The 108,261-nt window shown below is 40.6% G+C and overlaps 3 protein-coding genes across 8 annotated transcripts; 1 reads left to right on the top strand and 2 right to left on the bottom strand.

The window, feature by feature from the left end:
* Positions 1-13,163: 13,163 nt before the first annotated feature.
* On the bottom strand, positions 13,164-19,111 carry gata6 (GATA binding protein 6). 2 transcript variants are annotated; one of them, XM_020635250.3, is made up of 7 exons: positions 18,915-19,111; positions 17,378-18,283; positions 16,606-16,778; positions 15,681-15,806; positions 15,483-15,573; positions 15,270-15,367; positions 13,164-14,817 (listed from the first exon to the last, which is right to left on the bottom strand). In XM_020635250.3, exons 2-7 carry the CDS (start codon positions 18,222-18,224, stop codon positions 14,656-14,658), a joined length of 1,497 nt encoding a protein of 498 aa, XP_020490906.1. In that variant the 5' UTR covers positions 18,225-18,283; positions 18,915-19,111; the 3' UTR covers positions 13,164-14,655. The 2 variants fall into 2 exon arrangements, with proteins under 2 accessions (XP_020490906.1, XP_020490907.1); XM_020635251.3 differs by lacking the exon at positions 18,915-19,111 and having other exon boundaries at positions 17,378-18,821.
* A 22,020-nt stretch (positions 19,112-41,131) lies between these two features.
* On the bottom strand, positions 41,132-92,785 carry mib1 (MIB E3 ubiquitin protein ligase 1). Of its 5 annotated transcripts, none has more exons than XM_020654666.3 (22): positions 91,919-92,785; positions 90,718-90,889; positions 87,987-88,116; positions 84,467-84,571; positions 83,329-83,395; positions 82,803-83,007; positions 82,157-82,340; positions 80,698-80,842; positions 80,442-80,575; positions 79,432-79,539; positions 79,071-79,268; positions 78,706-78,857; positions 52,188-52,320; positions 51,066-51,152; positions 50,448-50,606; positions 48,698-48,879; positions 47,282-47,471; positions 47,106-47,184; positions 46,805-46,957; positions 45,309-45,380; positions 44,546-44,646; positions 41,132-43,425 (listed from the first exon to the last, which is right to left on the bottom strand). In XM_020654666.3, exons 1-22 carry the CDS (start codon positions 92,145-92,147, stop codon positions 43,285-43,287), a joined length of 3,126 nt encoding a protein of 1,041 aa, XP_020510322.1. In that variant the 5' UTR covers positions 92,148-92,785; the 3' UTR covers positions 41,132-43,284. The 5 variants fall into 5 exon arrangements, with proteins under 5 accessions (XP_020510322.1, XP_020510323.1, XP_020510324.1 ...); XM_020654667.3 differs by having other exon boundaries at positions 45,309-45,377; XM_020654668.3 differs by having other exon boundaries at positions 46,871-46,957.
* Positions 92,786-96,411: 3,626 nt separating this feature from the next.
* abhd3 (abhydrolase domain containing 3, phospholipase) lies at positions 96,412-107,503 on the top strand. The gene is made up of 9 exons (XM_020654677.3): positions 96,412-96,677; positions 97,746-97,909; positions 99,637-99,819; positions 101,798-101,843; positions 103,786-103,898; positions 104,266-104,439; positions 104,833-104,881; positions 104,973-105,138; positions 105,314-107,503. Exons 1-9 carry the CDS (start codon positions 96,516-96,518, stop codon positions 105,493-105,495), a joined length of 1,239 nt encoding a protein of 412 aa, XP_020510333.1. The 5' UTR covers positions 96,412-96,515; the 3' UTR covers positions 105,496-107,503.
* Positions 107,504-108,261: the final 758 nt, after the last annotated feature.

The raw sequence follows: 108,261 nt of genomic DNA, 5'->3' as shown, positions 1-108,261 counted from the left end.
AAATTAAATCTTTGCCTTTTTAAAACAAATAGTCCCAGTGTGCCTGATGAAAAATGGCCCAAACAAACCCTGCTGCTGCTCATTGTGTGATAAGGTGGACAAGACATATTTATCAAGGGACTGGCTGAGTAATCTGTGAGTCTGAAAAAGACATTGTACTTAATGTGTCTGACTTTTAGAAAAAAAAATCTATAGGAGTATAACATATACACTTTATGTGTAAGGTAAGAAAACCCTATCCAATATCAAAACAAACTGTTGTGGTGTTGAAAATCCTAATACGACATAAAACATGTTTTTGTCCCCGTAACTGCCCTTCAGGTCTCACGTTATCCTCACAAGACTTTTACTTTAAACTGTATTAATGATGAATTTACGTCCGTGTAGTCACCCATTGGGTTTTTTAAACTGCCATGATGGCCTTGAGATTGGGATTCAGACTGTCACTGTGCTCTTTTAAAGCCAGATTCGAGCATATTTGGATGATTACTGTCTTCTTAAACATCCTGTATGTACAGTGAATTACAAAGCAATCCATGTCATTTCTCCAATATTTTAGTTTAAAAAATAGGGTATGGCCTTAATGTCAAGTTCAGGGAATGGAGTAAGCTACGGTGACACGTAATAGACACAAGTGACAACCTCTGGTGCTGAAAGTAAAGTCAATGCTGAAGAGCAAAGCACAGCAGTTTCTGGAGTTTCCTGGAGGTAGACTCTTTGTCTTTACTTTCTATTCTTCTGATCAGAGTTAAGCTGCATATCACACATTTTAATTTCACTATTCACTGTGTATTTCCATAATATCAAAGGATCGTTTTTGGGTTAAAACACTCTGGACTTACTTTTAAGCTTGGTCTGAGAGTTTGATACTTTTCAACTCAAGCATTTCACCTCAGCATTGTTAGTTAGTGCAATTTTGAAATAACTTGTGAAGTTTGACTTAAACTGTGATAGGGAAACAGATAAGAAATTAAATACAATTTTCTTTAAATATATACTAAAATTAAATAATTTGGTCTTTGGTGCTCTGTAAGTTTCCTGTCAATACAGTGTTAAGAGTGCTTTTTTTTAATTCATGAGAGTTGAAAAGATCCATCAATAGTTAGAGGGTTATATGTGGTTAAGATACAAGAGAGTCAACCGTAAATGTAGATTATTTTGCCATAAATACTCTAAGGCATTATTTTGTATCATTACCTTTAAAAAGTACTATTTAATGCTTTGTATAGTACTACATACAAACTTTTTCTGACATATAGTGTTCATTAATTGCAATGTCATCATAGGAAATGATGTGCATTTAGTTAATAATGACTAATAGTATCTCAAACAGGAGATCATTTAAAGTGAAGATTTTCCATAATGTACTCCTAACAACATACATATGCATGTATCTGTATATGTAATGTACGGCGATCGATCTATTTAGCAGGTGTTGATACCCATGTGGACTCCGGTTGATGTTACTCTATATAAACAGAGTCACCACAAACACACTCACACCTCTTCCCACCAACAGAGTATTCACTTAGACCACACAAACTTTATTTACACCTTGTGTTGCTTTGCGTAAACATGCTGCTATTAATTGACCTCGGACTGTTTGTGTGCTTCTCTGTGTTGCACACAAACAGTGTGTTGGGTTTTGGTGAACAAAGATATTTCAAATCCCTCCTCCTCCTCCTCCTCCTCCTCCTCCTCCAGCACTAATTGAGTGATTCAGAACAGGGCTCAGACACGCCGCCCCTGCGACTCTATCTGACTTGGGTATTATCGGAGTGGCTGTCAGACGAGGGTCCAGAGCGCCTTGAGAGGAATGCAGCCTACAACTTTTGGCCAGCAACAGACCCTCTTCTGTAACTGCAGACTCTCAGCCCACTCCCAGCCCCTTATTCCCCCCCCTCCCCATCCTACCTCAGGCCAATCAGTCAAGAGGACCCCAGGGCCCATTTTCAAAAACAATCACTCTCTCTAAGTAGTCAAGAGGTGCCAGTGCTAATTATAAACAAACTATTGATGTTCTGGTAAAGGATTGTGCTAGACTGTGCCAGTGCGGTAATCGTGTGCGTGTGTGTGTGTTAGGGTCACAGGAAGGTTCTGGTTGACAGAATATTCAATTGCCCATCTAACAGACCTCACCCGCAGTGAACGCTCCACTAAGACAGCCACCGACTCCGATCAACAAGTACCCATATGAAACAGAAAGCAGAGATCTTAATCTGTTGCCCTAATTCTCATCTTGATCCTGATACATTTCCGTCGGTGATCCTTTTACTCAAAGCAACATTTTTAATTTACATTCAGAAAATTGGTGATAAGAAATAGAAGAAACTGATGAAACACTAAGAGATCACCAATGTTATCTTCGAAGGGGAGCTGGAATGTTGACCACGGTTTTCTATCAAATGTATTGTAGACATTCAAAATTCATCCTCTTGGCGCCACGACTGTCTGTTTAAAATCTCATGGCAATCAATCCAGTTGTTGTTCAGATGTTTCGGTCTGGAACAACGTAGTGGATGGACAAACCAACTGACGGAGACGCAGACAGAAACATGCCTCCAGTCAGGCTAAAAGTCTTATTATAAATGTAGAAATTACTGCTGTAACCAAAATCTCAGCCTCAGGTCATCAACTGCAGAATGACATGCAGTGAATCTGGTTTCACTGCTGAGTCTTGCATCCTTTAAAGTAATGTATTTAGGTCTAAATCATGAGATAAGAGTGCATGCCGCTGGTCTGTGCTGTGTGACGGAGACAGAGTGACAGATGCTCCGCAGAGCCAAAGAGTTCCATCCTCCTCCGGTTAAAACAACAGCCTTTTCCTCGGAGCTATCTCACTCTGACACATGGTCTGATCCAAGAGAGCTATATTTATTTTGGTATGGGCTACATTTCTTTCCTTGAAGTAATGAATTAAGAAAACACAGGGCCTGGGATGTGAAGATGTGTGGGAGAGAGCTGTGTGCACTGTCTCACTGCAAACCGGAAAGGAGTACAGTTGGGTGCAAGCGAGGTATACAAGAAAGAAGAATCCCTCTCATTCCTTCATCCTCTCTTCCTTTCACTTATTGACCTGACAACCTTTCTCTGCTTCAGTCATGTTTTTAGTCCTCGGTGCTAGAGAGGCAGCCAAAATTGGGAGGAGTGGGAGAGGTGGGAGAGGGGGAGCAGAGGGGTTTGAGGGAGTTGGAGATGTCTTAAAGAGCGGTCTAAAACCCTTTATAGCAGAGAGAAGGCAGCAACTGTGAGTCTCTTTACTAGCATATAAATTTGCATCGGTTTTTCTGTGTTAGGATATCAGTGGAGGTTGGTAACAGGTCAGCCAAATAGATTTGGGAACTGTTCCCTCCCCTGCACAGCCTCTACAGAACACCTTCTGCAGAAGGGTTAAATAAATGTTAGTGATGTGATAACCAGCCTGTTTATTGAGGGGCCTCCAGCAGGACCGCTCGTGGGCCTGCTTGAATTTCCTCTTTGATGATGTCACACAGCCAGTCCATACAATCAGACGTCCCTTTCTGTTTGCCTGCTCTTAGACATTTCTTCAGAAGTAAAAAGAATCGTGCTGAACAGATTAAACCGTGGGACTTGTACGAGCATGCACAAGTGGACACGTTTGAAATATTTAACTTGTATGACAATGCATGTTGGTAATGCATGAATTTCTCTATTAGGCGCTTACAGCTGAGACCTGTAGACTGTCCAGGTTTGCAGCAATACATTGTGACAATCAATGTAGAAAGGCTGTAATGCAATACCCGACTTACTCTGAATTCAAGGCCAGAATATCCTTAATCTTGTCAGATAAATTGTAAATCAGCAGTCTTGTTTCCTGTGTTAAATTTAACAAATTAAAAGTATGTTTTCTTTTCCTCAGACTATGTAGACAGACAGGAATTCAGCCACTTGGGGAACATTATGAAGCCAAAACCATTTAGCTGTGAAACCTCTTTCTCCATGTTACACTGCATTAAAACTTGATAACTCAACTTTTTAAGTGGCCATAATTAAGGACAAAATTTAAAGATCTTCCACTGACTCAAAAAAGCAGTCGTTGTGAAGATTCAGTTTGTGACATGAGGTTGAGTCAAGTGTGTCGAATTTGTGTACTTTACCTTCTATTTTTTTAATCCCAGGCCATGCTAAAATATAAATGAATAATGAACTGTAAATGGGGAGACAGATGGAAAATCTAAATCAATGTGTTAAACCACTGACAGTTACAGTTACAATTTAGTAATATAACTTTTGTCACTTTTGTACGAGCATCCAAATATCTTTTACGGTTGCGGTGTGACTGAACTTCTGAAATTGCTTCAAGGTCCAAATGATTCGATTTCAGGCTAATGGTGACCCAGGGCTTCAATACGAAGCGAGATTTGCAAGTAGAGAGGTAAATTCATGGTTAACCCTGGTTTTTTAATGCTACGAAGATGGTTCACTTCTTACTGGTATATAACTGTGGAAACTTGTGCTGAACAACTAATCTGCTCCAGAGATCAGTTTGTAGAAAGAAACTTCTACTGACCAATCACATTTTATGATTGAGGAGCTCTGTGAGACTATCGTGAGAGGGGAAACACTTTGTTTCCCGTAGCATTATTCATGTGAAATATATAAATACACGTTTTTATTTGTTCTTTACTTTCTTTACGTCTTTAGATGACGTTAAAGCAAGATATTAACTGATCAAATTGGTGGATTTGTAAAATCTGTGAAAATGTGGGGAAACTGTTACTTCAATGATTCTACATAAATAGAATATGTGATGTTTTTATAATCCACTAAATTGTATCAACCTTTAGTTGGATTCACTTACAAACCTGTGACTAATGGACACAGTTGCCTGAGATGAACACTCCCCACTGTTCTCTATTCCAAAATTAGGCCAAACTCCAGCTTATTTCTAAAGAAACACTCCACGTATATTCCTCCACTTAAATTGTTCCTGCCCTGGTTGTATGCCCACGTACGTCTTCACTCTCTCCTCCTTTTTCCTGTTTCTCAGTGAAAAACAGAGAGGGCGAGGCCTGGAGGTGAGTTTCAGTTCAAAGTTGAAAAGGGCACCTCTGAATATGCTGGCAGGTGTTCAACTTTGGTGCATTTATGATAACAGTCAAGTTGACTTGGTGCTCTTGAAGACTGGCTGTAGATTTAGTGTAACTAAAAAGAAGTGGAGAGAGAGATATAAAGTGTGTCTGCTGTCAAGGTCAGTTTGTAAGTTTGTGTTCAGACTCCTTAACTCAGTTTATGAGACAATAGCAAAGTCATTCAGTTCGAAAAAGCAGCCAAATATCCATGCGCAGACTGTTGAATTGTGCAGTGTAAGTGAAAGATTGACCTTATAACTGCTTAGTGTTAATACTGCAGGAATTCACTGGAATTTTGTTTTCATAAATGAGGACAGGAAAGGGTAACAGTGGAGGCATAAATCAAGGATTTTTTTCCCTCTCCCCTCAGAATAAGTGACCGTATGAGTGTAATAATAAACATCTCAGGCAGAGATTGATGTTGGATGGGCCTGACTGAGGGCACGTAGTAGCTAATTCATATACGGGGCTGTGCCCACCTCAGGCACCAACTCTCTTCACAATTCCCACATTACTTGGAGGCAAAGCAGGAAGAAATGACAGACATAATTTCCCTGTGATCAAACATTGTTGATCCGTACATTAACACGACCGATGCAATCTGCACTGGGCACAAAATAATTGAACGTGCTGAAATTGGGGACTATTTTGAGGCATTTCCTCTCTTTAGAGCAGCAGTGCAGATTGGCTTAATTAAGGAGGGAAAAACAGGAAGTCTTAAAGTCACTTCTATAATTAATTGGTTGCCTCAGCCAAAGGGTCTGCCTGGTCAGGGGGGCATGAGGAAGCAGCTCTGTTGTTGCACTCGGTCCCTGGGTTCACATAGGACTAAATTCAGTCTATTCTACTGTGGAACTTCTTTCAGGGAAAATTGAAGTTTATAACAACTTAGGTTTTAGATTTGTAGCTTCAGCCAACAGAACTTTCAGTAGAAGTGAAAGTGAAAAGTGCTGACATCTTGAATGACTTGGATGCATTGTTAAAGTAGGTCAAAAGGGGAAATAAATATGTACAGGGTGTAAAAAAAAACCCTCAAAGATTTGCCTTATTAGCTACCACTGATTCTGGCATTAAAACTGACAATCTGGTAAAAGTAAGGTTCCTGGAAAACTGTGATGTATTCAAGTTAAAATATGGCAGATTAAGGAAGTCAGGGTGTAACCTCTGTTGAGACTCTTGATTGACTGCTTGTGTACCTGCAAGGCGGGCATCTCATGATAGAACAAAACACTGCTGTTGTTGGCTACTTTGCATATTCGTTGAGAAACACATACAACTAAGTTTAACAGTGCTTGAAAAATTATTTCTGTTACAGCTTATCACTACAAATCCAACATTTTGTGAAGTGTTTAAAAGTCTAGTAATTCAGAGAGAAAGAAGCTTAATACTAGTAAACTAGCCTGCCTTCTTTACTGTAAAAACATACTGGTCCTTGCATTAGAAAAACACATCACATATTGAAAATGAAACTACTCAGTGCTGTAATAGAAAGGACACAAAATGAAGTCAAATGTTAACTTAAACTCCTTAACATATGTTATAACACAAACACCTTGCAAAACTAAAATCAAGTGCTAGCTGCTATTTAAGTTTTTGCTGTATTATTAGCCTGCAGATTAGCCTAGCAGTGCTACTAGCATGGCTAACCCCCTCCCAGTAACACTCCATTTGTTTAAGCAGTCCATTGTTACTTGCAGTGGATGTTTGCAAAGGACAGGGTTGTAATTTTACAAGTCATTTTCGTCCTCATTTTCAATTAAAATGAGTCTTTTATGACCTCTGGTTGTCTGTCTAGCCTGATGCTGTGTTGATGACATATTTTTTAGCAACATTGCTATGTTTCTAGGTCTAAACAACTGGGTAAAACGTCATAAGAACTGGGATCCAGGATAAAGTCGTTTCTTTTGCCTTGTTAACTTACCTGAAAAGGAATAGGAAATAAAACTGTCTTTCCGTAGACATACAAGTGGCTCTTTTTTATTAAAAAAAACGGTACAAAGTTGAAATCATGATTGAAAATTCCAACTGCTTGGTCTGGCGAGATTTTAATGAGCTGCTCTATCTTCCCTTTGGGAGCCTGCCATGCGTCAGCCTGTTATTTATGTTAGATGCTCATTTGGTTATCAGGAGTTTTCTTAAGAGGTCTCAGTAGAGAGACACCCAATCAGCAGGCAGCAGAGGAGCCTCGCTGGGCTCTTCTGTCAGGCCGCTGCATCCTGCAATTTGTCCCCCGTCTTCGCTGTGTTGCTGTGCTGCTGTGCTGCTGTGCTGCTAGATGTAAATTTATTACATCTCAAGACCTCAGTGGGCCAAATGGTGTTTACACAAGCATACCTCGTTCTGAAGTCTTCAAGTCTGAGATGATGTGTTGCATTCTGGGCAAGGAGAGGCTGGTAAGTGCCACAGAAAATGTCCTCTAGTTGACCCAAATGACTAAGCTATGACTGTGTCGACTCGATTCTGTAGAAGCCTGGAGACTTTGAGCTAAACTTCTGATACCAGTCAGGAAGGCACTCTTGCTGCCTTTCTTGCATCCAAGTCAAACAAAGACACACAAACACAAACGTACATCATGGAGCATGGAAATCACCCAACCCTGACTCACCTTAGTGTTATTGTCCGTTTCACACCAGACTTGAACAGTCGAGAACAATTTTCTGTTTCATACTCACTTATCAAAATAAAAGCTTTAAATTAACCTGGTTTTGTCTGCATGTCCTTTCAATTGTAGGATTGTATGTATAATGACCTTTGATCATACAATACCAGGAGGGAGTCTGTTCTCCCTGGTGAGACAATGATCAGCTTGTTGACTTATGCTTAATTGATTAAAGGGGCCTGCTGTGATTTCAGTATGTTTTTGTTTTAAAGGGCCAGGGTTCTGACAGAAATGCTCTGGGAAGTATTGCATTTGGCGGCAGGCTCTGTTTCCCATACATGAGAGCGCTGAACTTAATTCAAAACGCCTTGGACACAATGCTGACTGTGGGGCTAGTAGGAGAGGAGAGATAGCTGTAACCTTGCATTGAACTCCAAAGAATCTCAGCATACTCCTCGGATTGCAGCAGAAAATACTTACACCAGCCACATGATTTAATAGGCGACTTTCAAAGCACAGACTCCTTCAAGCAGAGGGCTTGGTAATGAAATAGCTTTTCCATTAGAGACTAACAGTTACCTGATGAAACTGGCATTGCATTGTCTAAAAATAGGGATGGATTTGGTAGTCAAATTGTGCTGGGCTTCTCACATAGTTTACATACTTAACTTTGTTCCTGCAATCGCACAAAGCTTGAAAAGAAACTATGGCAAGGGAGTTTACCAAAAAAATGGGGAGTAAAATAGCAACATATCTTCATAGCCATTGGCCCGTTCTAGTGTTATGTATATTCATATTTATTATTTCAAGTATAAATTTAAATTACAAACTTACCAAAACACATCATGTTTTAGCCCACATCACTTCCTTCTACAGTGGGTTGGTTGGACCTTCTTGATCCCCAGAGGATGAACTTCTGCTGACTTTGATGATCTCAGACTTCCCCTCTAGTGTCTCCATCAGAGCTTATCATTTGTTGTTTCTGAAAGCTATTGGAATGGTTGTTATCCAGTTTCGTACATATAGGCATGCCCTCAAAGAGAATCATAATTATCATGATCTTCGGATTTTTCCTCCAACGTGGTCATCATGTCAGTGCAAAGACATTCTCCAATACTCTCGGTTGTACTTTGTTTAAGTATCAAATTGCTATAAGGCTAAAATGCTAAACTCATAATAAAAAAAAGATGGCCAGATTATTATTGCCATTGTGAGTGCATCTGTGCGCTGACATTAGCTCAAAGCACACCTGCCTAAAAGAGCTGTTAGCATGTGTGGACTGTTAGTATCGTAGAGGTTAGCATTAGCAGATGAAGCTAATTGAATGAACAGAAAGAGCACTATTTACAGAAATCTAAACCATGCAGACAGGAAATAATAAAGGGAAAGAGGCATTTGGAAAACGCAGACTCATTTTGTAGGCAATCGTGTTTATTCAAAGTTATGCTTTTTAGGTTATGAGAATATCCGTAAGTACTTCACCTTTTTTAATGTAAAAACATTAAACATTTTGCTATGACCTCATTCAAAATACTAATTGAGTCCAACTCTCCTTTTAATATGACCTTGATGTTTGTATGTGCCTAAGTGCAAGTTTGGCACGCTATGCAGAGCAGAAAGTTCCCAGCAGTCTGCACCTTTTAGGAGAAACAACAGATTGAACAAACACAACACTTGACAAACTTTTTCACAGGCAGGCCAGACATCTAATCCCAACATCGTTCTATTTGTCTTGAATGTGTGCACATGAGCGTAGAGCTTTATTTACTGGGTTAGCACAGCCAGAGACTAAAATATTCTATTAAAGAAATATTTTCCCATCAATCATGAATATTTCTAAGCCACAGAATCAAGCCAAGCAACAATATTGGGAGTATCACATTAGCCATGTTCAGATGCAGCCTGCATCCTGACAACTACAGTTTAAAAATAAAAAATGGTAGCAGTTTTTTGATAAACAAGTTTCCCAAGTAGAAAACAGGTCAATATTGATTTGACAGTAATACAAAAATGGGCTCCTTCAACAAAACATCACGGTCCAAACTACCAACTTTGTTAAGTAGAACAACTATCAGTTCAGCTCCTCTTTCATTGTCATCACAACATTCATGTTTCATACTCTTACATAAATGATTCAGGTATTGTTTATCACAGCTCAGTTTTGAAGCAAAATAAAATGTTGAAAAAAGATAAAGCACTTAAAAACAATTTTAAAGATTTGGCAATTTGAAACATAGATGTTGACATTTGGTGTATTGTACCAGAGTTAGCTTAAAGTTCATTTTAATCTACAGTCCCTTGACATTTAAATTTTTAAAAAAAGGAAACACTTGTAAAATAGCACTGAATAAACCAAATCAGGTTTATTCAAAGTGGGGGTCCTGACCACCCTGGGGTTGCCTGGGGGAACCTAGGAGGGTCTCGGAAAATTGGAGGGAGGATGGGGAAAAATGGAATTGATAATTGTTAAGACAGAAATTTAAAATACCACATTGTAAGACATTGAATGAGTAATAAAAATAATAAAGTTGTTTGGGGGGTCAACCCAAGCAAAGTCTCATGCTTTATGGAGGTTCTTGTCATGACAACATTTGTATCAGTCTGTATCACCTGAACTAGAAGACACCATACACACAAATACCACAGACTAACACAAAGCAGTAGATCACACACACACATTTACATCAGCAACAACCATATCAGACAGATATATGGTAACAGCAACAGTTAGGTTAGGGGTCAGACATCTTTGTTATCACCGGAGGTAAAAGTTGGGCTGTTAAGCTTACATACTCATTTTTGATAACAGCTGGACTTTATGCAAATCACAAGCTAACCATTGGTTTGAACAGTAAACTGCCATGTCAAAACATTTCCTGCCCTGTGAGCAATAACTGTTTGTTTTATAAAAAAAATGTATATATATTTCCTCTGCTGTAATTTGGTATATTTTCTGTTTGACTACTCTTTGCTTTGTGTAAACTGGCGTAGATTTTTAGTCTCTTTAAGGTTAAATGGTCGTAGTTTGACAAGGAGCTTTCCCTTTTTTCATCACAACAATGTTCTTTTCCTTTTGTTCTTTTCCTCCACTTTCAGTCGTCCATTAGCTCCTATTCCTGATAACTTCCTGCATTCCTAACAGCTCTCACACACACACACACGCACGCACACGCACACACACGCACGCACGCACGCACGCACGCACGCACGCACACACACACACACACACACACACGCACACACACACACACACACACACTCACACTCACACACTTCAGAGTCATGCCAAAGACATGTTTCCCACCCTGTGATTTTTACTCTTCCTTGCTTGAAGTGTCATTCCTTCCAACACCCAGCCTTCCCTTAACACACTCCCACTGTTTCTGTAATAAGAAACACTGACTATACATAGCAATAGTGATGTCATCACTACACTGATTTGAACAAAACTTTTGGCAGTCGTTTTGTGTTTTTGACAACCTTGCAGCGTCCCTACCTCTGTTTTATTTATAGCGCGAGAGAGGGAGGAGTTGGGTTTCTCACCCTTGTTATTATTATTCATTAATTCATCATTTATTTTCTCCTACTTAACCTTTATGTTGTGTGTTACAAACTTCCTGTGAGTAACGCTGTGACAGTTTATGATGTCACAGAGGTGGAGGAGCTGTTTCTGTTCTTCCCATACAGTTGTGGTTATGTTTGCTTATTGAGCGCGGCGAAATGTTCTGTGGACTTCAAAGGAACCACTTTCTGTGAATGTGACAAGTCGTATAAATCACATGATAATAATCAGTAATCAACTCTCTGTCCATGAGAGATCTTTTGATGGTACTCCAATTCTAGAAACACTCTAAAAACAAGACGCCATGTTTTAAGTGTTTTTTTTTTTTTTTTTCACAGTATGTGCCCCCGTGTCTGTCGAGGAAACTCCAAAAGGGCTGAGTCAGAGATCCCATCTCTTCCGGAGGCAGGGCCAGCGGTGCTCTCCTTTGAAAGGCAACATGGAAAGATCAACGGGCATCTCCTGAGGGAGCCACCAGGCATTACTGTGCTGCTGCCCCCATAGCCAAACAGGCCTGGAGCCTGTCTTCTGCTGCTGCTGCTGCTGCTAGGTTAGCATGCTCTGTTTACTTTGGGAGGACTTTCAACCCTGTGCAGCCATCAGAATCTCTGTAGTCTCCCTCTTTGTCTGACTCTGCCTGACTCTCTTTCCCCCTCTCTTTCTTCTGATTTAATCTCTTATTTTAACATCTTTCCCACTGTGCTCCTAAATAGGCAACTCAGTAACAAGCATCATCCACAGAGAAAACTTTCCATCACTATACAGATAATAACTGTGAGTTGCCGTTTGCATCACTTTGCATGAACATGGTTGTCTCTGTGAACCCCAGCTCTGGGAACATCTATCTAGATGAGAGCGCATGCAGGGAGGATTTCTGCGCCGTCGTGTTTATGTTTCCTCCCTCGCAGCACCATGGATACCAATCAGACAGTGCCAAGGTAGGACCACCTCATAAATTCCCAAACCCATAAATATTTGCCCATGTTTTCAGTTCAACATTAGTTTGCATTTACATATCTAAATGTGGTTTAGTAATTTATCTACATGAAAGCCCAAGGGCTTAATCCCCGGTGGTCTCCATTTAAAGATTATGTTTTATATAACACCTACAAGCAAATGAACACAGAGAAAAATTCCATGTTCCCTTTACAACCAAACCTGATACTAGTGATGCAGACACAGAAAAATTAAAGACTCATATGGACTATTTGGTGCTGAAACTGACAATAGCTGCTGCACAAAATGTTAAAAAAAAAAAAAAAAAAAAGTTTGATTCAATTTTAAAAACATGAAATAAGTGCCCTCGATGTGGCCGTTGTGCAGTGCAGCACATTCCTCCACACTCAATAAACTTGGTTGAATCAATATGTCAAAGAGCATACAGATAATGTTAAGCCCAGACATAAATCTTAACCATCTCTAAAATCTTTTCATGTGCTATTACTCACAGGCCATATTCGCTTCAGTACAGTAAACATTGTGACAGGTACTTTGAGCTGCTGGTTCAAGAGGACAGAGGAAAGTGGATCATGCTTTGAGCTTTCAGGAGCCGGCGGAAAAGAGAAACTTTTAAGTAAAAAAGCTGTCAGGAAGAATAAAGGCTTGCTTTAATAAACATAAGCAGAATGTAGAAGTAAGCAACCCTAAAAAATCTGCAAGTCTGGAAGCAATGTTCAGTTTGAGGGTAGTTTTGTCATATCTAGATTTGAATTACATCAAGGTGAGATTTCTGAATTATTTTGTTCTTTGTATTCCTTGCCTTACATTAGCTGTTTCTGACTTTTTTAATCACGTTTTCCTCAATCATAAAAATAATTTAAGAAAACAGAGCATTTCTGAACAAAATGTGCTTCACACTTACAGCTTAAATTAGGTATCCTCTTGTTTGTTAAACATAACTGGAAATCGATTTGCATCACTGGAACAATTTATTGGACGGGATTTAAATAAAATTATTTCTCATTTAGAAAATAAAGAAAAGAAAATTACAAAGAAAGGAGGCTTATATTTAAACATGATATTGCAAAAATAAATAAGTCCAGAAAACAAAATTTCATGCCTTGTTTTGGGTGCAGCAAATTGTTGTTTTTGCCCCCACCTACCACATCACTGCATAAAGAGGCAAACAGTATGCAAAATAAAACATTGCATGGCAGCCATGCATCTGTGAATATAAAATGACACCAACATGACTTTGAATTATTTTTTAAATATGGCATATGAACTACTTTCTTGTTGTCATTTCTTTTTCATCTAACACCTCATCATGTGAAACTATCGGACCGTTAAACCTTCTCATCACCTCCCAGGGATGATTCAAAGTCATCTTTCATATGTTCAGAGGTGACCTCACTTTCCTCATTTGTCTAATTTTGTCTTGAATAATGATGCAACAGAACAATGCGGTGTAAAAGGTACACGGTTTATAGTGAGTCAGGTAGTGCAGCACACATTCTTCTTCTGCAGTTTGTGTCTCGTAGCGTAAAGGTCAGTGGATGCATTGCTATTCTGGGTGTGCTTTGTTCAAACAAGCCGTCCAAACTGCTTTACATGAAAAAGAGTATTTGTAGCTCTGCTTTGAGAGTAGTACCGTAAGGCTATCCAGCAGCTGATATGTCAAGAATGAGTCTGATTATTTGCATTTCCTTTAGTAAATGATTAAACAAAACCACTAGATGTCATAGTCTTTTATACCCTGTTTAAACCAAGCTAGTTTCAGTCAAATACAGTAAGAGCTTCAGTGGAAACAACATGTGCACATTAAACACTTCTGTACTACAAACAACCACTAATAATGAAAATAAAAATAGAAAAGAAGACATCAGAAAGGTTAAACTTCTACTCTATATCGATATCTTTATTAACAATCACAGCCATGTTTTCAACAATGGAAGATTTATAAATATTTTTTTTCTTTTGATTCATAAAAGTTGTCTTGGCACTTGTGGCATGATTCCAGTTGTGGAAAGAAAAATAAAGAAAAATCTAAATGTCCTTAAGGAACACAACGCTTTGGGAAGCCGTGGTATCCAATCACCAGCTTCAGAGAGGAAATCCGTTATGTACATGATGGCTTTGTTTTAAGAATAAACATGTTCTGTGCCATGGATGGGAGACTTATCGAGTGCATGGCAGGGTCCAGAAACCATCCAAAGCGGGCCACCTGATTGATCATCTTCCCTTCGTTTTTTAAGGGACACATGAACCCCATGCAAGACTGAAAATGCAGCTATTCCATGCTCAGTTCAAGCTTCTCATTCTTCTTTTTCCACCATGTCCATCTCTTCTTGAATCAGCTGTGAGGATAGACAAAAACTTCGCCAACCCCAAATACTTCCACACCACATAACATCCAGACAGCCGGGACTGGGCACTGCTGTCCTACCAAATGCTTCAGATGTTCAGGCTAAGGCCATGGGGCACCAGGGTTCCCCCCTCACTGAGGCTACATCTGAAGGCTGGGACAAAGCCACGCTGGTGTACAGACCGTCCTGTGACGCGTACTTCACCGCTGAGCCTGAGACTGTTCCCTCGCCAGAGCTGGACAGCACGGACGAGCTGACCTAGAAAAGCAGAGTAAATAAAAACAACGCTTTGTTAGCCAGATTATGATTTTAAAATAGTCATTCTGTGTTTATAAAACCTGCGTCTCTTTTTGGAATTTGACCCCTGTGTGCTTTTTAACTGACATACAGTTTACATTATACCACCACATTCTGAGCACTGTACAGCTCGTCTTGCTGTAATCTTAACGTGACACATTAGTGAGCAACAGTCATCACCACAGAGCATCTGACAGCCTGCATGTGATGTTTTTATTTCATTTACAAAAAACACCTGCTGTAGCAAGTCATCTATACTTTCACTTTCTACATGGCAAATCCAATGGCATGTTCTTCAAATGAATATCCACAACCTTTGCTTTAAATGAAATCAAAGTTGGTGCAAAATGATGTTAATGTTTTGGTGTTTTGATTTTAAATTAGGACATTTTGATTAAATCCCAAATGCTTACCCCTGACACCTGTCCAGATGGAGAGCTGGTTTTTGAGCAGTCTTCAGAATTAGATGAAGATGTGGATGTGGGAGTCATAGAGACAGAGTTGTTGTTTCCTGAAAATTCAAAAATAAATCATATATTTAGGTTAGGTCATAACTGAATAAAAAAAAGCAATGTTTTAATAGGGATTGTCTTTAGGTAGAGAAACAACAACGATGAGTGACTCACCAGAGGACCCCCCCTTTGTTTTATTCAAAGTTTTCGGTTTTCTCTTTCTTGTCTGGATTCCCTCTTTCTTCATGGCGAGCGGTCGAGGTACCTGTATGTTTCAGATCATTTTTAGAAGTTATTATTTGATCTTAAAGGTGCTGATTAATCCAGTTGGGTTTTTAATTGAAAGATATGTGGCATAAATTCTTGACTCACCCCGTGTAATTTTGTGTAGAGCCCACAGGCGTTGCACACAGGCTCCCCCTCCGCGTTTCTGCGCCACAAAGTGGTCGTGCTGGTTTGACAGTTAGCGCAGGACAGGCCGATTCTTCTGGACGTCGACTGTGAACAAATAGGGAATATTTAATTAATTATTATAATCAGTAAACACGTGGGCAATTTCAGGGAAGAGGTGTTATTAACAGAACTGAGAAGTCTTCGTCTGCCACTTCACCAAGTGAAAGCACACTCCACTAATTCAATTACAGTTCAGCCATTCACACCCAATTTCCTAACAATAATAATGGCCCCATTATGATCTCCATTTAACTGCCATTTGCGCATAGCGTTTAACAGGATGTTAATTTTCATGGAGTCTATACTTGACGTCTATTTTCCTTGTAAAAACAGTGCGTAATGCGCGTAATGGCACCAGGAAGAGATTTACCCTTAATGTGACATATTGAGATTAAATTACATGGCAGACAGATTAAGTGCCTGAATAATGGCATTAATGTCTCAATCTTTGGGTAGTTTCTATCCAATTCAATATTATTTTAAATTCTGTCAAAACTAACTGATGGAAAATGTGTCCCGCATCCTTGCAAATTGTATCAGTTGTGGCAAATAAATGTATATGACGGATGGTATCAGTCTGCATTAATACAGCTCCAACCCTGCGCTAAAATGTATATCTAATGTGTTATGTTGTATTTCATAAATACCTTTCTGCGAATTTCACAAAATCAGTCACAGATAGAGTAAGACTTAAATATTCTGATCTGGTGTGAAGCTTGATTTATCATATAAAGGTCTATTTTCTGCATCAGACACCATGAGTATCCCCGGCGATAACCTCCAGCCATTGTTGAAGATGATTAGGCAGGAAATTGAGCGGTTAAGTGCTCCCTTGGCTGCTTACCGTCCGTTTCTGTGGTTTAATTAATGGCCGGCTCAGCCCATTCATTTTGCTGTAAAGGCCGCAGGCATTGCAGAGAAAGTGGCCCGTGCCGTCGCGCCTCCACAGCGGCGTAGAGATGGAACCGCAGTTTACGCACTCTCTGCTCTCTCCCATGTCGTCGAGAATATCTGTAACTAAAGAAAGAGAATAAAGTCAGTACATGGCACGGCTGACCCGACTTATAATTTGTAGTTAACTTATTTTATTTTTCAGGTGAAGTGAACGAAATCTGATCCAGTTTTGACTTTGTAAAATGATCAAGAAATTTAAAGGATATATATTTAGTGATGTTTAAATTACATGTTACAAACCTGGCACTTTTTAAATGTACTGATAATATTTCAAATGTACTTTTGTCAACATATGATTTGCTTTAGGTTATAGGCATACACTCACAAATAGGCCTCACGCACAAACATGCTTTCTGTGATCAAATCTAGCCCAATTTTAGACACACAAAGAACATTGTTTGACTACTTTATTTAAAAAAATATATTGGTTTATTATTATTATTATTATTATTATTAATTTTCAAAAATAAAATTAAACTCTGGTCTTCAGTTCTGTTTAAGAATCCCACTGGAGGTTTGCTGCCTAGCCTTCAGACACTTCAGTAGCCTTTACCAAGAAATACTGCGGCCATATTAAATTAAGTCCATTATAATTCTTACACAAAATCCAAAACATTCCATCACTTTCCCCCCTCTTCTTTGCCTTTTTCTTAGTTTCTTACCTCCGTTTGGTCCTCGGATCAGGGGCGCGCCTCTGCTCTGCAAGGTGTGCAGCATAGTGTTATCGAAATGTCCCCCGTTCCAAGGTGAGGCCAGCTGGGAGAGCTGCGGTGCGACGTAAGGAGAGTACGGACTCGGGTAAGTCCCGCTGAGGGGCCGAGAGAGGCCGTACTGATCTCTACTGCTCACATTCAGTGTGTTACTGTAGCCGCTGTCCCGGGGAGTTCCGTTGTTCATTGGCGGGCTCGGAGGGTAGTGGAACCGACTGGATGCGTGCGGACTCCCCGTGCTGTATGAAGGGCTCTCCGGGGTGGACTGAGACCACACCGAGTGGCTGGAGACGGCGTGGCTGGGCTGCGCTGGGCTGGCCTGCAGGTAGGAGAGGCTGGGTATCATAGGGCCCACGCGGGAGCTGGGTACATACACGGGGGAGTTTGGGTTGGAGTGCATATAACCACCAGAGGAGGAATCATATCCAGTCTGGCTCTGGGCCGCGGCGATGGCCAGTGTTTGGTACATGTCGCTTGGGTCCACCAGCAGGCTCGCCTTGTGTGCTCCACCGGAGAGGACCAGTTTGCTGCCCTGATCTAAATCCGTAAACAGCGGGATGTCCTCGGCAGCGCCCAGGCTGCTGTTGTGGTGTCCGAAGTGAACGTAGGAGTGTAGAGATCTGCCGTCCGAGCGGCGGTGCCCCAGTACGTCAAGGTCGCTCGGAGGAGTCCTCAGCTCGTCCGAGGTGTGGCCGCCCCTCCTGCTGTCACCCGTCAGGTAGGTCTGTTCAGCCGGCGAGCCTGGGCTGCTGGAAACTTCTCGCTTGACCATGGACCAGCTGTTTTCGCCCAGGTCCATCCAGGAGCACTTTCCATACACCGTAGGTGTGAATAAAAATTGTATGGGAGTAGTCAACCCTGTAACAAAAACGAATTTTGAACCGTTAGGATAGCAGGAGGACGCTGACTTGTACGCGAGGCAAGTTTTACGCGCGTGATCCCATAAACATCTGGATAGAAAAACGTTCCGGAAAAACGCGGATCCATCCCTTACGGAGTGTTTACTTTAAACGAGCAGTCTACATTTTCACAGAGAAGCCCCATCAAAACTTAATGGGACTTTTAATTTCCCAACATGTCCACCGACTCTTTCTCATCTACAACTCCAATCAAACACATCTAATCCACTGTGGCTGCCATACTCCCATCAAGCGCTTTTAAGAGGCGCTGGGTCCGTCCATGACAAATCTCTGTCCTCCCACACACACAAGCAAACACACACACACACACACACTCACACACACACACATAGGAGATAGGAAACAAAATGCAATATGTCTTCACGGCAAAAGAGATAACCGTTTGATAAGACCCAAAACAGATAAGAGCAGAGAGGAAGGCAGGAGCGATAAAACAAAACCCCGAAATGATGAGCTCGGTCCTGTTGCGCACACAGCCAGATGTTTAAAGCAGCTGGGTGAGTTACAAGAGACACAAGACAGCAACAGATGGTAAAAACATGAGACAGAAGACGCTTTCTACAACATACCTGCTGGTTGTGTGCCATAGGTCGCAAGCAAAGTTCCTGATAGTGGCTCGCGCTGCTTCTCCTGGAAGTACTGGGAAACGTTGGTGCGCTCTGACGACGTTTATGAGAGGAGGCGCCTCTGGGTGCTGCGGCTGCAGGAGGCGGACCAATCATGAGGAGTGTGAGCCTCTGGAAGCACGATGGGGGTGCCAGCCTGAGGACTCCTCCAATCAATCACAAAAAGGAGCAACACCGAAAGAAAGGAGAGACTTGATCATGTCTGGGAGCTCTAATAATTTACAAATGTGATCATGTTTCAGAGAGTTTGATTGATTTGGAAAGACAAAAATGGAGCTCCACCCTCCTCATGAATTCTGATTTTTTTTTTTTTTTTTTTACGAGATCAAATGTAATTCTAATCAATAAGTTATATGCGTTTTAAGTTTTACATTTTTAAAATGTCAATTGTAACATTATAGTTGTTGTATTATGTTGTTGCTGCTGTTCTGCTCAATCATGTTAGTTCAAATCACACAGGCCGAATGCTTTTCATATAGCCAACTTGTCAATTTTTAATACTTATACTTTATCGGTGCTTTCATTCAATTGAGCTTTTTTTTTTTTTTACTTCTGTTTCACTCCATTCCAGAAGCAGAGAGGTTTATAGCCTATACTGCAGTTTATTTATCTGACATCTACCTTCATGATTGGGGATTAGAATCATGATTTCCTCTAATAGAATAATGAATCAAGAACAATAAAATAAGGCCCCAGCTAGACCTGACTGTTACAGTAAAATCCAACTTCCTCAATGATGCCCCGTTTATATAATCCTGTTATATTAATAATATCCACACGGCCTGTGTGTGTGAGTGTGTGTGTGTGTGCTTGAGAAAACCTTTCGTTTTCTTTTTATTCTTTGCATATATTTTGCTGATAATAGGCCACTGCCATATTTTGTCAAGATTTTGTTTGTATGATTTTAGAAACACAAAAATAATCCTCCTCTTTTCTTCTCCAATCTCTTTCGATATATCTAAGGACTTCGTGGTTGATATTCAGATGTATGTTAGGTGACTGATTGATTATCTTACTGCGGATTATAAACCACAATTAACACCCACTTTTACGCGCTAAAGGAATGTGGATCATTGTCTACAAACCTTTAAGATCTGTAATCAGTATTATGTTTTTCTCAAGGGGTAATATAAAAAGAAGGTTAATTTAACGCATCTATAGTAGTTTTTGTAACTTGCTGTCTGCTTCCATTCAGATCTGGTTTCACAGTAAAAGTCTTGATCGAGGCGTTTTGTCCTCCTCGTTGTTTATTCTCCATACTCAGCGCACTGATCAATAAATCTGCTCCTAATTCGTTTATTTAAGTGAGACGCTTTCATTGAGGATTAAATGGTTCAGCTTTGTACGAGCACAAACTCTCAGCACGTCTCTGCAGCCGGGAACAGCTCCGCTTTGAACCCGATGATTCGTTCAGCTTCAATATACAAAAAGAGTGAGTGAAGTGATCAAAAGTCTCGAGGTGCCAATTAAATCATTCAATGACAGCACGTCTCCTCCTCGTGCGTGCTCACAGAGCTCTAGCAAACAGTTCAGCCAATGTTTGTGTCTGTTTACATTCAGTCTGTGTGGAGATGGCTCAACACTAAAGACTGCACACAAATCTGACCACTCCAACATTTAGCCCACTACTTGTACTACCACTAAAGGCTGCTACTACTACTACTACTACTACTGCAAAGACTGAGCTATAGGCTGCAGGAAGATCTGAATATTCTGCCATTTACAATTAATATTTGAATGAATGCTTTAAACTAATAATTATTTAACTACCATTAGCCTAATACTTCTGTAACTGGTACTGCATTATAGCCTAATACTTCCCCATATATGCACAAGGACAGCATTTAAGTAAAGTCTGTGCTGAAAGATTTATCCACAATTTCTAGTGTAACACTTACTCTATACTGCAAGCAAGCATGTAGCTACACATAAGTTTGGCCATTTATTTCTTCATTTAATCACTTTTAATACAAATAAACTACTAAATGACTGGACGTTTGAGGCCTTATAAACTCAAATTCAACATGATTTACTACTAGCTTTACTACTAGGTCTACTAAGTGTATCCCAATGATATTGAAATGTGTGGCTAATATAGGATATTATCTTAGTCCAAAATTGGCATTTTTTCTAATGCTTCTTCTTTAAGTTCAACTGATAGTTAAATTTCAACTACCACTTCTGTTTCTGTGGCTATAACCTCTAGCAGCCTTGTACTTTGCAACTACAGCTTCTCCTGCTACAAATAAGCCACTATTAGGTAAACCACTGAAGTTGCCACTGTTTTAATTACTATTAGTCATCACTGCTTCTTTTGTCATCAGTTCAAATATTCTTAACTGTTTCCACAAATAGGCTACTAGTTTTTAATTGAGCTGCTTAGTGCTGCTCACAGGTGTCATTAAACTCTGGTGCTTTTAATCAAGGCTACTTAGTTGTTTGTTGTTGTGTTGTTGATATGTAGGCTACTTCACCTATCTTTGTAAAGGGTAGGGAAAAAATATATAGAGGAATGTTTTTTCTACACTCTACAATCTGATGTCCACAGTTATGTGCTAACACTGCTTTAGAAAATAATCCTTCTGTCCTGTGTGTGTGTGTGTGTGTGTGTGTGTGTGTGTGTGTGTGTGTGTGTGTGTGTGTGTGTGTGTGTGTGTGTGTGTGTGTGTGTGTGTGTGTGTGTGTGTGTGTGATGTAGAAAACAGCCTCATTCAAGTCCCTGATTCTCTCGATGGAAGGGCAAGGTTCAGGCCCTCGTGGAGCTTCAATATCTTCTGCTTCGAATAAAAACAAAATAAATATATATTTGCGCTTTTATCTTGTGGGTCTTCGTGGCTTCTGCTCGCCCTCACATGTAGAGGAAAGCAAACTCTCTTCCTGACAGACCTGTAGGTAATCGTTGAGGTTTTGGAGCTGTGACTTTATCAGAGGGAGTAACCAAACTATTCCGCTACTGTCTCCCATCCCACCGTCTATGTGAGCGCTTGTCAGAGAGGTGCGAGAATACACAATCCTGTTGTTTTTTTTCTTCTTCTCCTTTCTTTCTTTCTTTTTTTTTTTTTTTTTCGTCTACCCCCTCCTATTTGTGTCCCTCGCGGAGGGCCGCGGAGCCTCGAGCTTGATGAATGAGGTGTTTTCTCAGTGATGTCAAAGTGTGCTGCTCTGACACACGGAGCCTGAGAGGAGAAGTGGCAGGACGCCGCCCTGTCTCCACATTTATCCACGTACGGTCAAACACTGCGGGCCTGCGTGGACGCCAGCCACGGAGAGGAGACACACAGGCCTTCAACCCAATTGTCTTTATCGTAGCCTACATTATACTGGGAAATGTTACATCTTGTAATGTAGACGAATAGACCACTGCTGTTGCTTGTAGGCCTAATATAGTAGCACTCTAAGAAACTAAAATATTAAATATAACTGCAATTACAAAGGCAATTTTATCTCCACTGAGTGTATAATGAAATAATAGCCTATATAATATAACGGCCTATATAGGCTAACATAGTCAAGAGTATATCCAAATAATATCGATAACAGTTGAGATTGAAGTAGGCTATAAGTATTCTCTTTTTTTACAACTAGAAATAATTTAGTAACAACAATAACGATAGTAACATTATTATTCTTATATTATAACTCGTAATAACAATCTAACAATAATAATAATAATACAAGATTTGATTGCCAGTCATATTCATTTAAATGTTTTTTGTTTTTTTAATGGGGTATGGTGCTTTGGGAATTTTATTTTATGTCAACGCAGAGCATTGTGGCCCCAGTAGTTTTAACCGAATGCTGTTTGTTTCTTTCAGGAGTTTCACACTAATGGCCGGCCCTCTTCAGGTGTCAGAGCCTTATGTACCGACCTGATAATGATTATCTCTAACACTCCAGCTCTTGTTATAACCTGCTGCTGATGAGCCAATACTGCTGCGATATGCACCGTGTTATTCAGATAACAGGGAGCACGAGGAACGCTGAGTTCACAGATTTTTCTCTAGAAAACAAGTATTAATACATCACAATATTACACAGAATAATGTGGTGAGACTGATTTTGCAATTAACCTTTTCAAACCGGATTTGATGCTAAGCTGCGTGGCTCAGGGACAAAGCTGCTAAATGTTCTGATTTGTTCTGTATGCATGGGTGTAATAGACATTTTGGACATTTGCACGCCCCATGCACAATAACGGATCTATTATCTCGATTGCCATCAATGAGAAACGATTGTAGCTGACATGTAAATCACGGAGTTAATCATTTTATCACCACTCATTTTCAAGACGCTTTCTTTAATGTTCGCGTGCTTCGAGGAAACTAACAGATTGTAATGGTTAGGGGACTTCATTATTATAATTGGTTCATTTTAAATTGGGGCCATTTTTAAATTCAAAGTTGTGTTTGCCCCTTAGTGCCAAAAATATATTATTTTTTTTACTGACTATTTACTGCTATATATAGACCTATCTATATTTTTTCACTTTTGTTAACACGAGTTGTATTTGATGATAGCAATGCAATTCACGCATCAGGCTGTTTCACCATTAAGATGACGCATTGCTTTTTTTTGGGTCAAAAAACAAACTCACAAACTAACGAACTCAAACACGTACTTTCAAAGATATTTGTTTTCATTTGATGATGATATAACGAAAAATGTTTGGAATTTTATTTCCATTTTATTAACCAATCAAAGCTTTTGTCTTTTCTCCTATTAATCAACGAACACACTTTGAATTATTTTCTTAAGTGGGTGATAAATGCTCTATTTTAAATATATAACGATTATTTAGTGATTGACGATGTTTTTATTTTACTATTTGATAATTGGGTACTATACTGATGTTTATTGTAAGTTTCTAAAGCATTGACAACACCCATATTTATTTCAAAGTGCTTTTGAAATAAATATTCCACACTTTAATGTTATTAAATACAGTGGGCTATATATGAAGATTCATAAACTATTACTAACTAAACTAAATGATACCCTTAAGACAGTCAGCTAAAAGGATCATATCTAACTGCAAGATTTGATGTTTTGTTTGTGAAGTTGAAATTAAAAACCGAAGAAAAGCTCATGAATATAACACTCAAATGTATTTAACTTCTTTGTTGTGCAAGAGTAAATTCATACAGAACAGATCAGTTCAGCTCAATTTAGAATCAGTGCGGCAACTGTCTGAATTTCCCCTTATATGAAATCAGCCTCAGCACCTGTGAAAGCTGCTGTGTTTATCACCTCCAGGTCTTTGCTGCTACAGCCTTTAAAACATGCACCTATTTGCTTTGATTTTATAGAAGACACTGTTAGGATTTATACCTGCACAGTTCTGTCTTCTGCTGAACGGCTGCTTGTCCAGGGCTGCTGGTGCAAAGGCTGCTGGGTTGGCAGTGTGTGTCAGTCTCTCTCTGTTTGAAGAGGTAGATGATTAAACTGTGTGACAGGTGTAAAAGCAACCTTTGTCATTTTGGACATGTACTGGCTTTACTTCCTTGGCTCGACCACAACGGAACGCCCTGCTCACCTGCCTTCCTCAGAGCGTATATGCATATATACGTTTGTGTGTGTGTGTGTGTGTGTGTTTGTGTGTGTGTATGTGTGTGTATGTGTGTGTCTGTGTGTGTTTGTGTGCGTGTGTGTATGAGTGAGGTTCTTCTAGTAGGAAGTGGAGGCTTTAAATCCTGCATTATTATATATTTGCAATAAGCACCGTGTGATGAATGAAGAATACAATCCTGCTCATTTTTCAGATGCGTGTTTTCTGAAACTTTATGGTTTCATGCTTCATGAAGTAAGAAAACAAGAGCAGAAGAGGCCAAAACTGATGGTACACGCACTCCCAGTGGAATATATGCGGGCATATCTGTCACATGGAAAAAAGAAAGAAAGATGGAGGCACCACCATTTGATTATGTGTGTCTCCATAAACATCACTTCTTTTATCACTTTCACAATGTCACATCAGCCTGACACATGCAGGCTTCAGGGTTCATTTGACTCTCTTAACTCATGGCTCCAGTCATATATCAGCTATGTTGTTTTGTTATGATTTGTCTTATCATTAATGCTGCTTGTCTTCTTCTCTTGCGTAAGTTGCCTTTATATCAGCAAAACTTCAATTTAACAAATATATACAACTTGTTGTAAACGTGTTTTACTTAAAGATATCCTAAAAAGCTTTATTGAACAAGGTGAGTCTGGGCACATTGCTCTGTAATATGAGGGACTATGAGGATTAGTTGAGTAAAGTCTTGCTGTATATCATTATAATATTCATTTGTACATTTATCTGGTTGGGCATGGATACATTGGATGTGGGATTAAAGTGGAAGGATCGTCTGCTGCATTGGATTATGAAATGAGTTTGTTTGGACTCTGATCAGCGACACGTTGGCCATATTCCGGCCATTTGCTATTTTTAGATTTTCTATAATGTGGACGGATGGATCCAAATCTATTTATTTTTAAGTTCTTGCTCATTAAAGAAACAATGAATATAATTGCATAATGTGTATTAATAAAAAGTTGTTGCATGACCTTAAAATAAAATGTCCAGGCTGGCCGATACAAATGTGTATTAACTTAAAACAAAAAGAAAACTTTCCTAGTCACACTAAATGTAATTTTTATTCCAATTAAGTTATAATAACAAGTTCATCATTGTTGAAAGCAGGAAGCGAACCAGGGACTTCGTGGTTGTGATGTGACAACAGTAACTCCATATGGCCACTTCAACCAATGCTATGTAAATGATATATATTTATATTGGGGTCCACTGTATTATGAGGTAAATCTTTTTGTCTTATTTCCTAATGTCAGCCGAATCATTTTTGTAAGTTGGATAACTGTACATTAGCTGAGATGACAAACACAAAGTATTTTTAGTACAATATACAAGTACAATTTGAAGTGACCATGACTAACTAGTGGAGAGAGGTAGAACTGTTTATTTTAATTCCCATGAAAGTGGAACCCTGACTCATTCTTCTTTTAACAAGAACTCAAACTTCATTGTTTTTAAGGTCATCAAAACAAGATAAAACAGAGGTGTACAGTTATCTACTAATTGCATTTTGATTGTGATCACTAAAGTGGAACTATGTCATGCTGTAAAGGAAAGAGAAAAGAAATGACTACATGGACTTAAATTTCAGGCATTTTCCTTTTCAGACCAAACCTTAACATATTCTTGATTCAATGATTCAGTGGGTCATCAAGGGCATTTAATCCGTCTTGTTTTTCTTGTTTCCAACGAAACCTGTATAAAAGTGGTTCCTCTGGGTCGGGACCCTACCAGTGTCTCACACTAAATATGACAGGTCATGAGAGGATTTGTACATAGAATCTGACATTTTGGCAAATGTGCTCATCAGCTTTCTAGCCAATATTAAGACTTTTTTTTTTTTTTTTTTTTTTAGAAAGATACCACTCTCATTTGTGTACAGTACTGTTGAAGCTAGCAGCGTATTAGCCAAGCTCAGCTTAGCACAACTATTGGAGGCAGGTTAAACAACCTGGACATTTACATAATGAAGTTATGAAGATATAACATAACAAGTTAATTTATGAGGAGCTGGTACTAACCTTTGGTCAGAGCCTGGCTTGCTATTCCCCCTTGAAGTGCTGTGTGACATTTAGTCAACAGGAGTCTGATAAAACATATTTCTCAGTCTTTTTAGGGATACTCTGTGTGTTTTCTGATTTATGTATATATTGTTATAGCTCTTAAGGCCTAATGAGGCTATTCAACCTTAACTGATTGCATTCAGTCTCCCATTTGTAAAATTTCCACACAACAAATGATTTGACATCAATGAGGAATCGAGCGTGGATGCCCAGTTTCATCCTCAAAGATGCCTGCTTGTTTCTGTCTCTGGAAAAGAGAGCCTCATCACTTGTCTAGAACCAGAGGCTCTGTTATTGTTTCCACACTAACGTCTCCATCCTGTGGAGCCAGCCCCTCTCTATGTGTTTTGTCTCAGGAGAGAAGGTCAGCTCTCTGGTACACTCTGTGACTTTCCCTGAATCAGCTGTTTGGAGCACCAGCCTGAGAGAAAACAGCCTTGGGCCGCCCTGACGTCACTGATAGCAGAACGGAGACGATTTGGAGGTAAGTGGGTGGCAGTGGTGGGCTGTTGATGGTGATGGGGGGGTACAGAAGATTTGATACTTGGGCCTGGCATGGAAGTGGAGTATGGACTGGGCAGCTGGCAGACCTTGCAGACCCAATCATGCTTTCAAGGTTTGGGAGTCTCAGCTGTTTGCTAGGAAGTTATAAGAGGAGTTTGGTGAAGTTGAAACAATCACCAATTGTTCTAATATGGGGGAGCGATGAGGCATTAAAGGTGCCATGATATTTTTGATGTTTAAAATTAAGAAGCAAGGGTGAAATGATCATTGGTAATGGCTGAATTCCATTTAGCCGCTTCAGTATCAGGGTAATGGTACTGTGCATGTAGGCTCACTGTATACATGCTTTACTTTATTTGTCTGAACAAAAGCGCGACTTGATGCTTCTAGTGATAAGTACTAATTGGTGAAAAGTAGGGCTGCACAGTTAATCCTAACTTTATTATCACGATATGAGCATTTGTAATAAACAAATCGCAAAAGTCTGAATAGTCAATAAAGAAGAAAAAGCAATCTCATTTAGTATGCACACCTGTTGAATAATGGCCAGGTTTTCACAACATTATTTTGCAGTTAAATTAAGTACAAGCTAAATATCAGCTACCCTCAGATTAACTGTTGATAATGAAATAGCAAAAAATTAGATTTTTAGATTCAGGAGAAACATTCTGCAAACAGGTGTTGTGTAAAAAAAAACATGAAGAAAAGCAGGTAGGCATAAAAACGTATATTATTTGATGTGCATTCTTTAATTTGTGTTTATCACACTTCATATCACTATTGTAATAATGTTATCCCCCATTCCACGCTTTGTGCAGGCCCAGTAGAAAGTAGTTACATTGAAGAAACTATTTGCTGAACTGAAGGCAGAAATATCTGGGATGGGTTCAGGATTTACAAACCAAGGCAGAAAAACAAATATTCAACACAAATTTCTACTAGAAACTACAATCTGCAGGAGGTAGGAGGATGATATGGGTGAGTTTTTTCCAAATTATTTTATGAACAACCTTCTGAATATATGCAGAAATAGCAACAGGATGCTAAACATTGTTTCAAAGAAACTGTCGAGTGTCCAGGTTTGGCCTTGGCCTTTTATAAATACGGTTAAACTGTCTTTCTCCTCAAATGTGTCTATGGCTTTTTAAAAGAACAAATAAGCTTTTTGACACTTGAAAAGATTTGAGCTTCACTCACAGGGGTCTGGAGCTCGGCCAGACATGGCCAACTCTAAAACGACACTTGTCCTTCCATGACCGTACACTACAGCCTCGCCTCACTTCAGACAGAGCGACATTCATACAGCTGCACTTTTGAACACATTAAACACTCTCAGACAGACTCGGAGCTTTCTGTCATCCTTTCATTCACTTGAGCCAGTTGTAAGACAATGAAAACATTGCAAGGTACTTTCAATGACGTGAACAAGTCTTTTTGTTTGATTGGATGCAGTCTACATGCTCCAATTATGGTTTTATCAGATCGCTGCAAACACACCAATCAGGGCCGTCCTATGTGCCCTGCATGTCTGACGGTGTGTACTGTACCATTTGGAGCAGTGGTGCAGTGTGTTTTCGTGTTTGCCTATGGTGGGAGTGTAATACCTCAGACTGGTTTGTGTCCCAGTTGGCAGAAAAACCAATGTGTCACAATCCCCACTACTTCACAGGAACAGATTGATCTCAAATACATAACTTCCTTGTTTGAATATTTCAGCAAAATCAAACACAAGTAGTGCCGCCCTTCTGCAGTATCTTACTGACACATGGAGTTCAGCTCTGACTGCCAATGCTGGGTCTTGGAAAAAAAATAAAAATCAGGTCATATCAGGGGGATCTGTAGCACGTACAGTTAAATTCCTCATTGTGACTTTCAGTGTACTTCTCAACAAAAGAGGCCAAGAAGGACATGCTGCTCTGAATTACCACTGGCTCTGTTTTCGTCTCTCTTCAGAGTCAAAGTCACGTCTGCATTGGAAGTTATTTCACAAGAATGCTGATATCATTAGTAAAGTTGTATAACCATAATGTAAATATATGGTCTAAGACTGCATGGTCACCTGGGGCTGGAACATTGTTGGTAGATATCTTTTATTCACATATAAACTGTTTTAATAAACTGATTTGATGGGTTTTTCTCCCCAAATAGAACAGAATAAATTATATTCTAAACTTCAAAAGAATTCATCCATCTTGATCCCAGCCATTTGACAAACTCTGGTCAGTGTGTGCGGTTTGTTATGTTATACACTGGTCAGCAGCTTAAGCCCAGTGTTTACAGATCTGCTAAAACATAGCAATGCACTCCCAAGGCAGACATCACTGAGGCCCGAGGACTGAATGGTATCATCCATGAAACATGACAAACACAACATGAAATGCTGGTGAATAAAGACGAGGATGGAGTGGTTGCCACAGCTGGTATCTTCAGTGTGACTCCAAGAAACAATGGGACTTAGAAAACAATGGTAAACATTCAGCAGCTACGGGAAAAAAATCCTTGGAGGAGAAACTTTTCACCCAGATTTTAAGATCTCAGTCCTTCAAATTTATTCAAAAATATAAAACGTGACTTCCTGAAAATATAAACCTTTAAGTATCCATGCCCCTATTAATCTGGATAGGACATAGAGTTAGTGAGAAAAGAAAGAAGAATGTAAATCTACTCAAGTAAACATGATTGTTGAGAAAAATTCAGTGCAAAAACATTCTCATTCTGTATAAGAGATTCGAGCAGAAAAATGGCGATTTGAATAATTTGTTCATATGCCGACTGAGTTTGTACTAAACTCTCATTTCTTATTTCTTCCCAAGACTTAACAGGAAAGTTAAAACCACTATCGTGGTTAAATTTGGAGCTGGAGCCGGGAGCCTGTTAGCTTAGCTTGGCATCCACACTTATAACAGCCAATGACTTAAAGCCAGCCTGAGATTTTGTTTTATGTTCTTTATTCCTTTTGCATTTATTAGATAGGAGGACAGCTGAAGGAAGACAGGAAATGTTGGGAGTAGAGAAAGGGGGGATGGCATGCAGCAGAGGGCCGGGTTGGATTTGAACCCAGAGTTGCTGAACTATAGCCTCCGTACATTAACCGCTAGGCTATCCAGCGCCCCTCCAGTCTGAGATTTACTCTACTCTAGCATCCCTAACATCCTCTACAGTCATCTTACCTCTGCCTTGTTTCCTAAACTAAAAATACAGAGCGAAGACGAGGCTCAGTAGACGTTTACCTTCAGGGCTTTCTGCTTGAAAACTGTGGCGTCAAGTGTGAATTTGAAGCACTTTCATTCTTCTTATATGTCAGTGTGTGTACATACGGTCCAAATGGTTTTTGCCGTTTCAATTCCAGTGGAGGTTAGTTGCATAAGGTTGCTTTAAATAACAAAAATCAGTCAGCATCCGCCTTCCCATTTAAGTCTCTGAAAGTTCTCTTTGTGGTGAACTAATTATCAAATTGTATCTCACTCCATAGAGAAATTGGATGGAAGCACAGTTAACAAAAATGGCTGACTAATATGTCCAAAACAGTTTTCTAATGGACTCGTCTCATTGAAGAGCGTGGATGGTGTTTTATTTGACTACATAATCCGTAACTGCTATTGAGAATATTCATATACCAGCACCATGTTGGATATATTACCACTTAATGTAGCTTAAGCAGGCTTCTTATCTCAAAGTGTTTTCACATTGTGGTACAACTCCTCAACATTTCCTCACAGCACCATGTTTTTGTACATGTGCTGTGAGTCATTCATCAATGTCCTCAACACCTTAGACTTTTGCCCCAGAGTAAAGTACCTGCAGCTCTACATGCCAAACATGATTTCTCTCGACTTTGTACAAGACAGATCTTTATGTCTTGACGTTTTATGGCGGAGAGGATAAAGGTCATGCTGAAGGTCGCTTAAAAAAAAAAAAAAAAAAAAAAAGATACAGAGAGAAAGAGGCCTGGGATGCGTGAATGAGTCGGCATGGGATAGAGGGGAAGGGATGAATGGAGGAGGGAGTGGAAGAAGAGGAAGAACAGGTTATGACTAGGAGGAGGCTCCTCTCCAACACCACACATGACGAAGGCCGGTGTGTAAAAACCATGCTGTAGGAGCGTGCGTACACACCTTAGCGGGATTCTTACCTGTGACTCAGGTCAGTGGGAGTCTCAAGAGCGACAAGCACTAATCAGTAACAGTGTTATATGGCTGTGTTAATGTGTAACGTGGCCTCTAGACACCGTGCCCCTGGCCCAAGCACCTGCAGCCCCTTTTACAGGCATCATCCACAGAAAGAACAAATAGTCTGAATGCTTGTTGGGCACATCCGCTTTAAACGAACCAGCTCCTCTGACAAATCTGCAGGTGTTAGGAGAAAAGAAACTCTTGAGTTTGGAGGATAGGGGCAATAGGGGCATTAGCTCCATAACGCCTTGGTACGCTATGCCAAGGCGTATGCCACATTTCTCTTCTCTTCTCTTCTCTTCTCTTCTCTTCTCTTCTCTTCTCTTCTCTTCTCTTCTCTTCTCTTCTCTTCTCTTCTCTTCTCTTCTCTTCTCTTCTCTTCTCTTCTCTTCTCTTCTCTTCTCTTTCCACCACGTATCCTTCAGGGTCATAGTAACAGGAGTGAGTTCTTTCTGTCCGCCCGACTCCCCCACACGGCCTTCTGGCTTCATACACACACAAATTATTACTATTTGAAAAACACCTCCGTCAAACTCTTTTTTTTTTTTTTTGCTGCCTTTAATAAGCCCCTGCTTTCTATCGTCGCCTTTCACCTACACAAAGACGCAGAAAAATAAGGATGAGTACAAACTAAAACGTCATGCGAACAAATGCCACTCTTGCTTCTTGATAAATAGAGGCAGTATGTAATGAAAGCTCAGGTCAGGTTAACCTGATGGTAACACCCTCCTGTTCTTTCTCCTGTTGTGACCTCTCTCACCAGCTGGCCTGTTAGTCCATACCTAATGCCAAGTCACACACACACACACACACACACACACACACACACACACACACACACACACACACATCACAGTGTGCACAAATGTACCTGCACCCAGATACACTCTCATCTTTCGTTAATTGGTTTGTGGAATCTTTTCATTCATTATTCCACCTCCAAGTAGAATTGAAGGAGTCTCAAAGTCCGAGAGCTTGATGCGAGCATGATGATGGCAGTGACATCAGGAGCACACTAAGGCAATGTTACAGTAATGCTTTTCTTCCCGGGTAGATGGAGGTGTGTGTGTGTGTGTGTGTGTGTGTGTGTGTGTGTGTGTGTGTGTGTGTGTGTGCGGCCTGTGCACAGTGCAAACAGACCCTTGTACCGAGGAGGCTAAGCTAGAGCACTCTGCAGTGTAAAAAAAATCTGGGTTAATGTCTGTTTCTCTCTCTAAATTGTTTTTTGATAAGGGAATATCTGGAGATAAGTATTGTCACTATCCTATCTGAAAACCGGAAGCCCGTTTCAATAAATCTGCCCTGTAATCTAATGAGAGTCATGGGCAGTAGCAAACATGGAGTGAACACTGTCTGTTGTGCTGAGTGGAAGGAAAGACTTACTCTGATGACAGAACTGGGAGAAGCTAAATACCGCTTAAAATTATAACATATAAAACATGAAAAAATACTGCTCGTCCTTTAGGATTACTGTAGTTGTTGACATTTTAAAGCAATACTGATCGCCTTTGTTGCCTGGTTACAGTTTATTTCTTCAACAGCCCCAGTGAGTTTATGTGTCCCATTTTATTAAGAAAAATAAAACAGGGCCTCTTTAATAAGGGCACATTTATGATTGAATTCAAAAACTCTTCTTTGATATTTATCTACATAGATTAATTGTCTGTTTATTATAAGTAACACATATTTTGCATGGGTTCTTTCAGTTTTGAACATTTATTAGAAAGCTACATCATAAACTAGTCAGCAGTGTTTTACTTTTTACATCTTAAATAGGAAGGAATGTGTTCCTGGTTTATAGCTACACATCAGCACAATATGATCATTGAACCTTAGCTTGCATCCTGTATTGACCTTATTGTGAGCCAGCGCATGTTTTTGGCCCTTCATCATTCTTCCTCATCAATGTCCTCCAGTCTGATTCTCTGAGCTGAAGGTGAGCAACCCCCCCCCCCCAACCCACCCCCGCTGCTGACCTGGGCTCCCAGGGGTTGGTGTTAAGTAAACTTTGTCAGCGACACAACGATCTCCAGCAGAGAACTGTCTCTCTGCTCATCAGGAGACCCTCTCCATGACCCCCGCCTTGGCATTCCTTTGCCAACCAACCTCCCCAACCGACCTCCTCTTCTTGTCTCCTGCCCTCCCCCGTCAGCCCCGCCATCCGTCCGTCACCTCGTGTCCTGCTCTCAGTCCCAGCAGTCCGTGCGGCCGGCTGGTGTCTCCTCCGTTGGAGACAGCCTATCAGGGGCCTCACGTCATCTGTCTCCAGGACCTGACTGACAGGTCAACCTCAGAGATTACCAGCTACTATCAGAAAAGGGTGGAGGGGGGGGGGGGTTGTCTGTCCTCCCTAAGTGGATGCTCCTTTCTCTCACCATAACACTGGTAAGGAGCTGCTTTAGGCCCCTGAAACTCTATTGTGGCATTTTATCTGTCTGGGAGCAGCTCTGTTGATATGCTACAAGGTCTGCAGGGACGTAGTAGCAGACAGTGACAGATACCAACTATCTCAGCCAGCGTAGACTCAGAAAGGACAGAAAACCTCAAGCATTGTTGGTCGTTGCTGTAAACATCTAGCAAAATTACACTGGTTATCCAAAGTCTTCACAGAAAGCGCTAGAAAAATTGGCGGCCCGCTATCACAGTCCAGATGCTGCGTTCCCAGGCCACATGTTAAGACCTTCACCCCTGATTTCAGCAAGCCGTATTTTTCTTTTTTTCTTTATGACGATATTCATATCACTCTGTTGTGGTCATTTCTATAGCACCAATAACATCACACTCTCATGTCTAAACACTTAAAATGAAGAAACAGCGAGCAGTATAGCATAGTGGTTTAGTGAAGTGATAATAACAATCTAAAGTTTAATTCAATGAAAACTGAGGAAATTGTATTTTGTTTACTATCTGATGCTCATAAAGAACCTATTGTTGTCCATTATGAAAAAGTGAATCGGGAGTTTTGATCGACCATTTCTTGTCCTGAAAGACCACACTGAATATGTCTGCAAAAAAGGTAAAACAAAAAATCTATTTGCTCTACAGATCTTTTGGGGGGAGTGTCCTAAAGAAGGCTACTGTAACACAACTTAGCACTGTACAAGTGTCTGTCCACTAATTTAAATTTAAACTGCTACCAAATAAAAAAATCAGCTCAAAGACTATAGGCCTACAGGCCAACCACTCCAGAGACTAAATGAATCCACATATGGAAAAAAAAAAAAAACATGTTAACGCTGGCTAACAGCATTGTCTCCACGCTCTGAACTATAACCATCAAACCTGAGACAAAGGGTCTCACATTTTAACAAGATCAGACTGAAACACTCTTTTGTACACCAGTCAATCCTAAAATTGAATATGGAGCTTTTTCCCTGATCAAAAGTAGGTTGAAGGCCTCTGATTATTCGTCCAATTTCAGGGTTTGTCAAACAAGTCCTACCAAACAATCATCAATCAAATCAATCATCAATCAATCAAGCCCTGTTGACTCTAGAAAAAAAAAAAAAATCTGCATACCCGAGGGACTGGGCCTAGATATAGGCTACCTTTATCTTGTTCCACTGGCGAATTATGAAACTACATCTAGCTTGATATGTTCATTAATTATCAAGCAGATGACTTAGTTTAAAGACCAAAGCTAACAAAATCGGCCAAGGGATGTAGCCTACTTAAATTAGCCTGTTTGCTTTTAAAATCTACACATTGCTATACACAAGCTATAGTTAGCTTTTAGCATAAAAACTGTGCCAAAGTAAAAAAAATGTTTAAAAAAAATCAGTCTTCCTATAGGCTTACACTTAAATGTTGCTTATATGTTATTTCATAGCTTAGTGTGCAAGCAAAATTTCAAAAGAGTACATTTCTGTGTTCACGTCTTCTACAGTTTTCTGTCTTTAGGCTTAACTGGGCTAACAGCTGCTCGCTGTAGCTTTGTTAACTGATATGAAAATGGCATTGAAAGAAAGTGAATAAGCATGCTCCAAACTCTTGACAATTGTTTTTAAATGTATTTTCCAAATAATTAGTACAGCCTCCATGTTGCCTCCAAGTATTGTTTCTTGTTCATTACTGGAGCTCACTTTCTGTTTAGTTTTTTCTTTAAAAAAAAAAAAACGAGCTGTAGCTTCATAAAAAAAAAGTCTTTATTTCTGCCAGGTGGTTGTGAAGCTGTGAAGCTCTCAAGCCCTCGTCATTGCTCTCTGTCTAGAACATGGAGCCCTGGGATATTTGTGTATCATGTATTGATTTGGAGGTACAACCCTTAGCTGTAAAACGAAGATAAAGAAGTTAGGCATTAACTATTTTTTCCAGGGGTCATTTTGTGCTTGTTTCACATAGCTGGAACCCACCTGGAGAAAAAAACACACAAAATGCCTGCCCGTGTGATGGACTCTGGAGTATTGATTTTCCTCTCTGAACAAAAAAAAAAGGCCTTTGCAGTCAGTATTTCCCTCTGAGCTCAGATAGTGCTGCTACATTCCTGTCTACTCCCTCCAAGGTTACTGCTTGCTCGGCAGAGGCGAGCACCTGTCAGATGTACGCTTGTTTTGTTACACAACATGTCTTTGTAGCATTTGCTGCCTCTACAGAACCCCCTTTTTTCCAGTAATGAAAAGAAATAGTACGAAACAAAATGCCTTGCTCGGGGGAATCAGCAAACTCCAGCATGGGGAGTTTCCTTGTTGTCTCTATCTGAGTTCACAGGGACAAACTGTATTTGTATTTACAAACTGTCGAACTCTCTGCTCGCATGGGGTTTAAATACTGATCCCAAAGCTGACCTTGTTTGGAAATCGTCACCTGGCACCATGCCAGAAGATGGTGTCTTCAACACCACTATGTTTGCTTAGTTGAGGGTTAAATGTGATGAGGTTTGCACTTGTTGATTAAGCATGTCTACCCCATTGTTCTACATAGTAGTAGAGGTGAGAAATTCATCACATCTGAACAGAGCTCTTGTTTAAATACCTACTTAATTATTTGAAGAATGTGCTTGTTGCTCTGATTTCAAAGTGTAAAATGTTTTTTTTTTTTAAAGAAATAAATCCACTTATTCTTTACGTTTTTCATTGCAATAACCCTTTCATTGATTTATCTTACCATTTTTATGTGGCTGCAAATTACTGCACTGTTTTTTTTTGTAATCTACCCCATAAAATTAATAGGTTGCAGCATTTCTAACCCCGTCAGGAATCTTTCAATCTCGGCATCAAAAGCACTTGACAGTTTACTGCCCAGGCAAAGGTTGCACCTCCACCGTTTTATAGAATTATTAAGTAAGCAATTATGATAACCCACTGTTTTAAAGATAGTAGAACGATAAGGTTCTGCTAAACTCACACTGTAGTTTGCCCTCGCGCTGCTCTTCCTGAGGAGAAAATCAATACCTCTTTGCACTCAGGCTACTTTGTCTCCTCATCCTGCTAAGTATTTATTTTACATGTTGAGTATTAAAACCTCCACATGATACCAAGAAAAGAAAAGAAAAATATTATCATAATGTGAAAGATACACCTTGTTTGTTTCTACACAATGTAATGACCCTGCTTGGCTATTTTATCAAAGCTCATAAACCTTGAATGACTATATATTGATAAAGACTGTTTAAAGTGTCATTGGAACGATAACATTTGCACTGTAAATGCGGCACTCAGGCTCCAGCTTCAATCGTGCTCATGATAAGAACGGCAGTGAGTGAAGCCACAACCAATAGGTCAAAAGCCACAGAATATTTAGTTTGTGCATGTTTGGAGAAAAGTTTTAATTTGCTTAAACAATTTTATAATTATAACATAAGCACCTCAGAATATACCATAGACTGTATATTTGATCATTAGTTAATGGGATATACCTATAGGCCTGATAATCATACAGTAAATGAATCATGTTAAAATTGTTTCCTATTTCAGACAGAAAAACAAATCTACAAAATCAATTGAATAAACTTAAACTTATTACTTACTTACTTGCTTGTAATTTTGTGTGAGGAACAGTGGATGTAACCACAATCACATTATTTTATGCTATTATAAGAAACTGCAGTTACATGCAAATTACAAAGAAAATTACAAATTCTGTGTTGTCACAAAAAAAAAGAAGATGAAAAATATATTTATCTTGTACAAGCAATTAGATTTTATGTCTACATATACCTGGGCTTAAATGTGTGTTGTTTGTGTTGACCCTCTCCCTCTAAATGCATAAACAACAAACAGGCACCACAGAGAAAGATGGACGAGTGGTTTGACACTTTGCCCTGATCAATATCAATAAAGCAATCAGCATGTCAGTGGCCTATATGTTGTGAGGAGGGATGTTTGGCAGAGTATGACTGACTTTATGGCTTTACTGTGGAGGTGGAGCCGCAGCGTCCAGGTAGGCTACACCTAACCCACCCATACAAACTCACAAACACATGCAGGGTTTTATCGCGTTTGGAGACATAAAGTTATATCCCTGAATGTTTACGACTTGTTTATCCTAAACTTTAGCCCGAGCGTAAATAATGCAGATGATTATGACAGCTTGGCCTTCTTCTGCATGTACACAACAAAACGCATTATGACCTCATGTTGACAAATGTCCTCATACGTCTTTCCTAAAGTCTAAAAGTGTGGTCTCAGAAATGAAATCCTCGGGCCCTTCCCTTCTTCTCTGGCCTCTGAAGAGTCTGTCCAGACAGCCAGATTGCACTTTGCTCAGTCCGCCCGACCATAAACTGAAACAATAAATTCAGCCCCACTTCTGAACTGGATGACATGAGAGAGAGAGAGAGAGAGAGAGAGAGAGAGAGAGAGAGAGAGGGCAAGGCATAGGACCTTCAGACAGTCAGCGATCAATTCCTCCAACATGGAAGGAAAGCCCAGGTGGCCATGACAGATGCAAAGAAGAAGTGTGTCCCCTTTTGTTTATCAGTGTGGGCCGTCTGAATCAAGGGAAGAATTGATTTCTGTACCTACAGGTTTTGTTTTTAAAAACAAAGACAGTGAGAATATGAAGTCTAAAAATGACAGATACTGTGTGCTATAAGAAATGTGCTGCAAATAGCAACAATTCAAAGTCTAATAACAACATCACTACCAATTGAATCCTCCTGTGAGTTCTTCTAAAAAAGAAAGAAAGAGACAACTTGCCAGACTCAAATGTAAATTTCAAATGAGAACCAAGAAAGAATCTGAAAGGTAAAGACGGTCGTATTTTATTATTTAAGGTCATTTTTATTTTCTATTGTTGCTTTTATGTTAGACCTGGCCACTATAATGTAAATCACTTAATTACATGATTTTAAAGTCAGCATACAAACATTTGAATATAATAGATGCTTTAGAACAATTAGAAAATGATAATAAAGATAAGGGGTTTTCAACACCTTACTTTTAAAGTGGCTCCACACACATAATGGTTGGTTGGATGGTTTTGAAGTTTTGTGTTGAAATCAGCACAATATTGCAATGAACACAATTTTATTACAATTAAACTACACTATTTTTTTTTTTTAAATGCTGAATTTACCAAGGCTCCAGGACGAAAAGGAAACCACACAAACGCATTCTTTAAATGGAAATAATTTAGTGAACTTTTTGTTAAACTCTTTGTTGTAATTACTCAGTGCTGAAACCCTTAATAGTTTTAAATAGTTTGGTTCTAGCAGTGAATGCACATATCTGAGGTCAAATATGTATACAGTTTATGTTCTGTATTAAGATGTACTAAATGTACATTGATGTATTTTGTTGTCAGCCAAGGTGAGGATCAGCAACTTTGTTTCAAAGTGAACTCTGGAAAAAGCAAAAAGAACAACTTTCAGATGAATGATGGCGAGCTGCAACAATTAAATAAAAAGTAGGGCATGTATGAGTTCTGTTCTATTTTTGTTGATGTGGCCTTTGCAGCACACATGAGCAAAATCAATAATTAAAGACACCTTCAGTATTTAGTTGTTGGATGTACTGCCACCTTGTGATCTGCTCTCAAACCTGCAAGGGAAACACATGTTGGAGTTTATTTTTACGGTTAGAGTTGAGAGAATATTTTCATTCCTGTCAGACCATAACTTCATGCAGTGCCAAGGGCAAAGCCTCAGGGATGGGGGGTGTGTGTGGACTTTTCCTCCCCTGTGGCATGCTTTCTCCACAGGCTGATGAATTTCACCGACCCTTCTCAGTGATCACAGCAGACTTGCAGCAGGGTCACAGTCATTTTCCTGATCTGGGCAGCCCACTCTCCTCTCCAGGGGTTCAATTCATCTCTATCTGCTGCTCAGTGAAGCCTGCAGGGCCAGGCCACCATCACTTACACCCTGCTGGGGGTTGGAGGATTAGCTGACCCCCCGGTGTGGGAGTAACAACCCCTGCAGTCCAGTCAGCAAACACTGCAGCCCTTAAAGCAGCTGAAACCTGCAGCCGTGGCGGTCAGGGATCCTCCCCAGGACCAGGCTGGGAGCAAGGAGAGAGATAGCGGCGTCTCCAGCGCCTGACAGTCAGTCATCATGGCGAGGCTGCTCTGCAGTCAGTCAGAGTGATTGACAGGTAGCCTGGTCCTGGCATTCACCTCTGGATATTTTTACTTAGCCTGCAAACTGTTTTAAAGGTTTAAATATACGTCTCTACTAACTCTGAACGACGATGAAGGCGAACAGAAACCTGCAACAGTTTTTCAAATCCATTGGAAATGTACGCTAAACATGCTTCATGAGGATTTGTTTTATATTGTTGTAGTTGTTTTTTTGTTTTTTTTTACCAAAACAAGACAGTCTTTAAAGGCAAAAAGCATTCCCCCACAATATTTAAGAACGATCTATCATCAAGAAAATGATCAGTAGATGGATTAAAAAAAGGAAAATTGCTTAGTTAAAGCTATATGTTGTGTAATGAATACAGCTTCTTTTTTTTTTCAGGTGGACAGCAGATGTCTCACAACACTCATTACACGTCACATAACTGTGTTACAGTGCATCACTCTGCCAAAGCAAACATCTGCTTACATGACTGGCAATACAAAAACAGTCAGATTTGCATATAACTAGCATTAATTAAAGCGTGTCAGTCACCCTAATACAGACTTGTAAAACAAGGTAATTTATAAAAACAAACATGGATACACCTCATTTTACATTCTCACTATATTCTTCAGTGTTAACTTTTGTCTCGAGTAAAACTAAGGCAGTTGCCACTCACCTGGCAGATAAACCAGATGAGCCAAAGCTGTGGAAAAAGACAGCTACCTGATTATAAAAAGTACCACATAGACAGTGTTCACAGGCCTGGTGCCAAGTCACAGAACTCTGAGAGGGGTTTAAAGAGATGTCAGAGCCTCCTGTACATTACAGTCTGTATGCATTGATGGAGTGAGAAGCTGACAGCATGATGAATATCTTGTTATGAGCTGCTGCATGTGAACCAAGCCCCAAACATGTCCAGCAGTCAATGAATTGGAACGTAAACAGCCTTTGGTCATTATTTGTTAGTGCTAGGTGAGACGTCCGGCTGTCACACTGCTCTGCGGAGAAGATGCATCACTATTTGTGTTTCTCTCATCACTCCCCGAGAAGGTTTTTCTTTTCTTTTTTTCTTTTTTTTCTCCTCCTCGTTCTTTCTGATTAGCATAGCTGACCTATCACACGCTGGTGCTGAGTCATTATTAGGTGTGAGCATTTTCAATTACCTCACACCTCCCATCTCTGCCACGCTGTCTCCGCTGTGAGGCAGACGCTGCACAGCAGGAGAAAAGCAACTAAATGCTAATTTGCTGCTCATAAAAAAAAAAATAGCTACACCAGAGCTCAACTTCAAAAATAAAAACAAGAAAAAAAAAAACGTTTGAAAAAGATACTTCTAAAGTCCCATGGTTCGTTGAGAACTTTATTTCAGCTATATGGTTGTTTTAAAAGCACTTATTAGCAATACAAACCGAACAGTTTTCATCATACATGTCGTACTGCTTATGTCAAACATTCATGCCAAAGAAAATACAACTGATACATTTCCAACAGGACAGTTACAGGTAACTTAAAATAAAACGTACAAAATAAAAATTCTTTCATAACAACCATAACAAGACAACTCTACCATAAAGCGTATTAGTGCTTCTAGCTTTTTAGATTTATCATGACCAATGAAAAGAATCAAAACTGTACTCAATAAAAAGAAGTCGCTTTCAGTCGTAAAAAGAAATAAAATGCTTGTATACCGTTGCAAAATTCCCACAGAGCAAAGCAAAGCGAGCCACCTTGCTGAGTCTCCACATGGGCAACTGCCTTTTAAAAAAGAGGCAAGGCAAGTACTGTCTCTTTAAAAAAAAAAGCTAGCTTTCCTCCCCAAAAAAAAAACAAAAAAAAACACTGGTGTAAAGATGCGTGACACTTTTGACAACAAAATGTCTCTTTTGTTTTGTTTTACAAATGCTTCTACAGATGACTGCTAGAAAGCTGAGCTGACGAAAGCAAACAGAAAACATCACAAACACGTCAACATTTATATCAAAGCAGAATGTTTGAGAGTTTTTGAGGCTACATATTAGGAAGGCAGTGAGACCTATAAATCCTATCTTTTTTGGGCAGCAATACAAAATAATTTATTCTACATATTATCTTGATGTTCTAATAGATTGTATTCTCTAGCTCAATAAATGTTGATTTTGAGAAAAAGGAAAATACACTTAAATAAAAAAAAGTAATACAGAATAAAGAGCACCTTATCCCCAAGTTCTTTCACAAGTCAATTTTTGGAAGCAAATGGCACAGAGTCATCAATGGTAAAATAGCAATGCTCATCTTTTAGTCAGACAATACCACCAAATCTTGACGGTTTAACACCTAGTAGTGACGAGATACTCTTGATACAGAAGTGTTTGCATCGTGGGACTTTTGAGTGCACAACAAACAGGAGCTGATCACTGGACAGAAGCTGAATGAGTTTGTCTTTTATTCTTGAATCCTGACACGGCGTCTCTGGTCGTTCACAATCAAACGGATGTTGCGTCACTGCCGTTGTTCCTGGTACAGCTCGGTAAACAGTGCGGGCGTGGTGTTGCTACCTGGCAGTTACTACAACTTTATCTGAGTTTTTTTTTAATCAGTGAGCTGAAGTGGATCTCTGGAGTCGGAAAAAAACAGCATATACCCTGACTCAGCTTTTCTAGTGCAAAACTGCCAACATCTGGTCTTAAACGTAAAAAGGGCCAGTCGGCGTACAGCGTGACACACACGGCCAAACTGATCACACACGCGAAGCTTAAACACTCACTGAAACTTTTAAGTGGTGCAAAAACAGTAATGTGTCACAAACTTACCATACTGTCATGAAAACTGAAGTACTTAAAAAATCCACATCTGGAGCTTCCAATACCAAAAGACGTGCATAAAGATTTACAAATACAATAAAACTCGACTGCAGCCGGCACCGACCGCGACAGATGCACGATAACTTTACATGAAAGGTAGCGGGTCGAGCTCCAAAACAACCTCTATGTTTCTGAATTTTCTGAGTTTTTCTAAGAGGAAATACAGATTCAGGACTCGCCCGTGCACTTAAATATCCAAGACCATGTGTCTAAAAGAGCCGCACTGGACTCGATCAGAGGAAAGAAGCTTCACGAGTAAAACTGACACAGAAAGAGGAAAAAGAATACGGCAGGCAGAGAGAAAAAATTAAGAAAAAAAGGCAACGTCAGTGTTGCAAGCATCTTTCTGTCTGCTGAAAGGACACGTGATGACAGCACAGCAAAAGTGATAAGAGTCAATTCATATTTTCTCCATTTTTTTGTAACAGGTATTCCATCTGAACACAATCAAACCATCAAGAGAGCATTTGCTGTGTCCAATAAGACATGTGAGGACGCCCTTGGCTGGCTGACTCGGGTGCTGTGAGGATGATCGAGCAGCAGCAGCAGCAGCAGCAGCAGCAGCAGCTGGTATGATTGTGGCTTTGTGGGCGTGGTCAGCGTGGGCTTTAAGAGAAAAGAGAAAAGGTGAGTCTGTGGGGAGGGGGTGTTCAGTCGGTCTAGTAGAGGAGGATGCGGCGCTCGATGGCCTTGCGGCATATGGGGCACTCGCTCATTCGGTCCCCGCACAGCTGGCAGGTGCCGTGGCCGCACATGAAGATCATGTTCTTCAGCCGGTCCAGACACACGGGGCACATGGTCTGCAGACAAGGGACAGTGATCACAGGTCATGCTTTGTATGGAAAAAGTAATCTCAACTTTTTTGAATAACACACCCACAGAATCACCAACTGAGCAAAGCCCTGTACATAACATTTACTACATCGACGTCTCTTTGATGTCACAACACTTTACAGCAGCATTCGTCACATCTCCGTTAACCATTACATTTTATTTTCTAATTCAGAAGCCACACCCTTCTTTATGTACATACAAAACAAAGTGTGTCCAGCTGAGCTACATTAAGGTTAAACGTTATTTATTTTATAGAAGTGGGAGCTCACTGAGGGCCTGATTCACAAACGGATTGCACTGCTTTTGCACAGCGAAACCTTTGAAAATAAATCAAAAAGACTGTCTAATGCACAAACCCTGCAAAAAGTTCAAAAGTACAACTACCTGTTCTGCAGAGCAAACATGGCCTCTGTGCACTGGTGATAGTGGCGTGTATTTAAATGAGCCATTATGCATTCACATAGGGAAGAATTGCCCTCTTTCTGTGCAATCAGCTTCTTTGCATAAAGCTCCTAATTCACAAACACCTGCCGCTAATAGCCACACACAGAATGGAACAATTATTTTCTGTTGAGAGTGGACTGTAGCTATGCAGTGGAATTTATAAGAGATGTAACGTGAAAAATAAAAACATGTTTTTGTAAAAAAAATATATATATATACATTGTGGGTCAAAATGCTAAAAACAGCTAATTGAAGACACCAACTGGATGATTTGTGCACTTCCTGCCATTTGATTTCTTAATTTGTTTCATTTTAAAAAGACCAAATAATGAAAATCAGTGATAAAAGTAGTTATTCCAAGCTCTAAATACTAATTAAATTAATGTTTACTGATGCTTAATGTGCTCCATTGTCATTGTCTGCTGTTAAAGTGCAACATTTGTATTTGTCACTGTTATAATGGACATTCACCATCTGTTTTTGTTTTCACCCCTGTCACACCCAACGCAAGCAACCACTAACTCAAAGTCTGTTGCTAAACATTCAACAACATTTTTCACATTCACTGTAGCACATCTGTGGGGATTTTTAACTGCAGACTTGCAGTGTCACCCCTTGCTGATCTCTGCATTTTATACTAACCTGTTCTTTGATGTCCTGGAGCTGCTGCTGAAGCTTCTGCACATCGGCGTTGACGTTAGTGTTGTCCTTGTCTCTCTGCATGGCCGGGATGTTTCCACTCGCTGTTTGGTTATAAAAGCAAAAAAAAAAAAAAGCAGGGCAAGGGGGGAAAAAAATGCATTCCGTTACCAGCAAAGAGACTGAAACGATGAACAGTTTGCACCAGTGGCATCATCAAACTACACCTCCTCATAATGAAAAAATGTGCTGCCAATAAAACAGAAAGGAAGCCACTGAAAGGTTGGCGTAATGAAACAAGCTGGGAGCTACACTAAATCTAAAACATGAGTTCTGTGTAGACGCATGGATGAGGAAACACATGCACTGAATTTCACTATGTTTGGCGGATCAAACTTTGGCTCTAGCAGTTTGTGTTGGCACTGCTGTCACTTTTTAATGATGTGAATTTAGAAAAGACACTTTGTAATTATTTGCAGTATAAAATAGCACAAACCTCAAACATACTGGCATTGTAGGTGACAGAGTATGCATGTGTACAAAGATGGTGTGAAACAATCTGAACATATTTTGCACATGTGTAATTCTTGGCATATGCATCACATGTACATCGCATCAGTTTATGCTGTTCATGTTGTGTGTCGCTGAAAGAGAAAAGGAGGTGGGTTGAAGGGAGGGGATCGGGCCAGGGCAGCACTGTGGGGAGCTCTTTGAAAAAAAAAAAAAGGATCTGATAAGGGAGGGGGATCATAGAGGTTATACTTACACCAACTTAGAGCCAGATTGTTGGGCTGGAGAAGATCCTGCGATCCCCCTGCCATAGTGTTAGAGCTCCCTGCTGGGAATAACCAGTCACATCGTTATAGCAGGAGCCGTCCTCACCAAATCAAATGTTGGCATGAGGACCAGAACTAGACTACAGCCTCGAAGGGAGGTTCAGAGAGAAAATTTTGAAAAGGAGTTGGAAACAAGGAGAGAAAGGGAAATTCTTCTACATAGAATAGTTGAATGCATAGCAGCGTCTTTATGTTTTTGCAATCAGCCAATGCTAAAGCAAGGATCTACGGTCTATGCTAAGTCTTTGAAAGTACAAAATGAAAACTATTTGCTACTCTCAAAAGGTACTCATAGTGAGATTAGATTTTTTTTTTGTGCACCCTAGATTTACTTTTGGGTCAGACGTGAATGTAACTGGAATGAATGGGGAGGAGATAAACAATCAATGCTGCCCCTTGCATGAGTGTTTGTTGTTTGTTTGGATTTGCTTTAGTTTATATCATTAAGTAAGATTTGCATGCCAACAAGCGTGGAGAAATGTGAAACTTAATAAAACAGGGAAAAACATGGAGATAGTGAACTTACAACAGTTTCCCTTTTAACTCAAAATAAAATGTGGAAACACGATAGAAATAACATCTAGTGAGAAACACCACTAAAGAGAAGGATATGGGCGAAAAACACTGAGTTTGAGTTGGGGACAAGAGGATGGATTGTAAATGCAACAAAAATATTGATATTAATTAACACACTATATTACTGATCTTTTCATTGGACATCGTGATGTCTTCTTCTTGGTTAAACTTTTGGTATTTAGGGCTTCTTCACAACTGAAAAATTGTTAACATTTGTATTATTACAAAAACTGTATTATAGTTATTATAAATCAGTTCTTTTGAACAGTCATGTGGGTATACAAATTCATCTGTTTTATGCTAACGTGATTGGTGAAACTTTCAGAGACTCCAGAAACATCATGAAGGTAATTTGGTCTTTCTGTGTACTCTGACATTGTTGTATTATTTAATGCTGGTTGGCCAAACTCAATCTAGAAATGGCTTCTGGGGTCCTGCTTCTAAAAAGGATTATCATCTGACACAGAATCTATACGCTGAATTAAAGAAGAAGCAGCAAAGCATTTCTAAAGGCTCTGTCCATTCAGCCGGTCTCTCTCAAGAAGCTGCTACAAAGGACAGGAATAAATGAATGCAATGATTACAACATGCTACATCTAATAAGAGGAAAACGTTTGGAAAGAGGGATTGACTAGTTCAAACATATGACTTCATTATTAACGTTACGACTTTAATGAAAGAACAACAAAAAAACTATGTATCAGTGATGCAGACAAAGGAATACAATGCAGAAGCAAAGCGGTAATAATGCAAAATATAAACAGGGCTAAAGTGAGAACTTAACAAAAAGAAGAAAAGAAAGAAGGATAAAGAAGGGAATTAAAAGGGAATGTGTGGAAGATTCACTCACTAATGTCATCATCATCATCATCATCATCATCATCATCATCATCATCAGCGGCATCATCCTCCATACCTTTCCCTCCACAGCACAGAACGAAGGGGGTGCGGCGTTCCACCACAGCCCGGCACTGTACGCACTTCTTCATGAGGCTGGCACAGTCTGGTGATGACAAAACAAATATTAGGTCACGGCTGGAAACTGAAACACACATTTTTATTCTGTCTGCAACTGGCTAAAAGAGACAATGTCTGAACAGCGGTTGCAAATGTCGAGGTTGTGATTTGAAAAAGAAGGGCGTGAAACTTACTCTCACAAGCGCACATGTGGCCGCAGGGCTGGAACAACACAGCTGCCTTTTTGTCAGAGCAGACAACACACTCCTCAATCTGTGGAGGAAGTGAAACAAAAAAGGACTTAAGGTGTCTATACGCTCTTCTTCATGCATTTCTTTCTGGACAGGACAGGTAGCAGCGTTTCCGTTACCTTGGTTCTGGACTGGACCTGATCCTTGCAGATAAGACACTTCTTAACACGCGGCGAGCAGAGGGAGCAGGTGGCGATGTGTCCGCAGGGCCCAAACAGAGTGTCCCTCTTCATGTCTGAACACACCATACACTCCTCCAGTGATTCGATGTTGCTGTTCTGAGACGGACTGCGGGTGCCCACCTGGCCACTGCAACGAAGAGAATAAAACCAGAGAGTGTGAGCGCAGAGGAGATTACAAACAGGACGGGCTGACAGAGAACAAAGAAAACGCGGAGACAGAGAGAGACTAAAAAAAGAATCAGGAGGCGGAAAAGGAAACAAAGCCCGACATAAAGCATTTTGAGCGTTGAAAGGAAATCAATAAGGTCGTCTGATGATTTTCCTGAGATAGTGCTTTCTTCCTTTATTTTTCTCTCAGGTGTTCTTACAGTTGCTGTGTGTGCATGAAGATAATTTAAAGCTCTGTCATGTAAGTTCATCCTTTTCATCCCTTCGACCACGGTCTACTGCTCGTTTAAAGACTATTTAAAAACACCATGATTTCAGTTTGATTCAACATTGAGTGCTATTTTTTTTTTTTGTCCCCTGTACATAAAAGTCAGACCAAAAAAAAAAAAGACCGCATTTTGCTCTCCACAAAAAGTGGTGAGGAATGTGACCGTAAACAATAAACATACATCCAAGCAAAACAAAAACAAAAAAGTGATGTCTTCAAATTTCTGCTTTTTTAAACGAACAGCTTTAAAGCTCTTAGACTCTTATTTCCTAAATGACAAAAAGCAAAAGATCCTTACATTTTAAGAAGCTATAACCAGTAAATGTTTGACATTTTTGCTTTTAAAAAATTCCCCTAAATATGTGAAGTCAGTTATAATAAGTACCGGTATCTCAATTCATTTTCTTTCATTCATTGAGTCAAGTCATTGTTGCGTCTCTAGCTTGTAAAAAGCATAAAACAAGATTTTTATGTCTTATGCACGTCATGCTGGATTCAAGAGTCTATAGAAAGCCACTGATTGCATAAATACAATAAGGCAGCAAATATTCTCCTCTTTTAAAACACAAATTTAAGATTTTTTCCATCATTCTTGTAAAGATTGAACAATCATATCAAGTTTATTATTAATGAGAGCAGCGAGGAGATGTTTTTTTTTTGTCACCCTATGTACAATTGAGGAGTACGATTACATTATTTTTTGGAAGATCTTTTGTCTAAAGTGACTGACAAAGACAGAGTACGCTCGCCGTTTCCCTGTTTCCAGTCTTTAGGCTAAGCTATCAGTCTCCTGGCTCCAGCTTCATATTTAACAGACAGACATCAGAGTGGTATTGATCTTTTCATATAACCCCTGGCAAGAGATCAAAAAGGTGTATTTCCTAAAATGTCAAACTATTCCTTTAAGGGATGTTTACCTGCTCTTCTCCTTGTGACATTTGGCCAGAGCCTTGCAGAGGCTGGGGTCGGGACACAGGTCTAGAGGGGACTGGCCCTTCTTGTTACGAATGGTCAGGTCGGCTCCGTTAGCTGCCAGGAAACAGGCGATGGATGCTGCGCTCTTCTTCTCTGCCCCCTGGGTGCCCAAGCCCATGATTAACTGCAGGAAGGAAGACAGACACACGAAAACAAAGAAATGATGGACATCAAAAAAAGATTGTTTTCAAGTTGAATCCAGTGGGAAGATTGTCTCGTCTATACCTCACACACTCGCACCCCATTAATGCACAGAGTAAAGAGTCCTGATTTTAATATTATTCAGATGGCTGCAGAGTTTAATTTAGATGAAGCATGTCCAAGTACTGTAAGATCACCACTAATTAGACAATCAAAGACATGCCTTCAGATGGCTGTCAGGCAGTGTCACCCCCCTAACCCCACCCAAAATCTCATTAACTGTCCCGTCTCTCTCTCTTCCTCCTCCAGCTCATCACCTCCCTCAGTCTAACAAAGCATCTCTCTCTCTCTCTCTCTCTCTCTCTCTCTCTCTCTCTCTCTCTCTCTCTCTCTCTCTCTTTCTTTCTGTGTCTTGCTATTTGGATCTTCCATGTTTGATTGTCTTCAACCAGTAGCTTTTACATCTTGGCTGATGGAGCCACCGGGCCAGCTAATTCAATTCTCATCGTCAGTAGAGGGAGGGGGGGCTACAGAACAGTGACCTAACTGCACATATCTCAATTAGGCCCGCTGTCTGTCTGTTCTGCTCCTCTGCTGGGGCACCAGGGCGGGCAGGAAGGAGGAGTGAAAAGAGGAGGCGGCGGAGGAGGAGAAGAAGAACAAGAGGGAGGTAGACAGAAGCTGACAGGTAAGGTAAGTCTGCAGTGGCAGCTAGGCACTGTAGCCTTAAACTCCTCCCAGTAGGGATTAGTGATGTGGCATTAACATGGAGAGGGTTCAGGTCTGACATGTTCCTTTGGCCTCTATAGAAGGACAAAGTCGTTCAGGCTGCTGGAAAGGCAGCAGTCTGTGCACTGGACTGTCCTGTGATACAGATGACGAGGTACTAATCGTCCTGTATAAGTATAGTCTGTCAAAAATGTTCATGCATACTCATGCCGCTGCTTTGTCAGCAATGTATGAATATGTATAAATGGGATTTGTTTCTTCTCATGGTTACTTTACATAGCAACCTCTGCCATCAGTGTAAGAGTGGGTGTGAATGGGAGGTGTGACCTGCAGTGTAATAGCACTTTGAGTAGTCAGAAGACTAGAAAAGTTCTTGACAAGCTCAAGTCTATTGATCATTTTAAAATGCTTTCTGTTTGTTAAACGGGACAATGTGAATTGAGTTAATAGAACTACAACACTGCTCCTTACTGAAATAGAAATGATCTGTTCAGCTTTAATACAATACGATTTGACAGATTTCTATAAATGTATTGTTTCAACACAGTTATTCTAGGACTACTAAAACTATTTTGGAAACTACTGGTAACGACTTATTGCCCTCTATAGCAGGAGTACACACAGCAGTCGTTAGGTTTCATGTCTTTTTGTATCTTGCTGAGAACGGCAATTCTTGTTAACAACCGCTCTTTGCTGTTGTTCCATTTTAATCTATGAACGCCTTAAAACGGAGATGCCTAATGATACCTTAAGGAACCTCGACCCAGGTAAATGACTGTGATCTAGCAAGAACAGTGAGGTTAATAATAGATGTATACGTACTGTGTTCTTGGAAGGTTCCCAGGGCTCCACTTTGCTGACGTCCTGCATATCTTGGAGTTGTCGCAATTGGGACAGCGTGTGGTGACGCAGTGCCTCATGAAGTGGCGTGTCCCCGTCCTTGTCCTGAACATCAAGCTTGGCCTCTGCACGCACCAGCAGCTGTAAAGAAAAACACAAAGAGGCAGTGAAAGAGTGAAACAGAAGGTCTAGAAACAACCATAAAACAACTTTAAATTTATGCAACAATGTAAATGCCAAAGTACTGATTTATAAGGCAGCTGCTAACAATGAACTGCCTCAGTGTTGTATTACCCAATTATGGAGTGCATTTTTTCCTGAGTCCACAAGATGGCAACGTGGCAATCTCAATCCAACACTACGCCAAATGACTCTGAGCAAGACACTGCCTTGGAGAGCATTTTCCCTACACAGCATTAATCTGAAGGACCTCATACAACTGCAGGACATCCACCGGTGTAAATTAAATGAGAACTGCACTGATGTAACAGTACAGTAGAGAAGGGAGCATATCTAGAGCATGTTTGATGTGGAAATGAGAGAGGAAAGAAATGATAAATGATACAAAAAGGAAGATAAGAAAGAAAAGGGCCCACTAACCCGGACTATCTGGGTGTGTTGACGCTCCACTGCCAGATGTAAGGCCGTCTGCTGGTTGACATTCTGGATGTCTAAGCTGGCACTGCCCTGGGAGGTGAAAAGAGGAGAGGAGCAAAGGCACAAAATAAACATATGGGCATTTTTGTAACAAAAAGAATCACATAGATTTGTGCATGTATAAATGGCATAAACATGATAAATGACAACAGAAGCAAAAGAGAAAAATTCAATTAAATGTAAAGTAATTGTTCAGTTCATAAAATATAGTTACAACCCTTCAGACTATTTTTGCCATGACCAAACCTTCTTTCATTCAACCCCATGACTAACAAAGTATCACCTGGGGGGCTGGGGAAAAAAGCATCCTACAATAACGCTGCATGTGATTGTCATTTCCAATTGCAAACAAATCAACTGAGGAGATGTGGAGGGAAGATAAGCATTGTGATCAGGCAGTGTGTGAAATCCCCAAGTAATAAGACTGGCTGGCTGGCTTGCTGGCAGGGAATCTGCAGTGCACCTTGTAGTGTGGTGCAATTTCTGAATAGAAAGCTGAGCCATCACTGCGAACCAGCCCCATTGCAGGGACTTGGAGAGAAAAAAAAAAAAAAAAAGGCCGTCCCCCAGTGAAAGGTAGCATGCACAGCAAGCGTTCATGCGTCTGAATGTTGCAGCAACATTGCTGCCTTGCACCATATCCTAATTAACCCAGTTCCCACATGGTCAGGTGACTTTTCCCCGTAAACTCCTGTATGTTTTAGTCTCCTGAGAGTTAAACCTGCAATCTCAGAAGGGAAAATAGCATGGAGGTATGATTGCAAGAGGAGGAGGATAGGAGGCCCCAACAGCACTAAAGAATACCCCTGGAGACCCAGTGAACCGTATGGATTCAATAAAAAAATGGCAGTTACAGCAGCTTCAACTGGTCTACAGCTTGCTGGCTGCAGGGAGCGCAGTGGAAGCTGCTCTTAATGGTCTCTTGTCAGCCAGAAGTGCAGGCTGATGCAGGTATGCTCAAGGCTACTTTGGGGCTCTCAGAGTATGAATAACTGCAATTGATGTCAGTTAAAGTAATTAATCATGCATTCAAATATCTGACTGTGAGTGCTGCTCTTTTGTTACCTGGTGCACCAAAAGCTCAGCCACCTCCACATGGTTGTTGAGGGCAGCAAGGTGCAGTGCAGTGTAACCGTCGTCCTTCTTCTCGTCTACGATCCAAGGCCTCGGCAGTTTGGACAGCAGCACACGCATGGCACTACAGAGGAGACAAAGAGAGACGGAGGGGGACAAATGAGCGTTTGAATGGCCTGAGCTGGGAAGCATTACAGAAATAGTCGGAGAAGGTTCAGACAGTACAGTCAATTTGATAGTTTATGATATAAACTGCCAAAATCAATTCATCTCTGACTGAATATCTCAGGCAGAGTGTAAAAGCTTATGGAAAGACACAAGCTGTTGTAAGCAAACACATCACAGTGTTTGTACTGCTGATACACAGTATATTCCAATGCACTCTCCTTCTTCTTGTTTCTTTTTTTTTTTTACAGTGGAGCATATCCCATTTTCTCACACAGGGACAAGAATACTAAATCAACTTAGGGAGGAGTTGCTTTCTCAAGCAGAGTGTTATTTACATCCAGCTTTGAGTGGTACAAGTGCTGTGTGTTATTTTAGAGCACACGTCCCCCTACCATCTCTTCAGTTCAAAAGGGAAGCCACATTTCCCCTGGTGGTGTGCAAAAAGTCTCTATCATTGGGAGGCAAAATGGTAATTACACAAGATTTAGCTGCTTTCACTCAGGTACCCTCCTGAGTAAAAATCAGACAGGATGGGAAAGGGAAGAAAAAAAATCATTGTTTGAACAGCGCTGTCTAAAAGAGGTGGTCTAGTGTAGTGAAAGGAGCGAGTCAGTTCTGTGCCACTGAAGGTCATTTAGAGGATGTGTGCCACAGAGACGTGGCTGCAAAGGATACTGTACAAGAGAGAGGAGGGCTACGAAGCAGTCACAGTGTCACGGAGGGCTAGAGAGGGGGGCTGACTGTCACTCCGTACAGAGTTAATGGAAGGAGAGGTCTGTTTGACTAGTAAAAGGAAGCTGCACATATATCTGTTAAGTCTTAAATCCAGAGATCACAAAAAAAGTTGGACTTCTGTAATGCAGTTGTAATTTTAAGAAATAGATTTGGTTTACTATCCTTCATCCTACTAAGTCAACTTTGTTTCACAGCACGACTGCTTAAGTTTAATGTTTGAACTTATCCATTATCTCATTGCCCACAACCCCTTCCTCTCTTCCTCTTCTTGCTTTAGTCCCTGGGCACACATCCAGGCATATGGTATATGAGAACACTGAAATGAGACTCATCCCCTATTAAGTGTTATGGCCAATCGAGAAAATGTGATGAGAAACAAAGGCTGCAAACGCGTATCTTCAATTTGTGCAAATACTTGGAAACATAAAGCAAGACCCTTAAAAGCCATATATTACTGAAGTGTTCTTGTATCCTGTCTGTAGATGGGTACACAATGTACCTTCAAGAAGCATTAAAGCAGCAATGCTGGAGGGAAACTTCTGACCTTGATTAACCCTGAACAATCATGCAGGGCATATCTTTGAACTGCGACAAAAGAAGGCAGCTGATTTAACTCTGACTTTGATGTGGCTGAGCAGCCCCTTGGTGAGCACAGGAGTGTTTACGTATACAGCACTAAGGTAAATAGGGTCTAAAGGAGTATAGGGAGGAAATAGGCTCCAGCACAGAGCAGGAAGGCCACAGCCCACACAATCAATGAAAACTGTTAACTATTTAAAAAAAAAAAAGAGAGAGAAAGAAATGCAAACCAAAATGCTGGCAGGCTTTCAGACTGAAGGTAATCAGGGTGGCTGGTTCCCTGCGGGTTTTTCCTAAACCTACAGCTTGTCTCCATCCTTTTGGAGTAATGAAAGAGAGCATCATCAGCACACCCTCTTGAGGAAGCAGAGAAAGAGGGGCAGAGAGGCAGGGAAGGAGGGGTGGGAGAAGCAGGCAGTCAGCACCTCTGTACGGACAAGAGATCCAGCGCTGGTGTACTGCTGCAGTGATGAACAGCGCAGCACACTGATCCCAGGCTCCCTTGCTCTCTCTCTCTACCTCTCATCGCGCAGAGGCTTACACACACACACACACACACACACACACACGTACACACATACACCTGCATTGCTTGCAGCTATCTTCAACCACTTAATGCAGAGAAGCACTGCTTAAATGTGATAGCAACCGCACCCATTCTCCCTAATCTCACATTCATAATGTGTCGTCTTTGTTACAAGGAATTATTTGCTTGCGTACTGTAGATTTTCCATCTCAGGGGGGACTTTTTAGTAATTTCATCCATGGCGCTCCCACTGGGAGAGAGTTGAGACTTAAACAAGCAAATTATTCAAGAAAAAAACCTTGCTACATCAAATTCTCGCCTGAAGCTTTAACATTAAACTTATTCCCGGTGGTTAAACATAGCGCTCTTTTAGCTGCCTTTCAAGTAGGTCTGAAAGACAATACAGGAAAGCTGTTTTTTTCCTTAACTACAACAATTCACACTAGAATCAAGGGCAATTGTTTCACATAAAGCCTTTGTTCTATTTCTTCCTCCCATTGGTGCAATATACAACATTTGAGCAGTCTGGATTGGCTGGAAACATCTCCTATATGTAGAGCAACTGGCCAATAAATGCACGCCTGCTACTATAGGGGCAGGCCAGTAACTTCTACAGTCGGAAACACGCACTTTAGCGCTGGGCAGGTGTGTGCTGGTGTAGGGAGCCCCTCCAAAAAGAAGTCTTGATTGACAGACTCCCTGCCACGCTGGGCGAAATGGGCAGACATTAATATTAATGCCCCATACTGGCACTGCTGCATTGCAGTTAAGCTATTTGCTGTTAAGGCAGAAAAAAAGAGAGTAAATTAGGAACGAAGGAATACATCCTAGTTCTTTTTTTTATCTCATTGCTAAGTGATGTTAACGGTGACTGAGGGGGGTATGAGAGAAACTGTGTTGTCTAAAAAAAGCTGACCTAAGAGTTAACATTTAGACTTCTCAGGATTTGAGAAGTAGACTGATATTTAGAGTGAAGTGAGAATCTCCCCCATTGTAGCTGAACCAGAAAACCGATGCTATCGTCGGTTTAAATGCAGGAGGACATGCAGCTGAGAAGAGAGGAAAGGTAGAGGAGAGAGGTAGAAGGGGAGACGTGATGGAACTGGGTCACCCTGTGAGAGATCTCAAGATTCCCTTAGGAGAGCTGCACAGGGGCCTGTTGTCTTGGGCTGCAATTTGTCATTGACCAGGACGCTCTCTGACATCCCCAGCTTGGTGTGTATCAGCGTTTGTCATTGTATGTAAGACACTGGAAGTGTAAGGAGTGTGTGTGTGTTTGAGTGTACGGGTCGACAGGGCCCTTCTGCCGCCCTCACCTAGCTGACAGCCATCTGTGTGGTGGTCAGTGGACGTTATTACAACAGGAAGCGAGAGTCGGGGGACAATAACTTGGGTAGGACAGGGCAAAAATGGGAACAGTCAACATCCAGCCTGAGATTAATGGCTGTGCACAAACATATGGTTACTCTGATGTAGCAGACGTGTTTGGCATACTGTCTTCCATTAACGAAGGCTTTGAGCTCAAAACTCTGCATCAGAAATTAGTCGCCAAAAGGTGCAACCTGCCTCAGGAAACTAAAAAAAGCTTTATAAGACTGATATTGAAAATGATCCGTCTGGTAACTCTGCTTTGGTGATCAAACAGAAAAGAGCCCTAGACTCATAGGAACAAGATATTCTATTTATCCTTTAACTTATTAAAGTTCATTTTTTATATTAAAGAATCCAAAAGCAAGGTCTCCTTAACAACCTCTACCATGGCTTTCAACTGTATCTTGCAGTCTCAGTCAGTAGATGGTGATGTGTTTTTTTTACAATATTATGGCACACTTTAGTAAAAAAAAAAAAAAAAAAGACCCATCACTGTGACATTTAAGCAAATTCTTTCTGCTGATAAAATGACATTTGATACAGTTGAAAGTATTTAGAAAAAAAAGTGGCTGTTGATAATCTTCTGTCAAAAATGCTTTTCTGCCTTCATAAAACTTAACTGGTCAAATTTTTCGACATGGTTTTTCCCTAACCCTTCTCTGATGCTGGTTTGATTCCCCCCCCCCTTAGACAGAGTCCTTACTGCATCTGGAGCCTTACAAGATGAGACAACTTCAGACGATACATGAGGTGTCAGCTCGGACGGGACAGGATCAATACCTTCAGGTCTTTTGAAATAGTGAACCTTGTACCCAGCAAATCATTCACAAAAGCAACTCGCTAACTCCAGATGGACTCCCCCCCCTTTACCGCTTTCCTCTCTGCACAGGGAGGCGCCCTTCATCATGTGTGAGAGGTTTGTACGGCACCCTAACTTAGTGGCAGCTGGGAGGGTAAGAGCCATAAAACTGTTCAGGATTTTACTGATAGTATTGATGCTTCCAATGAGAGCATTGACCTAGATATGTCTTATTTTTTAATATAGGTATGCTGAAAATGATGTTGGACGTGACAAATAAATCAAGCAGTCTTTAATCCCTATGCATATATAACCATGTGAACTTCTGATCCATCTTTACCCCTCCAGGAGCAATTAGTTCTCAGTTCACTTTGCCAGGCTGTCCTATCAGCTGCTGGCCGTCCTGCTGCGGACAGAGTAAATAAACACAGGTAGTGTCCAGGCCAGCAGTGCAGCAGAGAGCCGAGGACAAGAACCTCACTGGCTCCGCTCGATAAAAAAAGGCTTTCATTACCATGCCGTGAAGAGAATAATTTCCCCTACAATGTGACCTTCCCCTGCCTGCCTGTACCTGAGGCCCCTGAGTGAGCAGGCTTTTATTAAGAACTATTTGCATAAACCAGGGAAGAGGGAAGATGGGTAAAGGGGTGCATTTCTATGATGTTTTGGTTATCACTATAGCTATTGCCTGTGCCTTGAAGGTTGTTTAGGAGACGCCAGGTGCATTTCAAACATCTCAAGTACATTTGTCTGTCCGTTTAGGAATTGGGTGGGGGCCAATAAAGGCTTAGCTTTAATTAGCCTTAAATCACCTGGTATTATGGGGCGTCCTGATTCATAGCAATTTATGAAGAAGGAGGCAGAAAGACAGTAAGAGAAGCCCAATGGCGCGTTAATGTCCCATTGGTTCAAGATGACCCAATTATTTTTCCCATGCTACTCTTCATTTGCACTTTATTCTCCTCAGCACCTTGAAAAACCTCATTCTCATTTCTGCACCAGCCGTAATAGTCATAATATACATCCCTTTTAAGAAAAAGCAGAGAATGACATAAAACATAAAACAAGGACATGCCGATTATATTAGACTAAAGAGACCTAAATCATGCATACTATATGGAACAAATGCTCAATAGCATCATTGCCTAGAAAACAACCAGGAAATGATTGAATAACACATTTTGCACTGGCTTAAGAAGGCCAGGGTAATACTGCCATAGGTTGTTCAGTCATTTGGTAATGCATGTAGGGGGAGAGCTGAATAAATATTAATACAAGAGCATTTAAATTTACCTGCTGTGTAAATATGACTCACATGTAGTTGACCTGCGACTGACATTAAGTCAGTAATGTTGACTTTTCAAACATGTGTAAATAAACTTGAAAGGTGACAAAACCCCACGACAGGATTTGTTAATTAAAGTCTAAATGGTTGAGTTGACATAAGACAAGAGAGAAGGGAAATTAAAATTGTAGATCAAATCACATGTCACCCAAAGACACAAACAGACTGGAGCATGCTGTCATGAGAGCATCCACACCTGCTGACTTCTGTTTCATTTAAGTCAGTTCACCTCAAACAAGCTGCTAACATGACAAACAAAATCATCTCTGACCCTTTGGCCTGCTCACTCCCTTTTCTACAAACAGCCCTGTTGAACACGTTACAGATCACTAAAGTGCTTCAAACCCTAGTGTAAACTGCTAAACAGAAATGTAATAATTAAGAACAAAGCCTACTTATGTTTACAATTTCTGACCTTTCAATAAAACTTTGCGAATCAATACATCTCCATTGCCGTTATTGTATGGGTATGCAATAATTTTTATTTATGTGCATGGTGTGCTTGTGCTTATCCAGAGCATGTTGTGAAAAACTGAGCTCATTAATAAGATGTACTAAAAGTGAATGGTAAATGGACTTGAGCTTGTACAACGCTTTTGTAGTCTTCTGACTACTCAAAGTGCTTTTACACCGCATGTCACACCTACACATTCACACACTGATGGCAGAGGTTGCTATGTAGTGAGACCATCAGAAGTGACTAATCCCATTTATGCCCATTCATATGAAACAGCAGGAGCAATTCATGGTTAAGTGTCTTGCCCAAGGACACGTTGCTGCAAGAGTTGGGGATCGAGAGACGGCAACTCTTCCAAATGAGCCACGGCCGCCCCTCTGCAACGGTTAATATGGCGGTGAGAGGACAAACCAAGGCTTCAAAACATTGCTGAAAAACGCAGAAGTTTTTCCACCTGTGTTGTTTTACTAAGGTCGAGAGACATTATTGATCATCATTTTGTACAGCTAATTTAAAGCAAAAATATATGTAGCTTCAAATGTGAAGCACATCTGTGAAGTGATACATCATTATGCACTTTACAAGCAGTTTAGGTAATATTGGTGAGGTTTAAACCAAAGTTAAAGACTGCAGGTAATTTAGACATTTTCAGAAGTTGTTTTTTTCTGATGGTGCTTCCTACGTGAGTGGACTTCAACACTATGGTCTAATCTCCACTTTGTTAGATACCCTCATTGCCTCAGGCTTCCCTTTAATATGTACATATTTTCCAACTTGCTAGGTCATCAGCAGTCTTTGTCTTTTACATCATTTTCAAGTTTTTAAGTATGAGTTCAAAAACCAAGCAGCATCTAAATGACCTCCTTTCTGTTAAACCGTTTGATTAATTCTAACACACTCTTTCATTGTGATAAGATATTCGCCATTTTATGACTATAAAGTTTCTCGGTTTATTTGAAACATTATTACTTACTCTGGCCTGGTGAAATGAACGGCAACTTCTTCCACACAGAGAGGTACATAGCGGTAAATAGAACCGAGGGATTGACTCTGGCTCTTGCAGAGTGGTGGACAACTCAGCCGTGCTGAAGGTCCTTCGATCGACAGCCGCTCTGCAGAATGCCACACTGTCACCATACGGGCAGACAGTCTGAGAGGCTCCCATGATCTACAGTCTCACTGCAAATCTACCACTTTAAATCACCCCTCACTCCGCGGCCTGCCTCCCACCTTTCTGCCCCCACAAACACATCACACTCGCCCTCACACTCCCCATGAAACGCTCATCTCTGGATGTTGCGACCCGTGAGGGTCCCTTTACACAGAGAAGACCAGCAGTAACTGTATTGCCCCTTAAACACGACGGACAAACGATAACACACCATCAAATTCTCTTCCACAGTAATTGGCAGAACAGATCCAAAGAGAGACAAAGATGCTGCCATTCTGCAGCTGATGAGTCTGACTTTTTCAGCGCTTACACTTCTAGGCAAACATGCAGAGGGAGGCGATGTGGCTGAAAGAGCGATTTGGTAATTAAAATCTATTGTTTGCAGTGGAAAATAATAAGGATCAAAAGGGCCTTTTTTTTAGCTCCTGCCTCCCCAAAGCACTGAGACAACAGGCCATATGCCCCAGTGCAGCACACAAAAATGTCTAACAGCCAACTTGCTAATGGAGCTTGTATGAATGTGCCATACATTAAATAGATAAGGCTCTATAAAAAGTTAAATGTATCCACACATATTTGTGATTCATCAGATACTGTGCAATGACGGTTTTCCTCCAGCCATTTTCCACAAGAGTTACTCTACCTTATCCAAAAAATGTGCCTAATGCTTTTCACAAAGAAATGTCTGCGCTGTGGTCGATTTTCTTCAGTATTCCTTACATGTTTGGACTCAACCATCCACACACAAACACAAGCACAAGCCAACCTGACGACACAAACAAAAACAAATCCTTATCCCCTTGACCTGTCATACCGCATTTACTTTGGTGTCTGCACAGGTTACCAAGGTAACCTGGTCTGCATAATTCAAGAGCTAAGCTTGGTTTAGAAGTGAACATCGGCCTGAAAGTGTCCCTCAGGGTACATTAGGGCCACTAATACCTCTTACAGCTGGCAAAAAAATGACTATTATTTCTGACCCTAAACCTTAAAGAAGTAAACATAAGATTTAAGACAGGCATGCTACTACACATCTAATAGTGTTGAAAAGGAGTCCATGTATAATTGTTTTACTGTGTCTAGAGAAAATAAAAGTGTATAGAGTTCCTTAAATATTTTGTCACTAGTGCTGCCATTTAGGATTATTTCACAATTCTTAGATTATCATTTCTCAATTGAATGACAAAAACAATTTCTGACTTGATAGCTTGTCAAAAATGACGAAATGTCAGAGGCTGTGATTGTGACTTAAAAAAATATAAAATTTGCTGTACCAAGTTTGCTTCATGTGTTTGCTTAAAAATAAAAGTCATATACAATGTTAAAAGTAAATGGCATGACTCTGTACATATACTAAATATAATAGAATGAGGTATTGGATCACAGAACTATAATCTAGATCCTGTGATATGAATCCAGGGAAATACTTATTATGTGTATACATACCATCATTATTATACTGATATAAAGGCAAGCTCTGTGAAGTCCAAAATAGGAAAATAAAAGCGATAACAATATTCAGTCACACAAGGTGAGCTTATAAAAGAAGCACTCAGGGACCGGATTTTGTGAGTTTTGTGTTGTGTGAAATAATATTTACTGCACGGTTTACACTGATGTTTCACTTGAGCTCACCAGCTAAGAATAATGCTCTGTGTTTCATTAATGGTGCCATTTCTGATGTAGAAGTAACATCAAACGCAAAAGCAAATTCTATTACTTATCCCAATACATCAAGTTAATAGATAAACTACATTTGATTTTAAATGGTGGAAGAAAATATTAAAGATGCCTGACAGCTGGGCGGTGGAAGTATATCACCTTGTGCTGTCATATTTATTATCTGCATTGCTGAGGCACTTAAAGTGCCACAAATAAATCCTGCTCTTTCTAGGTTCGGCTAGTGAGAAAGAAACCATACCATCAGTGATTATAGTGGCTTCACAATGCAAGCTTTTCTCTTTGCATGCTATAGTCACTTTCCCAAAAGCTCTTTATGTCCTTGAGTCCCTTCAGGAAGGGATGTACCCCTCCCTCCCTACCTCTCCCTCCATCCATCCCTTGATCCTTCGTTTCCCTCTTCCCCCTCCATCCATCCATCCTCTCCTCCCTCTGCTACCCCCACCCCTCCCCCTCCCAACATGTGCTATAGCAACATAGCAGCCAGGACTCAATGTTTCAGCATGCCACAGGACAGACAGAGCATTACAGCATGGATGAGCTTATCTATTGGCTCGGAGCCACAGTTGGCCCAGCCCTAGGAGGAAGTGTAGGCGTTCTGATTGGTCACAGGGGGATTGGGGCTTGTATCAGCTTGTCCTCTGGCTGATCTGTTGGACTGGTCCCAGCTCAGACAGAGGTGGACATTGGGAGGGCTTCTAGGATTGGGTGACTTTTTCTATTAAGTCACAGTGCATGCTGCAGCAAACTGGTACCCTGGCTCCCTGAATGGACCAGCGGCTGTGCTACATCTTTAATGAGAATACACTCAACAGTGAGTAATTCAACTAGAACAAGCAACAGCAACATAATACAGAGTTTAATTGAACAACTGAAGATAATAACAGATCATACTAAGGAGACGTATGTAATTACAAGCAATAAATCAGCAGCATCGAACTGATTTCTCTAAACTACATGGAGTATGTTACGATAATTGTCCAACAAGAGGATATTACCTCCCACTGTGGGCTACAAGAACCCACAAGGTGCAGTTCATCCGGATTCCAAGTGTTACTTTGACATATCATGTTAAAAGATACATGAGTTATCTTTTAATGAATTACAGAAGGGAACCTGTGTACACTCTTTCCCTTGACCAAGTTTATCGCCTCCACCATCCTGCTATCAGGTGTTATCGTATATTACTCTGTAAACACAGCTATATTACACACGCGGTAGATAAACACACAAACACTAAAAGCCAAATGACTATGGCTAAGAGACATCCCTCCTCAATTTTGACCCCGTAAAATCCTCATATTCCGTCATAATGTATTGTGTGAACAAGTGTGTAGGTGGTGTGTGGCTGCATCTGAGCATATGGTGACGAGGAAACGCTCATACATTGTCCTCAGCAGGAACAACACCTTTCCTGTCACCTCTCCCATATTTTATGGATAGGATTGTTGGCTGGTGCATCTGGCTGTCCTCACACTTCCAAAATAAGGGGGAAAAAGTATTTGAATCATAAATGGATAAATCATGCTAGGCCATTGATTTTCAGCAGTGTATGGTGGGTGTTTGTGCGCGTGCCTCCTCAGTAAACGGTCCTGCACATGCACACACCCCTGCAGTGCATAGGTATTCATGCAATTGTGAGTCACTTAACGGTAACATGTGGCACGTTTTACGGCACAGTAAAAGATCAGAGACAAGCAAGGCAGAGGAGCTTCCCCTGCAGTGAGGCTGGAGGGAACAATGGGCTGCTGGATCAGAGAGCCCTGACTGCCACTGGCTTCCCCCTACAGCATGCAGGTAGGCTGGCCCATTCATAAATCACTTTTATTCCTCCAAGCGCTCAACAGCCTCACCTCTTCAAATGATGCACTGTGTAAAGGGATGAGGAGAGAGGGAGGGGTGGGATGTGGGGGACGGAAGAAGTGGTGTGGGGGAGGGACTGGAGAGGAACTGATGAGACAGACGGAGTAAGCAGGAGGAAGAGCCAGGCTGATGGAGATTTACTCAAAAAGCACAAACTGGACTCATTAGAAAAAGCTCTAATCTCTCTATGATGTTGACTGGTGCGTGGGGACACAGAAAAGAGGAATTAAGATGAGCTGAAAAGGCTAGCATGCTTGATGCTGGGAAGAAATAGGCATGGTCAAGATCATGAACCAGAATTCCTAGTACCAAACTTGAATTTTGAGGTGGCCTGTCTTTCATTTTGTAATATAAATCATAGGTCAATAATTAGAGGCACCTATGAAATAGATGTAGATGTGTTTTTGCAGTAATGTTTTTTACACTTTTTGTTGTTTAAAGCTCTGTCACAATTTCTCTAGCTGTAAATGGCCTGCAGCAGATAATCATCCTCACTGCATGGTGCTGCCAGCAACACATTTGGCGGTGGGTTTCTGTTAGTTTGCACTGTTTGACTATCAGCACCATTCACTAACCAGCATTGAGCCATATCGAAAAAAAAAAAAAAGAAAAAAAAAGGTTTAATAACTTGGTGACTTTGTAAGAAATCTAAAAACTTCCTTCAACACTGATGATTTAAAAAAACAATCAGAGAACCATTTGGAGGATGAAGACTCATGCGATTAATTCTGTTTCCTATTTGTACTCATTTAGGTCAATTTGTAGAATTCATTTGGTTTTCCCCTTTTCTGTTAAGTGATGCGAATAATCCCAATGACATCTAGTCACAGTTTTTAAATAACAACAGAGCAACGATTAGCTTCTAATATTTAACTTCCAACTCACGATTCATCATCTGAACAGGATGGAGCATCATACAAATACCGCAAGATGTTGTCTGTTTTTACTTTATTTAGAAGGAGGTATGTTAAAAGCAACTCTCGTCTGGAAGAACATCCTATCCCACCCCCTCATTCATTGAAAGAAAGCACATCCATTAGTCGACCCTGTTCTTATTGATCGATTAACTGCTCAGCTAAACATTCAGCCCCTCGCTATTCATCATGGAGGGAAGATGTAAGCTGGGCTGCTGAGTTTCAGGGGCAGATGGGATGTCGGGATGTAATTGAGATTAAACTGGTGGGTTGGGTGGCTGGAACGGGCAGGGTGGAGACCGACTCAGGGGATACATGAAACACACAAGGGGTTTGTCATTTAAGTGATTGGCCACCAAAACCTAAACCAACTGAGTAAAAAATGAATACACACTTTCAGGTTTAGAAGAATATGTTTAGTGAGCACACATATATACTCAGTACATAGAAAGTTCTACTATGAAAAGGAATTAAGGCTTGCTGAAAAATTGACTGGTTCCTTTTAAGCAGTGTGCAAACAAAATAAACTATTCAGAGTAATAACAGGTGGATATTCACTGTTGCCATTTACGTAGCTGCAATTCTGCACCTTGATTGGCCATGTTAGGTCAAGTTTTGAGCAGACACATTAGTTTGGAATCCATTTTACCTCGCAAATGGTCAATTCTTGTAAGAGCCGTAAAGATAATGTAATCGAAAAGCTATAAATTGCAGTGGCAATACATTAATTAAATTGCACACTTAAATCTATGCAGAATTATCTCCACCCTGAAAAAAAGGCCAGAGATATAACTGAGAGTGAGGGCGGAATGACTGGGAGCTTGTTAAAAGGCTTATCAAATCAGAGAGCGGTGAATTGCGTGACATTTTTCTGGCTCATGAAAATACACTTTGACAAATGTTCACGCTGCGTTTAGGGTGTTTGTGAGTTTTTACAATCTCATTCATTACAAGTTCAGCAGTCTGGTTTCCATACGACTACTTTAAAGAGCATATTGGTGCAGCAAGACATTGGCTCACACATCCCGGGGCCTTCTGTGGTTAAGATGCATGTGGGGTGAGTAAGAGGACTTGGTTGCTGTCAATGAGGTATAAGAGGATTGAAGAGGAGAGAGTGAAAAAGAGGAGGGCACAGAGGACGTTGCTTCCGTACAGTATAAATGTGCCCCGTGATGAAACCAACTAATTAAACAGATTCTTCAGTGGCCGTGCCTCGGGAAAGCTTGAAAAAGACACTTTAAAATTAATGAGAGCTCAAAAGAAGAGAGAAAGCAGACCAAACTTTTCATTGCCTCAGAGGTGAGGTTGCCACTTATATGCCTGCATTACCGAAAGCAGTAATAATCAGTAAATAAATAGAAACACAATAAATGCCATGCTGTCCAACACTTTCCATGCTTTTCCTCACTACACCGTCACCCTTACTCTCTCCAGTGTGTGTCGGATATGCAGTTATTCTAAGTATAGAGGTGAGCAGACAGAACCACTACCATAAGCAGAGTGTTCCATCTCTATTTAAAAAGAAGAATGATAGAGACTGGGGGAGGGGGGGGGGGTCAAAAGTACACACAGAGTGAGGGGGTGGTATCAGAGGAGGCATTGGAGTTGGTGGTGAAGGGTGTAAAGCAGGGGAGGAGGAAGGGGGGGGGGGGGGGGGGGATTCAAGAATACTCAAGTGGTAGCACGGGAGACCACTTTATTTGGCGCTACTAAAAATAGCGTGGCAAATGGTAGCAGGGGCTAGCTGGCCTGACGCTCTTCTCCTTCCAGGCCGCTGGAATCGATAGGCAGGGAACAGAAGGGGAGGCTTCCCGGAGCCTGTAGCTAACAGTTGCTGGGAGGGGGGATATGGAAGAGAGGGTAGGGGGTGAGACGAGGAGAGGAGAGGAGCAGAGTGGAGTGGAGCTGGAACTATTTTTTGCACTGCTTGACTAAATATGGTCAGGGAGGTGGTGAGACAAGACACATGAGCAGCCCGGCAACAGGGGCCGAGGCGTGTTTCAAATGCTTGGCTTCCCCCAAAGTGCTAACCGCTTAGCTTAGCCCTCCACACTGCAGGGCAGGAAGATTGACCCCTTGTACCTAATTTGCTGCCACTGTGTTCTTCCTGTGCTCCCTGCCCTCAAAACTGCGGCAGCATCTCCTCTTGATCTAATCTCAGAGAAAAGGTGGCCCTCAAGTTGCGCTATCAAGAATGCATAAGCTGCTGTTCACATTCACAAGGGCAAAAAGTGGATACACAAGTAATACCAAAATACATATTGCAAAATCCTCCGTCTCCAGTCCCTGACAATAGTAATCAAATTTGGATGGTTCGCAAGGGACTATTAAAAGTACAGCTGTTTCCCATACTGCAGGGGCATGTCTTTCTTAAATACCTCCATCACAATTCTGCTCTCAAACATTCAGTAAACTCCTTCTTCCAAGCTGCTGTATAAAGTTCCACTGAATAATAAAAGCGCATTTTAGGAGCAGGATAAAGCTCTGGGGCTGGGTGTGTGTGTCGATGGAATAAGAAAGAGGCAGGGTGGGAGGACGGTTGGTACACTTTCTGCCTCCTGCACCGACCAGGGCATCCTCCCAGCTCTCTCCCTCAGAATGCACATGATGGAGAGGAGAGTGCTGCAGATTTTTTTCACCCCTCCTTCCTTCCTTCCCTCCTCTCTCTCTCTCTCTCTCTCTGCCTCCCCACTTTTTTGCTCCAAACGACAGCTCTTCAAGTCAGCTCTACGTCTTCCTCTTCTAAAAGGTATGACTTGTGATTGTGTGGGAATGTTTTTGTGCATCTGTGTGTGTTGTGTGTTGTGTGTGTATGTGTGTGTGTCCGCTTTCTCTTCTTCCCCCCCCCTTCCTCCCCTCCCTGACTCTGGCACTCAACCCGCCCACCACCACCCCTCCTCCCCCCAATCATAGAAGCTGATTCAGCGAGTCAGGCGTGCACCCGGCACACACGATGGCTGCAGCAGCTGGAGCGCTCTCTAGGTCATTATGGCTCTCTTCACTACGGGAAGAGGAGGAGAGGAGGGGACGAGAGGAGGAGCAGCTCAGATAAGAAACTGATCTGACAGGTAATATATGCTCTTCCTTCGCTTTTGGATGGAGTTTATCCTGACGGGCCTTGACATCCTCTGTCCCATCTCTTCCCTCTCTCTTCCTCGGATGCGATCAGTTATAACCGCATGGTTTGCCTGTGAGTCGCGTAGTCGGAAGGGGGAGTGGACTGTTCTGCAGCAGCAGCAGCAGCAGCAGCACTGGGACAGAACTTAACCAGAGAACACCTTTGGGCTCTTTTTTTCTCCTACTCTTGTTCCTCTTCTCTTAAAAGAAGGAAAGAAATAAAGGCTTTAGAAAAAAAAAAGTATGGAGAGAAGGAGGATGCAGGAGGAGGTGGAGCAGGGATAAGGGAGGCTGGGGAGTTGCTATGGCCCACATGGATTTTAGCCCTGTTTTTTTTTCTTGCACTCTCTTCACTCTATCTCTCTCATCTTGTTCCTTCTCCCTCCCTCCCTCCCTTACTCCCTCCCTCTCTTGTCTTGCTCTCTGTCTCTTTCTCTCTCTCTTTTGTGTTCCTGGCACTGGCCGGACATGCTGCAGCAGCAGCGCTCTTTGGCTCATTAGGCTTCATGGTTGCAGCCCTGCCGCTATCTAATGACGGACTCGTTAACTCAGACCTGCACTGGTGTGGAGAGACATTCCCTTACGCACAATTCGCCCTCTGCGTCTGACACCTTCCACAATTTTTTTCTCTCACCATTACTAAGGATGCTATAATTACTTGGACTTTTAATGTGTTATTTTTTTCTTTTTTAAATATCTTTTTGTGGTCTTACCAAACCACTTTTCAATGTTACCGAGGGGTGGGGGAGGTCACTGCCATTCTTAATTGATGGGAGGTAAGTTTGAGAACACGGCGCACTTTTAAGCCCAAGGTTGGCTGATTGGGGCAGAAGGATGGAACGTGGCAACCAGAGCCATGACGAAGCATCAAAATAATAAGCAGCGGGCAGGTGGGGAGTTTGAACAGGGTGGAAAAACTGATTGACAACACAACTGTAAGAAGTGTATTTATTTACACAGATGTGTGTGTGTTGGGGTGTGGGGGGGGGGGGGAGGGGGGAGGAGAATCCAAGGGTGAGGATGGGCAGGAGGGGATGTTGGGCGGCAATAGTTGGTTGAGCAGATGTGTGTCACCAGCTGAACCCACGGCACTTAGGTTAGTAACCCAGTTACTTCTCTTTTGGTGTACCGGGCTGCTTTAGTTTAGTCGGGGCATGCAGGGCACAGAGTACTGCAGTGTTTAGCCCAAACCTAAACAGACACAACAATCACTCGGCTAATTCACTGGTGCATGTTCACCAACCTCCATCCTGCTGTGTGTAGGAAGGAATTTCACCCCCCCCTCTCTCCCATTTGCTAGCCCTCTCGGGTGGCTGTGACATTTCCTAAACAGGACGTCACACCTTTAGGACTCTGTTCACCCACCAACTGCCCCCTCCAGTGTTACCTATGCTCACTGCTATTCCAAACCCTTCCACTGCAAAATCATTGCACCACTTTTACCACTTATTCAGCCCTCGGCCATAAAGTCTACAAATTCAAACCTTAGCTGGTCTCCCACAATCCATTCTTCCCCTTTACACTCATTGCCTCAGCACCGAGCCTGTTGGTTAGCTTAGCATGGCTGGAGGCAGTGTCAACTTGTGGAATGTGTTGGTCTGGGGTTAAGATTCATTAGAGACTTGCTGAATAATTCTCGGCAACATGCAAATGGTCATTGATCTGTTCCACCCCCTCTGCAACAAAACGGCTGCATTCATGTCAAACACAGACAGCTCAGGTTCGATCAGGAGAAAATGCCAGTGACAAAAGATGACCATAAAAACACTAATCTAGCGAGAAAACAAGGTAGTGGAAGAAAGAGTAGGGACTGGTAGTGGCGCTAGTGGTGGGTGGGGGTTATAGCCAGGACCAATCCACAAGTGCTGAGTGGGCATTAGCGCCTTCATGTGACCTATGGCCTGCCTCTGCGCCTAAAGCCCAAATCCTGCTCACAATAGCTTCCTGTTCCACTTGGATCACCCTCGTTTTCAAACATCAGCAAGCACTCTGGCTAGCCACTGGGGACGTTGCTGACACAAGAGGGACGGGCGACAGGCAAAAGAGGAGTTCATATTGGTACAAGTGAGAGGTAGGAAAGGAGAAAGGATATATAAAGCGTCAGGTGAAATAGGAGATGGCGGTGAGGGAGACGACTGAAAGAGAAGTGGGAGGAGAGAAGGGAACGTGTTTAGTATGTCAGCAGGGCCGTTCAGCTTATAGGTGCCCCCCTGCTCCCGGGACACGGCAATGATCATCATACAAGACAAGGTGCACACAGGCTGCTCACACAGTGGACTTTCTATCAAGGAGAGAACTCCTCTCTTCTTTGCAGCTGTTTTTGTGTAACCCTTTAATCTTCTCAACATTTTTTTGGAAAGAGAAAAAGACCAACTTCTGCCATAAAAATACAGGAGCTGTATTCCTCCCCCTTATCCTGCTGGGTTCTACCAGTTGTCTGGAGGACAGCGGGGGTCACTGGGACAGTTGACTATGGTATGGACTGCAAAACTTCTGTTATGTTCAGGGGCGGGGGGACTGGCTGTTCAGCCTTACATGGCAACCAAGAGAAAGCCTTGAGTGTTGAACTGAATTTACACTCAAAGTCACCTTACGGTGCAGACTACCATACTTGGGAGAGAGAACGGAGAGGGAAAAATATCTGCTCATAACTTCCTGACCTTGGCCAAAGGTGAGAACATTTCGTACCTAAGATTACCTCCTTGGTGTACATACTTCTTTATGTACCCATATGAACATATGATAGCTATGGAATGTAAAGAAGTATGTATTCTTGGTGAGGTGTGAATCCTCGCTCCGGAAAAAAAGATGTTAAACAGCAGTGTGTGAGAAATGTTTATTCTTTGCAGATTGTTAATATGACTGTGCTCATGGTGTGAGAGAAAACAACAGGAATTAGAACAGAGTAAGAGGGGGGGAGAGGAAAGCGAAAGAGTGTGAGAGAGGGAGAGATAGAGTGAGAGAGTATGGATGTGAGTGGTAGGGCTCATACATTAGCTATACTGTCTCTGGGCAGTCTCACTGCAGCAATAACCGCTGTAGGGAACTTACTGCTTTCTCTAACTGGCTGACTTGGCCAATAAAAAACCTCTCATCCAAGATACACCACCAATTCATTAGACAATTACGTAAGCTAGCATAAAATGATAGCAATCATGTTTTGAGCTTGATTTGTCAGCAGTGTGTTTAGGGATATTTAGCTACTTATACAAAAGTATGGCAAACAGTTGCAACATGAACAGGGCCCAATTTTATTATTATTATACAATTTTACTGCATTACAGCCCTTGAGATTTAGTCAGCTGTAATTTAGCACTAACTTTAGCAAGCAGAGTGTGGTATGCTGAAGCTGCTCCTGACCATTAATACCATAATCTTTTTCAGTGCTTCCACATGGCTCAAGGGAAAAAGAGAGCCAAGCCAGGTGAATTAGACCAAAACTCTGCCATTGTTTCTTTTCTTTTTAAACATGCAACTAAGAGAGCAGAACATAGTTGCTGAGGAGGCAGAATGAAGAAGCACTGAGGTTGCTGCTACTGCCACAAACTGGCTCTATCCTATTGCTGTTTCATATGGCTTCCGTGTTAACAATCTTGTGTGTTTAACTACGACTGCCCTCCCTTTATGCTACTGCCCTTATCCGCACCCCCAGCCCACATCAACCCGGCTGCCCCGTGCTCCCCTCCCTTCCCCTGATTCCTGCTCTCATTGTTCACGTTTGCTATGCTTGCCAAATGCTTTGCTGGGCCGCATGGCAGTCAGATTAGACCATCAAAAAGTGACAATGCAGGATCAGAGTCAACTCTGGCCCGTCAGCTGATTCCAATTGTTGACTGCTTCAAACAAAAAAAGGGCAACAGAATATGGAGAGGAGCACAGAGAGAAATGAGGCGAGGGGGGAGTAGTTTGCATGGTGATCTATTCATATCAAGCGCTTTCACCTATTCTGACCCCCTTTTCTGGCTGTGCTCGGATCATAGACGATGCCTGTACCAGTTTTAGTTCAGGTCTGCTTCTCTTTAAACCCCTTTTAAGTAGATCTACAGTTGTACTTGAATGTTTTTTTTTTTCATCTGCATTTTGGCTTTAGCTTAAAAAAGCACGTGACAGAAATAATAAAGAAAAAAAACTTGGAATAAATAGGATTATTAATACAAATCAACATTCTGTCAATGCATTATCATAGCTTTTTATGGTCTGATGATCAAATGTGATTATTAGAGGCCTAACAACATCAAATGCATATTTAAAACAGTGTAATGCAAACAGCAAACCTTGGATCATGTATTCAACTATTTAAGTAAAACAGTATCTGCATAAATAATATGCGCTTAAACCAAATTAGATTTAGTATCCTAAATTACAACACTGTAGAGGCTGCAGGCGGAGCTGTATCTGTAACCACAAAATTTCCTCCGCAGTGGAGCAATGACAAAGTGTACATACGCAGTGCTAGTATGGTAGCTCTTTTCTAACGACATACCGGACACTTCTTTCTGAAACTGGTTAATATGCCAAGTGTGTAACTGACTAACTCTATTCTTGATTTAAATACATAAGTACGCTGATGCAACACGGCTGATATCAGCACTGACAGTCTCCATCTTTTTACCTGGGTTTACCAATGATGATAGAAATATATTCTTCTCAATTAAAAAGACAGTTTGAAGGCTGTAATCTATTTCTGATATATGTCTGAGTGGTTTAAAAATCTCTGAAGGCAGAATAAAATGATAGATATTCTTAAATAGATCTATTTAATATTCAATGTAATGGGAAAGACGTAACTTAATACAGGGTTATTATCAAATTAAAAAAGTAGACAATTTTAAACCTAGGAGTTGTTTTCTTTAGACAGTTTTTACGTGTGAACAGTTTAATCAATTCAACTTAAAAAATAGCAAAATGTCACAACTAAAAATGGACACCTGGAGAGCTTTAGTTTTTTTAGCGTGATATTTTCAGCCTATATGTATTATATTCTGTCTGCCAAGCTCTCTTTTCTGTCAAGACATCAGAGGCTTGTAGGAGTGCAAGGCTTGCACTGCATGTTTCTCCCGGGCCCTCAATAGCATTGACCTGGTGTCTGAGTGACAAACACAGCAGATGCTGACATTATCAAATGCTCAGTGCCTGTCGTCCCCCTTGCTTTTGCCCTGTTATGGCCCGTAGACGAGGTGATTCGCCCCGGCCACCTGACTCTGAGTGACGGAGAGAGAGGCTGTGTGTGTGTGTACATGTGCAAGCATGAATGTGCATGTGTATGTTACAAATAGACCTGCCTCTGGTGTGCCATATCAAGCTGGCCCTATGCTGACCTCAATCCTGTCTACAAGCAGTACAGTATATCACTCAGCTGTCGCCAACCACTCTGTGAACCTCATTTTAGCCTGGCACAAGAAGTCAATAATTATAGCAGCTGACTAAAAAATGAGAGCTAATAAAAGGCCACATAAACGTCGCTTAAATGTATTTCGACACCGTTCTGAAAGGCAGCACATGTGCTAGAGATTCAAAATGATTAGTGATACAAAGTTTAAACACTGTGTCAAGGATTAGAAGAACATATACAAATTAAAAAACAATGTATTGTTTAAGTTTAGATAGTAATTTAAAAGGGTTTACTTATCATAAAGGGTTAAACATAAAGGGTTTTCTTTTTACACAGGTGCTACTAGGGTCATCTTTGTATTAGAAAAAGATGGATTCTCAGCAGAAAATGTTACGATATTGTAATCGTGTAGAGCCCAGAAAAAGACATAAAATAATCTGCCCTTAGTCACTGTTCAAACACTTCTCTCCACACTACAAATCAGTCTCCGGGACTTAAATGACTGGTTTAAATTAATGTTGTGATTTGACACCCGAGAGTGCTGCTGTAGGAACATGAGAGAGAGCCTGTGTGTGTGGTTATGCCTCTGCGTTAGTCTGTTGGCCATCTCGGTGACCGCGGCGGCAGCATGCTTGCAGCAGGGCCCATCTGTCAGAGGCTGTAATTGCTTCATGACTCCAGGACATTTGACTCAAGTGCTCTGCCACAGATTATTATTATCCTTTTCTCAGGGAACAATTTCTCTCACTCTCGAGGAGGGGGCAACATAAAACTTAAAAAGATAGCAAGGAGGATAAATAGGGTGCCTGCGAGGCAGAAAAGGAGAAAGTTAGGTAAGGTTAGTCAACTGTCCCTATTTGTTATGGGGTTGTGGGAAATGGAGTGTAGTGTGCTAAATGTACTTGTGTGTCTTGCAGAGTGGATGAAGGTGAACAAGTGGAAGGAAAAGCACAGCAATAATCTTTTTAACTGGTCATGATGGACATGGTTTGATCATTGTTTTCAGGTTTTAATAACATATTTAAATGTAACATAGCCTCTTTCTGCTCAGTGCTTCTCTCCAGTTCCAATGGCTGCCTCTCAAACAGTGATCCCACAATGCTTTGCTAAAGCTGGTAAAATGGAACCAAATCACCTCTTGAATGGATTTGGTCCCCTTCAACCAGCTGTAGCTATGCTTTGATGACTACAGGAGCTCCTTCTACTTTGATGTCTTCAACACAAATCGCTGTAACGACAGCAAGTTTCTCCTTGATGATGACGGGTTCATGTCTTTCTTTTACCAACAACATCTGGAGTGTTTATTATCATGTTAATAAAGAAACCAATCCAAGTCTTTAAAAAAAAAACTTTGCTATCCTTCACTTTCCTGACTAAGCGTTACCTCTCTTCCTACAACAGAATTGATATTCTGACCGCACTATCAATGGCTGGTTCAAAAATAGCAGGGGAGGGTAGACATGCAGCGTGGGCTATTTCAGAAACACAGCACTCACATGCCTCTGTGAGAATGTGCGGCTGTCTTGCTTAGACACCTCCTTAACTGAGTGGCACTGGATGCTAACAGTCAATTACACTGTGGGTGGGAGAAGGCAATAGAAAAAAATTTAAGGAGACGGTTAATGCAGCTTTGCAGGGGAACAGCGGCACTTTAAATAGATCTAAAGAAGGAATACTAAAAGATAAGTGCAAGGAACAAAAACTGAGGTAGAACAAACTTCGTTAGAAACAAATACAACATACACACAAACATTACTAAAACTATTTGGCCTCCTTTCCCTGAAGCCTCCTGTAGTGATGTCAGACAAGCTTGGGTAGATGAGAGACAGGCACTCTAGAGGACAGAAGCTGAACGCACAAATCACAGGAGCGGGCGGTTACATTCTCACACATTCACTCGCTGTTACTGCAGGACACACAGGCAGATCAAAACTCCCTTCATACTGCATCGCCAGCCCGACTTCTATTTCTATTATCTCCACCTTGTTGTATTTGTTTATTGAGCAGGGACAATGAATAGTCATGTACTGATTCTGCTATAAAGCTGTCTTCCTAATGTGGCTCTGCACACCACCTCTAAATACATATAACCAGATACATTCCTCAATTACTTGTTACACTATCATTTGATACTTTTACTGATTTGATAATGTGTTATGCATTTAGAAACTAATTCAAATTGATTGTCTATTTTCCATACGATTCTTCACTTGCTTTCATCCTCTTTATTATTTTATATTATTTTTCAACTGATTTCATCGTCATGTACTTTAACTAAAGCAAGTTCCTGGTATTTGACAAACCTTTTTAGCAATAAATCTTATTCTGATCAATGAAATTCGACTGTTCTTTCTGTGTCGCGTGGATTTAGATTGGTTTTCTTTGCATCCATAAAAATGTAACGTTTTAGTTTTTAGTCAACGTAAGAGTAATCAGCTTATTCAATCATAAAAGTCTAACTTGATGAGTGGTCTAAAATGAGCTACAGAAAATGCTGAAAAAGTCCTAATTCAATCACTGGCAGCCATGAAGAACGCGTGAATATAGCTCAGAGTCTCTTGTAATGCACTGATTATACTAATTTAACAGATTTGTCTCTGTGGGACCACAACACTAATTCTATTTGATTGCATTTTGGAGCAAAGTGTGAATAATTACAGAGCCCTGATTCTGCTCAGGTGAGGTAATTATCATACAGAGCGTACCTGTATGTTGCCACATTAAAAGAAAGATGAGCACTACATGAGAAAAAGGGGGAGGGCAAATATTACGAGGAGGTGACACGTTAAAGGGTACAGACCGCCGCCGCAGGGCTTGTTTGGGGCCCTTTTATGAGTCATGGACTATTAATCGTATTGTTTACAGTATTGTAGCAGCTACTGGCTTCGTGCAGCCCGAGGGAAAGACACAGAGACGAACCAGGCTCTCCTCTCAGGCTGGGGCTGCGGTAAACATGTACGGAGAAAACACGCAACGTGGATGTCTGAGAAATTCCTTCTTTGAAAACGTTACTATAAGTTATAGGAAAGAGCACTTTCAATTTACCAGCAATTGTTAAACATAACAACAAGGTCTAATTTATGAGGAAATGCCTTCACTATCTATAGCCGTTCATGTGTGTGTGTGTGTGTGTGTGTGTGTGTGTGTGTGTGTGTGTGTGTGTGTGTGTGTGTGTGTGTGTGTGTGTGTGTGTGTGTGTGTGTGTGTGAATAATGAACGAGGTGAAATATAGTAAAACTCCCCAGTTCCTTCTGCCCCCCTGATGCTAGAGTTGATTTGTCTCTGCATTTGGGACTCTGAGTTGAAAGAATCATCTGTCACCCACAGGGTTCTTCCTGTGAGCCTTCCTCAATCTTCTTTCCACCGCTGTAAGACCCACCCACCCAGCCACGTAACAAAAAAATACACACAAACACAAGCGCCAGGGGTCTCTGTCTAACTCTCTACTTGAATCTAAAGCCAGAGCAAGACATTAGAAAGCTGAAGCTAGAATTTACAGATTTTGCATTATAATAGTCTCAAAAAGAGATAAAACGTGTTTAACTTGGTAATAGCAGAACATTCTGTGCTGCAGCTAAATCTAAACACAAGAGAGAGTGGACCTACTATCAGGGAACGATAATATCAATAATAACGAGAGGTGCTTCACGTCAGCCTTCATGCAGGGTCATAAGGATCAACCTCCAACTCTAAGCACTTCATCATGACAGTCATCAGCGGTACTTTTTAGAATTATGATGTTATGGCAGGAATTCCTCTAAGCACTCAACCGAAACAACCGCCTCTCGACTAAAAACACACCCGACAAGGTACTTTCACCTCAACCAAGGGACAGATTTTCGAGGGCTTTAGGACTCGTGCACTGTCTCCCCGATATTGCAGGAGCTCGAGTGTGAAATAAAAGTAAATGGGCAGACTGGAGAAGGCGACATATATCTTCGTTTCTCTGAAGGCAAGGGGACAGAGCGTGGACTAGAGCAAGCTACACACACAACACACACACAGCATAACAAGGGCCCCGATACAGAAAATACTGTAGTGTGCACTTTTTGCCACTTAATCAATGAGTCCTACAGCAGGCCAGCATTCTGCGCCTTTCTGTTCTGAGTCCTGGTACACGTACACGTACACACACACACGTACACACACACACGCACACACACACAGCTGACGATGTTCGACCTTTTCTTCATAAGTCAACTATTATTCAGTAAAGTTAAAAGGCTGTGAAATAAATACAATTAATTTGCCTTGTAATTTCTTTCTCAGGCTTTCTTCCTGTCTGGCTGTGAACACAGGCTAATACTGCTGACCATATGAACATTGTGACCTGTGTGTGTTTCTTTATTTATCCATGTCTATTTGTGTATTTATTTAAAACACATTTTACATTTGGATGGATCAGATTTTCACCTATATCATCACGTTTCATTATCGGCTTTGGAACAGCCTGCTAAAGGGGATCAGACAGTCTAGTACTTTACCTTTTTAACATTTAAATAAACCGGGAAAAATTTGTGGACTTACTTTAACTTTCTTACACAAATAATTATACTCTATATATATATTTTTTTTATTTAGGCATAGAATATAATTAAGTAGTTTAGACTTTGCATCTGGTAGATACTGTTTTAAGATTTAAATTGATTTGATAAGCACTATATGTTTGATTTCTTAAATAAGAAAATTCTTATTTTCTACCACTAACATTTTGATCATTTACTTTGTAAAGGAAAGGTTCTAGAACCAAAATTATTTTTTTCCCAGTTTTCTTTTTGTTAATGTGATTATTTTTTGTCTAAATCAATCAGCAGATCAACTGATCAGTGTAACATATAGGAAACAGGCAGGGGATTTAGACGATCTATGTGCCAGAGGTGGAGGGCTGAGACTGGCCATACGTGTGGCAGGTGGCAGGTGTTCCACAGCTCCCTGACCTCAATTCCATTTGTCCTCATGCCAAAGGAATGAATGCCAGTGAAGGGGAATGACATTTAGCCTGGGATAACCATGCTCATGCGCAGCAGATATTTACACACCCACAGCGCCCAACCAAGGGAGCAGCTGCTAACTTTTATAGAAATTGCTCCAGTCTAAAACACTGACCCTGTAACATAATGTCCATCAGCTTAAGTCACATTGGATGATCAACCTGATACAGATAGCTGTCTTCCTGAACCATCTCTATTTTGCTCATGGTGATGGATAAGAAAAGTAACTGCCAGAGAGTGGAGCAGAAACCTGCGAGAGCCAGAAATAGCTATGACCAAGGACATGGCAACTGCTGCCGCTGCACAGGCCGACCGCTTCAGGCCAGTCAACGCTCACAACACACGGTGACCACAACAACAGTAAAGAGAAACAACAAATGAACTTCAAGGGCTATTAGCTTCCATAATAAAAGAAAGAAAATGCAAGACAGATGCTTTCAAGGCCTCAAAGGGTAGCATAATGTCAACTTGAGATCATACCATCTGTGTGGGAGATGGATGAGGCATATAGGCCCGCTTTAAACTTCAATCAACGTCAAACTAAATAAAAGTTGCAAAGTTAATTTTATAGAGAGGAAAATAGGATCACTGAAGCCATTCAACTAAAATACATTTTATTGCACTACCTCAAACTAATTTAAGTTTATATTTAAGTGGAATTTGTGGGGAAAATAGATTTCCAAGTTTAAAAAAAAGATTTTTTTTTTAAAAGATAAATAACTACAAAGAAAAGTACACAGAGAACTGTAATAGTTTATCACTTAGCATATTTGGAGAATAAAGACTTACAAAATATAAATCATTATCAGTAAATATTATCCAAAGGTATTTGCATGTTTCTTCAGAAGACGCTTAACAATAAAATATTGTCACTGGATTGTTTATGTACATAAAAGACAATGATTTATGAAACACTCTGAAATGGTGTTCTTTAATATTATGCTGATGCCTCAATAGGCTCTATCTACAGTTAATCAAAATTTAGAATTTTGTTTGTCTTCATGATTAAACTGAGTGTGTCTTCTGGTTTAGACCTGTAGGTAGTAAGCCCAAATTTGTCATTCCAAAGGAGGATGATTAAGCATCGGATTAGTTGTCACAGATTAGTAATTCTGACATGGCCTGTGTCGTCTGGCTGCTAAGAAACAGAAAATAAAGTCGAGTAGTTTGGGCCAATGTTTTTTTCTCGAGTTTTGATAAGGCTTTATCATTTTAATTATAAAATAGACAAAATAAAAACTTGTCTGGTGCACATTAATTAAAGTGCAAAAAACTTAACGACGCTCTACCAACATGATTTTAAATTAGGAGGCTAAGATTATCAGACTTTTCTTTAATAATAAGAATAAATGTCAGGCTGCCTTGAAAACATCTAGCAGACACTTATTTAGCTCCTCAGCATACTATCTCCAAAAGGTTCCCCTGTCCCTCAAGGACACAAAAAAAAAGGTTGTCTCATACCTGGGGTTTCCTCGCAGGGCAGCATGATGTAAAGCATTAAAGCCATTATTGTTGGTGATGGTGACATCAGCACCTGCCTCCAGCAGCACTGACAGCATGTCATCTCTCTTCTTGCTTATGGCATCATGCAGGGGTGTGTCCCCCTCTGAATCCTGAAAATGGAATTCTTAAATTACTCCCTACTCTCTTTTGTTTCAGTCCAAAGCTGCTAAAATGGGCTCTTTACCACTGCAACATAATAAATATACCTGCCACAAATAAATGTGAAGTTTAAACTGGCTGCTGTTTTATGTACATTCATCAACTTCCACAACCTGTGTAAAAATGTATTTAACTATTGCTAAATAAGTCATAGTGATAGATACCTGGAGGCTGGGGTGGCAGCCAAAATCCAGCAGGGTTTTGACCACCTGCAGATGGCCCTTATTAACAGCTATGTGTAAAGGAGTCTGCCTTCGCTTGTTCCTGGCATTCAAGTCAGCACCGCCTCTCTGCAGCACTTCAATGACAGAGCCCTCATCACCAAAGGCTGCATGGTGCACTGCCCGGTCTCCATCTTTGTCCTGTACAGTGACACACCCGCATAATGATTAGACATCATTTCATGTCTTGAGAGGATTCCACACTTTAATCCACATAGTGAAAAGCACTTAGATGGGTTTGGATGCATTATGTGAAAAGTAAGAGTATGAATGTGAAAGGAGAAATATATGTAATGATGCGAACCTCGGCTTCAAGGTCCACGTTGTGTTTGAGGAGCAGTTTGAGGACATCCACATGACCGTTCTGACTGGCTGCCTGCATCGCAGTGTGTCCAGCACACTGCCCGTTCACCTGTAAACACATCAAGAGGCAAAGTGAGAATACGGATTCTAGTCATGTCATGTTTAAGATTAGATACCCCTCAAATAAATTAGCTATCCACCTGAGGGGTTAAGAGATTTGTGAGGGTGTGTTTTTAAGCGTTTGTAAGTGTGTACGTGCATGAACGGCTGGGTGTGCATGTTTCATCACCAACTGCGGCACTGCAAAAACTAAGAGCATGAATACTAATGCGGAGTCCTTTGAGAGTCTCGAGACGTCTCTTGTCCTGGCTGGCGGATCACTTGGCCAAGCTCAGTATGCTCAGCTTTAAGCAAATAATTCCACTGAAAGGCAGTAGGGCATCTGGCCAGCCTTTCACCACTTACACACACACACACACACACACATACACACATACACACACACACACACACAAACTCATTCACTCTCTTTTGCTCTCTGAGTGACGACAGCATTGCAGACCTTGACATAGCCAGTTCTCATAATCTATGCAGAGCACAGGCTTCTGTCCTGTGGCAAACGGGTGTTTTCCCTGGCCTTTAGCCTGTGTCAGAACACAATATGCTACCGTATGGGGTTTGTAGATCTTAGCTCGATTCTTAGAGTGAATCGGGTCTGTGCTGCAGTGCACACCACTGCTCCCCGGTGTCTCCTCTGGGCCCAGCCTTAATGCTTTTCAGATTGAGAGAGGTGCAGGAGTGGGAGGATCTCAGAGCTTCCTCCTAGGAGACTCTCAGCCTATTCAATATACTGAGAGCGGAGCAGTGCACAGCCATGGCTGCACCAACTCCAATTATCAATGTACTTGGATCTTTTGAACGTATCAATGGCCAAATTACTTGGTGATTTGAAAATCCTCTCTAGAAATGCAGCAGCTGCTCATATCATAAAACTGTGTTTTCAGCACTTACGTCAACATCAGGTCTCTTAAGGATGTCCTCAACCTTGGCCAGGTCTCCATTGGCTGCTGCCTTGACCAGCTCCTCATTAATATCACCGGATTCTTGTGTCTCAAATAGTTTTTTCAGCAACTGAGACAGACGCTCTAGACAAAACAGAGTGACGACATCAAAAAGTTATTGCATGCAAATATCAGGGAACAGGGAGCAACAAGAACAAACAACCAACATGACAGTCTTTATGTTAGTACTGCATGTTCGTACACACCTCCAGAAGCGTTGCTTACAGCAGAGCCAGAGGGGGCAATCTTGGTGACAGCAGCTGGATTGTACGTCCAAGAGGTGCCACAAACCTCGACCTTCAGGTCACTGTCAGAGTAGATCTGCTGCACACGGCCCACCTTGCCTAGGGTCTGTTGATAAATGTTGGGACAAATACATAAGTGTATGGAAGGCTGTTTTTTTGGGGCAATGTAACAGAGCCTGTAAGTGGCAGAGGGAAGATGGAGAGAGATGCTAAGTAACAGCAAAAAAAATGAGAGTGGAGGAAACGATAAAGTTGAAACAATACCAGCCCAACAAAAAAAAAATTCTACACTGCGCAGAAACAAAGCTGGTTGCAAAAATGAAAAACCGACTACAATATAATATTACAGATAAAGCTGTGTTCTCATTATTCCAAGCGCATTTATTTGCACACAAAAGAAGATGGATATACAAGAAGGAGACCCTTCTTCTGGATAGGCTATTTTTCATCTAAACTGCAATACGGAGAGGACACAGCAAAATGCTTTCCAATTTTGAATCATATCATCTCGGTCCCGGCTATATGAGAAAGAGGCACTTTAAGTGTGTCGAGCAGGGTCCAGGGCTGTCCTGGAGGATGCCATCAATAACGGGGACTGCTGCAGTAGAAGCAGCAGTGGGCAGCAAACAGCCGTGGTTAGTGATCAAAACTGCAACCCATCTTAGGGTTTTAAGGCTCATTAGCTGCTGAGGGGGGCCAGTTTGGCAGGGACAAGTGGCATATTGGAGTAGACTGGTGTTACATAACCTGAGGCGTGCTGGGCAGCGATGAATAAAGTATGTAATAAGGGAAGAAAAACTCATGTTGCGACTGAAAAATTTGAAGAAAGAAAAGCGACAGGAACACAGCCATAGTCTGATATGAGTCAGGACTCATGTCCCTGCATGTTTACACTTACTGCTACCTCTTTAAAGCAAATCTGGGACTGGCACTGCTACGTGTGAGGAAAAAGGCAGAGAATTTCTCACAGTAAAATTAATTAAGCCTACTTCAAAGAAGCTAAATGTAAACAAATTGTCTGCGAAAATGTCTTGGTTAAAATTAATTGAAATTACAAAAATGGCTAGGTAGAATATTAACACAAATTATTATCTCAGATTTGTTCTACCACAGATAAAACTGTACTACTTTAGAAGTAAAAATAACTATCCACTGCAGTGCCATTTAGATTTCAATTTGTTTGGCACTCAGGCTTTATAGCTTTAATCCTGAAGGCAGTTTCATTGAAAACTGTACTTCCCAAATTATTGAAATATAAATACACACGTTCCTAAAATTATTAATAAATTATTCTAAATATCTTTTTTATAATTTGTTGTAGAACCATCATGAAACGGGGCTACTGAACATGCATCACAAACAAACAGATTCTCCCCTTTGAAGATGAACAAATAAGTGTCAACATCTCTCAGACTCTTACAGGCAGCATGGCCTCAGCCCACTCTCCGTGGCCTCTTTGCAGCAACTTGATGCGGTCGATGTCGTAGCAAATCTGGACCAGGTCTCCCACCAGAAACTGCGAAGTGCCTCCCTCTGCCCCGGCTGCTACTTCACCACTGCGCACCACATTAGCCTTTGTCAGCACTGCTGGGTTGAAAGTCCACCTACAAATACAGAGATGAATGTACTTTAACTCTTGATTCATCTCAGATGATTTCTGACCAGGTATACATTCTGACCGGTCACAGAGAATAGTTGAGTTTTTAAATTTAGAAATAAAATAAAAAGTAGACATAAAAATGGAAATAATCTTGAAAGACGACTGAATATCCACAGTAAATGTATAAAAATGTATATGAATGTTTAATTTTTTAGCACCTCCTAATTATTATACCTCTTTAAAAACGACTACAGATTATGACCAACTCTCTTCTCTCAAGTGGAACAAACCATCGTTTTTTTTATAGTAACGATATACTGAACTGAGAATTTTATGGTGGTTTTGGGCAAAACTTGTTGAAAAGGGTTATATAAAACTAGATGGGAAACTTTACTGATAAGTGCACTTTTATTGTTCCCCCTGATTGTCAGTCAATAATTCTGAGCCAGTCCATCTGGGGACTCACCTGTTCCCACTGGGGTACTGGACGACAATATCATGATCCTCATCAATGCCGCATACTGTGCCAGTGGTTGTGAGCGTCTCAAACATGCCATCAGTCCAGCCGCCGTGGCCGTGTTGGAGGGACTGAACAATTTCAAGGTCTAAGTCAATGTTGACCAGGTCTCCAATCTGGAGACCGCCGGGATTTCTGTTGCCATTCTGCTCACCTAGAAGATAAACAGGAGTCATTTAATAAATATATCAAAATATGCATATCACAGTGTATCAAAAAATATGTTTCGATTAAAGAAGAGATACAGTGCGGTACAATAAATATCAGCAATTTCTTGTAATTGTACTGTAACTGCACGACCTGAGTCTGTACCTGGTTTGGCAGCCAGGTGACTATATAGTGCTGCCATCTAGTGGCTAAACCAAACTAACTGCAAGTAAAACTACCCTAATGCCCTTGAAATCACTGCACCAGAACGATAGGTGAAAGAATTGGTGCAATAATGACGGTGGACACAGATCCCTGGCTTACTTACCTAAAACGGGACAGTGGTCTCTGTAAAAAGAGCCTCCTTTGGCATCCTGGACACATTTCAGATCAGACTGAGGAAAAACAGGGAAGCAGTTAGATAATTACTAAGGGTAATTTAATTAGTGAAGGAGCACAATGATCATGAATAATGAAACCGAGAGTGTACACACTCTCAGCTGTAGCATCAGTGTAGTTTTATTCAATATCTGTGCCCTAAGGGTAAGGCAGGACAATCAAACACTACATTGCTACACAGAGAGAGCTTCATATAATTTGTGATGACTCAGATGTGCAGGCACTGTGGCAGAGTTAGAGGGCAGTGATGATCGTGAGACAGAGCTAACATTCCTCTGAACTGATGGAGCACTTAAGTCCTGACTACAAGTCCCAACAAATTAATATCGCAGGTCTAAGCTACTGTATCCTGCCAGCAAAACACTTTTCATCTAATTATTCTTGGTGCACAAAGAAGACATTACAAAACAGGAAAAGGCGCTGTCCTTGCATGCTGCATTCAAATCTTTCTGTTTGTTTGCAGGATTTGATAACTGTCTAAATAAAAGATAAAGCTGACATAAACTGTCAAGATAGGTGGTCTAATCCATGATTTAGTTAATCCACAGGCAGATGCTGTCTACAGTCCTATTAGTCTCTTAGAATAACAAAGGACAAATCTGTTGTGAAACCTGATTGGCCTCTTTCATAAAAAAGGCATGGGCAGTCTCCACCAATGAGGGGGATGCTTTTTCAACTGGGACGCGTGTGTAGCAGCACCCGCAACAACCCCAAGAGAATGTCTCCCTCCTCTAAAGTTGACCTCCATGTTCACTCACTCCCCCCCAAATGCAGAAAGAACAGCTTTGCCTTTATCATGCAGATACCTTCCCCTTCCAGCTGCCTGTACAATGGTGCCTTACTCATGCTGGCTGCGTGGCTCTCACAAAGGCCTGGCAGCCAAAGAAAGAGCCTCAGCCCTGTGGTCAAACACAAAAGCCACCTGACAGCTGATCTTTTGTGAGACTCAGTGTGTGTGTGTGTGTGTGTGTGTGTGTGTGTGTGTGTGTGTGTGTGTGTGTGTGTGTGTGTGTGTGTGTGTGTGTGTGAGTGTCTAAGCGTGAGGGTCAAGCTGGAAGTTTGCTCACCATCCCCTCAAAGCCAACTCTGTACAGGTTCTTGGCCCCATTGTCCCACAGAACGTAGGCAGCGCTGTGAGGGCTGGCTGCACTCCAGTCCTGGATCTCTGTCACCTGTGGAGGGAGAGAGCGGACACGATGATGAAGAGAGAAGAAAGTACTCAAAACATTTTTTTTGCATTGCAAGTATTCAGTGCTTAGTCAGAGACATGGAGATGCCCAATATGAATTTGGGCTTAGAGATTTAGTTTTGTGTGCCACTTTTTCTCAATGTGATGAAGGATTGTTCCTTGTGGGAAGGAAAAGTCGTTGACAAGCTCAGATTGTCAATCTATACAGAGGTATGTAAGATGCCTTGTTTGTTAAACCACCTCTGCTTTCTGATCTAAAAGTGAATTAAATTCCCTCACTCCTGTGGAAGATAAAGATTAGGACTCATCGAGAACAAATTAGATTAGGTTTTGATTCTTTGGATCAGAGTTAATTTTTCACTTTAATTCTCCCTTCATTTCAATCTTCCTGTCAATGTGAAAACCAACAATGTTTTACTTTTTATGACCATTTGGGGATAGTTGTGTTATCACTTTAATTTAACAAGACAAATGAAAGAGGCCAGCATAGTTCAGTGTGATCGCAGACAAAGGCTGTGGGAAACATTGTTTATCAGAGCAAGGAACTTTTGACTTTGAGTCTAGATATACACCAGGTTTAGTCGAATACACTTTTTCCTTTTTAAATGCCAATTCAAATGGAATTGTTATTTTGCTAAAGGGGAATTAAAGTAAAGTTTAAAGAGTCTAGGGATACAAATATGGATTGCTACATCATGTCTGGTGCTAAAGGAAGGTCTTGCACAATAATATCCATGATGTTTTTCCTTTATTAGCTTTATGGGATAAAAGTCAAGGGATGGAAACCAACTGTGGTTGTGGTTGTATAGAATGCTTGAGCAAAAATTAAAAACATAAATCATCGAGCCACTTCAAAGGATAACTTAAATATCCGCAATTTTCTTCTTTTTTTTTGCCAAAGCAGTGAACTTCCATTAAAGCTTCCATTGTTTTCATAGAACTTGGAAACAGTACTCTAGAAAATGTACTTTTAGGAGACACTTCTGAAATCTCTCCTATCACGAAAGATACCCACAGATGATTAAATAAAATCATGCACCCTTTGCATCACCTGTTGGTCCAGCAAAAAGAGCAGCCAAACAGACCATCAAAACATTTTTGACACTTTTGATTTAGTTTTTTTTGTGTTCGTTCTACATCATGACTTATGCTATAGTCAAAATGTGTGGTGTGAACCTGCTGGCAGCTTTAGGTAACAATGTTTGAAAGGCCTTTAAGCCTAGGAATATGATTTGTTGTACAAATATGCAGTGAGCTACAATGGGGAGAGTAGAAAATCAATTCAAATTTGGAAGTTAAGTTTAGGGTTTTCCCATTAGACTAGCAGCTCAACGTTTCCATCACACTGAAGAGTGTCAAGAGAAGAGCACAAGTGAAGTAAATGAACTCTTTAATTAAAAGCTGTGCCTTAAGTAAATACAGAAATCAGATCGTTAAATTATTTCCACAACCCCTTACAGCGGTAATTGATAAATGGGCCTTAGGAGGTAATATTCTTGCTAAACTAATGGAACATCTAAGCTGCAGGACATGCAATAGCAGTTTTCTGGAGAGCATATTGCTTACAGCATCATAAAACAGTAATGAGATATGCCATTAAATAACACAGCAAAATGAAGTCTTAAATTGCCGCGAGGGACTCTTAAATTGAACACTCTGGGGTCTGGACCAGAGTCAAAATACAAACACTTTACAGCACATTTACAGAATAAATCTAAATAGACTCTGCTATACAAATGCAACCTCATCAGACATTGTATTACTTTCTAATGACGTATATATGCCTGAAACAACCTGCAGCAAGGACGGAAGTTTATAGCATCTCCGTGAAGATATATAGGAATCAGCAGCGTGCAATATAAGAATAAAGGGTTCCCTGTCATCTATCTTACGAATACCTAGATCGCTTATTACATTTTCATCTTTATTTAACACTACATCTTTTTTGAAATCCTTAAAGAAGTCAACCTGAGTTTAAAATGTTTCAACAAATCAGCAACACTTTCCACCATACATCTGGATTAGTGGGTATAACTGCTCAGGTCGAACATCACGATCAATTCATTCTCATTTTCTTGTGGAAATATACGTATGCTGAATCTTAAACCTCAATGGGATCTTTTTCTTGTCTTTAAAGTATTACACTACAAGAAAATAAATCATTATCATTCTATTCTTACGGTCAGGTGTCTACTGTCTGATATCAGTATGTCATTGACTCAGTAAAATGAGACCAGATATTGATTTAGGTTATTGGAGTCTGCATTACAATGGCTTACAGGTAAGTTATGTCTTATTTCTGATCTTAAAGGATTTAACAATGACACAGTTGTCTTAATTTGTTCATAACGGCATTAACTTCCACCACAGCATAACGCACATTTAACCTCTGACTAGGGCTGGGAATCTTTGGTTGTCTCACGATTCGATTTCGATTCTTCGGGTCATGAGTCGATTCTGAATCGATTTTCGATTCAAAAGATTCTGGATTCATTGATCATGGATTCAAGTCTATTTATGAATTAGTACATATTTCCGGATCTACTCCAGTCATCTGTGAGACTGGCTGAATTTCGTGTTGCTCTATTTGGCATTCTACTGAGTTAAAGAGCTAGCCTTAGCACTTAGCAGGGAGTGACTGATTAGCAAAAAATAAATAAAAATCGATTTTTGGAAGTTATGAATCGATTTAAAATCTTAGAAGAGAAGAATCTTGATTTTTACATAAATCGATTTTTTTCCCCACCTCTACCTCTGACACACGACTGTTTGTGTTCTCTGTAGTACAGCCTTGTCCATGTCAATAACATGTTGATTCAGGAAGTGCACTTCCTGTTTTGATTGAGGCTCCTGTATATTTCAAATTAACTCATATCCTGGGACGCAAGCTTGTTTTCCTCTCCCCCATTTGTTTGGGGCAAAGCATCCTTGAATTTACCTTTCATGCAACCTGTACAAAGATGCTTTCTTCGGTTGTGTTATTGTGTTAGCCTCAGACAGGCTCATAAAGTCTGTCTTACCCCCAGGGATTTATTATCCACTAGTTGTAGCTTTTCTATAAAACGATGAAAAACGTTCACTTGGAACTGCATCATTTGACATCAGAAGTTATTTGTGCACACTTTAAAATCACCTTTGTAGAAGAGGGTTTATTTGAGATTCTCTTAGTATTCTTTTTCAAAGCATCAATAACCTGTTAATTTTATTTGACTAATAATGCGGACAACAAGCAAGTTTGTCAATGAGGGATCAAATGCTTTTCTCTATAGCCTATGAGAAAAAGTAGGGCCAGTTTTTAGCACTGGCTAAACTGAATGAGTGTCTGCAGGACTTACTTTAGTCATTCCCTCTTACCACTACCTGTCAATTTACAGTTTTAACACAGGCCATTATCTCACCTTTCCTCTCCTTCCGTTGCCCCCATCTTGGTCTTCCCACTGCCAGTCCACTCCTCTCACCACCCGGCCGCCAGTAAAGATCCCCCTGGCTGTGATTTTCTTTGACTTGCGACGCGACTCCAAAAGTACTCTAGACAGATGAAAAAAGTTGACAAAAACAGACAATTAAGTGACATTAAGCCCTATTTGAATCACTCTCACAACACGTTTGGAATATTCCACAGAAGGCCTATTCGTTGTCTCTGTTGACATTGATCAATTCACTCTTTTTCCTATTAAAGCAAATGTGCTTTGCAGAGGGGATGCCAGTGCCTCCCTCCTGCTACCTCATGTCCTTAACTGCCCTTCTCTGTGTTCTACTTTGCTGGAGTGCTGGTCATGGTGCAAACTACTTTCAGCAGATGAGACAAAGCTACAGATGAAATATGTCACTGCGAGCATTAGGCCTTAACAGAATCTAATCTACAGCCATGTAATGCAGCCCCAGAAAATCATAACCGTCTCTGCGTTGTGAAACTGATGTTTGATGAGAGCAAAACTAATGAGGCCTGGAATATTAACCGGAGAGCTGAGCAACAGGTCATTCATGATCTTTTCAGTTCTTTGAACAAAACGGTTAATTAAATTTTAAGTTTATATTGCTTTATGTAATGACATTTCATTCGGTTCAATTCAAGGAACTGTATGTCAAAATATGTTACTTTTAAATGCCCTCTTTTTTCTTTTTCCCTCTTTCATGATGTTTGATGTCTTGTGTGAAGCCCTTTGAATTGCCCTGTTGCTGAAATGTACCATGTAAATAAAATGACCTGGCCTTCCTTTGTTTAAATAGCAGGTGTCATGTTTAACATTACGAATAACAATGTATTTTGTCATAGCTCTGCATTCACACCTTACTGACAATTACTCTCCATTTCATCTTTACACAACAACCATTGCTCTGCGATGCAACTAACAAACCAGTTCCAAAGACCAAAGGCATTTATTTTATAGTTTGGTCTCACCATAATGCAGCGATCCACAGTCTCAACTCCAGCATGACTAAAGGGTTATCTTATGACACATTAATAGCTTAAAAACATCCAGCAGACCTCTAACCATCCAACAACAATGTGAGCCTTGGTGGTAAACGCGGCAGCTGGACAGTGTAGGTCTAACCAATACAAACAGCTTGGGGCCTCTAACCACTCCCTCTTCAGCAGTTAGTGACAGAATCTAATGTGGTGTAACAAAACACCCCACCTCCCTGTTGGAGAACTGTGAATTAGGGAGACCTCCAGCACCTATTGTTCATTATGCAATGTCTTTCTCAGGGGAGATGAAGTCGCACTCAGTTGAAAAGGCTGCCAGCTGTTTGGCCATGTGTTCATTTACTAAACTATTGTGTTTGGCTGCAATAAGCCCAAAGTGAATGGGAAATCATCACAGTACTGACAGTCTATGCATAACAGGATAAATTGCAAGTTGGGGGATTTAGAGAGTGTGCACACTTATGGGTCCAAATAAAACATTTAACGTTCAAAATCTAAACGAGTGATTGGTCTGGTTGCAAGTTTTTCCTAGTAACATCTGTATGTTACACATTTCTGAAGAGTGCTGCAAACAATATGACGGTCCTGTCTGTACATGACTTTTATGGGTAATAATGTTTCTACCTTCCACACACCACACCTAAGACATTGTTTCCATCAGAAACTTCCAGTACTTTTTTTTTTTTTTTTACAGACCTGAGGGTAATACACATCAAATAAACATACTAGATTTTCAACACACACACAAACATATAACTTATTTAGGAAAAAATGAGTCTTGTTTTGTTAGTTTACCACTGATTGTGGTACTGTGCTTAAACTTTACAAAGTTATGCTCCTACGTCTGATATCATGACTTCTACAAGCGATAAGTCAATTTTATTCAACTTTGAGTAACCAACTTGATAATGGTAATGCTAGCTCAACTGCCTGACAACTTTCTGAAGAACGCTTTATTGTAAACCTACCATTTTCTTTAAAGTGAAACACATTTCCTTTCAAATAGTTTACAGAGCATGGTTAGGAAGAGCTGCATTTATTTACATGTTAGTTTTACATATCAGCCTTAGCTTCCAGCATAAAATAAAGTGCATAAAGATAAACTGTGGGATCCATTGTGCAACACATTTTAGTGGCCGAATTACTTTAAGCAAATGGTGACAAATAAGGCGAAGCACAAGGGATTGCTCCAGCTCTCTACTGCAACTGAATGAAGAAAAGTACAGCGTCTACATTAGTGCTGGGCAATTAATTGAGTTTCATCTTCAATTACGATTTGTCTTCCCACGATCACGGGAACAAGATCATCAAGATTAAAATTACTGTACAGCATGCTGTGATGCGCGAGTTTTGTCCGTATTTAATGTGGTAAAACATTTAACCAAAAAAATGAATAAACAGGAAGCACTGCATTAATATCATTATAAAAACATCAGACTGAAATTTAAAACGAGGCTGAGTTGTTGCCTGGCAACTGAAGGCTGGGTACATAGAGATAGATTCTGTCTGCCTGTGAGGCAAGGTGCACAAAACACTTCTCAAATGTCACATACACGTAACAGCAACCTGAAGCCAAACTAAGGGAGTGAAAGGGTAGACCTACAACGAAGTGCAGAGATTACCTGGCTGCTGTGTCTATTCTATTGCTTGCAGGTTTAATTGAAAGCATAATGATGCTAAATGTAACTGGGTTAACTAACCTCTCACTGCCTGGGGTGGTGATCCTGTAGAACCTGTGCCTCAGGTGATGCTTGTCTCCATGGTAACAGGTTGTGCAGAGGTCATAATTGGTACATTCAGCACATTTCCAGCGGATCCCGATGATAGGCTGTTGACGGCAGGTGTCACACATGGTTCCGTCATGCTTGATGCCTGAGGGGAACAGTTTTCGTTAGCTTTGATGAATAAGAACATTATAGCATTTGGATAGAAACAATGAAATGCTATCAAAGCAACACACTTTAACTTTGTGGAAACTAAACTCTATGCATGTGCAGAAACCTGACATTGTACAATAATGTGTGTGTGTGTGTGTGTGTGTGTGTGTGTGTGGTTCGTGCATGTACACTCTGTAACTTGTTGATATTAGTCATAGTACCTTATCGTGTTCACAAACCCTACCTTTGTAATGTAACAAAGCTAAACTTATTTTTACCTCTTATAATAACAATCTTTTCCAGATAAAGGGATAACAACTACAAAGTGTTTAGCGCTCCATCGTCCCACAACTGCATCATCAGGTAGAGATAATCACAAATGGGTGGAGGCTAGTCCCAAAAAAAGCATACTGGCCGAAAAGTTTAACTGTATGCATGTAATGTTGTGATAAGTCAAGAGAGGGTGAAGTTGAACAATGTTTTAACAGTATGTCTACGTATACACGATTGTATGCATTCTATTGAGACACATGACGAGAAAAAAAACTATTTTATTGTACTGTAGAATCTACAATAAAATCTTGTAATGTGACCCGTGTATGTATTTTAAATCTGCTAACACAGCTTTCACACAACGAATAACCCTTACACAAAAAAAGCTGATTATTATATGCACATGTCAAATACTCTTTTGATTTGAATACAAATAGGAGTAGTTAAGAAAAACAAATGTGAGTTCAACACTTAAAACAAAAAAAAGCTAGAGCTGCGCTTTTCCTACCCATCTGTAAAAAAAAAAAAAAAAAAGGTTATGACTTTTTGTTGCTATAGTAACAGTTTAACTTTCCGTACCGCTAATTTCTCATTGTCTGGCTTTCTGTTTAAGTCTTTGCACACAACAACAACAACAACAACAACAACAACAACAACAAAACACAAAATCTAAAGCAACAGTTCAGTTTTGTATGCTGTTCATGCATGTGAAGCCAAATAAAATAAAAAACCCAAACAGATGTAAAGTTACCTGTTGGAGCGCTGTCTAATATCCTCACGTCGTAAGCTCCGGAACAGCGGTAGTTCGCGGCGGTCCCGTTATCCCAGACAACCACCACCTCCTCTGGACTTTCAAAACTCCTGACGGTGCCGACATGTCCCTCTCCACCGTCCTGCTTCCCCCACTTCCAGTCAGGTCCGCGGACCACCCTCGCCCCGACTCCTTCCATCATCGCTCGATTATTCCTGCCGGTCGTCATTTTTTTTTTTTAAAGAAGAACCGGTGTTTTGCAATTCTTCCAAAAAAAATAAAAAATAAAAAAATAAGCAGGCTTAGTCACTGCACTGGTGAACAGTCTCCAAAAAAAAAAAAATGCAGAGTGCAAGCAAGAACAATCCACAAAGCTAGCCTGCGAGCTAAGTTAGCTACCAAAAAAAGGAGCCTTTAAAAACTATTCCCACAAGCTAATGTTGGTTGCAAGCCAGGGCCTCCGAAAATGTTGCTTCCGAGAATAAAACTAGTTACCCCCGAATTCTTGTGAGAAGCCACATTGTTAAGCTTTGCTGAATCTCAGTACTCTGCAAGCTGTCTGCTGCCTCTCCTCCACTCCACACACAAGAATGCCACCTCTTCAACTTAGCAAGCCAAGCGAGCCGAGTTGCTAGCTATCGCAATGCTAGCTGGTATAAACCTCTCCCAAGTCCTTATGGTTGAGGTAAATGTGGTCCTTTTTTGGCGGCGGCTTAATCCTGATTGTTGTTTGTCCGTGGCAGTGAAAATATATCCAAGGTGTTCCCTTTGTCAGCCAGAGATGGTTCCCTGGAGTCAACTCAGAATAAACGCGTCGCCATTATTGTCAATCATCGTTCAGACCTCTCAGACGAGCAACAACTAGCTACGGAGGTGCACGACAAAACCCGAAGACTAGAGTCTGGCAAAAAAAAAAACAAGCACGAGTCCAGCCTCAAGTGCGCATGCGCATGAGCACCTGTTCAAGACCATTCATTCCGAGCTCAGTGAATGGATGAGAACATATCACATATCAAACTGTATTGTGGGCTCATGTTTTTTTGTATGGGTGGGATATGTATGTATATTTGTGTTGTGTGTTTGTATGTATGCTGGCTGCTGGAACACCTACATTTCCTTGCTGGGATGAATAAAGTATATCTTATCTTATCTTATTTTACACAATTTAAAAATCAAGGTTTGAATTGAAACTGTGGCAGGAAAGTTAATATTGTATAGGGCAATATATTTAGAATGATTTCCATACCGGATAGATGTATTTGTTTGGTGAAGGAACATAATAGATTGATCGTTTGTTTTAAGACTAAATATACTCATATACTGTATGCATTCACAAACAAGCCCTTATTCCAGATTTATTCTCTAAAGTGAATAATGCATTAATAGTTGTTTTATTCAAGCTCAATCGTAATATCTTTACAGCTGACTGAACTGATGGCAACTGACATTAATTCCACTATTCATAGCTAAATAAGATCCAACCCACAAGAAGTGGCAGCAGCAGCATGAATGTGTCAAGAGGCCACTTGTTGATAAGTAAAATAATTAGTTTTAATTGTAGATTGAATAGGCCTATGTCATATATTACTGAACATAGTTCTTGATTAACACATGCAATTTTCACACAAAGTATATCAATATGTATTCACTGATCATAGTTGATGACAAGCAGGGTTGGAGTCTGTAATTATTCATATGGTACATCACAACTTAATACACATTTCCAGATGGATTACAGAAACGTCACTATATAATAATAATAATAATAACTTTATTTATGTAGCACCTTTTAAAAACACAGGTTTACAAAGTGCTTTGACAAACAGCAAAAACAAGAACAAAGCAAACTAAAGCAAACACAGAAGAACATAACAAATGCAAAATATTAAAAATAATTGAATACAATTCAACAGAAAAGAACCCAAAGTGCACGATACCCTACAGACATATATAACCCGACCATCACAAGAACCATCATAAGAACCCAGGCAACACAAGAACCCAACAACAAGAGCTGAGGCCAAGAGGACCAAAGATTTAAAAAGATGTTAGAAACTAAAAGAGCTAAAAGCAAATAAAAAAATAACAGCAATAAGAAGGTAAGAGCAGTAAAAGAAATAGAAACAAGTGATTAAAGGATCAAAAAAGCAAAGTAAAATAAAGCAAAGCAAGTAAGATAAGAAATTACCAAGTTCAAACACAAGAGGAAGTTAAGATGTGAGCATAAATACGAGATAAGAGCATAAATAAAAGGAAACTAAGAAGTAAAAGAAGCTAAAAACAGTAAAACCATTAAGAAAAGACATTAAGAAGACGACATCACATAAAAGCAAGTCTGTAAAAGTACGTTTTAAGAAGGGATTTAAAAGAATTGAGGGAATCTGCAAGTCTTATTTCCTCAGGGAGGTCGTTCTCAGGGTTGTTCTCAGGGAGATCTCAGGGAGGTCGTATGAAGACAAAGAAACTTGTAACAAAGTCAAAGTCCAAAGATGACTGATATAATGCCACGTTTTTGCTCCTCTGAAACAGTATCAACCTAAGAATGGGACGATACTCCTTACCTTACAATCCAAATAACCAACCTAAAATTGTTTTTCTCAACTCACATCAGAGTCTGAGAACACCAAACACTTTTTGCATTTTGAAAATCTTTTTTAGAGTTCTATCTTAAAACATTTAAAGGCCACTTTCATTTTAGTTTATAGTGTGCTAGTGAATACAATGTAGACACACCAGAATGTCAGTTAATTCCCTTACAACAACAAATTGTGAACTAGGGAACCAGGTGTGTTCCAACCTTGTGGAAAGCCTCAGGGGAGGCTTTAATTAAGTTTCCCCATAGGGACATTCTCTGCATTTTTTTTAAGGATTATTTTCAGAAATGGAAGGGCTGGCCTGATGCGTAAGCTGTTCTTACATATATATGTCTGGGGGTTCCTGGAACATCTAATTTGCAATTCTGTACATCAGAGAGCTCTGAGGTCCTTCTTGGGAGTCCATAAATTAACGCCAGTCCTCGCTGTGAATGGAGATATGGGATGGGAGCCTTTCAAACATCAGACATAAATGTGAAATGCTTCAGCTTTGCAAGGCTTCGGAATAGACTTGCAAAGCTGTCGGATCAGCGACTCACAAAAAATATTTTTATTTGGGATACCTGCCATTGTCACCCATGGGCAAAGGAGATCAAATCTGTATTCCATAAGAATAATATGTCCTTTATTTTTCTAAATAACTTAACTTGTGATATTCAGGAGATAAAAAATAATATGTTTCTAATGTACAAAGAGAAATGGTGCAAACCAAAACTAAGAACATACTGTCTCATAAAGGATTGCTACAGCTTAGAAGCCTATACTAAATTTAATTTAACTAAAAGACAAAGATCCCTCTGCGCTCAACTACGTTCAGGAACTTTGCCTTTAGCTGAAGAGACCGACATGTTTAATTCCATTCCAGAGGAAGACCGAGTTTGTTTGTTGTGTGAGTTAGGACAAAATTGAAAACGAGATTCACTTTTTGTTTTACTGCCCGAAGTATGCTGACATCAGGGATGATCTTTTTTAAAAGAATGTCTTTAAATTATGTTGGTTTCTTTTGGTTAGACGATTATGAAAAACCTGAGTTGTGTTTTAAAAAAGGAACCTTGGTTATAGCAGATTTTGTTTGTAAAGCCTGGGGGAAAAAGACAGAACACATTGTTTAACACTGAACTTTGACAGGAGCTGGCAACTTTGTAATGTTATGATTTTTTTGTGAACCACTGCAACTGAATTCTCTGGTTTCTTTTATAAGCCCATGAGGGTTGGGCACTTTGTGTGCATGACACGAAAATAAACTAATCATCATCATCATCATCATCATCATCATCACATACCTAGTTGTTTTCTGAGAGCTTAGTTATATCCATTTAGATCAGGGGTCCCAAACTCAAACTGGCATGGGGCCACTGGGAGTACTGTCGACTTAAAGGAGGGCCACTACAAAGTTCAAGCACCACAAAAAGGACTTTATTTTTGCAAATGTACTTTTTGTTTCCGCAAAATTTTGTCACACATCACTTATACAAACAGCAGTTTATATACATTTTTCAAAACATCTGCTTTTATTTAGTAGTGCAAGTCTTTTGTGTTTGCTTTACAACTTAAATAACTAAAATAACTTAATCAAATAATAAATAAAACCCTGCACTGAACCAAAAAAATGCAGTTACTCAAAATACCAATACATTAATCCTGCATTCTATTTCTTGCCAGACATCTAAATTTTAGATGCACTGAAGAGCAGCCCGTCCAGGATCATGTGCTCTCATCGTTCCTCCGCATGTTTGCAGTTCATCTGAAATTCCTGCAGGGGGCGTCACACTGACTGTGAGCGGCTGAAACCACTGAAAGCTGGTCAAAGAGCGCCACCGCTCGATGACACTCGTATAAAAAAATAAATCTCCCCCCACGTCAGGTCCCCCCCCCCCCCCTCCCCCTCCCCAACTTGACTGTCTCCTTCATTCACAGCGGGCTCACAGGCAGACAGACAGAGCTGACTTTCAACCGAGCTGCCCGCTGTCCTCGCACTCTGGGTGACAACAAGGGACCTTGCAATGATCTCGCTGGACTTTAATTTCAACATTTTGACAAGGGACCTTTCGCATTATCTGGAAAATCAAGTGAAAGTTGGATTATTCGGTTCGGGAGTAGGGCTGTCTCTGGTGCTCGGTTTCAGCGCAGCATACACCTGCTACTATCTGATTTCAGTAGCGAAGGTAAGCACATTGGATGGTTATGGCGTCTAAACCTCGAAGGGATCATTTCAACCTTTATTATTAAGCCTGTTTGAATTGAAACGATGTCGCCGATGGAGGCGCGTAGTCATGCCTGTGATGGTACTCGACAGCCCGGTACACTGATGCAGGGTTTTTTTTCCGCATCTGTCCACCGGTGTGGTAACGTTACACTCCTCCACATGTGGGATTCATAACAGCCACAAGAAGACTCACAATTTAATCAGAGATCAAGAATGTCTCTATAATGAATATATGTAGCGTTACATCAACGTGTACTCTTACGTAACTACAACAAAAAGGGTTACAGATGTCGAGCTAGGCTAATGTCACTGTGTGTTAGCTAAAACATGCCGGGTTAAAGTTATGCATGCTACAGTCACAGTGGTGTGTTCATAGCTTAATGACCACTGTTTATTATTTGTTTGTTTAATACAAAATTATAAACAACAAACACTGTTTTCCAACCATTATATAACATACTACACCTCAATTTAGTATTGCATGGTGCAGTATTCCTACCAACACAACATGTTTTCAAAGTGGAGCCAATAATGTTCTATTATTATATTATGTTATTATTATTATAATCTATATTATGTAACAAATGTGTTACTTAGCTATCTTTTTATCTGGCTTTAATTTTTTTAATAATTGTATAGCCTTAGTCAACATTGTTATAATTTTTTTTTTTTTTTTTACATTTGGTTTGATTTTAATTTATTAATTCCTACATATTTTATTATTTCTAACTGTATTACCTTCTAGTTTATGTTTAAATTATTTTATTACCGTCTTTTCTCTTTTAGTCTTTTAGTATTTTATCTATTGTTGTCCATTTCAACGACTTTTATCGTTGCTTTGTTAAAGAGAAGTAAAGATGCAGGTTCATGCAGATGTGTTCATCGCACATCCTTAATATCAGAAGGATTCTCTGTTTCTGTTTGTTTTATTACAGTGATAAAACTGCTGTCGTGTTCAATCATATTGCACTGGCGGCAATTTCTTCTTTCAAACCTGTGTCACACTCTGCTCACTTGTATTTTACAGAAGCCACAGCTCATCTCTGGGGGTAAGAAGTTCTACCAGTTTCTGAGGGAACAATGTCCAGTAGTGTCAGAGACCTACTACCCCACCTTTTGGTGCTGGGAGAGCCGCATCCAGACTCTGTTGAGACCCTTTGTCACAGCCAAACCTGGGGTCAACTACAGAAAGTAAGTCCTCACGATCCATCCCACAGCACAAATACAGACACACATCACATGGTGAAAATGTGTATTACAACTCATTAAACACGTATCAAATAGATTAAAAGAAATGTCATCAGACACAGTAAATGTGGATATACTGCAGGATTTTTCCTAAAGGAAAAAGCTTAATTTGGAAATTTGAAAAAATGTGCTTAGTCAGAAGTAACTTCCATTGCTAATTTCTCTATTTCTTTCTTCCCAGTTTCACAACTAACAAATCCCAGTTCTGTTCTTAGCTTGGATTCAAAAGCTCAGAGGAGAAAGAGATCTTTTGTGGGCTGTTGCTGGCTCGGTCCGCCCTGCCTGCTCCCTCATAATGTACTTTCTGTTGAAGATTAATTGGCACCGCATTCCTTGCCCCCTGTGAACATAAAGCAGATTACAATTCCTTAATTAAGAGGGACTTTATTTATAATGTATTTATACACATTGAGTTGTGAGGTACATTTCTGTGTGAATTTTGACTTTCCCAAATGTTGCTGTACATTCTTTTTTATTCTGGGTACTGTTGTGGGTAAAAAGGAGAGACTGTGTATTAATTGTGTGATGTGGTGTGATTGTCTGTCGTTTGTGAGCCTGCCACTCAGAGAAAGATGATATCAAACTGAGTTAATATGCTTTGACTTTGATAACTCTTAATGTTAAATCTGAATCCAAAATCCAAATATAACATTTTGATAAGATTCTTTTACATTTATTCTTTTGAACATTTACATTTTTCATTTAGATGCTTGATCAAAATTGGCATTCATAAAAAAATGCTCAATTTTAGTTGCTTAATTTCTTTAGTTGATTTAAGAACTCCTTTTTCAAGGACAAATAATGTCCAATAATTCAAAGTGACTCCATTCACCCTATAGTCTATGTGGCTGTTATAAAGCATACTATCACATTGCCTGAATTATTATCACATTTCATGGGGGGGCAACAGGACACCCCCTCCTCCTAATGAAGTTACCTGAGGGTGACTCAAGGACAAGACTGACTTGTTTGTCATTGGCTCTCTGGGTGAAATTCCACTCATCTCTTTTGTCTGTGTGTGGATTAGCACTGGCATGGCGTGTCCCCCCACTTTGCACACTGGTCACTCTGGATTGGCTGCTGCTGACTTTGAAGTCCAGCCTCAGGTGCATATTTCATGGCAGGTTCTGTAATTTCATGCTGATGTCTTTACCAAGCTGGCCAGCCAAGCTAGCTCACTGGCTGCTGCGTGTTTTTGTGTGCAATGCAGGCTTTAAAATGCACTATAGCACTTGGAGTTAATGACCTCATCTGCCCTGTGAGGGTTGTAATCGCCTGGAAATTGATTGATCATAAGAGCCCAGTGCTGCAATGCCCTCCTCCTCCTCATCTTCACCTGCATGGTGTTGCAAAGCACACTGACAAGATGATCAAACAAGGCAGCTGACAGTGACGGTTGTTCTCACATATCGAATTCCCTTTTGGCAGAGTAAGATGTAGATCCAATGAAGTAATCGCCTTACCTGTAATTGAAGAGAGGGTATCAACTGTGAGACTTGAACCACAGTGTTGATCATTCAGTGCAGATATGCATTTCAATCAAAACTCATATATTAAGTGTCAACATTGTCAAGTATGTGTGCTTAAGGGTTTGCATGTGTCTGGGTGAGACAAATAAATAGATAAATAAAGATAAATGAGCTCATTGCACGTCTGGCTTGTCTCTGCAGTGAGCTCATTAAGGCGGCAGATGGAGGACAGATCTCTTTGGATTGGTTTGACAACGACGACAGCCTCGCTCATCCCGACCCCGCCACTAGACCTACTGTCCTCCTCCTCCCCGGTCTGACCGGCACTAGCCGAGAGTCCTACATCCTGCACATGGTCCAACAGAGCCGAGATCTGGGTTATAGGTGGGTGGTCTTGGCAGGATACTCTGGAAGAGGGCCAGGGCTGAGGGACAAACTCAGGGCACTAAATCACACAGATGACACTCTATGGAGTTTGTGCTCTGATTTCTTCTGTAATCCGGCATGCAGATAATTTGTCAAGTCAAAGTCAATACATCGCAGCAGCCATGCAAATATTCATAAAGAGGCAAACGCTGACACTCAGTATCATTGCAATACTGTCATTTTATATAGCAGATGAATCAGGGTCTCAGGGTTATTTCAGGTAAAGGGCACAAATAAAGTGTGCAGCAAAGCTCTCTGTCAAGAGCTCCCTTAGTAAATAGCCAAACGTTGCACAAGCTTGAAGAGCTGCAGAGGGTGGCAGTTTTCTCCCCCCCTTTCCCCCTCTCCATTTTCTCTGTCTTCAATGCACTCATTCTTTCAACCAGATTTGGGAAAGCATGGGAAGAGGCCGGCAAACTCAGCATCTTCCACCCCTCACCCCTGTCTGTGTAGCTTAATGAATTATAGCTTATCCCGGTGCAAGCTTTGCAGCTTAGCTCCAGACCAGCTTCAGAGTTTATGCTGCAGTACCACCGCCTCCCATGTCCTTTAGGTCCAACACCCCCATCCCTCCCCGTCCTGCTGCTGAGTTACACGGATGCAAACGGCAATTCTGAATCCAACAGATAATAGATGACTGGCGAGAGATGAGGGGAGAGGAGATGCCTTTGCTCTGCAGTACAAACACACTCCTCTCCACACAGCTGCCCTCTTTTTGCACACCTCATCATATTCCCACTTCAATTTTTTTTTTTTTTTAAGTAGGGAACATTTGTTTAAATGAATGTAGGCCACAGTGTTCTGCTGAAAATGCAAAGTTGTTAACTTGTAGTGACAACAAAAAGCAACAACAAGCTGACTAGAATTTACAAACTAGAAATCCTTGAGCATATGTTGTAAAAACAAAACAAACCTTTTAATGTATGGCTTCAATTTATAAATATTTGTGTCATTCATTGATCTGCAGCTTATTTTCTTCATCAAACAATTGATCTTTCTGAATATAGTTGACAGGAGAATATTAAAAGAGCCTCCAGGTGACATATTCATGCAGCTTATAGTTTTGACTACCTGCCAAAGTTGTAAAAAAACAATATATATTCAGTATACAATTAAAGAAAACAGGATAAAGCAGAGCAAATCAATACAGAAAATTATAAGCTGTGCCATCATTCTATGATGTTTAACACTGGTTATTGAAAAAGCTAAATAATTACTCTGGATGATCAACATATCTCTCTACTCTAAATAGTTTCAGCCGTACTGGATTTTTTTTTTTACAGTTACATGATCACAATTATGTATGCTATAAAATGTTTTGTCTCTGTAAAAATGGATCCAATTCAAATTCAATTAACTTTATTTATCCATTAAGAACTTCAGTTGTGTAAAAAAGCATCAGTGTGCACACATTCATACACACACAGTTCAATCAAAGAGTCCTGAGTGAGTGAAGCGTGTAAACCAAGACAAATGATGCATGACAGATTAGCATGAATTAAATGAATGTTGGTTGTATTCCAGAACTGGTAATGAAATCCAACTACAAAGACATTAAGTCATAATGAAAGCTTACAATTACATTTTGAGGGGCTAGGGTGGCCTAGTGGTTAGGTCACGCCCAACATAAGGAGGCTATAGTCCGCCATGCAGGCGACCCGGGTTTGAGTCCGACTCGTAGCTCTTTCCCTGTCCTGTCAAAGACAGGCTTAAAAGCCTCAAAATAAGTCTTCCAAATACATTTTAGAGTCTGGAAATAATGATTTTTTGACAACTTTTGCTTAAAAAAGACTTTATTACTTCATTTTGGACTGATCAACCAGTTTATACAATCATAATTTCATCTGTTTGTGGTTAAAACCAAATAATGATACACATAAGGAATGATGTAAAAGACTGAAATGATTGAAATAGTCATTTGTTTTGTCTTTTTCAGATGTGTGGTATTCAATAACAGAGGGGTTTCTGGTGAAACGCTCCTGGTAAGAATGAAATGTGTCTTTTCAACCTGTCACACTTTATTGAATGTCTTCATTTGTCTTTTCCATATTCAAAAAGGCAGACATCTGCATGGGATGTAAAGGACTGTTAAGGACAGTTGCTCTTCCCATTAGTCAGTCCGACCAGCCTCGCCAGCTGAGTTGTCCTTTTCACTGCTTCGGCCAGCGCGGAGCATGTCAGCTCCACACGTGTCACAGAGACCACAGGGGAGCCTGAGCAGACGCTGCACACCCAATGTTGTTGCACAGTGGGGATTAAGTTGCAAGCAGATACCGTATTTGAGCGCAGATCCACAGAAATATGACCTCGCTGAGCACGTGCTGTTCAGACACCTGGCCCTAATCTGTCCTCTTACACACCCGGGTGTATTTAGCCAACAGGATGGGCTCTGATAGTTCTTAGCATGCCCACTGTGTTTACATCCATTCTTCTCTGTATGCACATCTCCCCTTTATAACAGATGCACAATCTTGAGTGCAGCTTTGTCAGGCTGATCTAGTCATACCATCACCACCACACAGAGATCTCATCCTAAGCACAAATGGTGTTTATCACAGACAGTAGAGTAATGCTCCTCTTAGAGGGTGTCAATCTGAATCTGTTGTTTCATTCAGTTTCAGCTACAATTATAGTTTATGTAAAACATAAACATAAAGGTGACACTAATGCAAACTGTGTCCCTCAATTTGATTTGAATAGTATTCTTGGTCATATAGACTATTTAGCTGTCACAGCTGTCCTCCCATTAAGAGAAAAAAAAAAGTAAACTCTGTAACCTTGGCACTGTATCAAGTGTTGGTGGTGAGGAGGGAATTGTTCTATATTTGATGCAAATGATTCAGCTTGTGTATGCCTCTGTGACTGTTTTCTCTGTGTCCACTTAGTGTGAATATCTTCCATTGTTCAAATAGGCCAGCACTTCAGACTGACCCACTGTGTGAAAAATGCCCCCTGCCTCAAAGACTGTCCAGACTGTCAGTGCCCTACTTCTACCCTTGTTTAAAAAAAAAAAAAAAAAGCCTCATACATTTGCCATTTCTCGTGGAGATGCTTCAACAGTGCCAGCATTCAAATCTGTATTTTTATTTCCAATAAGTGTTTTCTATTTCTTTTAAATATATTTTCTATGTTAAGATTAAAGCTTTCAGTGCGGGGTCCAAAACATGTTCAGGCCCATTAGAGAAACTGAAAGAGAGTGGAAGAACAGGAGTTTACTTTGCCTCAGTTTCTGTTTGAATCTCAATGAAGGGACTTGAAAAGCTGCAGAGTCAACAGCATCCTGAAAAAAAAATCAGACTAGTTAAATCGGCTCCTTCGAGGTTCAAGCTGCTCTGCTTCATTATGTAAAGTTACATTCTCTGCCTAACAAACTCTTTAAACAATGTGAGGCTTAATCTGTTAATAAAAATGCCTGAATCAATTATAGTAGGATAGTATATATTCAAAGCTGCTGTTAAGTCATGCTTTTAAAATGTAACGTAAATATTTTAAACTTTCTCATGTTAACCAGTACAGTACATGGCAGGCTGTAGAGTTAAAAAAAATAGGGTTGTCAAACGATTACATTCTTTAATCACAATGAATCAATTTATTTCAATAGTTAATCACAATTAATCACATTTTTAAACGCATGTTTGCAATTTTCATTATTTCACATTTACAAATTTAAATTGGTAGGCTTTTATTTTGAATGAATGCTGACAGCCATACGGTAGAAACACAACTTTTGAGATCTTTAATAGAGACTCTCTCCCTGGACTTCTGCAGTTCAACAGACACAAAGAGAGATGCTTGACACTCGGGATGCCAAAGTTTGTTAGTCATTTATGTAGATATTATTTCAGTTTAAGATCAATTTCACCTTTTAGTCGATGAGCCCTCAAAACATGTATCATGACTGTAGTGTCTTCATGTCCCATTCAGACCCCGAGGACCTACTGTGCAGCCAATACAGAAGATCTGGAGACAGTTATTGAGCACATCCAGAAGAATAATGAAGCTGCTCCCATCATGGCTGCTGGAGTATCAATGGGAGGGTAATGAAGCCACTCACTACCAGCTGACACGACTTAGTACCCTGCTAAGACATTTCAAAATGTGACTAAAATATGTTCGAGACACCTTTAGACATGTGTTGGTGATTGGTAGATAACTAAATTGCAATTAAGCAGCATACATTATAATACAAAGGAATCAACTGGGATAATATAGCCAACACTTCTCAATATGTCATCAGATTCTTTAGGTTCCTGAGTCTCAAAGTGATGTCAGCCCTGAAAAATCTAGCATTTGTCAGGCTGTGTGCAGTGCTGAAATATGCTCCCAATCACCAAAGGTGTTTTTTTTTTTTTTTTGAACTGCCCAGGACTAATCCCCTTCCTCTTGCCCTCTGACCAAATTCAGGATGATGCTCGCCAACTACTTGGGGCGCAAGGGCCGGGAAACCTGTCTGAAAGGGGTGGTGGTCTTCTCGGCAGGCTGGGATGTATTTGAGTGCACCGCTTCACTGGAAAAACCCCTGGACCGCTTCCTCTTCAACTCCTACCTCACAAGCTGCCTGCAAGCCTCCGTGCACAGGTCAGCCGGGCTCAGAGCGGGATTAGCACTGATGCTAATTCAGGGATAAATGTTTTGGGATCTTGAATAGCTTGGTTTTAAGTTTTTATTTTGTACTTTTTCCCTGTTTTTTAACAGGGAAAAATGGACTGATATTGGTTTGTGTATTGATAAGAGGATGAATATAACATTATTAAAACCCTTAAGAATTTAGCAAACATTCAATATATTTCTATTTGTGTGTAACTGTGGGCTTGACTTAATCCTGTTATGGTGCTACTTTCACAGAAGTTGAGCTTTATCTTTGTTTCTTTTAGTTGTTTCAACCTTGTCAGCATTTTAAAGGCATTTTCAGAAGCAAATCATTTCACCTAACAGTCTTCGGTGACAGTTTTATTTTCATCTCCCCCGCAGACACAGACCAGTGCTCGAACAGAGTTACGACATCGATCATGTCATGAAGGTCGCCATTATTTTCACTGACCCTAAACCACAAATGCTAATCCAATTAAACAAAGTAGCCGACATTTAATCAATTTACAATGTCCCTTCAGGCAAAGACCATTCGGGAGTTTGACGAGAGGTTCACCTCCATTATGTTTGGCTATCCTACCAATGATGACTACTACCATGATGCCAGTCCTGTCCACAGGCTGAAATCTGTGCAGGTGCCAATGCTGTGTCTGAATGCTGCTGATGACGTCTTTTCCCCGTCCCATGGTAAATCCCACCAGCGCCTACAGATTATCCATACAACCAGACTTCACTACCATACTTTTTAGAATTATTAGGAAAATAATTAATGGGAAGGAAATGTATTTTATATGGTGGCATGAAGAATGACAATCAAGCCCACTAGTAAGATAACATGACCTAAATCTTTTATCGCTTTCAGCCATTCCGGTGGAAGTAGTGAAGCAGAATCCCAACCTGGCCCTGCTCATAACTTGTCACGGCGGCCATATTGGTTTCCTGGAAGGCCTGTGGCCTCGGCAGAGCACTTACATGGACCGAGTCTTCAAGCAGTTTGCTAAAGCGGTAATCGAACAAGGCGGCCGACTCAACGACCTCTCCTGATAAGAGAGTTTTACTTTCATTCTTCCTCGGAAATTCCTGCCTTCCTGTAATCTTTTCTTCCATTCATGTCATTTATTTTACTTTGATTGCTGCATTCCATACTTTATTCCTTCCAACTCATATTTCCTTTCTTTCATTGTCCATCCTCCTTCCTTCCTTCCTTCCTTCATTCCTCCCTTTGACCTGTTTTCCCTTTCACCCTTTGCCTTCATCTCTCGGTTCATCATTTGTGCCTTCCCTCTCTACCTAATCCTATTCTATGTGTTTCCTTCCTTCCATTGATTTTCTTTTATCATTGTGCTCGTTGCTTCCGTTCCATTCTTCTTCCTGCCACAAGCAAAAAAAAAAACAACTTTCTTATTTGAAAGGCGTATCTTATATATATTATAACGCAGCGTTTGTGTTGCATTTAACATGGCTTTATTTATTCCATACAGTAAACAACTCATTGTATGTAACATAGTATGCTTTTAAAAAAAAAAAACAAGAATAGCTGTTCATGTTAATGTTGAAAAGCTGAATCTGTGCTCATCTTGATTAGTTGCGTTAGCTAGCAAAAAAAAAGACTTTTACCTTGTGCAATTATTTGCGGTTAAAATAAGTACTGTAAATGAAAACTCAATCATCTATGTTCATGAAGCATCTTTTAGTACTCGTTTTAGTAGGATTCTAGCCCTCAGGGATTGTCTTTATTTACTCATACTCCTTTTTATCCTCTGTCGTTTTGTTTTTTGTCAATCATTCTCCCTCAGTGTGTCTTTTTGTTTAAAGGTAGATGATATTGAAGTTTGTTTCTTTCCTTCTAGATGTTAAAATGCAATATCATGGGAACATATGTTTTTGTATTCTTGCGGAGAGTTAAATGTGACGATCAATACAGCTTCTTATGTATGTATGAATATATATTATGCAACAGTCAGAAGTTAATTAGCTTAGCTTAGCATAGAGAATGGGAACAAGGAGTAACAGTTGGCTAAAGTCCGTCCAAGAGTTAAACAAAAGGAAAAAAAAATCCTGCAAGTTCCAGTTGGTGGATTTTGTTATCTTTGAAAAGAACCAAGCGAGCAGTTTGCCCTTGTTTCTATTCGTTATGCTAAGCTAAGATAATAGATTCCCTTATATTTAATGCGCAGCCATAACAGTGGTATTAATCTCATCAAGCTCTCCTCAAGAAAGCGAACGAGAGAATTTCCCAAATTATTGAATCACTCCTTCCTTTAACCTTCTGCATGCACTTTTACTTTCACACATTCTACCTTAACATACACCAAATAGTTTTACAAATGTATATAATATGGAGGAAAATAAAAATCATTAATGACAAGGAATGTGAAATTGCACTATTTTAGTTGATACTACCATGCCTCTAATTCCTTAATGCATTGCACTTCATTTCATTGGATATATGAAAGTATATCCCAAAGGCTGACCAGAGCAGTACCTGAACTCCACGAGGTATTTGTTAGTGGATATGTCGGTTGTTTTTTATGTATGTAAGTCTGACGGTGCTACATACAGTGATGTTAATGAAGGTAATGCAATATAGGGACGGACAGCGTACATCACGGATGTTTGAAGCAGTGTTTTTTTTCGTTTTCGCCAACAATGATTAAGGGACTGGCTACCGCGTATGAGTTGGCATCCACGAAACGAGTAGATCTGACTCTCGGCCAGTTCTGCAGTTATGCACTGCATGAGGGATTTGGGGAATTTTTGGTGTCTGTTTGTTCTGCCAAGTGTCCACCCAGCAGCACGTGTCTCATCAGTGTCATCTTGTCCTCAACCTTAACATCACTTTGTTACGTGTAGCACAAAGGACATGGTCGTTTTATTCATAGGATGCTGTAATTCATTTACGTGTAAAGATGACGTAAAAAGAAAACACTGATTAACATGTACAGCAATAAGGTTTTAAATTTAAAAAATGTCTGTATAGTAAGTACCAGTATATGCACATTGTCAACATGGGTGTACTATGCTGTATTTAATAAATTATTAAACAGTCAAAGTGTGGGTTGTCTACAGTCCTTCTGCTTGTAATGCACTTTATAGACTGAGTGAACTGCTCGACTGAGTGTGTACTGCAGGTAAGAATAATTCACTGTAACTGCCTTATGTCAGCACTTCTGCTCTTGGTCTTTTTTTCCCCTCCTTCTCTTTCTCCTTCTGTCCCTGTTTGCCCTTCTTTCTGTCTCTGTTTCTCTCTGTCCTGTTTTCCATCTCTCTTTCTCTCTCCATCATCTTTTCTGTCCCTCTGTTTCTCCTTCCGTACTTACCGTATTTCCCACTCTCACTTTCTTCGTCCAATCTCACTATCTGCTCTCCTTTCTCTTTCTTTACCTAAACGAGGCATATTTTACTTATTTATTCCTGTGGCTCTTTCTGTCCTTTCTCTCTGTCTTTACTAAAACACTTTTTGTCCCTTTCTGTCTGTCCTTTGTCTTTTTCTGTCTGTTCTGTTTTTCTTCACTTATAAAATGCATGTTTTTTTTTTTCTGAGTCTCAATATTGATAATCCCAAAACTGCTTAGTCAGAGGCTCATCAGTTACGTGGTGTTCAGCTCTCTCAGGACCTCACCCACTCCTTAGAGTCGTGTCCCCTAAGGTCAAAACATTCGACAGTGTCACCACTGTGGCTGGCTTACCACACAGTTGTGTCTCTGCAAGGGCCAGGCTCCCTTCCTCCTACATCACGGTATTGGGTTTTGGTCACTGGAATTGACTCTCTGCACACTCTCACGGGCTTAAGCTGCTGATAGGATATGG

Source organism: Labrus bergylta, chromosome 4, assembly GCF_963930695.1.
Source record: "Labrus bergylta chromosome 4, fLabBer1.1, whole genome shotgun sequence".
Classification (NCBI taxonomy): Eukaryota; Metazoa; Chordata; class Actinopteri; order Labriformes; family Labridae; genus Labrus; species Labrus bergylta.
This window is presented reverse-complemented; position numbering and strand designations above follow the sequence as displayed.

Bases quoted from the DNA above. Each gene is read 5' to 3' on its own strand.
- gata6 (XM_020635250.3), bottom strand. From the start codon at position 18,224: ATGGACCTGGGCGAAAACAGCTGGTCCATGGTCAAGCGAGAAGTTTCC. The intron at 15,807-16,605 runs GTAAGCAGCCAA...ATTTGTTCACAG, and splicing joins TTAAACCACAGAAACGGACG to TCGACGTCCAGAAGAATCGG. The intron at 15,368-15,482 runs GTGAGTCACTCA...TTGAATTTTCAG, and splicing joins AACAAAGGGGGGGTCCTCTG to GAAACAACAACTCTGTCTCT.
- mib1 (XM_020654666.3), bottom strand. From the start codon at position 92,147: ATGACGACCGGCAGGAATAATCGAGCGATGATGGAAGGAGTCGGGGCG. The intron at 51,153-52,187 runs GTAACAAAAGAG...TTCACCTCCCAG, and splicing joins CTGAGCTTTTGGTGCACCAG to GGCAGTGCCAGCTTAGACAT. The intron at 50,607-51,065 runs GTTAGTGGGCCC...TTTTCTTTACAG, and splicing joins AACACACCCAGATAGTCCGG to CTGCTGGTGCGTGCAGAGGC.
- abhd3 (XM_020654677.3), top strand. From the start codon at position 96,516: ATGATCTCGCTGGACTTTAATTTCAACATTTTGACAAGGGACCTTTCG. The intron at 99,820-101,797 runs GTGGGTGGTCTT...TGTCTTTTTCAG, and splicing joins AGCCGAGATCTGGGTTATAG to ATGTGTGGTATTCAATAACA. The intron at 101,844-103,785 runs GTAAGAATGAAA...TGTCCCATTCAG, and splicing joins TTTCTGGTGAAACGCTCCTG to ACCCCGAGGACCTACTGTGC.